This window comes from Tachysurus fulvidraco, chromosome 5, assembly GCF_022655615.1.
Source record: "Tachysurus fulvidraco isolate hzauxx_2018 chromosome 5, HZAU_PFXX_2.0, whole genome shotgun sequence".
NCBI classification, from domain to species: domain Eukaryota; kingdom Metazoa; phylum Chordata; class Actinopteri; order Siluriformes; family Bagridae; genus Tachysurus; species Tachysurus fulvidraco.
In genome coordinates, this window is record NC_062522.1 from 11,050,697 (window position 1) to 11,194,875 (window position 144,179).

At 37.8% G+C, this 144,179-nt stretch overlaps 8 protein-coding genes across 13 annotated transcripts in view; 5 read left to right on the forward strand and 3 right to left on the reverse strand.

Moving 5' to 3' along the window:
• pde4ba (phosphodiesterase 4B, cAMP-specific a) overlaps positions 1-10,858 on the forward strand; it is a 144,861-nt gene extending 134,003 nt beyond the window's left edge. For 4 of the 5 annotated variants that reach the window (XM_027146233.2, XM_027146234.2, XM_047813143.1 and 1 more), the window contains 9 exons: positions 3,942-4,035; positions 5,996-6,171; positions 6,265-6,363; positions 6,460-6,624; positions 6,742-6,841; positions 6,936-7,090; positions 7,188-7,310; positions 7,917-8,099; positions 8,209-10,858. In XM_027146233.2, the coding sequence (XP_027002034.1) occupies positions 3,942-4,035; positions 5,996-6,171; positions 6,265-6,363; positions 6,460-6,624; positions 6,742-6,841; positions 6,936-7,090; positions 7,188-7,310; positions 7,917-8,099; positions 8,209-8,589 (1,476 nt within the window). In that variant the 3' untranslated portion in view covers positions 8,590-10,858. Of the gene's footprint in view, positions 1-1,997; positions 3,198-3,941; positions 4,036-5,995; positions 6,172-6,264; positions 6,364-6,459; positions 6,625-6,741; positions 6,842-6,935; positions 7,091-7,187; positions 7,311-7,916; positions 8,100-8,208 lie in introns of those variants that run through there. The other variant, XM_027146236.2, reaches the window with a different exon arrangement.
• Positions 10,859-34,431: 23,573 nt separating this feature from the next.
• sgip1a (SH3GL interacting endocytic adaptor 1a) lies at positions 34,432-87,020 on the forward strand. Its single transcript, XM_027146808.2, has 24 exons — positions 34,432-34,731; positions 59,333-59,396; positions 59,845-59,866; positions 61,030-61,092; positions 63,400-63,454; positions 63,666-63,847; positions 67,621-67,632; positions 69,367-69,378; positions 70,185-70,209; positions 70,314-70,443; positions 70,543-70,628; positions 71,092-71,178; positions 71,902-71,976; positions 72,153-72,812; positions 74,023-74,147; positions 74,985-75,111; positions 78,083-78,142; positions 80,038-80,149; positions 80,307-80,462; positions 80,893-81,025; positions 81,151-81,353; positions 83,391-83,455; positions 83,565-83,729; positions 84,856-87,020. The coding sequence occupies exons 1-24, from the start codon at positions 34,722-34,724 to the stop codon at positions 84,876-84,878; spliced, it is 2,652 nt and encodes an 883-aa protein (XP_027002609.2). The 5' UTR covers positions 34,432-34,721; the 3' UTR covers positions 84,879-87,020.
• Positions 87,021-87,997: 977 nt separating this feature from the next.
• Positions 87,998-89,716, reverse strand: insl5a (insulin-like 5a). Its single transcript, XM_027146818.2, has 2 exons — positions 89,536-89,716; positions 87,998-88,143 (listed from the first exon to the last, which is right to left on the reverse strand). The coding sequence occupies exons 1-2, from the start codon at positions 89,714-89,716 to the stop codon at positions 87,998-88,000; spliced, it is 327 nt and encodes a 108-aa protein (XP_027002619.1).
• A 2,859-nt stretch (positions 89,717-92,575) lies between these two features.
• Positions 92,576-102,326, reverse strand: dnai4 (dynein axonemal intermediate chain 4). Its single transcript, XM_047813727.1, has 17 exons — positions 102,169-102,326; positions 101,374-101,539; positions 101,092-101,273; positions 99,467-99,579; positions 98,969-99,125; positions 98,635-98,774; positions 98,138-98,317; positions 97,259-97,444; positions 96,869-97,023; positions 96,270-96,356; positions 96,025-96,176; positions 94,877-95,034; positions 94,516-94,625; positions 93,884-93,982; positions 93,527-93,753; positions 93,217-93,370; positions 92,576-92,920 (listed from the first exon to the last, which is right to left on the reverse strand). The coding sequence occupies exons 1-17, from the start codon at positions 102,216-102,218 to the stop codon at positions 92,879-92,881; spliced, it is 2,358 nt and encodes a 785-aa protein (XP_047669683.1). The 5' UTR covers positions 102,219-102,326; the 3' UTR covers positions 92,576-92,878.
• Positions 102,327-102,517: 191 nt separating this feature from the next.
• On the forward strand, positions 102,518-105,555 carry pars2 (prolyl-tRNA synthetase 2, mitochondrial). 2 transcript variants are annotated; one of them, XM_027147272.2, is made up of 3 exons: positions 102,518-102,687; positions 103,712-104,298; positions 104,381-105,555. In XM_027147272.2, exons 2-3 carry the CDS (start codon positions 103,738-103,740, stop codon positions 105,260-105,262), a joined length of 1,443 nt encoding a protein of 480 aa, XP_027003073.1. In that variant the 5' UTR covers positions 102,518-102,687; positions 103,712-103,737; the 3' UTR covers positions 105,263-105,555. The 2 variants fall into 2 exon arrangements, with proteins under 2 accessions (XP_027003073.1, XP_047669685.1); XM_047813729.1 differs by having other exon boundaries at positions 102,571-102,594.
• A 1,422-nt stretch (positions 105,556-106,977) lies between these two features.
• Positions 106,978-111,967, forward strand: ttc4 (tetratricopeptide repeat domain 4). The gene is made up of 10 exons (XM_027147314.2): positions 106,978-107,329; positions 107,598-107,715; positions 108,003-108,164; positions 108,849-108,926; positions 109,085-109,209; positions 109,558-109,644; positions 109,727-109,974; positions 111,147-111,231; positions 111,394-111,476; positions 111,569-111,967. Exons 1-10 carry the CDS (start codon positions 107,219-107,221, stop codon positions 111,669-111,671), a joined length of 1,200 nt encoding a protein of 399 aa, XP_027003115.2. The 5' UTR covers positions 106,978-107,218; the 3' UTR covers positions 111,672-111,967.
• Positions 111,968-113,796: 1,829 nt separating this feature from the next.
• Positions 113,797-119,851, reverse strand: ttc22 (tetratricopeptide repeat domain 22). Its single transcript, XM_027147313.2, has 7 exons — positions 119,246-119,851; positions 119,088-119,143; positions 118,846-118,961; positions 118,532-118,650; positions 116,555-116,716; positions 115,698-115,850; positions 113,797-114,850 (listed from the first exon to the last, which is right to left on the reverse strand). Exons 1-7 carry the CDS (start codon positions 119,804-119,806, stop codon positions 114,326-114,328), a joined length of 1,692 nt encoding a protein of 563 aa, XP_027003114.2. The 5' UTR covers positions 119,807-119,851; the 3' UTR covers positions 113,797-114,325.
• Positions 119,852-123,854: 4,003 nt separating this feature from the next.
• On the forward strand, positions 123,855-134,736 carry lurap1 (leucine rich adaptor protein 1). Its single transcript, XM_027146226.2, has 2 exons — positions 123,855-124,644; positions 132,576-134,736. Exons 1-2 carry the CDS (start codon positions 124,438-124,440, stop codon positions 133,188-133,190), a joined length of 822 nt encoding a protein of 273 aa, XP_027002027.2. The 5' UTR covers positions 123,855-124,437; the 3' UTR covers positions 133,191-134,736.
• Positions 134,737-144,179: the final 9,443 nt, after the last annotated feature.

The window sequence follows — 144,179 nt, forward strand, 5'->3', positions numbered from 1 at the left end:
ATCTGTCAGTTATGATCTAAAGTTGGCTCTGCTTTGGGAAACTCTTGCTTTCTCAACTGATGCTTTTGCAATGAACCTCATGTTAGGTTCTTTATTTCTTATGAAATACACATCAGATTATTATTATTATTATTATTATTATTATTATTATTATTTTATTTTAATTATTTTTTCTGGACTTGTCCTGGTTATTTATTATTGTTAGCAACAACTTCAAAAAAATTTAAATGGGACAAAATTATGTAATATTTTATTCTAAGAGATTACTGAGCTTAATTCTAATGCATAATAATTTTCCAAAAATTTGTTATTAGATGCTATTACAAGTCACCTGTGAATAAAACATGACTAAAATGACTATAAATAGGTTTAATAATCCTCCATCAGGTTTTTTTTTTGTTTGTTTGGTTTTTTTTTTTTAGTAATTTTAGCATTTAATTTATAATATTCTGGATTATTTATGTGCTTAGATGTTATTTTTTTGCATGGTAAGTTTTTGTATATTTGTATTCAGACTCCCGGCTTTGCACTTTCACGCAAAGGCTCAGCATCACTTGAGTCATTTAGAGGAAGCGAAACACTAAAATGAAACATTAAGTAGGTCACAGCTTCTGGTTTCTGAGAGTGCTGCATGGTTCACATTCATCTGTTTCTTAAGAAAGCTGTTATGCCATAACCAATAAGTTGCTCATGAAGTGGTTTGTCATCTTGAAATGCGTCATGAGGTTTTGCCACTGCTGCTGTCGTCTTGAGGAGTACAGATGAGCATAATGGACTTACCGCTATTGCAGTGCCTAGTTCCTAGAATGACACAACAATGAGTAATGAGCGCTTGAAAGTTCACACTGGGGCATTCCAGCACCTTAATGTAAGCTACATACCAAGAGGAAATATTGCCTCTGGTTTTAATTCACATTTGAGTTGTGTTGATTAGGGAGTAGATTTACACAAAACGTTGTAGTAAGTATTGTAGGATTTGTATCTACAGATATGTTACATATCACTTGCATACAATACAGATCAGTTTAGTCTGTAATGTAGAGAAAGCTTAAGTTTATACCGCCCACTAGTGGACACTGTAGGTCACTGAGCTGGTATTTAAAATGAATGCAGATCTTCTCACAGTATTATACAAGTGAGAGATAAAATCCTTAACATAAGTACAAATCAGTTACTGGCTTTAAACTGTTTACCATTCTTTTTTGATTAATGATTTTTTTATTATAGATTATGGATAAGGAATATACAGAAAGTGTTAGTTAACAAACAAAGGTTGTTGTTTTTTCTTAATTTATTTAATTTATTTATTTTCCCCCCGATTTTTATCTAATTTATTAGAAGATCAGTTTGTGTTCCTGCGACTCTTAGAAATCAGAGGTACACTTTCATGGATGCCCTTGTTTTTGTTTTGGTAATAAAAGAGAAAAAAAAAGATGCCACTTGATGTTGTGGGTCCAGAATAGCACAGACACGTAGGCAGGTTTCCCCACTGCAGCATATTTCTGCAGAGAGACTTTCTGCTATTGTTTTTCTGTCTCGTCTCTATCCTCAACTCCCTCCTGCACCGTTTTCTCTCGCACACGACACTTCTCCACTCCAACATTTTCTGTGCATGTTTTTCACACAGATCTGAGATGATCTGCCATGACATGACTCTCATCACCATTATTGTCATTACCAGTTTACGTTCAAGGTGCTTTATATGTCGGCAAAAGAAATATCTCAAAATACTAATACTGTATCAGTATTTTTTTGTATTATTTTATATTATTATTCTTAGTCATCAGTTCAATTCAATAGGGTTTTCCCAGTGTCTGGACTCTGCATCCTGGCTGCTGCAAGGACAGCCCATTGATTTTGGCTGTTTGCCCCTTAGCAGTGAGATGAAAGTGTGTGTGTGTGTGTGTGTGTGTGTGTGTGTGTGTGTGTGTGTGTGTGTGTGTGTGTGTGTGTGTGTGTTTGTGTGTGTGCGCACTGGCAGCATTGGCATATGGTGCCGAGTTGCAGTGATGTCCCAGTGTGCCCTGACAGGGGTAAGAGAAAGGCATAGAGAGGGAGAGAGGTGCCTTGGTATAAAAAAAAAAAAAAGATGCTTCTGCAGCAGTCAAAGCCACGTGATGCTGTTGCCATGGCGTTGGGGTGTAGTTGGTGGCAGCATGGAGAGAAAGTGAGAGAGAAGGAGACAGCTGATGTCATGAAAAAGCAGACAAGCTAAGACAATTATCCTTAACTCTCCTCTCTTCTGTTCTTTTCTTTCACTCTTGCTTGCAGCTGTGCTCGTGCCAAAATAGCATATGAGAGAGATGGAGAGAATGGAAGCCAGTGTGGTCTGGCAAGGCCATAAAAATCATTATGAATGATTTATGAAATTCCCTGGGTTCAAAAAGTCTTTAAAAATGCATCCGAAAAAAGTAATACCCTCAAAAAAGATGGATGCAGTAGAGTGAGGACACCCTAATCTCGCCATCTTTGTGTTTTTCCTCCCTTTCCCCTACATAACAAAGCGGGGTCTCCCCCTCCTCTACCATCTTTCTGTCAAATCATATCTGGGCTTGCATTCATGTTGCTGGGGCTGACAGACTACGGAGAGGGGGAATGCACTGCAAAAAGGGAGGGAGCAAAATGAGCTAACTCAGACACAGAGAGAGAGAAAGAGAGAGAGAGAGACCGAGAGAGAGGTGCAGCAGCATCAGTGGAGCAGCACTGATCCAAAAGAGGAAGCCCCCCTCCAGCTAGATGAGCATCCCTGTGTTCTTCCTCATTCCTCCATCTCTCCCTCCCTCTCTCTCTCTCTCTCTCTCCCTCCCTCCCTGTGCTCCCTTGCTTCATCTCCTCCATAATTCATTGGTGCTAGCAGACCCTCCTATTCAGCTTCATCTCCAGCTCAGATTGTCGTGGACCACCTTGCTAGACTCTCCTGCCCAGGACATGGAGACCGCGCACCGGAGTGCGTCGGCCAAGAGCCGGGACGTCGGCTTCAATCTCCTGTTAGCTCACTGATCTAGACCGAGCAAAGGAGGAGAGGAGAGAAGAAGGGATTTTTTGTACTCCCTATCGTCTGCCTCTCTCTCTAGCTCTGTCCTTTATTAGGGATAAGAGTGTGCTATTGTGGATTTTTGTCTTTTTTTGGATATAAAGCAGGATCCAAAATGCCCGAAGCGAACTACCTTCTCTCAGTGTCCTGGGGTTACATTAAGGTGTGTATGAGAGTGATAGGAAATGGATGCTGCATGTTTCAGTTATCGCTGTGATTATCGGTTGAGTTATCGGTTCGGTTGCTCGCACTATGTGTGTGTTCTGCAGTGTTGGTGGTCTGGGGGACTCTGAGAAATGACTACCCCTGATGTGTCTGGGGTGCCTCTGCTGGAATGCGCAGCCTTGGGTTTCCTTTTTGCTTACTTGGTTGAAATGGATATAATTTCACACAGATGTGATAAAAACTTATCAAAACATCGTGTGATGGATTTTTTAGTAGTGGTGTACGCTCAGATTTAGACGCTTGCACAGTTTTTCGGTGTGACGCAGGATATGGCTGCCATGTTGACTTATTTAATTATATATGCATTTGTTTATTTATTTCTTGAAGACGTTGCGTGTTTGTCGGACCACATCTTCTTACGCAGATTAAACCTCAGTTTCTTTTTTTTTTTTTGCTAGCTTTCATTTTGTTTATGAGCTATTTCATCCAAAGTTCCAATTTGACGGTTTCTATATGTTCATATGCATGTATATATCATTTATTAGTCATATTCATTAAAATGGTCAAATATAATATCACACTAATAATATCACCAGAATTTTCTAAATGGAGGTGTGCAAATACATTTAAATTACGCTACCAGAATTCAGCTATTATTATTGCCTCAGTTGTTTTTTTTCATTGTTCATTTTAAAGGCTATAAACATATATATGAATTTTTTTTTGGTTTGTTTGTTTCCAGTTCAAGAGAATGCTGAACAGGGAGCTGACGCACCTTTCTGAGATGAGCAGATCTGGCAACCAGGTGTCAGAGTTCATCTCCAACACCTTTCTAGGTAACCAGCAAACAACACACACACACACACACAAACATGCACAAAAATCCCACACACACATAAACATATGCATAAATTGTCACAGACATCCAAGGAACGAATCGTTGGGTATTTTTTTGGTTGACATCAAGTTGTCTGGGATGAACAAAGATGATTTTAAAATTAATTTTAAAACCAACAGAAAAAAAACCTGCTCTCAAAAGTAGATGATGTAAACCTTTTTAGTGCTCTGAGTGAGCGGTGCTTTGAAATATTACAGTAATTGTGAGAAAAGCTTGCCTTTAGCTCTGAAACATGCTCCATCATGCGCTTGGTATTTCAAAGTGAGAGCGAGCGAGATATCCAATGCAGCAGTCAGCAGAAGGAAAAGGAGTGTATACGTGTGTGGAGGCCGTATGGAGAAAAATGGAGAAAAGGAGATGCAGGTGGGAAGGGGCCTGTTTGGGAGGGGGATCCTGCTGTACTCCTGGTGGAAGCCCTGTTAAGGAAGATACACGCAGTAAATCTATGACTCATCTAGTTCTGTATGTCAGATACCATGAATCCTTCACCACGCACACATCCCCACACATCCGCTCTTATGCAGTTTCTGGTTATTCTGAGCATATATTCATCATCTGAAACTGCATATTCTGTGTCTAATCGACTCGTTGTGTTATTTAGTCCTCTTCCTTGCGTATGTATTTTCGTTTTTGAGTAAATGAGGATTAGGACTGTCAGGCCATTAGGATTACCAAGGCTATTAGCAATGAAGCGTCTATCACGTGTAGCCGTTCTCCTCACGCCTCTCTGGTCCGTTCCACTTCATCTGTCAACATGGAAAAGAGCAAAGCGTAACACGGCTAATAGGATTAAAACGTGACCAAAAACGAAAGCCTCCCTTTACTCTCTCACTCCCTCGGTCTTGTTTATACATCTGGAAGTCGGAGGAAGCATTTTGAAATTTTAATAACAGTTAGAAGAATCTTAGAGAGCTGAGGAGCGAGGAGAGAGAGTTAAAGACTCGATGTCGTGTAGAACGTCTTTGCTCAAGACTACAAGACAGACCGACAAGTAATACAGGACTAATGCAGCAAATCACAAGGCAACAGTTTGTCTCAGTACGTCTTCACTTCCAATGCTCATGAATGAATAACACACGGTGCTTAATATTCCTCCTTTCCACATTTGAGACTTTCAGAAAAGGGGAAAGATGGAGGATGGATAATAGCTTTGGTCTTTTGTTTTGCAGAGCAGTTTAAATCAGAAAACTGTTGGTCTGTAAGCTTCGGCCCACCTAAAATAAAAAGCCAACATGTTCATACATTAGAAAAGCTCTCCACAGGAATTGCTTATGAATGAAACTCTTCATTGGCACCCCGATGTGCTGTCTTTTTATTTCACTGTCAATGGAAGGCTCCTAAGGGCTGACCTTTAGAGAGATATCGTATTAATGCAGACAAGCCCTGCAGTTGCTTGATGATAGATCTGTAAGTGTGAGACAGAAGGCATGGTGCAGTCTCTTCTCAATAAAGGAGAAAGCTCAGTTAAAGAGTACAGGTCTCTGATTTACTGTGTCGGCCATGCACACAGACACACACACACACACACACACACACACACACACACACACACACACACACACACACACACCCCCACACACAGAAGAGCAGGTGTGAGGCATTCAGCTGTCGAGTGCACCTGGCTTGCTCTCAGACTAAAGACATCTGCTGACGTCATTCAGAAAAAAAAAACAGTTCACCTTCACTGCTTTTCAAACAATGTCTGTATTCTCTGCATAAAAAAAAGATGATACTAAATACTCTGGAATTCTGTTCATCCAAATTTCACTCTTCTATAGTTCCGTTGTAAATTAAAAAACAAAAAGACACATTGCATTTTTGTATAAAAATCCCTGCTATTAAAACCAAGTGAACAAGATCTGACAATGTTCTGACGTTGCTGTGATTCCTACCTGCAGACAAACAGAATGAGGTGGAGATACCGCCGCCCACACCGAAGGCACGGGAGAAGAAGAAGAAGCAGCAGCTGATGACTCAGATCAGCGGGGTGAAGAAGGTGTCCCACGGGCCCAGCCTCAACAGCGGCATCACCCGCTTTGGTGTCAAAACCGACAAGGAAGAGCTGCTGTCTAAGGTAACGCAATCAATCGATCGCTCAAATGAGTGTACAGAAAGTTTTTGAGTTCGGGTTTTCTTACCAGAATCTGTCGGCTTTTTCTGTCTGCAGGAATTAGAAGATCTCAACAAGTGGGGCCTGAATATCTTCACCGTGTCTGAATATTCCAACAATCGCCCTCTCACGTGCATCATGTATGCCATCTTCCAGGTCTGTCCTCTCTCCATTTAGAACATCTTCTCTTTTAATAAAGAATAACATACTCTTGACAGTCCACCCTCTGACTCCTGATGTGGTCCTCAACAGGAACGAGACTTGCTCAAGACGTTTAAGATCCCGACAGACACGTTTGTGACGTATATGATGACGCTGGAGGATCACTACCACTTGGATGTAGCCTACCACAACAGTCTTCATGCTGCTGATGTGGCCCAGTCCACACATATACTCCTCTCCACACCTGCACTAGATGTAAGGACTGATGATACTCTTAGTGTCAAGTCAAGATCATATAGAAAGTGCTGGATTTGGTCTGATTCCTATGAATGACATTTAAATGTAAGTTTCCTGTTTCATTTTTGTCTCCAGGCCGTCTTTACTGATCTGGAGATCCTGGCTGCCATTTTTGCAGCCGCCATCCATGATGTAGATCATCCAGGTGTTTCCAACCAGTTCCTCATCAACACAAGTAAGTGAACATGACTAAGCTGCTTATAAGTATCCAAAGCCATCGTGGTAGTCTGAAAACGATGACTTAATATCTCACTTTTTTTTCCCATCAGACTCTGAGCTGGCTCTCATGTATAATGATGAGTCGGTGCTGGAGAACCACCACTTAGCTGTAGGCTTCAAACTGCTCCAGGAGGAGAACTGTGACATCTTCCAGAACCTCACAAAGAAACAGAGGCAATCACTCAGGAAGATGGTCATTGACATGGTGAGCTGCTATTATCTTAATCTCATGCATTGTATAATGCTTTCATGTTCATTCACGTGTCTAAGCTTGTTTATTTTTGCCCTGTCTTTTTCCTCAGGTACTTGCCACAGATATGTCTAAACACATGAGCTTACTAGCCGATCTGAAGACAATGGTTGAGACAAAGAAGGTTACCAGTTCAGGGGTTCTGCTTCTAGACAACTACACTGACAGGATACAGGTAGGAACCTTCAACTGTAGTGTGGTGGCACCAATTTTAATAAAATGTGCCTGGTGAAAAACGCCATTCGTTGGAACAGAATTGAAAGCTTGTTTACGGTAATTGTTCATTTAGAATCTCCTCTGAATCGGTCTTCACTTCACTCTGACTTTATGTAGATGAACACTACGAATGTTCTGATACAAAACAAGTACAGGGCTGGATCAGGTCGATTTATTTTTAAACCCCTCACAACAAACATCTAGTTAAATAACTACAGTTAGCTGCTCAGTGAAGCAGCACTTTACCTCATGAAACACGTCACACTAGGACTGCCCTAGCCACGAACTTCTCAATGAAACATGCCGTTAGACTGCCGCTTGAGTCTTAACACGTCCACCACTATCTAATATTAACTGAGCTAATTAATGTTCAGCGTGCAGCAACTGCATGGTTGGATCATTAGAAAAGACGTCCTGTATCTGTTTCACACGCTACCTTTCTAGTTTTTTCAAGTCTTTGATGTTATATTGACGTTTGTTAAGATAAATGAGTGAAAGAAAAGATTGAAAAGGAGATTAGCTTAATGAATTGGATTCTGAGTCTGTTGTTCAATTTTCAATTTAGGTTCTTCGAAATATGGTGCACTGTGCTGACCTGAGCAACCCCACCAAGTCTCTGGAGTTGTATCGCCAGTGGACAGACCGCATCATGGAGGAGTTCTTCCACCAGGGTGACCGTGAGAGAGAACGTGGCATGGAGATCAGCCCCATGTGTGACAAACACACTGCTTCTGTGGAAAAATCACAGGTCTGTATTAACAGCTACTAATATGAGCCAGTGCATCAGAGTCCTTTAACCCGAATTTGGATGTCTTGGTGGTGCTTATTGCAACTTATCGTGTCTATTCCTTATCTAGGTTGGTTTTATTGACTACATTGTCCATCCGCTGTGGGAGACGTGGGCCGACCTGGTCCACCCTGACGCGCAGGACATCCTTGACACACTGGAGGACAATCGGAACTGGTACCAGAGCATGATTCCTCAGAGTCCCTCACCACCCTTCTACCAGCCTGAAAAAGAGGGGCACGGTGGAGGACCTGTGGCTGACAAGTTCCAGTTTGAGCTCACGCTGGAGGAAGAGGACTCAGAAGGCACAGAAAAAGATGAACAGAGTCAGGGAGATGAGGAGGAAGAGGAGGAAGAAGAAGCAGAGGAGGAAGATCGAGAGGAGGAGATGGAGCCGGTTACCACACACATCCAGATCGTAACTGAAGACGCCTCACCAGTGGATACATAGAACCTTTTAGCCCATTTTAATGGCTAGTAACCATTTCTTTCCCTCGCAATCTGGCAGTTGATGCTTTTTAACAAAGCCCAGAGAGAGAGTGGTTTTTTTGGCCCTCTTGGGAGGCGCATGACTGGCCCTCCTTGCACTTAGGTTTTGGAGCCAGTTAGGTTGGAGCTCTCAGGAAATAAATGCTGCAGACATTTTTTTTTTGGAGCTGAATGACTGACGGTTGACTCTGAGATACAGAAGAATTGGGGCCAATCATAGACTTGTGTTTGTCTAGTGGACGAACATTTGCGGAGTTGACACTACTGAGAGATTTTTTGTACCAAGTAAAATTTTTTCTAAAGCTATCGGGATTAGTCGGGGTAGCATACGAACTACTGATGAACAAGTATTTGTAAAGAAAGAAACTGTTTACTTTTCTGTACCATTTGTCTAAAGACTTTGTGTGCCTTTTTTACTATTGTCTTTTTAATGGTCTTTTTTATTTATTGAACTCACTTTAGTATAACTGTACATGGAATTTTTTTTTTTTCTAAAAGCAAACCAGACAGCTTACACGCAGAGTCCTTTTCTATAAACCGAAGAGAAAACTCAGTGTCTTCCTTTATATTTGGCAATAGAACGAAATAATCCAAATGTCTGAAATGTATATTCCAGTCAAAGATGCACTTTGTCAGTTTTTTTATACTCGTCCACTTCTTTTGGTCTTGTTTAGTTGTAAATTTGCTACGAGCTCATTTTGTATGTACACACAATTCACAATAAGCATTTAAAGCATAATGACAATTCGAAACTTGGCAAATCAAAATCGAATGCACTTACGCAAAGATTACAGAGCTCCTAAATATACCCATTGGATATAAGCAAACTGAATTAAGCTGTATTTATATTCGAATCCCTTCTGCCTCCCACTTCCCAGAGTTCACTTTTAGAAAACAAGGTCAAATATTTCCTTCAGCTTCCATTCATTAATGTCAGATCTCACAGTAAGCATTTCTCACAGAATTTCACACAGTATAATGCTGTCATGGTTTAATTTGTGAATCTCACTTGAAAAACCAACCATTATTTAAAAAAAGCAAAAATAAAATCTAGCTTTAAATATTTAAACCCAAATAAAAAAAAAAACTACTTTACACCTGCATTAGACCATTCGATTAGCCCACATTATACATGTTACTGTCCTCTTTATTACCAGTACATATATTTTATGGCCAAAGTAGTGTGTATGTGAGTGAGTGTGTGTGTGTGTGTGTGTGTGTGTGTGTGTGTGTGTGTGTGTGTGTGTGTATGAGAGCGCACTTCTTTCACTTCTATCATCTACCCATGCTATTTTTACACACCTCCTCTGTTTGGTTTGTTTATCTTAGCTGAAGTCGGTCCTTTGCTGTTTATAACAGTGTATTTATTACCTTTGTAAATACGGAATGATGTTTCTTTGTAAATTTATTTTTAATTTATATGCACTTGCATTACCGAAATTTGGTGGTGTTTTTTGTGTAGTGGGCTCTTGAATTGAGTCTGTTATATTTTGTAATATTGTTTTTTTGTTTTTGTTTGTTTGTTTGTTTTAAATATTGCTGAATAAATATATATATTATACTATATATGCTATATAAATATATCACACAATATACAACTGCCCAGAAAAGTAGCTTAAAGACACACAACCCATTGGTTAAGGGGAGCGCCTGTAGATAAGACACACGAACATACTGTAGACATCCGTCAGGCATTAGAAGCTTTGTGTATCACTGTTTGGTGCAACATTGAAAATTTGATACCACGAGATCACAGATAAAATGGCACTCGGCTCGAAACCTCTGCAGATTTTTGAATGCAGATTGCTAAGAAAGGCTCAGAATTATTTATACAATGCTGGACTCTTACACCACACATATTGGTCACAAATATCACAATCTCTGAACACCAATGTGAAACTGATTAATTACACAAAAAAAAATGTGATCTTCTGTAATTATTTGTGCTAATGTGAACTATTTTTCTGACCTTGTTAGCAGTTTTGAAATTCAATTTGTCACTATAACTTTGTTAATCTATGTTTAAGATCTTTTGGTCCAATTTGTGTCCAAAAGGATTAGTCAGAGTTAGTAATATCTGCATGAGGGATGGTTTTTCGTCTAGTAATCCCACATTGTTGCAGGTGAATATTTAATGTTTCACACAATGTATGGTATAATATTGTATATTGTGTTCAATAAAATCTAAAACTACTTTTCTATGAAGTGATTAAAAATGACGCATGAATATATTTTCCTTCTCCTGGTGTCTTTTGTTCCGTGGAACTGGTTCGAATCTCTCCGTATGCTGCGTTTATGCTGGATTACAGTATATGACTGAAAACAGTACTGCTGAATTGGTCTGATTAATATGTCTGACTAATATGATAATTCACAGTCTGATTAGTCATGGAGATCCTATAACAACATGTACTTGGTTCTGATCGTCGCTAAGTTCTAGTTCTAAGCAAATTGCAGGTTTATTATTAAGGCATTATAGTAACAGCTAATGTACATTTACTTCTATAGGACTCACTACATAATCTAAGCCTAGTGACAAACCGATTTTTTTTTTTTAAATGTCAGTATTTAACAAAGAAACCTGTTTAATCTTTGATATAATGAAGCTTTGTGTAAGGAGATCATTTGCTCATTTATCATGTATGGAAGGATTCTCTAGTGCCAGTGCTTTCATAAAGCTGTAACATTACGTTTTGCGGTACAGGAAAGTTTTAAGAGCAAAGGACATTGTGTTTTCACTGTGGTTCGTCTGTAACAATATATACACAGTTAAAATGTCTGACGAGTCATTGGTTCGTAGCATGTAGTGGTATAAGAGGTGTAAAACACCAGTACATGCTGTTATTGGTAAATTCATTTGGAATTCTACAAATAATCCTTAATAATTGTGAGCAGGAGTTAAAGCTTATATTATTATATCCCTGGCATGTTGCAGCTTGTGTGGAGCTGAATCCTGTATGACAGGGTCACATTGTGTGACGTCCTCAGGCTCACACTCACTGCTCTGTTTCCCAGGATAAACTCTGCATGGAGTGTGCAAAGGCAGATCACTGGCCGAACTTCACAGATCTTTCTACGGACACTACAGTAGGCTACAACCTAATTGTGACCTTGTGCATTACTGGATAATTCTCTAAATGAATACTGATCAGTCAAGAATAAAATATATAGGAATGAATAGAAGAAAAAAAACTGATTTCTCTCTCGATTGTAAATTCATCAGGTCAGGAGATGATACAGAATGAAGCACCCAGTAGATCCAGTAGATTTCTGTTTGTGTTCAGCTTGCTTCATACTGAGTGGGAAATACAGCCATGGGGTAATGAAGAACAAAGAAGAACAAAGACCCCTTGTGTGTGTGTGTGTGTGTGTGTGTGTGTGTGTGTGTGTGTGTGTGTGTGTGTGTGTGTGTGTGTGTGTGTGTGTGTGTGTGTGTGTGTGTGTGTGTGTAATAGTTTGGTCCACACCATTCTTATCACATCCCATCAGTGAGAGACTTTGTGATATAATGATTTACTCAAGTCTAACAGTTTATTTCTCAAGTGATTCAAGTCAAGTCACTTTTATTGTCACATCACCACAGCACATGTGCCTTGGTGAGTGAAATTCTTGGGAGTGTGCTCCAGAAATTGCAGAAACATACAGGAAAATGTGTAATAATGTGTAATATGTTCATACTGTACATATAGGGTGTATTAGTTTTGACTGTTAATTAGTCTGATAGCATAAGGGAAAAAGCTAACCTTCATTGGGCTAGTGCGGGATCGGATGCTGCGGAGACGTCTTCCTGAGGGAAGCAGAGAGAGCAGTCTGTGGGACAGGTGGCTAGAGTCACTAATGATCCTCCGGGCTTTTCTTATACACCGCCTGGTGTAGATGTCCTGGAGGAAGGGAAGCTCACCTCCAACAATGTGGCTGGCGATTTGCAAGACCCTTTTCAGAGTTTTATGGTTGCCACCACTGCTGTTTCCAAACCAGGCAGTGATGCAGCCCGTCAGAATTCTCTCTAAAGTGCAGGTATAGAATGTTCTGAGGATGCTGGGGCTCATTCCAAACTTCCTCAGCCATCTGAGGAAGAAGAGGCGTTGATGTGCTTTCTTCGGCACTGTGTCAGTATGAATGGACCAGGTGAGATCCTCACTGATGTTCCCGCCAAGAAAGCTGCTCACCCGCTCCACAAGTGTCTTGTCGATGGTGATGGGATTGTGTTCTCTGCTCTGTCTCCTGAAATCCACCATCAGCTTGGTCTTGTCAATGTTGAGTGAGAGGTGGTTCTCCTGACACCATTTAGTCAGGATGCTCACCTCTTCTCTGTAGGCCGTCTCATCGTTGTTTGCTGATCGGGCCTATCACCGTTGTGTCATCAGCAAATTTGACATTGACGTTGAAGCTGTGAGTGGCTGTACAGTCATGTGTGTACAGTGACGTTGGAGCTGTGTGTGGCTGTACAGGGAGTACAGGAGTGGGCTGAGGACACGGCCCTGAGGAGCACAAGTGTTGAGGGTCAGCGGGGATGAAGTATTGCTTCCCATTCTTACCACCTGACTTCTGCCTGTCAGGAAGTCCAGGATCCAGCTGCACAGAGATCTGTTTAGTCCCAGAATCTGGAGCTTCGTAACAAGTGTGGCAGGCAATATGGTGTTAAATGCTGAGCTGTAGCCCACAAAGAGCATTCTCACATTGATGTTCTTATTTTCCAGGTGGGAGAGAACAGTGTGTAGGGTAAAAGCAATAGCATCATCTGTGGAACGGTTGCTGCGATATGCAAATTGTAGCGGGTCCACTGAGGCAGGCAGCACAGAGCAGATGTAATCTCTGATGAGTCTCTCAAAACACTTGCTGAAGATGGGTGTGAGAGCAACTGGCCTCCAGTCATTTAAGCATGTGATCTTGTTTTTCTTTGGTATGGGCACAATGGTGGATTTTTTGAAGCACGATGGAACCACAGACAGACAGAGGGAGAGGTTGAAAATGTCTGTGAAAACACCGGCTAGTTCGAATGTGTATGCTTGGAGCACACAGCCTGGGATGCCATCAGAACCCGCAGCCTTGCGGATGTTTACCCGTCGGAAGGATCGGGTTACATCCGCGACAGAGCCTGAGAGTGTACTCACATGTTGTGCAGCAGCCGCGGGAGCGCTCTCTGTGTGGGCGGTGTTGTGAGCCTCGAAACGAACATAAAAGTTATTAAGCTCATCCGGTAGAGAGGCAGCAATGTTCACAGTAGCTGGTTCATTCCCTTTAAAATCCAAGATGGTATTGATGCCCTGCCACATGCTTCTTGCATCGTTGGTGTTGAATTGTTCTTCAACTTTGTTTTTATATTGTCTGATATTGTCTTATATTGGTTGATATAAAACCTAGAAGATTTTAGTCATTACTTCTGAGAGCATTTTGAAGGTGTTAGCAAAATGTAGGACGGTATTAATAATAAAATAATATGTTTTAACAACATGTGCACTGTTAGAAAGCTGTCACATGAGTGAGACTATGAACTGAGACTTTAAAGGCTGTAGCATGTTCTTACCAAGAACTACTGGATGTTGCTTCTTCAGTGATTGAGCTCTTCGGATTGTTTAACGTCATCAAGGACCAAAATCGGTGCGCAAACAGTCTGATTATTTTCATCACTTGGAGAGCTGTACAAGAGAAGTTGCTCTCCTCCAAGTGGGCCTGTAGATTGGTGATATTTTTGGAAACTGAAGAAGCGATTGAAATGTCTGACATCATGTTCTGTGATGTCTTGTGTTACTAGCGATTGCTCGGCACAGAGCTGAAAGTGCTTTCTTAGTTCATTTCCCACAATTTCCCAGGATGACAGAAGAAGCTGTGGTATTACAAATGACTGGAATAAAATGACATTAAAGGTCAAGAGGTAAATGAGAGGTTACAATGTGGTGTATGGAATTCGGCTCACCCCCTGAGAGAGTATTAACTTTGTATATGAATTTTGTAAATCATTCTTGTCCCTGCCAGCCCAAACTATTTTTAACCTCTGGCCAATTAGCAGAATAGAGCAGTGACGCCAGAGGAGCCGAGAGTGCTGAGAGCATCTGCAGCTCCCGCAGCTCTCCATAATCTGTTCTGAGCTGAATTCCTAGAAATGCACACAACGTTTTATTTATTTTCTGAAGTGTTGTCATGTGTTCTTTATACTACGTCATAAAAGTACATTCAATAGACAAATGCATTGTATTAATATACAAGGATTATTCAGACGAAAACATTAGAGAGTGGAATAGATCAGGATGTTTTCTATTCCCTTTTTACTAGGAAGACCTACTCACACCATTATCACCACCATCAACCCCAACCCACCAACCCCCCACCCGCTTGTCTTCCCCAAAACTGTTAATAATTACTTTCCTTTTACTCATAAAGTATCTCATCATGCATTATCACTGGTTTCATGGTTGTATTGGATTACAATATAAGAAGCACAAAAAAAAAAACACACACACAGACCTCTCCTTCGTATATTGACCATAAATATTCAGCTTATTTTTCTCTTGTGTTATTATTCCCTAATGGGGTTAATTGTATAATTGTATAATTTCTTGTCATTATTTAAAAGAAGAGACACACATAAAGCACAGAAAAACTCATCCTCGGATAATTGGTTAAAAATGTAAATACGTAGCTTCTGTTTTCATGACTTAATTGAATTGCTAGATTGCTTAAAAATACACAGAGAGACTAATCCAAATATTTGTGCATATTTGAGTGCTCAGTGATCTGACCACTGAAGTCCTGGTGGAAAGTCAGACTATTATACACAATGAGAGACGATGATACAGAAGTGGGAAGTGGGAGTGCTTGATGGAGTAGGTGCTAAAACCAAGCCCTGCACATGCTCTTGCAGGATGGTGCAGTCAGGGTTGCTATTTCAAAGCTTCTTGAGTTTCTGGTTATACTGAGCTTGGGACTGTCTGTGTAAAGTTTTGCATGTTGTCCCTTTGCTTGTGAGGGTTTCCTACCACATCATAAAAACATACAGGTAGGTGGTTTGGCTATGCTGTGTGTGTGTGTGTGTGTGTGTGTGTGTGTGTGTGTGTGTGTGTGTGTGTGTGTGTGTGTGTGTGTGTGTGTGTGTGTGTGTGTGTGTGCATTTAAATCCATGAAGAAGATCATATTTATTCATGTCCACATCTGTCAAAAGATCTCCAAATCCCATGATCCTCAGCCAGCTTTCAGGACACTAGGCCAAAGAAACATGTGAATGTCCCCAGTCTCGGGACTTCTGATTAAACCTATCTGTTTGATTCCCAAACTGAAAGTCCCACTTCAGCATCACTGACTCATTTTCATTGCTTATTTATTCTCGCTGATCTGTTTTCTGCTGTTTTATTAACTGGTTCCTGTTTTGTCCTGCTCAGTTTGTACATGACCTTTTGCGACATCGATTATTCCAAGTACCATTTTTAGTGTAATAATATCACCAGTGTCTCCAGAGATCTCATAGCTGTATGCAGGAATGCTACACGCTGTACTCTGAATATAAAAACAGCCTCTTATGTCCTTCACCAGCAGTCTAATTGCAGGAAGTTAAGGAAAATGTCTTGGTTCTGGGAAGTGGACAAAATGACTACGTAAATTCATGACTCACTCTGCAGATTTATGAAATTAAGTCCCTACTTAATGATTGCTTTAATTTACCATTCTCCTGCATGATGAAAACATTCCCTTATTCTCTTTCCCACATGTTTATGGTTCGAGAGGTGGTTATTTACCCGAGAGTGCTCAGATACATATTTCCCCAGCTGCTTATGAAGTGTAAGTATTTCTAGGTTGATGTGGTATCATGACTGTGGCTTCAGGCTCACTTGCATCACTTCTGCAAGATGTTTTTATGGGAAATACAAAAGAGAGATGTAAAAATCAGAGACATTTCTTATGTGGGATTTCTTTTTTTTTCTAGATAAAATAGTTGAATACTTTATTGACCGAGTATACTAGAGCATAATATAAGGATGTAATCCAACAATGACATTATATGGAATAATCGAATAAACGAAACACAATACAACTTTGTGTGAAACTTGAATGGAACTATGAATGAAAGCTTTCTTTAAAAGGCTCGCATGCCATCTGGGTTTACCTAGATCTTCATACCTGTAGGACGTCAGACTTACAGTAAATTTTGTAAGAGAGAGAAAATATATATTATTTAATATAAACATGAATGATGCACTAATACATTTTTTGGTTCATCTTTAGTAGTTGCCTGGTCAGGATCACAACGGTTTAAATTAAGCTGTTAAATTATTTCTTTTGGGGGAAATACAATCAGCTAAATGTTTTAGAACATTTTGCAGGCAGGTACAAACCAATCTAAAAGTCGTGTGGGCTGGAAAACAAATCAGTCGCACATCTTTATATAGAAAAAAAAAGGGAAGAAAATAATAGGTTTAGTCCGTGCCATATTCAGGTCAAAATCCAAATACAAGTATAGATGCATATATTTTGAGCATGAAACAGATACAAATGAAGATAATTGCATTGTTTTATACCCCTAGTACATGAGGAATGAGACTCAGTGATTGAACTATTAATGTTCCACACTAAAACAACGACAACGATAAGGACAACACTTATACACATTTGCTATGAACAGAAGTGGAAATTATATACTATTACCATACAAGTAAAAAAGAATGGTTTGCACAATGAATAACTTCAGTACTAGCAGGTTTAATATGCTTTCCAGAAAGTCAGTTATATCACATCAAACCTTATACCAGTTCCAGTCAAATCCCATGGACTAAACAGTTAAATATCATGTTATAAAGACAAGCTCTCCTAAAGCTCCCTGCTGATTTTCTGACTTCTCCCACGCATCCTCGCATCCACTGAGCCAGGACATTTGGGGAGGCGCAGTGCAGTGGCAGTGCAGAGAGGCTTAATGATTTTTGACATTTATATATATAGTGTATGTTGTACTGATTGTGAAGACTATGTTGTTGAAGGCACTTCTGGTTCTTTTAATCATGTTTAAGTTTGTGTGTGTGTGTGTGTGTGTGTGTGTGTGTGTGTGTGTGTGTGTGTGTGTGTGTGTGTGTGTGTGTGTGTGTGTGTGTGTGTGTGTGTGTGTGTGGTGTAGAAAATTGAGTATCACTTTGAGCCTTTTCTTTACACAGAACAATGATGGTAATGAAGGGTTGGTGTAAAGGGTTTGGAAATAACATGGTATAATGTACCAAGTAAACAGGTACCCAGAGAGAGAGAGAGAGAGAGAGAGAGAGAGAGAGAGAGAGAGAGAGAGAGAGAGAGAGAGAGAGAGAAAGAGAGAGAGAGAGAGAGAGAGAGAGAGAGAGAGAGAGAGAGAGAGAGAGAGAGAGAGAGAGAGAGAGAGAGAGAGAGTCTGTACCATACAAGTGATGAGCTCTCAGAGCTACTGCCACAGCACAGTTTCTAAAGTTGGGCTGCTGCTGAGCCGGAGTTGCCATAGCAACCCTATTAAAAATGGCTTTGGCTGATTCAACTCGGCTTTATGTGATGCCACCCAAACATTCTCACACGCTACCAATCCATCTCTAAGGATTAACACAATAGCGTGGTTAGATCTCCGCAGTTTAATATGAGTATATTTAGCTTTAGTTGGTGAAATATTTTCCTCAAGCAGTGTTTGTAGCCAATCAGTAATGAATCACATGATTTTATTTTTTTATTTGAGGTGTTAGCGCTCCCAAATTTATTCATCATGAGTAGGCTGCATTATCTTAAAGGCAAATTAGTCACACAAAGTCATTTCAACAAGTGTAAATCAAACTCCGTTGTGATGCTAAACCCACACTGAAAGCAAGCAGAGTATGCATTTCATGAATATATGAAATGGAGAGTGATTGTGACTGTGTGAAACGGTTATTTTATAACTCTATTATCACTGGGTTTCTAAAGTCTGCAGTTGTTAAAAGCTAAGTATTAAACAGAAGTTGGCAAAGGTTTTCTGCATCAACAAAAAATGACTATGAACAGACTCATACAGTATATGGACATTTTGTAATTTGCATTCATTTACAATAACTTATTTTTTAAATATGAGACGACATGTAATTATTTTCAACATCACTGTTAGATCTCAAGCTGAATCAGCTGTTTGGAGCCATTTAATAAAATAAAAAAAATCTGAAAACAAAAACAGGGATGCTGAACTTGAAGTATTTTATCTCAAGTGGCATCTCGCCAAAGATCTCTGGGGACCTAAAAATAAACCCAAAGCACAAAGCAGAATGTGGACTTGTCGAGTGTGAGAACATGACACAATACACGTAGCGATGAGTTGGTATGAGTGCATGATTAGATCCTGGTGGAGGAGAAAGAGTATCGTGTAGTCATGGCAGATTTGTCCTCCATCAGGGATATCATCAAGTTTTCAGAAAGGGTTCGAATATATGGACTGAGATAATCATTACAAAACTATTTCCAACCGTTTGTGTGTTGATCTGGAAGCAGGTTTGGTTCATCATATTGTTGAAAGTTCTAATTATGGCCAAGTCTGAACCTCCAGGCAAAGGAAATCAAGTTCTAGATGTAAATATTTGAGTACTTGTATTTTGGAGTTTTTAGCAAATATCAATGATGCAAACATTTTTATTCAAATCACGAAGGCTGCTTTTATAAAGGTCACTGTATTAATTCACAACTGTCCGAATTAACAAATTTAACACAGTCAACTTTATTTATCTATTTATCTATTTATCTATTTATCTATTTATCTATTTATCTATTTGTTTGTTTGTTTGTTTGTTTGTTTATTAAATAAATTACAAAAGAAATACAAAAAAAATCTTTTAACTGTGCGATAAGATTGTTTTGAAGCAAATGATACAGAAGTAGATTACAGTAATGTGTAATTAGTCATCAAAAATGTGATGAGATTGTGTGCAGAAATGTACAGCTTTAACCTGCAGGACAACTGATGAATGTAAAATGCACGGTTATTAATACATTATGCAGGTTTAGTCTACAGGAAAGGTGATGAATGACATTAAGGAAAGCGCGGGTTTAGTCTACAGGAAAGGTGATGAATGTAGTTTTTTGTCCCTCTTTAACTTCTGCTGTAAGCTGCACTAATAATAATGTCTATAATATAAATCTGACAGACAGAATAAAGGCTTACAACAAACCGTAAGGAAAACATCAGGACTGACAAAGCCAAGGTGAATATACTGTCATTTTCTTTCTTGTTTTTTTACTGAACTGGTCAGAGCTGAGACACACTGGGACATCCTGAATGATCGTGGCATTGTTTAAGTTTTATCACAATACAACACAAATTTTATTTTTGTAAATAACAAAGTGTTGAAATGAGTAAACCCTCAGCCGTGCACATGTGTGTGTGTGTGTGTGTGTGTGTGTGTGTGTGTGTGTGTGTGTGTGTGTGTGTGTGTGTGTGTGTGTGTGTGTGAGAGAGAGAGAGAGAGAGAGAGAGAGAGAGGGGGGGGGGGGGGAAACAATCTATTTAGAGATTTTGAAACATTTTTTGTAAAACATTAATGATGTCAACACTTTTTAAATGTATATTTTGTTACTAGAGTACCACTTAGAGTCATGCAGATGTTGTTTCTTAGCTATACTACACTACTCTTTATTTACTGAGTGAAGTTTTATATTTTAATATTAATAATAAGAATGTTTGAGTAAATCTAGTAAACCTACTGTTTTGTTTGAGTAGATTGTTCTTGTTTTCACTGGACTTAGGCCTGATTCTGGTGACTGGCTGGGGTGGTGGTGGTGGTGGTGATGGTGGGGACTTCTGTTGAAGTCAATGCCATGGTGATCTGCTTCAAACGACACACACTTGAGAGAATCTAACAGCTTGTTAAAATTTGTTACACAAGCATGCAATGGCTCACATTAAAGAAATTCATGAAGTCGCAAATAAGTTGCGGAAAGAAGAAAGGTGGGGAGGTTGAGGGAAAGACAGCTGTCTCTTAGAGCGACTGTGTGAAAAAGTGAGGTAGTCAAACGATCAGAACGTCTGCATGAGCTCTGGCGTCAAACAGTAACAGTACACTGTTAGACAACATTTAGTTTAGAATGCTTTCAACAGCTGCTGGGTGAAAATATTACGTAATGCCGAGTATGTAATTGATATTGAACCAAGGCTCCTGCAGTCAAAATGAAAAAGATATCAGTTCATTTGACGTAATATGATTCCACACCGGGGTCATGTCACTATCATGCAGCTAAAGGGCCGTAATGCAATCCAAGCCCTTATGTACGTCATAGTGCTCATGCTACATGCTCACGCTCTGCTGACCCAGTCTTTAGCAGCTGCTGTTGTCCCGGTCTCTAATAAACCAGCTGACCATGAGAACGAATATTCCTGTCTTAAAAAGTGTAACAGTACAATGTATACTAAAAACAGCCATGGCTTTACCAGTGAGTTGTCCCTACTGGATTTCACCATTTTGCAAGTAAAATTTTATTAACTTCATTATTTACAGTTTTCAACTATGAGTTGGAGGACAATGAGAAATGTACATTCACTGAAAGAATAAAACACAACAAATTCTCTCAGAAATGTTTATCCATTTCTATATAAAAAATATTCCTCTTCTCAATAATAACCTGTCGTGTAATATTTTTTTTAATGGACTGCTTTGGTTTCTTTTCATGGAGTCCACAAAGGCTTTGATAGGAGTAGTTGATATTGGCATTGATTAGTTTTTTGCCTTATACTGACATGTTTTACTTGTATTCAGATACAGATAGAAAAGAGAAAACAGCCACTGGCTCATGACTAGTCCTACAGCAACTCCACTGTGCCATGGCATAGGTTCCACATGTCTCCAGGATAGTCCTGAACAAGTCAATGTGAACATGAATATTATCTAAAATATATTCTCGCATGATAGGAAATGCACTGTATTTTCTGTATTTTTCTCTCTGTTGTTCCCTTACCCACTGCGCTGTATCGTGTGCTTATTTTCTTCTTGATTAACGTACTACACCTATGGCACTATGAGCATCCACACCACAATGAGCAGGTGTGTTATTACCTCTGAGTGAGTCATTATGTAAGAGAAGGCTTGACCGTGAATTGTCTTTTAACTCCAGTGATGAAAGCTACTTGTGTAAAATGCGGCTTCTATCAGTATGCACAGTCACAGTTATAATTCCATCAAGACAAGAAAAAAGGATTTCTGTGTGGCATTCAGTCAGTTGGCTGACCCTGAATCAGGTCAAATCACCCATCTGCTGTAAAAACAACCTTCATTTATGGCAGCTTCATTTGCTATTGGTCTGAAATACTCATATTAAAAACTCTATTGACTACAGAAGTGTAGGTACAGTTTTTTTTTATTCTGTTGGTTTCTGTGTGTCCTACATAGCTGTTCCCTGGCACGTCATAAAGAAATTATTTCTCCGGCTCCTGAGAAAAGCTTGATCTGACGTTAACATTGCAGGAACCTCAGAGGGACATGTAGAAGTAGGCCTCAGCTAAAAGTGTAAGCTCACTATCATTTAAGTTCACTGAGGAAGCTGTGCATCCATTTGAAAGACCCAGATAAGTGCATTATGCCGGTAGCTCTGGTACACATCTTCGTCATTGCAGACGCACAACCCAAATTACAGAGTTTTGTGTGTGTGTGTGTGTGTGTGTGTGTGTGTGTGTGTGTGTGTGTGTGTGTGTGTGTGTGTGTGTGTGTGTGTGTGTGTGTGTGTGTGAGAGAGAGAGAGAGAGAGAGAGTGTGAGTGAGTGAGTGAGTGAGTGAGTGAGTGAGTGAGTGAGTGAGTGAGTGAGTGAGTGTATTTATTGTATTAAGTGTATTTATTGTTGTATTAAGAATGAGGAGTCATTGGGAGATGTGTTATGGTGTACTGCTATCAGTATATACAGTGTTTAAGGATATATGAAGGTTGCTGAAGCTGAATGTAATATTTTTTCCTCCACTGGTTTCTGAGTAAAGAAAAAAAATTTGGAATAGATTTACAGGAAATACAAAAAAAATAAATAATTTCTGAAATCCAAACCGTAAAGTAAAACAAACATCTAAAAGTTGTTTGAGAAAAAGTACAACTGTCTCAGTATGTAGGCTGCAAAAGTTTTCTCTCTCTCTCTCTCTCTCTCTCTCTCTCTCTCTCTCTCTCTCTCTCTCTCACACACACACACAAATACACACACACACACACACACACACACACACACACACACACACACACACACACACACACACACATATATATATATACACACACATTCAAAAACACACATCTGCACTATAATGACATCATTAGAACGACTAAAGTAAGACCCTCTCAAGAGAGACTATATTTAGAGAGGGGTAACGAGCTTAACTTTTCCACTTTCTCACTCTTTACTGGGTATCATTCTTGATGTGAACAGAAGAGAAACGGTTGAACGTAACATCATTTAATAAAAAATAAATAAATATATGTAACAGAAGCACACTGGTTTTAAGAGGTGAATGATCTCCTGTCCAGTATGTTCACTAAGAGCTTGTACAAATGGCAACTTATAGTGTAACGGCTACAGTACAAGACATAACTGTAAATGTAAATGTCAAAATGGGTGTTTTTGTTTATCTAAGGTAACCTATGGGAGATTATCTAAAAATATGATTGGCAGAATGCAAATTTGTGGCATGAAAGTGCTATCCAAACATCCAGTCATTACTTTCCTGAAATGCTGAATGTGGTGAAGTCAGGAACTGGACCAAGTTACTTGAATACATCGTATTATTCTTTTCCGAGAAGTGATGGAAAACAGCGGGGATGTGCATGTTTATCGAGCAACAATTTGCGTCTGATTGACGCAGAGCTCATAATTCCACTAGGTCTCAACAGGTATTTTTTTTAGCTGTGAAATATTTGTATAAACATTATTTATTTGTTTGTTTGTTTGTTTGATTTGTATTTATTTATTCATTTTAGAACAATGGACTACAAAGTATAAGTAAGTATATTGATATTTGTCTGTCATGCAAAAACTGGACATATTCTGATGAACTAGAAATGCAGCATTATGGGAATGTTTCTATAGTGGCTACAAGTAAAAACTGCTGTTAAATATGCATGATAAATCTATGCTGGACAATCAGGCCTCGCTAATGGAGTTATTTAAACTTTCTTTAAAAGGGGAGCAGCAGGTTTGAAGCTGTGTGAAGGTTTAAAGATTATGTGTCTCACTGTAAAGTTCAGATATAACATCTGCTGAGCAGAGTATGGCATTTTTATAGGCTGCTTTGTTTCATTTCTTGGTCTTGGTAAGTAAACTTGCACTTCAAAGAAGCCTTTTCTCTCCATCACTAACAAAATAATTTGGGCAAATATGAAAATTTGTCTCAGGTGAAACTTCCCTTGATGTCTGAAAGAACTAAATCTGTCACTACCTTGTGAGTATGTGTACTTGGCTTTTGTTTACCTTGGGAAAAAGATCCTTAAAGGAGAAGGTGGTATTCTTTTTTCCCCCCTTTGCTAATATGTTCTTTCAACAAATAGATGTCACAAGTGAGCAACTTCTTCTCAGTGTTTTGGGCTTTAATGATTTACTTTCTTTTCTTTTTCTTTTTTTTTTTTTTATAAATTTTTTATTAATTTACTTTTTTCTAAGAGTAGCTCTGCCAGTTCTGACTGTAATTCATATCACAGGTTTATATTAATTAATGATGTAATACATTATCTTGTCTGTGGGATAAACTCATCTTAAGTGACATGTATCACAAATGTGCCACATATTCTAGATTTAATTTAATAGCAAAAACGGTGCTGTTTTTTAAGAAAAACCTATCATTGAAAAAGTCTAGTCACCCTAAGTGGAAGGAGTCACGGTCGTCTGCACGCTCTAAAGAGGTCAGGTCTGTCATGAGAATCTTCAGAACGGAGGACTTTGTGCTTTCTGGTTTCACGACAACATGGCAAGTTGCATTTTTTTTGTCTTATTAACTTCAAGAGAGAGGGAAAAAGAACCTTACGCAAGACTATGGATTATTTTCCTATGACAGCTATCACATACTATCTTATTTCATCAAGAGTAAATTTGATCAAATTCCAATTTCCAGAAGCTCTTGTGCAGATTAGAGGAAGTGTACAGGAAGTGAGGACCTCAGGCTTCAGTATTCTCCTAAAATGCCTTTACATGTAACTACATTCTTATAGTTACAGTTTTTCATTTTAAAAAGAATTTTCTTTCTTCAAATGTCTGTTTGTATTCTTAGTTACAGTGGTGTGTTCTGTTGACCTTCATGATCTGAGCACTTTTTTTTCTGAAAAGAATGAGGCATTGTTCAAACAAAGTCTTGGTTACGTGCACTCCGTGCCTCTCCTGTTAAGGTCATAGTCTGCTCAGCAAGAGTGAGGCGTGTAGACAGGGGCTCTCACTGTAGAAATGCCTTGACAGCATATTAGCTTACTTCCTGAGCTCTCTGCTTCTACTGTACATGAGACACAATGATGATTTCACAGCTCAGTTACTTAAAAATCATTTCTGTAGATGTTTAATGAAAGGTTAAATATGAAATACAGTTTTTAAATGAGCAAAAATGAGCTCAACAAGAAGAATAAATGGCACGGAGGTGCAGCAGGTAGCGTTTCTGCCACAAAGTCCAGGGTCCACTGAGACACTGAGCTCAGATTACTGCCTGTGTGATGTTTCATATGTTCATTCCATGTGGGTTTTTCAATGGGTTTTCTGGTTTTCTTCTTCCTATCACAAACATGATTGTAAGTGAATTGGCAATATTAATTGTGTGAATAAGTGTATGTATGTGTGCCTTGTACAAGGTTTTCACAGATTCATCATGACCGTGACCAGATTTAATTACTGATGAACAAACAAACAATTGGGGAAAAAATCAAGCAACTGTTAACTCTAGTAAGATACAGATATTTTAATACAATATATTTAAATTTGACTCTTTTTCAGTAAACCCTCTGGGATATGGTGAGATCTTATGGCAATTTGACTAAACAGACAAAAATGCGTAGCTCAAAAATCCAATTTCAAAAATAAAATTACCACTTATCCTTCACAGGGTCACAGGGAACCTGGAGCTTTTCCCAGGTTTCCCACACACACTTACAGTACATCCATTCACACAATACAGACAATTTATTATAGGGATGCTAGTCAGCCTATAACACATGTCTGGACCAACGGAGGAAACCTGAGAACCTGGGCGAATCCCTGTATTTGCGAGGCTAAACATGCTAACTGCTAAACCACCATACCTGTAATTAAAAATAATATTTTGAACAGAAAAGTAGGTTTTTAAAGGCAGTTAAATTCAATGACTACTCATGACAGAACATTTTTATCAGAAACTGCTAAATAAAATCCGGAGTGAATTGATTCAGTAGTAATTAGTGAACAAAGTAGTCATTCCTCTCTATAGGATTCATTCATTCATCTCTGCCTAAATTGAAACTATAGTAAAAGGCTTCATAAATCTTTCTTTTCAATTTACTTCTCTGTAGATACTCTGAAATTTTAGCACATGTAAACAATCGGACAGCGTTAAAGTTTCCGTTTCCATTACTTGATGCTTATCCTGGCACTCTTTTAAATAAGCCCGCATGGTGTAACTACTTCACGTTCACTAGCTCACGTCACACACCCTTGTGCAAAACAAGGCTAGCTGTGGAACGTGACCGAGTTTGCGGAAAACCCCTACATGCCTCTCCAACACTAACACACACCCGTTGGTGATCGGTGGTGATGATTGCGGGAGCAGCCCTTTAGTCCAAAACAACATTCCTCCAGCGACTTTGCCATAATGCGATGGCACAGATTAGGGTCCTACACGTCTGGTCCTCTCCTGTGCCTACGTGCTTCTTGGCCAGTGGCGCTCTGCAGAAGGCTGGCACGAGCCATCACACATGCTCACACACCCTCATCAGTAGCCTTCCTTCCCCCTTGCAGACCAAAAGGATTCGAGCCAGACGGTGAATTTGCAAAGCAATTAGGACTTCCTTTGTTGATTCATGGGTTGATTTGGGGAAAATAGGGATGAGTGATATGGCCCATAATGAGGTCACATATAATGAGGTCATATAAAAGATGCTATAATGTAAAAGAAATGTTAATGTGGCATCACACCCATGTGGGGTTTTGCTAAACTATTTGAACACACGGTTTGTAATGGTTGATGGGGAAGAACTCGAATAGCCTGAACAGAGCCATGACCTCAACCCCACTGAGCACTTTTGGGATTAACTGGAATGCCAAATGCTTCCTCAGTGCTTGGTACTAATGGGTTTCAATCCCCACAGCCACACTTTAAAATCTAGTGGGAACGCTCCTCAGAGGTGTGGAGCTTATTGTAACAGCAAACGATGATAAATCACGAATGAGATGTTCAAAAACACATCTGGGTGTGATGATCAGGTATCCACATAAATCTGGGTGTAATGGTCAGGTGTTTGCAAACATCTGGACGTGATGGTCAGGTGTCCACATGCATCTTGGTGTGATGGTCATGTGTCCACAAACATCTGGGTGTGATTGTCAGGTGTCCACAAACATCTGGGTGTGATGGTCAGGTGTCCACAAACATCTGGGTGTGATAGTCAGGTGTCCACATACATCTGGGTGTGATGGTCAATGTGTCCACAAACATCTGGGTGTGATGGTCAGGTGTTTGTAAACATCTGGGTGTGATGTTCAGGTGTCCACATACATCTGGGTGTGATGTTCAGGTGTCCACAAACATCTGGGTGTGATGTTCAGGTGTCCGCATACATCTGGGTGTGATGGTCAGGTGTCCACAAACATCTGGGTGTGATGGTCAGGTGTCCACAAACATCTGGGTGTGATAGTCAGGTGTCCACATACATCTGGGTGTGATGGTCAATGTGTCCACAAACATCTGGGTGTGATGGTCAGGTGTTTGTAAACATCTGGGTGTGATGTTCAGGTGTCCACATACATCTGGGTGTGATGTTCAGGTGTCCACAAACATCTGGGTGTGATGTTCAGGTGTCCACATACATCTGGGTGTGATGGTCAGGTGTCCACAAACATCTGGGTGTGATGTTCAGGTGTCCACATAAATCTGGGTGTGATGTTCAGGTGTCCACATAAATCTGGGTGTGATGTTCACTTGTCCACAAACATCTGGGTGTGATGTTCGGGTGTCCACATAAATCTGGGTGTGATGTTCAGGTGTCCACATAAATCTGGGTGTGATGTTCAGGTGTCCACATAAATCTGGGTGTGATGTTCACTTGTCCACAAACATCTGGGTGTGATGTTCAGGTGTCCACATAAATCTGGGTGTGATGTTCAGGTGTCCACATAAATCTGGGTGTGATGGTCAGAGATGTATGATGTTAACACCCAGATGTATGATGTTCACTTGTCCACAAACATCTGGGTGTGATGTTCGGGTGTCCACATAAATCTGGGTGTGATGTTCAGGTGTCCACATACATCTGGGTGTGATGTTCAGGTGTCCACATAAATCTGGGTGTGATGTTCACTTGTCCACATAAATCTGGGTGTGATGTTCAGGTGTCCACATAAATATGGGTGTGATGTTCACTTGTCCACATGCATCTGGGTGTGATGTTCAGGTGTCCACATAAATATGGGTGTGATGTTCACTTGTCCACATAAATCTGGGTGTGATGTTCAGGTGTCCACATAAATCTGGGTGTGATGTTCACTTGTCCACATAAATCTGGGTGTGATGTTCAGGTGTCCACATAAATATGGGTGTGATGTTCACTTGTCCACATAAATCTGGGTGTGATGTTCAGGTGTCCACATAAATCTGAGTGTGATGTTCAGGTGTCCACATAAATCTGGATGTGATGGTCAGGTGTCCACATGCATCTTGGTGTGATGGTCAGTTCTTTGCAAACATCTGGGTGTGATGGTCAGGTGTCCACAAACATCTGGGTATGATGTTCAGGTGTCTACCGATGTATTTGTAATAAATATCATCAATTTTATTCCAACTAATGATTAGATGACATCTATTTATGAGGATAAAGTTCAACTTTCATTGATCCTGAATATAGATTTTTATAACTTTTAAGAATTATTAAATGCTTTATGAACATTTCCTAAAATTACATATTCTTATTTTGTGTTTTGCTCTTTGATGAATGGTCCTTGGGGTTGATTCATGGATGTCATGGATGATCTCTGGTCCTTTGTAGACTATGGCCACGGGTGGACTTGGTCACGAGGCAGTGTTCAGAGCAACACTTAATCCCATAGCATTTTAAAGGGGCTTTTAAGTTCTGTGGCACTCTTTGTAATAATAATCAGTCCCTTAACTCACAATTACTGCTGGACAGATGCACACCCCCAAACTTGATGTGTGTGTGTGTGTGTGTGTGTGTGTGTGTGTGTGTGTGTGTGTGTGTGTGTGTGTGTGTGTGTGTGTGTGTGAGAGAGAGAGAGAGAGAGAGAGAGAGAGAGAGAGAGAGAGAGAGAGAGAGAGAGAGAGAGAGAGAGAGAGAGAGAGAGAGAGAACGTGTGCAGCTGCAGCTAGACATCTCTAGGCAGATAAATGAGTCCTGCACCCAGAGTCTGTGTGCCATCTATAGGAGACAGCAGGAATGTCTGCCCAATAAGTAGGTCAGAAAGAGAAGGAGGGGTGATGGAGTAGACAGATGACTGGAGATCTGAAAGATCATTATCTCACACTTCACTTATAACTGACATAATTGTGTCAAATTATTATTGACAAATGTGCTTTTTACTATTTAATCCATTACTGACCTATGCTGGAGACACTTAAGTATCATTTACACTGTTATGCACTGTTAGTGAATATAACCATGTAAACCTTTCAAATGCAAGATTTAGGAAAATGTGTACATAATAAAGCATATGCCTTTCAATTGTTTTCTTTTGGTAAGGGCAAATACAGACCAGTGACAATTTAAAGGGAAAAAGTCTGTTATATAATACATATACGTATGTGTTGATTTGCCCCCTTAGATGGATGCATCAATGCAAATCAATTTAAAGTTTCTCTGACTTTTTTCTAACTGACCCATATATAGTACACAAGGGCTGGGTGAATGATTCAATGAGGATGAAACTGATGTAAATTATATACTTTGACCTTCATATTTACCGGATCCCATCCCACTTGAACACCAGTGGGAAATATTATAGTGACGTTAGACAGAGTTTTATGCCCCTTTCGTCAAAACCCAAGCTAAGGGAATATCTATTTATACATGTTTTGTTCTCCAGTACATTTCCAGTAATGTATACGTAGGACCACATAGCTGCCACCGCTGGGCCTTTGAGCAAAGCCCTTAACTCTCTACTGCTCAGATGTATAAATATAAGAGATAAATATAAGTCGATCTGGATAAGGGCGTCTGCCGAATGCTGTAAATGCATGAAAACCTTTGCCAAGTATTGAAGCTGTCCTGGCAGCTTGTAGCAGCCCAAACACTGAGTCTCTTTATTTTGCTTTTTTTTCTGTACATGTACATAATGCTTCATAAGTGATTAAAGGAGGCAGTTCAGTTTTAAATTCAAAATTAAAATAATCAATATGGGCTGCATAAATATTTATATGACTTCTAAAATATCTGGCTTCTGTGAGTGACATCTATAATAGTCGTGTGCACACATAAAACATGAAAAGACTTTTTTAACTCAAGCTGCATGCAATTTGTGGGACATTTCCTGATATAATTTCCTGATGTGAACGAGCTGAAAGAACACGGCTTATGCAATAAAACAAGACATTTTCTTCAGTGGAAATGTACTAGACAAGCATTTCAGATGTGTTTGTGTGGCTTTTGGCCACTGTTTGCATGTATATGTGTATACAACCGAAAGGCTCATTCCCACAACTGGGCAAGTATTTGCATGTAGCAATAGGTTGTGTCCTGGGTATTATTCAAGAAGAGAACTTTCCTGTCTTTAAAGCATTAATATGTTTCTACAGGTTGACAGGTCTGTTACAGTTAAAGCTGAATGTGCACAGATGTAATTTTTGTAAATATGTTATCCCTTTATGTAAGTATGTATGTGAGAAAACTAATTTTGAGTATTAACTCACAGTGTATGTTAAGTTCTGCTTGTTTGAAATGCACACATATACCCTTAAATGTTAGGGAATAATGTTTTCATTGTGTTTTGGTGCTGTGTTGCTTCCTGAACCCTTCAGTTCATAATGATGTTAGAATAAACAGTGCAGGAAATGCTGCTGAGAGAGCAATCAGGTGTAATGACACATATGAAACAGCAGATGGCAGACATCATAAACTGCTAAACACTTTGCCTTCGTGATTTTTCTAATCGTGCTGAAATAAATTAAGGCCAATTTTGATTCTGAATTATGTGCAGAACTTTAGGCCAATATGAATGTGTTAAAATCTTAATGGAATATGTTTCATCCAAAAATATTGCTTTCTCTCTCTGTGTTTGTGTGTGCATGTGTTTTTGTGCGCGAGTGTTTGTGCGCATGTGTGTGTGTTCGTGTTTTTGTTTGCGCGTGTATGTGCGCAAGTGTGTATGTTTGTGTGTATGCGTTTTTATGTTTGTGTGTATGCGTTTTTAAGTTTGTGTATGCGTTTTTATGTTTGTGTGTATGCGTTTTTATGTTTGTGTATGCGTTTTTATGTTTGTGTATGCGTTTTTATGTTTGTGTATGCGTTTTTATGTTTGTGTGAGTGTTTGTGAGTGTGAATACATGCATGAATGTGTGTGAGAGTATGTGTTTTTGTGTGTGTGTGTGTGTGTGTGTGTGTGTGTGTGTGTGTGTGTGTGTGTGTGTGTGTGTGTGTGTGTGCGCGCGCATGTGTCAGAAAGAAAACAATGTCCCTTTTCTCCTCTTCTGCAGGTTGTATTTCCCTCCTTGTGCTATTGCAGTGCAACATGCATGTATTCATCTGCTAACCTGTCTGAACTGTCTTGTCCTGTACAGACAGGACTGCTGTAGATACCTGAGGAGCTTGTTACAGGCTGGTTCTATAAAACTGCAGGTAAACAGATTTTTACAAGTACAAACACGTTTATTGTTGTGTCATTTAATGTGAGTATAGAATTTTTTTTTCACTAACTGGGGGAATATTATTCAAATATAACTTATAACTTATAAAAGAATATTTTTCTGTAGCATACACTATATTTAACAGAAAGCCGAAGAACTTTTCTTGTGATTTTATAACAATGGTAACAAAGATTTGTGTTTTTAATAACAGCGTGTGCTTCAGACAGACTCTAATAAGATGAACTGATGATGAATAATGAAATAATGAGGAAACAGTGATATTTAAACATGCTTGTATTTATGATCAGATTTGGTCATAAGCAGCTTAAGCAGTAGTCAGTTCACGGTCCCATTTGAGATCACTTTCGTTTATGGTACCTGTTGGAACAAGCAACTTCAGATAACCCCACAGCTGCAATGTGCATATGTAAACTTATTACCTTAACAACAAAAAGATGAGCAGTCATGAGCAGTTTGAGCTACTTGAGTGGTACAAAACTAAAGTGACTTTAAACATGAAGGAAAATTTAGGTTGTAATGTAAACATAAGGATATTGAATGCTTTTCACTGTATGTGATTAATCTCATCATCTCGCAACGGGGCAGTGGTGGCTCTGGGTTATTGATCAGGAATCAATCCAGTGCTGCCAAGCTGCCCTTGAGTAAGGCCTTTAACCCTCACTGCTCCAGGGGCGCTGTATCATGGCCGACCCTGCGCTCTGACCCCAACCTCCAAAGTCTGGATATACGAAGGATGAATTTTACTGAGCAGTTATGTATATGTGACAAAATAAAGGCTTCTATTCTCAACTGCATGATGTGTTCAAAATTGCGTCAGAGGTTAACTGGCCTGTATTCTTCATATTTGGTGAAATCTTATCTTAAAATAAGCACATGCAATTATTAAGGACGCCTTCATGATCTAAAAGAAAGAAGATAATAAAACAGAAGATGGCAGCATTGCACCAAAATGCTTTGCTTTGCTTTTCTTTATACTGCCACACTTGTATGTGAGCATGTCAAATCAAATCAAATTTTTATTTGTCACATACAGTACATACAGGGTACGATATGCAGTGAAATGCATGTGTGTTGGCTATGCATGCTCTGCTGTATCATTCCCTTGTGTACACTAATACCTATCCATTCGTGACCTTAGCTTTGGCTTTGTGCATTATTGAGCAGACTAAACATATTAAAACTTATTTTAACATATAACATATTTAACATATATACTAAACTTATTTTAACATATACAACTAACCTAATCAGTCATCTTACCTTACTACAGATATGAAAGACTACACAAACCTGTACAAATACAGACTTCTTTAGAAACCTGCTCTTGGTATCTCTCACACACACACACAAACACACACACAAACAAACACACAAACACACACACAGGGATGAGTCTGGCCCAATGGGGAAGAAGGTTAAAGAGGGGGAAGGGGAGGAAAACACAGACGGCATCTGTTATTAAACAGAAGATGGTGGATATATTGAGTCTGCTGATGAGTCTGCTGATGAGTCTGCTTACTTAATTAAACATGTAGGCTTCATTTAAATGTGGAGAAAGGAGACATTACGATCGATGAGGTCTAGATAGACAAAGAATAGAGAGGGGGATTCTGGGAGTGAGATGTTTACATGGATTAGAGTTGCTGATGTCACTGCCAATCCCTGAGATTTGGAAAGAGCCAGGTTCCTAAAATTCCTTGATTTGTTTAAAAAAAAGAGACTGGAATAAGAAACTTTTATGGTTGAATGGTGATAACTGTTGTTTTTAAATGCTTAGCATTTATTGAAAACTTAAGGGTTATATGTAAGATGGTCTGAAGTGGTGATGCTTTGTTTCAAAGTGGCTTCAAATTACTATTTTTGACAAGCATCATGAACACTGTATTATACTCTTATATTTTTCTAAAACCATAAGCCATACTGTCAGTTTGCTAAACAGTCCTGAGTGTATAATAAGATGGAAAAAACTCTTCACTTTCTATGGTAATACTGCTAGGACCTTAGCTAGATAGATTATGTAGCTAAATTCTGCCTTCACATAAGTAATTGACATACTTGCATGTGATTGGATGAGACACAGCAGAGGATCTGCTACAAAAGCTGAGCTGTTTCAGAAACTAGTCTCTGGTATAGCATCAGTATGATTAAGGAGCCATCTATTCCAGATGATAAGACCCTTTTCTTGATTTTCTCACACACCCTCTATATGAGCTCCACCTCCTCATGTTAAATCAATCACCTTCCTTTGTCATTGTATCTCCTCCCTCCTGTGTTCTTCTCTCCTCCCCTCCTAATGTTTCTGTCCATCTCTGTTATCTGTACAGACTTCTCCCACAGTGGCACTAGCATTTCTGCCATGATGTCAGAGTGATGATAGTTATCCAGGCGCAGAGACGCTGAGAGGGCGAGCTGGAAAGCAAATGGTTTAGTGTAGACTGCCAGTGGATCCTTGTGGAAAGAAAAAGCATGAGGTTCAGGACAGGGTTGCTTCTGGGTCTGAGAGAGTGAGAAACAAGTCTATCAGAAAGAAAGAGCACTTGGAACATGGACGGGCATTTTTCAGTTCACTTCATTAATCCCATTCTGTTCTGTTCTGGCAGTAGCTGGCACCATAATGAGGTGTGTATGTGTGTGTGTTTAGGTGCATGTGTGTATTCCCAGTGAGGGCGCTGAGAGAAGCTGTGAGCTGTGTACTGTGTGACGTATGGCAGCGCCTCAGGGATTGGCTGTGACATCAGCAAACCTCCCTTTACTTCCTCCCTCCCTCTCTCCCCATTCCTCCCTCCCTCCCTCCCTCTCTCTCTCTCTCTCTCTTGCTCTGTCTCTCTCTCGCTCTTTTCTCTAATTCCCTCCCTCTCTAGCACCCTCCCTCCTTAGCTCCCTTCCCCTCTCTGCCTGGTTTGCTTTCTACCTCCTCCCTTTGAGCATCCTATGAAAGCCGCAGTGACTAGCAGCAGCAGCATCCATGGCCTAAACACGCACGGTCGAGCATTAGGCAGGCGACAGCCACTGGGAATCTCTTGAGCACGGCCGTCGTGTGTTGCCTATCTAGCTCTCCATCTGCTAACCAGGGGCTTCTCCCCCTCCTCCTGTCGTTGCAGGCTCCTTGGAGATAGAGGAATGCAAATCTGCAATCATGATGGAAGGTAAGGGTTGTGTCTGCTTATGCTTCATGTATCTCTCTCTCTCTCTCTCTCTCTCTCTCTCTTTCTCTTCTTTTTGTCTTTTACTTTATGTCCAGCTTTGATCGTGTGGGGTGGCTTTAAATGGCATAAGCTCTCCGGCTATTTTGAGTGGCTTGCCGTTCTGGTGTCTTGCATATCATCCTCAGTATAGAGCTAGAGGCTACTGGCTATCTTAAGCACACACAAACATACACACACATTCATAGAGACACACACATGTACACATTTTAGAAGGGATAATTGCTGTTTTTCCCCCTTGTTTCTCCTCTCACCCCCTTCCTTTGGCTTGGTGTGGTAAAGGATTATTTGGATTTCACAGTTGCAGCTTATGTGCCCAGCTGGCTGGGGCAGAATTCTCTTTGTATTAGGAGTTTATTTCACAAATACACACCCACGCACACGCTTATGTACGCTCGCTCACTCACTCACTCACTCACTCACTCACTCACTCACTGACTTACATACATTCATCATACAATTGAACATAACCCTACTGTAATAATGCTTGTGCAGGTCTCTCTTTTTTCAGAGAGAAAGTGTGTTCATGTTTGTATGTTGTGTTGTGAATGTGTATGTGTGTTGCTGTCACTGTGTGCTATCAGCTGTATTTTTGGGAGTGAAATGGAGGCTTACTAGTTCCACATGCAGTGACGGAGGTTTTATGTAATTTTCTGATGAGAGCATGGGTTTAAGAGAGTGCATCCTATCAGATCGATATCAGTTGTGCATGCAATTTTGACATGTTTCAGGTTAAACGGTGCCTCGTATGTTTCTTCTACCATTCGGCATATTGTGCAGTTTATTGTAATGTTTAATATGTTACATGTGAGCACAAATTCCTTGTGGTGCATGTGTAGCATACCTGGAAAATAAAACTGATCCAGTTAACATGTTAGGCAGCACAGCATATTTTCTTTCACCTTTCAAATGTAATTACTATGTAGGTAGATCTTTTACTGGTGCAAGATTATATTTGTCTGTAAGTATAATTATTGCAATATTTTGTATATTTATCTCAAAAGTGTGAACTTTAGTGGTTGTTATTAGAGTATTAAATAATGGAATATACACCTTTACTTTTAGTTATTTTTGTGTTTGCATAAGAGAGAGAGAGAAAGAGAGAGTGTGTGCGTATGCTTGTATGTGCATGTGTGTGAATGTGTGTGTATTTGCGTGTGTGTGTGTGTGTGTGTGTGACTGCACACAGCACATATACTGTAGGCCTCCATCCTATCAACACTACCTGTGTTAGTCATTCATGTTCTGTCTCGCCTGTGTTAGTTTGTCATGTCCTTGTGTGTGTCTGTGTGGGTGTGTGTGTGGGTGTGCGAGTTCAACGAGGTGTTTAGGTGTTAGATAACAGCACAGCAGCAGAAAGCGACATGGACAGGGACTGCATCCAGGTAGCTGTGTGACATGAAGACGAATGTTGCTTAATGTGGCTAGCACAGGCTTAGCGGTGTTTCCGGGATTACCTGGGGGTGTAAAATAGGAAGCTAATCCAGTACTCCTAGTGCTTTCTAAATTCTGAACCCTGTGTGTTAGCTGAAGCTGGTGTATGGCTGTAGAATAAGGTGACTTGAGAGATCTCAGGTTTCTAACCGGCCTGTGGTTTCTGTCTTGGAAGAGACACTGCAGCTAGGTCTATCCTACTGAGTAAAACAGACTGAGGAAGATCGCAGGGGGTTTTACATAATTCTTGCTGTGATGTCAGTAGAGGAGCAGATTTTAAATTAGAAAAGAAAATTCTTCAAAGCTTCAAGGAGCTTCTTCTATTATTTCAGAGTACATTAGTCTGATTTACCAATTTACCCTGTAAATTAATATCTGATATTTACATTTACATTTCTGACACCTTTATCCAGAATGACTTAAATTTGATTTCATTTTATACACCTGAGCAACTAAGGGTTAAGGGCCTTGCTTAGGGGCCCAGCAGTGGTAGAATTGGTGGACCTGGAACTTGAACTCACAACCTTCTGATCAGTAGTAAAACACCTGAACCACTAAGCTACCACATCCCATGATAGAAATCCTACATGGATATCCTTGTTTAAGCAATAAAGGCAGTTATTACTGTATTAGTTTCATGTAAATGAAGTATAAAGAATGTGTTTAATATGATCCACCCTTTCCAGAATCAAGTGGTTACTGAATAAATTAAATGAAGATATCACTTAAGAAATGCAATCACGGATCAAACTTGCAGGGAATTCCCACCTATTTTTTCCAGCATAATTTCGCATGAAGTTATCCAGAGTGTCCAGGGTTCTCGAGAAACCGTGTCCATTCTGATTTACTGTGATGCAGTTTCTGATGGTTCACCTGAGATTAAAGGTGAAGGATGGATTTTTAAATCTTTTAAATCCACAGATAAATGTTTTCTCCTGTGCATTGTACAGTACCACATCCTTCTCCATCATCCAGATTAACGTCATGACTGCTTTTAACTCCGGGCTGTGTCTTTTAAACAATGCACTAGATAGGTTGGATGAATTGTATTGACATCATACTGTAGGTGCCCTAGTATATTATTTACTAGTGAAGAATGGTTCAGTTATTGTTCAGCCTTCTCCTCATCTTCATAGAAGTGCTATGAGAGTATCACCTTCGTGCGTTTGATTGTGAAATGCGTAATGTACAGTACACAAATCATGAAACACGCTTCATTAACTGTTGGTCATCAAGCATGCTGAAGCGGTTCAGCAAAGATGATGACAGAAATCTGTAGACAAAATGCATGCACTTAAGCAAGTTTTACACAGTGTGTAAGCTTTAAGAGCGTAAAGTACAGAAACAAACACGCCAAACCCATTTCTTCACCACTAGCTAACCCAGGGTGACAGTTTATAGGATTATAGTCTGACATCTATTAAAATTACGCACCCAAACTGAGCAGAAGTGTCGATCAACTTGCATTTGCCCAGTTTAAAATGCAGAAATACACAACTTCTCCTTTTAGCCACTCGGCAAATCACTGAAACAGCTTAACAACTGCTTAATGCTAGAACTGGAGTTCTCTAATGAGAGTAAACTGTCTGCCCTCCGCTAGTGTCCCTCCAAATTACAGAGCAAATTAATGCCTCACGTAATGTTCGATAAACTTTTCAACTCTTACACTATGAATGATAATGATTATGGTTTCACTATGATTAGCTGTGGCTCCTGTTATTCACCTTGTAAACAGACTTCTATCTTTTGGTGTGTGTGTGTGGCGATGTTTTGGTGTTTTTGTATACATTTCCCACTACATCAACACAATACATTACAAGGGCACAATATTACAATGTTGTCAGTTTTATAGAAGTGAACTCATGTCATTTAGAGTTTATACTATTGAGACTGACACTCATGATCCTGCGTGTTAATACTTCTGATACTGTTCAACATAAATGTACAGTGTTATTAAATCAACCCCCATTTATTCGCTTTCACTGCTACGCTTATACTGTATCTAATTTGCTATTTCTGTCACACATAAAAATAGAGACTGCTGACAAACCAGTCCAAGGCCCTGTAGTCCTGCTGACATAGTCAATATTGCAGTTTTATATTTTTACAGTATCATATAATACCAACAGCAGTGACACAAGAGGGTATTTTTTTCCTTTTCTAAAATTGTGTGTGCAGTTTTTCACATTGTTGAGTTTTCCCTGCCTCTTGCCTGTTATTTCTGTGCCATCACAGTATATTTATAGAAAAGTGTTGCACTTTCTGTAGACACTTTGACATTGTACACAAACAGGTTCAGGGTGTTATATAAGGCCCAAATATAAGGGATTTCTCTATTGGAACATTGATGTTGGGGGGAGGAGCAACATCATACTGCTGATATTTCTAAATTTACTGATACTTATACTGTAAATGATAGATCTTTTATAAAGATTTATAAAAAATAGGATTTAGGGTTAGGGTAATGAATAGATAGACAGACAGACAGACGGATAGATAGATAGATAGATAGATAGATAGATAGATAGATAGATAGATAGATAGATAGATAGATAGATAGATAGATAGATCGACAGATCGACAAAAAGATAGATAGATCGACAAAAAGACATAGATAGATAGATGGATAGATGGATAGCTAGACAAAGAGATAGATAGATAGATAGATAGATAGATAGATAGATAGATAGATAGATAGATAGATAGATCGACAAAGACAAAGATAGATAGATAGATAGATAGATAGATAGATAGATAGATAGATAGATAGATAGATAGATAGATAGATAGATCGACAAAGACAGAAAGATAGATAGATAGATAGATAGATCGATCGATCGACAAAAAGAGATAGATAGATAGATAGATAGATAGATAGATAGATAGATAGATAGATAGATAGATAGATAGATAGATAGATAGATAGATAGATAGATAGAGACAATAGGATAGATAGATAGATAGATAGATAGATAGATAGATAGATAGATAGATAGATAGATAGATAGATAGAGACAATAGGATAGATAGATAGATAGATAGATAGATAGATAGATAGATAGATAGATAGATAGATAGATAGATAGATAGACAGACAGACAGACAGACAAAAAGGCAGACAGATAGATCGATCGATCGACAAAAAGATAGATAGATTGACAAAGAGAGAGATAGATAGATAGATAGATAGATAGATAGATAGATAGATAGATAGATAGATAGATAGATAGATGGAGACAATAGGATAGATAGATAGATAGATAGATAGATAGATAGATAGAGACAATAGGATAGATAGATAGATAGATAGATAGATAGATAGATAGATAGATAGATAGATAGATAGAGACAATAGGATAGATAGATAGATAGATAGATAGATAGATAGATAGATAGATAGATAGATAGATAGATAGATAGATAGAGACAATAGGATAGATAGACAAAAAGATAGATAGATCGACAAAAAGACAGAAAGATTGATAGAGATAGATAGATAGACAAAGATAGATAGATAGATAGATAGATAGATAGATAGATAGATAGATAGATAGATAGATAGATAGATAGATAGATAGATAGATAGACAGATAAAATGTACTGTATTGATATCTACAGTATATAAACATAAAAATATCTTGGCTTTTTTTATATGCAACATAGAAATTAAACAGATAAATTTGTTTCTCCACAGAAAAAGACAAAAAACAAGCTACGAAATGAAAAAGAAATGATTGTGTATAAAACTGATGTATCACTGAAGATTTGGTCTGTTATGGAAGCCTCGAGGCTACTGTTGTATATTTCAAACTCAGTCCTAATAGCTGTGGTCCTGGTAAAGTGTGGTGAAGGTGGAGTGTGGGGTTTTTTTGTTGTTGTTGTTTTTTAAATAGCAGACCAGGCTTTAGAGCACTTACTGGAAATAGTGTCAGTGGTAGATAGTATTTCCTGTGTTACAGCGTGGGCTCTGGCCCCACCCAACACCACCCTTGTGTTTGTGACCACATGTTCACTTGGGTCACTAAAGTTTGTGAAGGAAAAAGCAGTAAAGAATTCCTATATTGAGTAGTTGTAGAGGATCAGATTTATTTATTTATTTATTTATTTATTTATTTATTTATTTACTAGTGTGTCAATTCTCAATGATTATTGTCCATATTCTAAACAGGTAAAAACACCAGCACATCCTCACCACGGCAATCCGTTTTTCTTTTTTTCTTCTTATACATTTAGTTGCTTTTTGTCAAGACCTTTGCTCTGTGTGCAGACTCAGATGTCTACCTCACTCCCTGCAGTCTTTTTAAATTAGTAACCGGAGATTCATCTGTCTCTGTCGCTCAGGTGGGGCGAGAACAGAGCAACTCGGTTATGTCATTTCACTTTACCCTTAATGAACCTGAAAACAATGAACAGGTCGCATGCTCTGAAGGCAAATGTATTCTGAACCATATAATACTTTCATAACAAGAAGAAACATGACATCATGTATGAAATGGCTTGTGTTGTACAGCAGTAATGCGGGCTGCTCTGGCAGTAGATGACATGAGAGTAGAAGTGTTGTTTTTTTTCCCCAGCAGACTAAAACAAACAGAGAGCCGCCATAGGGCTAGCGTAGAAGGAAATGGCCTCACTCTGCCTGGATGAATAGAAACATGACTGTGCTGCTGTCTATAAAGGCTGCTCTCTATTTATATTCAAGTCTGTCTGTAAATTTCATTGATAAATTAATTTAAATTTAAAGTTCTTTTTTATTTTTCTAAATTTTCAGCCTTGGGGTTTATTCCACAGTGCTGTTGATATCTCAATTTCTTTTTAATAGGCCATTGTTTTATTTTTTACAGCACGACTCCTGACATAGTGCAAGGCAAGTTATAGGTTAATATCACTGTGCTCATTCTAACACTATCATTTCCATAGAAACAGCTCATTTACAGGGACTGGATCTCCAACCTGCTTTTGTCCAGTGTCCAGTTTAAAATGCAAAAATACAAACTCCTCCTGTTATCACTGAAACAGCTTAACAACTGATTAATGATACGAATGGACTAATAAGAATAAATTGTCTGCCCTCTGCTAGCTAACATGTTTAATAAACTCTTCAACTCTTATAGTATGAATGATTATGGTTTCACTATGATTAGCTGTATGTGTCTATCTGAGCTGGTGTTTGTGTATAAATGTCCCACTACATTTATACTTTTACCACTGTTTAATGGAAGTGAGCTTATGTATCTCATATGTGAACTCATGTCCTTTGGAGTAATACTATAGAGACTGACACTCATGATCCTGTGTGTCAATACTGCTGATACTGTACAACATAAATGCACAGTGTTATTAAATCCCAATCATATATATAAATAAATATGAAATGTTCATGTCCTACTTGTGCTCCTCAATGTGTGTAAATTTGTGCAGAACAACACTAATTAATTAACTGGACTTCAGATCCTATAAATCATCACGAGTTGCTATGCGGATTTATGTTTGTACGTGTATCGTGCTATCAAGTTTAAATGTTGTATATTTTCAGTTCAGCATATTTTCTTTTCACTTACTTTTGTGAATCTGTCATCTCACATGAACTGTATTGACTAAAGAAATATTCATTACAGTTATTAAATAAATAAAGCAAGCTGGGACTTGAATATACCTACTACACAAATCCTAAAATTGGTGATGTCTCTTGTACGACATTCAGTGAGCTGGATTCAGTTTATTCAGTTGCAGAGTTTGTGTTTTTCATAGTGCATGTAGAGCAGGATTAGAGCTCTACAATATGTAGGTGGAATGTTGGAGTTTGATCTTTAACACTGAAGTAAAGTGGACATGAAATCAGGGCTGAGCCATATGACACAATCGTCATCAGTGTTCAATCATATGTTTATTTAATGTCTAATATAATTTATTATCCAACACTGAGAAGATTTTCGATTTTCTAAGAGTTTTGAGCTGCTTTAAATATTATATCTAGACATATTTTATTAGGATATCAGTATTATATTGTCATATGGCCCATCCCTCCATATTATAATGATAATACAGTTATCAATATATAAAAAATAGTTGGGAAAAAAAGAAGTCCCATCCCATTATTGTACATAATGTTTCAGTAAGTAAAAAAAAATATTTTGAAATTTCCCTATAGACTTTTTTGACAGGTTTGTCAAAATAAGTGTGTGTGAGTGTGTATAAAAGAGAGTGAGAGAGAGAGACACAGAGATAGAGGCAGAGATATAGACAGAGAGAAACAGAGGGAGAGATAAATGGATAGCGGGGTCTCACAGGCTCCAGATTATATCTATATACCCAGTATTCTAATATTATGTCACTGCTGTAACAGTTAATTACAGAGAAATAAACAAAAACATGTAAATAAACATGGGAGATCGTGTGTGTGTGAAAGAGAGAGTGTGTGTCAGGAAAAATTAATTATGCATTAAAAGAAAAGCATGGATTGGTTCAGAAACCCATCTAGATGAAGGAAAGTCAGTGGGAGATGGATGAAAGTAGAAGGACATGTATATGTGAGAACAGCAGGACTGGTTCACTTAACGCTGATGATGAGAAGACAGAAAACGATGATCAGAGGTGAAAGAAAATAGGAAGTGACTGTAAGATAGATCAACAGAAGATAGATCAAGGTAAAAGGTCTGTCCTGAAGCCAATTACTGCAGGTGTTTTATCTCTATATCTATGTATACTATATATTTTATTAGTGTATAAACATTCCTGAACATAGACATGATGATGAAGCTAGACATAGTGTAGACCTTTTAAATTGTCAAATACAATAATCAGTAAAGTCCTATTAAAGGACACACATACTGTAAGCTCTGTTTGTTTGGTTGCTTTATTTCATGTCACATTCACTATATGGCCATAAGTATGCGGACATCTGACCATGACATCTATATATGAGTCGTTCTCGAAGCGGAATGTTTTTTGCGCGCTATAACAATACGATTCTCCTTCACTAGAAGTAAGCCAAGCCCAAATCTGTTTAAACATGACAATGCCCTTGTGCACAAAATGAGCTCCATAAAGACATGCTGTCAAGACTGGAGTGAGGAAACAGATGTGTAACATCACCACCACTGAACATCTTTATGGAACGCTTGAACTGTTTTGAACTGTCTTGAACTGGAACGCTTTGCAATAGGTTTTTTTGTCAGATATAAATGCCGGACCTCTTGTAGCTACATGGAAAGCAAAATATAGTAGAAAGCCTTTTCAGAGGAAGCAAAATGGGTACAGCTCTGTATTAATTTCCATGGTTTTGGAATAGGATGTTTAATACTCAAGTGTATTTTTTGTTTTATGATTTTTTTTTTTTTTTAAAAAGGGAAAATAACCCAATGCAGCCTTATCAGATGAAATAAATAGATTGTTTATATTCTTCATTCCCCACACATTATAGATATGTTCATGTCTTAAAATGATTGCAGTTTAATGTAAATAAATTCAGTGATACAATGATCTAATCATATCACTGCATATAACAAACTTGAGAAGTCTTTATTAGTAGTTGCCCAGATACTGTACGGTGGATTTGACCTTAAACAGAATTTTAAATATAAAAAAAATCTGAGCTAAAATATTTAAAGCTAAAATAGAACTGTAGAAACTTTATAACCTGAATGGAAATTTGTAAATGTGTCTTCTTTGGAAATCTGATGCTTAAATTTGTGGGGGGTTTTTCTCATTGATGAGCACAATTTCCTGTTTATAAGATCTTCGTGGAGAATCTATCTGTCTTAAGCTGCCAAAGATGACTTCATTAAAGACAAAAGAAAGACATTAGGGTGAAAGAGTGGTACATCACTCCACACACTGTACAGAAACCCAGGACATGTATCTTAAGTTAAAGATTGTGGCAGGATGTATTTCTCTTTATGAAGACATTAAACATAAAGAGTGGTTAAGATGATAAAAACTCTCTCTCTCTCTCACTCACTCACACACTCTCTCTCTCTCTCATTCTCTCATTCTCTCATTCTTTCTTCCCTCTTGTTTGTGACTAAGCATGAAGATGCTCCTCCTCTGGGTGGCTTGATTTATATTGCTTTATTTATTGCTTTATTATGTTTTATTAATTTGCCTTCATTATTCATTGACCAGACTACAAATTTATTCATGAAGGATTTAGTTTGTTCTCCTCAACTAGGTTAGGTCTGTGTGTGTGTGTGTGTGTGTGTGTGTGTGTGTGTGTGTGTGTGTGTGTGTGTGTGTGTGTGTGTGTGTGTGTGTGTGTGTGTGTGTGTGTGTGTGTGTGTGTGTGTGTGTGTGAGTGATAGAGAGAGAGAGAGAGAGAGAGAGAGAGAGAGAGAGAGAGAGAGAGAGAGAGAGAGAGAGAAAGAGAGTGATTGTTTTTGAGAAATGGGAAATGAGAATCAGACTACTCAGAGATCAGGAACACAGCAGGTTTCTCGGCAGTGTGCTTCAGTATCCAGGCACTTCAGCTGATTGCGGTGTCATTCACAGACTTGTTAATATTCATTTGATAATAGATGTATAACAGTAAGGACAGTTCTATGTTTGGACAAATAGCTTTACTAATGTTATTGCTGATGTTATTGCTGATGTTATTGCTGATGGGCATCATTTGTTAAACTAGTCAAATTTATTTGTAAATCACTTGCAAGGGTATTTACATAAGAAATGTGAAAATAATACAGAAATTGCAATTTAATATTTATTTAAATTGCATAGAGGAATTTAATTAACATTTTGTAAATCAGTAGATGGGGGGGGGGCACGGTGGCTTAGTGGGTAGCACGTTTCGCCTCACACCTCCAGGGTCGGGGTTCGATTACCGTCTCCGCCTTGTGTGTGTGGAGTTTGCATGTTCTCCCCGTGCCTCAGGGGTTTCCTCCGGGTACTCCGGTTTCCTCCCCCGGTCCAAAGACATGCATGGTAGGTTGATTGGCATCTCTGGAAAATTGTCCGTAGTCCGTAGTGTGTGAGTGTGTGTGTGTGCCCTGCGATGGGTTGGCACTCTGTCCAGGGTGTATTCCCGCCTTGATGCACGATGACGCCTGGGATAGGCACAGGCTTCCCGTGACCCGAGGTAGTTCAGATAAGCGGTAGAAAGTGAGTGAGTGAGTGAGAGTATATAGGTAGACAGACAGACAGATATATAGATTGACTGATTTCATACTAATTACCTCAAAGAAAACAAATTAGTAATTTTTTTTGGTTCCTTATAAGAGGAAGAAAAGTTAGTGTGTGGGTAGTGGTGCACACACTGCAGTGGCTGAGCTATACTAATGAAAAATTTAGCACAATCTTAGCAGGACCTGTATGACCATTTAATCATCATTTTGTCATTTAGCTCTAGGTCAACTTTTCCTTTTATGGATTTTTTTTATCATCAAATATAAATTAGCTCGGCTATGAACATACTTGATAACTACTCACACGTGATATGCATTTATGAATATACAACCATGAAAATCAACATAAGTGAAACTTTTGTAAATCTGCAGGCATTTTTTTGTTTTAAAACATTGTAAAACAGTGTAAAATATTGACATAAAATTTTACTAAAAGACTTAGGGCCAGTTGTTTATTCCCGTTTGCTCTCAGTAACTATTTTTGTAGCCAAAAATGAGTACCACTGTGCTAATGTGGGTGGAGTAGCATTTAAAATCAGCCTTTAATTTTGAACCCATTCTGGTTCAAAAATGTGTTTGTGTCACCAGCTTTTAGGCAAAATATCTCTACTTAATTTCATTTATTCAAGCGCTTTTAATGGACGTTGTGTCAAAGCAGCTTTACAGAAATCTGATTGTAGATTTCAAGGTTTTAATCACAAGCCACGTTTGACACGAGGAAGAAACCTTTAAAGGAATCAAGATCAAACCAGACCCAGTATAGCAGGATTATAAATAATTATTCTTCCACAACTGTATACTATATTTATTACCAATCTTGAGTAAAAAAATGTATTTCATAACCAATCCTGGCTCTTTTGATTACAGTGGAGGTTTTAAGTTGTTTTACGTACCCAAGTGGATTTATCCACTGAAGAAATGGTGAGTCTGGAGCCTAATTTAAGTCCTAATTTTAATAAGTGCAATCTTTATGGTATCTATGTGGGACTGTCCGGCAGCAGAGAGTCAATGTTGTGAAGACCGGTCCATGAGGTGGAAAGAGTCAGGACCAACCAACATCTCTTCATGCAGGAAAAACATGTATAGCTTGATAGAGAAATAAGGGATTAATAACTTTAAGCGATACATTAAACATCCTGTTACAATTCCTACAATCTAAGGATGTTTAATGTCACCACATTTCAGCATAAAATCGAGTAGATAACTTACATTTACAGAATTTGGCAGATGCTTGTATCCACAGTGGCTTACATTTTTATCTAATTTTATACAGCTGCGCAAATGAGGGTTAAGGGCCTTGCTCAAGGGGCCAGCATTGGTAGCTTGGTGGCCCTGGCCCTTGAAATCACAAATTTTTGATCGGCAGTCCAACACTCTAACCACTAAGCTACCACATCCCCAAAAGATACTCCTGCAGTAACTTGACCAGTCATTAAATACTAAAAATGTCTAGTGTTCAGCTGTCAGTCATCTGGATTTTATATTGGTCTATATATATTCAGTGGTCAATATGGTCAATATATTTTATTTTATTTATTTATTTTTACAGTTGAGTACTGGACTGTTTGATTTCATAGTAAAGTGCACAAATATTGATACAGAATCAATAAGTCAGTTAACTGCCACTAATACATTGTAATAAAATCTACACTGTGCACACTTGAAGCCCGTTTTCTTTCATATCACAGCTGTATGCCTAATCATATTATTTGCCACATCTGGAAGTAGTGTGAACATATCTAACATTGCATTAATAATTGTGCCATGATCACACGAATTGGGACCATCATCTAAAACAATATGTGATTATTTTACATCCATAATCTGTTTTACCTCAATATGTTTTATAGATTGCTGGGCAGCATGTTTTTGCTCATGTGCCTGTGAATATCTTAGTGCTGAAAGAGTTGGGGCGTGTGTTTGAGGCAGCGCATGAGTCATCTGAATAAACGAATGCTGCTCTCTCTGTGGGCTGTGTCATCTCAAGGATGGCAGACATTACAGAGATTAAGCTACAAGCTGACAGTCAATGTTAGCATTAGATGCTAATGACTAAGCTGTTCTATTTTCTAACCTGATCGTTTTTAGCCACTGTGTCTGGAATCAAATCCGAGTACCAGAACCTGAGCAGAGCAGAGAAAATTATATCGGTACTAAAAATGAGGAGGTGAAAATCAGGGGGACGGGATAATTTTATTCATTAATGTAACACATTAAACAGTAAACCTGTGCTGCTGCACTGTGTGGTGAAATTTATATGATAAACCATCATTTAAATATAAACTGAAGCAATTGGCATTTACTGCTGTCTACAAGGTAATATTTATGCCTGCCATTTTAGTGTGACGTGTCTAATATTTCAGTTAGGCTGTAAAAGGGACAGTACAGTGTTGATAGACATTGTGCAGCTTCTGCCCTGTCCCAAAGAGTCATCCTTTAGAGACCCTTCATTGTCCTTGCTGATCATTAAAATTAAGGCAAAGGGAACAAAAAGTCATTGCAAGTCTTGCAAGATCCAAAAAACACCAGAAGACGCATCTTATCTGAGACTATTTAAACATACTCTATACAGAGGCATTTATAGATACTCACCGTTTAATGTAAGTAAAAATCTTTTCAGGTGTTCTCTTTAAACTTACAGATATTGATGTCATATACACCAATAGGAATTCAGAGAGCTGTTACATTAGATGTTGGAACATAACATGGCAATACAGAGGATGAAAGATATTTGATCAAACTCTAATAGGCCGTTTTATTCAGAAAGCAACCGCCATTTTGGTATTTAGAAAGTAACCGCCAAAGTGGAAAACTGTTTAGACATAAACAAAGTGATCTATGTCTTATTCAGTACCCTAATAAGCAGATCTCCATCTGGGAATGTTTTGAACCATTACACAATTCCAGCAAAAATCTTTTATCACTTACTAAAGAGTGTCTAAGGCTCCTTGATATTTGCATGTGCTGTTCAAAAAAGATCCTATTCAACTGCCTGTCAGACATCATTGATAGTTTTGCCAGTACAGTATTGTTTATACTGTAGTTTAATCAATCGAGGATACTAGGAATGGTATAGATGATGGCCAAGGCCTTTAAGAAGTTAGCAGAACTGCTCACTCCTGATTTTTAATTCATGAGTGTTTATGTTAAAAAATACTAAAACATGACATGAAATAAATGTGAAGCAAATGTCCATTGGGCTGTATGGTTTTTTGAGGTCAGGGAAAAACAGATTTTATGGCGCCATAGGCTATAAAGAAGGTATTTGTTTATTTAATATAACTGAACCACGGTTTTGTTATGTTTATTTAAAGACTGGGAAGTTAGCATATTATATATACAGTTTATCTAAATGTTCTCATCTGAAGACATTAATTATGAACCCAGACCCAACTTCTGTTAAGTACTGTACCAAGGTTATTCGTACCAACTCATGTGACTTGGCACTGTTACAGATAAAATTAAAGACGGCGGTTAAGTTAGAGAGCCCACAGACGTTCCTGGAGCTACTCACTTCCAGACAGAGGCAGAACATGGGAGCAAGTGAGGCGGAGATCTGTTTTGACAGCAATTGGAACTAACTGACCGTGTACCCTGCTCTGCAAATTTACAGCATAATCTACTGTTCATGCATCAGATACATTAAGGCTGAGACTATGATTTTCCACAGACATTTGTGTATCACGAAATACAGCAAGCATGTACTGTACAACTAGAGCCGCAGCTGTTTGCCAAATAAATGAAGTCATCCTCTTAGATGAAGAGGAGCCACTAATGACCAACCGGCCCACTGCCATCAGTGGGAGGAGCCTTTCCTTTTATGGCTTTTGTCTTACACCTAGGAATACAAACAGACACAGAACTATACATTTAAGCATACTTGGTATATCATTACCAGGTATATCATTAGCTCAGTTATCTGCATTTTTTGCCATTGGCCCCATTGGCAGGGACCAGCTATGAGTTTAAATTACAGGAATATTACTTTTAGATATGAATTCAAAAAGAAAAATAATAGAGATACTTTAATTGGTTAACGTTTTAGACAATCGGTGTACCAGAAATGTATTCATCTGTGATCTTTGTGCACTGGTTGTGTGCGATGTAACACTTTGCAAGTGGCAAGCACAGCTCTGACTAGATTTGTTCTAGTCTGGTTATGGTTGCTAGTGGTAACTGTGAGTTTCCTCCCATTATTTAAGGTTTCTTGTTTTAAGCAGTACCTGGTGAAGGATTCATTATCACATTTTGACGTACCTTATGAAGAGTATTCAAGAAACTGGTTAAAGTTTGGATCTTGTTCTTGAGGCTGTGGGCTGACACCAGGTCAGGTGATCCTGTAGGTTACTCCCCATACTGTAGGTTACTCCCCATGCTGTTTTAGAGACAGATACATTGAATAAATCCAGTACCTTATCAGTTCCCCACAGAACTAGGGTTAGGGTTACTCTGTTTTATGACTACTGGTCAGGTCGAGGCTCAGTTTCAAACCTTTAGCTAGCCCATTTGTTGGTGTATATACAATAAAAATCAGACTAGCAGACAGGCAGTTTTTTAAAGCCGAGATTGCAAAAAATCAATAAGGATTCAAAAAAGCGCACAACTTTACACAGAGTGATCTGTCCACTTTACCTACAGGTAGTAATATTAGGTAGTAAGTCTCTTTCCATTGTGAGAAATGTTCTAGATCTACTCTCTGAACACCATGGCACTATTTGGTGTAAACGGTGACTTTAGTCTTCAGTGTTTTTAGAGGACTGATATATGACACAATAAAACAGAAACACATTCATTTTAGGAAAAGAAAGTATGTGTTGTCTGTTTTAAAGGTTGTAATATACCTGAATTCTCTGCTTATATACACACCAGAGACAGTTTCCTGTTTATGTTCTTTCAAAACTTCAATCTTGTAAATTATAGGATGTACCTGATTTGTCAGCTAAGTTTTGTTTTTTTTAGATACTAAATATCAAGTGGATTTTACATAAACAGCTTTAGATACAGTACGTCCATTTTAGTATTCTCTTTTTATTCCAAGTTGGTGCTAAAATTATCCCATGAGTAGCCTTTGTCTGGAAATTTATGGTTATAAAATTGCAGCAATCTATACCGAAACATTTTTGCCAGCTCTAAAAAAAATCCCATTGCACAGCTGTCCTGCAATTTGTGAGTCATTTGTACAGGTATTAGTTTCTTGTGTTGGTAGGAAGTCCATCTTTATAGATACCCATTTATGAGGCCATACATTATTTATGATCTTTATACATTTCCTGCTATATTTTCACATGACATAAGTACCAACATGATTTACGTTGCTTTCTATGACTGCAGTGAACCACAGCACTGAATGTGTACTATAGGTGAATATGAAGTTATCTACAGTATCTAAATACATACACCTACTGTATGATAATAATTCATTAAAAAATAAACCAAATAAACCAAAATTTCTTTCAAAAGATTGCTTTTTTATCATTAATAATTGTGATTCAACCCTGACTGTGTCACGCACACACAATAAAAGTTTTATTTTGTATATATATTAATCTGTGGTGTGACAGTATTTACTTTTTTTAATCAGGAATTCTAATGTTAGCCCTGGTCTCTGCTGCTAAATAAATATTTAGACATTCTGTTTAAATTTCTCTTCCTAAACTTGGGCATAAGACGTAGATTGACTGGTTGTTTCTACTAACAAGCATGTCAAGGATTTCACCCAGCTGACATATTGGCAGAAGAGCATATTGGCAGAAGAGCATTGTTTCCCTCTTTACCCCGAGGCACAAGGCCTAGACCTTCACCAGAAATCGCTCAATGCTGTGACTCATCAAATCACAACTGTAAGGCTCACTGCACTGCAGCTCAGTGGGATTATGATTTAAAAAATGATTAAATCTGCTTAAAAAACAAAGTAAATGAACATATACATGAAAGATTTCTGAGTAATTTGCTCATGGGAGTACAGTAACCTCATAAAAATAGAGTGCACTATTACTATATTAAGGTGCCCAAATAAAATGTGTGTGATGATGTATGAGTGTCATACAATTTTTAATAGAAAAATATTTTTCCATGTCTAGTCAGTGCTACAATGTGTGTATGTGCCCATGTGCAAATGCATGGGTATTATGTAATTAAGTGCAGTTCAATACATGACAGATGTCCTCTTTTGCACCCATTAGACTATTATCGTTTTTCTGAACTGGGCCAGATGAGGCTGATCAGGACATCCGTCTGTGTTTTGTCTCAGTTTTTGGGTCACATATGTGCTACAAATTTTCCGTCATTCGATTTAGACGCCTTTCACCCACGTAATCAGTTTATTTGACAAGCACGGCATACTTTCTTTTAGTTCTGTCATGAAGATATTCTTCTACAGCAGTATATGAAGAGCCACTGGTAAGTGATAATGAACATTAAACATTTATGTGTGTCTTGTGCTGAATAATCAAAACACTAGTTGATGATGTCTGAAAGAATTTTCTAAAGACACAAACAAAGAAACTTTGGATATGCTGCACAGATGTATCTTTAGTTTGGTGTAAAGTTTTAACATGCGTGTTGAGCTCCAATAATCTGTGCTTTGTATCTAATGACATGATGGCTATTTAAAGCAGGCAGTTTGTAAATGCTGCTTTGGTGCTTATTCCTACTCAGCATGTCATTGTAGGGATTACTGCAGGATCTACAGCTCTAAACAGATTGTTGTTATGGAGGTGGTATGTAACAGTTGATCTTGGAACCTGACAATCTCAGGAATCAACTAAACCATGCAATTAACTACATTTTAAATTATGTTATAATGGTCCTAATTATGCTCAATAGTAGAATTATGTTTAATGGTAAGCTTACCGCACACACACACACGCACGCACACACACACACACACACACACACACACACACACACACACACACACACACACACACAGACACACAGACACACAGGAAAGGACTTTAGACTTGTCATTTGTATCCCAAAGAAACAGTACATGATCTGTTCCTGGATTTTAAGAGCAATTGCAGCATATAAAAGAACAACTTACATTTTACATACATTTTACACATTTACTCATAATATACTTATATATACTTTAAATATTTGTTTGTAGCATTAATAATAGTGCAATATGTAATAATATGTAATAATTCCATGTTGCTTATATTTTATTGGTTTCTAATTTTATGTACTTGTTTTTGCCAACTTATTCTGAGCCTACAACTCATTTCATTGGACTAGGAGGGGAAGCTAAAGTTCCTGCAGGAAATCCACAAACATGGGAAGAACATACATCTTCCAAAGGCAGCTTGTTTTGTTACTGAGAAATCAGAATGCAATATAGAAAAAAATATTTCTCTTTGTTATGTCTTAGTCAATTAGACTAATTATGTACTCTCATTATGTGGACAGACCACCGTACAAGTCCCTATGAAAAAGATGTCACTGTAAAATAAGTAAAACATTAGAAAAGTGGTCATTGATATAAAGCATTTTATTTAAATTATTTCAAATCAATTAGCATATTGCTAATTTAGCATATTGCTTTGGCCTAGCACATTGGTTATGAACCAAAACAATGACTTTGTAACAGAATGCCAGAGGGATCACAAAACCAACGATTGGCAGTGCCATTGTTTTATGTTGAATATCCCTAACCTGAGATTATTATTATTTTATTTTATTATTATTATTATTATTATTATTATTATTATTATTATTATTATTATTATTATTATTATTATATTATTTTATTATTATATATTTACATATCTTTGCAATCATCCACATTCACAGATGACAGAAGGGCTTTATGATCCAGATTCAGTATATTGTCTTGCGATGCTCTACTAATCTGTTCCAGTTATTGCTTGTTTTGGCAGGTCTGCTTGTTAGTTAGTAAAATACAACTCAGATCCTGTAGTGAGTCAGACAAAATCTGTGAGAATCTGTGTGTTTTAGCATTTAGCATTTAGTTTTGTATTATTTAGTATTCAGCCAGTATTCTGCTACATATTGAATTTCAGTTTGAGGAAGTTTGAGGCATTGAGTTTGATCTTGCCCCCAAAGATTTCAATACAAAATTTTCTCCTTTATGTGAAAGCTTAAAGGGACAGCTTAAGCTCAAGAGTGTGACAAAGTGTTTATACAGGAGACATCTTCAATAAATGCTGAATACCTTAGCACTTCTGTCAGATCTTCTCACAGAACACATCACCATATTATCCTACAGTAGATGTTACAGAGTCATATGGTAGTCTGACATGTCTGTTTTTTTGCCATACCAGTAACTGTATATTGTGATTGAAATATTTAAAGTAATGTTGCTACTGTATGTAATGCCCGTAATAGTATCCTTTTATACCATCTATGCTGATCTTATGGACATTGAAGATTATTCTAAAGCCTTATTATGGGCTTCTTTTCTGCCACTAATGCTTGTGTGCAAAACAGTAGCAGCATCTTGAATCACCTCTGCACTTCCTAATATAAATCGCTTTATTTTTCTGGAAGTAGTAGATCCAGCCTGTGGGAAACACACCAAAGCAAGGTGCCAATGCCAACAGTCAGTCAGCCAGGCTGCTGAGGAAAAGCCTGTGGCTAATGGAGTCCCCTGTTTATTCCCTCAGTTTTCTTCGCCCTAAGCTATTTGCTGTGTATCAGCCAACAAGTCTACTTGCATGACTGATATCTTGCCATATCTACAGTGTGGGTCTGTTGGTTGCTTGGTTGGTCTGGAACTTTTTAAGTAATGTCTTTTTCAAAAAGTGTCTTTTTCTTATCTGGGCCCAGTTTTTGGACAGGGTTATGTAAAATCCATGTGCAAAGAATAACAAGGCAAGAATGACTCTGTGTGTTTAGAGACCTTGAAGTAGTTATGGAATGTTAATAATGTTTCTTTACATTGAATCGAATGTATCGGGATCTTTGAAGGATCAGTGAAACTGCTGATGCATAGGGTGCTGAACTCTTTTAGTTGTACTTCTGGGTCAGTGAAACAAAGGGTTTCTCCATCACAAAGGATGCCATCTATAACCCATTTAAGAAATGTAATGATGTATCCAATAAAACGTTAAAGTGTCGTTGAATAACCACTTAAACAAACTATTCTATTTTATGAATCAGATAAATTGAACATTTCCTTGTGTGCATGTGATAACCTTTCATTATCTTTGCAGTCAAAAATTAGGTCTCCAGACAATGTCTGTTCCAGTTTTGGGATTAGGTCAATACTATGAGGTATTCAGTAGTTATTTCTTCAGCTCAGAGAAGAATGAGAAAGAGGATGGAGGTGGGGGGGTTGGTGGGCAGCAAAGGTAAAGCAGATGCTGCATGCTAGTCCTGCAGTAATAGTCGTGACTCCTGAGCTGTAGTTTCTGCCTCACCAATTATGCCATGCAGGAAACATAAAACCGGACAATAAAATAGAGCAATTTCTCATGTTGTTTTCATGATAAAGATAAAGAAGTACATCAACATGTTGCCTAGGTAACGATGCTTTACCTATGATTATTCACTGTAAAAGATTCTTTTGCTCGAAAGGTCCTGATCAAAAAGGTCTGGATGAACAAATAACATGACTGACTAGTGAAAATAGCTACCTTTTAATGCTAAACTATTTAGCGATTTAGTGTTTAGTTTATGACTTTTTATAAGGCATCAATTTGATGAGATATTTCTATTTCATAATAGCACTTTACCACAGTTAAGTAGTGCCATGAACATCTAGTCCACTGTTTTGCACTTGAACCAGAGACACATAAACACACGTAAACATATACTACTCTCTCTAAATTCTGTTCCTGAAATTGACTTTTTTTTTCTGGAGACAAAAAATAATTATTGGTTTGCTAATGAGAAGCAATTCTGATCTACACCTGAAAGAGGATAAGGAATGGAAGGATGGATATCGTCACTGTCGTCCGGAAACCTTGTATGTTCAAATTTTGTCAATTTCATATTTTTTCACATATCGATGCTATTGGTCTGTTATTTTTTACAAGTATTAACCAATCTAAAGTCTTGAAAATAGCTTGAGCGCAAATCTCTTAACTCTCTTAATTCTTAAAACACTGGGCTCAAAGAAAAAAAATTTTTGACCCCCGCTAATTCTGGTGCTCATCTGAGGACAGGAATTTAGCGCCAGACAATCCACTGCAATGCGGACTAAACCCTGTGCATTGCAGATAAGATACATCGTTTTTTTAATTTCCTGAAAAATAGTGGTTTTGGAGATACGAGGATTCCGCCCGACAGCGACGATATACTGTAAGTGAGCAGGAAGGATGACTAAGTAAATAAAGAAGGATGGATAGAGGCCATGAAGGTTGGTTTTGAATTCTTGTGAACAATAACTTCAGGAAATTAGAATTACAAATATTCTAGCCTTTAGCATTAAGATTTTAAGTCTATGGACCAATCATAAGCTACAGTACTACTACATTCTACTGAAAGGTTTTATCCTTAACAATCCTTTCATCATTGTTCTGCTCATCCTAATATCTTTTTTAATCAGTGTTTGGCTGCTTTGTTTTGCCAGCAAGCTGAACTTCTCTTCTCCTGACCCAGTTTAGGGCACATACTCTCACAGTGAGGGAACTCATGCAGAATGTCTTTTCAGTATGTGCAGTCGTCTAGTTGGTGCTGTGTAAATGTTAAAAGCTCATTGGATGTATTACCAGCTCTAACGTTTACTGTCAGAATGCTATAGGAGTGAATAAGATAGCATGAGATGGAAATGACATGCACAGGGTTTTTATCTTGTGGCTTCACTCAGCAGTTAGTCATTTGTAGCATGAGTCAGTATGTGGGAGGTGATGTGGTTTATGTGTCAGGTGCTACAAAAATGATGAAGCATGTTATACTCTGGTCTACAGAGTTATAGCCACCCTTAATATAATGAGCGAAAAAAAGGCGGTGTGAAATACAATAAAAACATTTACACATGACGATTACAATCCCCCACACAAACAGTAAGAGATGTGATTGATTTTTGTTCTAACAAAAAGTAATTAAATAGAATTATTTTTTTAAGATATTATTTTCTTGAAAGTATCTTTTGCCAAAATGAGGTACTTCTAATTATTCTTGTTTGTTGATATTGAGCTGCTCCATTATTTTTATTGTTATATGGTGGAATTGTTCAGGAATATATATACTATAAGACAGGAATATATACTATATGTAAGGAAGGTCCAACTCCAGCTCATGACCATAGACTTTTTAAAGGGCAGAAAGAGAATTAATAATAACCCTCATTAAAATGTAGTCCAGAGGTTATCACAGGTTAATGTTTAGTCACATAACATTAAAGGCCAGGTTTTTCCTACGGTGATCAGTTGTGACAGTATTTTTTAAACGCTCGGTTAAATGCGCTCAAATATTTTGTGCCATCTGCACCTGGACTTTGTAATGTCCTTTGTCAAGAACTGTATTTTCCTAAATTCAGTTCAAAATATGTGTTATATATGTCAATAAGCAGCATATATGTGGGAGTTCGCACCCACCTGCCCCTTTAGATGAGCCTAAACTGGTGATGTCTATCTTATTTCATTGGAAAGGGCCTCAGAAGCCCGTGGGACTGGGCGGCAGTGTCTCAGCAGTACTGCATGATACTTATCTGTTCTACAGTTTGTGAGGAAAAGATAACATCAGTAAACAGAGCAGAGGATAATGTTTCATAACAGCTGTGTTGTGGGTGCATCAGTAGATATAATACTAGAAATGTAGATATACACATATTTTAACCTTCTTAAAGGGTCCAGTATTAGTTTTAACTCTAAATTTAGTTTATTTTAACCTCCTGTCTCTGTCTTTATCTCATACTACAGATTACTATGTAATGTAAATGATTATTAAGCATCTCATTTTCCTCCTGTCCTCAATTTCCACAGTTCCAGGCTGTATAGTTTTTATGATTCTCCTCACTTCCTGTTTGCTGAGAAGCCATGTTGTTGTAGTTGCGACTCAATAAGATTAGGCCTGTTTCTAATTGTTACTGCATCCGGCACGCGCACGCACACGGAGGTTATTACGTCAACGTATCTGTTGGTAATAGAATTTCTGTAAAGCTGCTGTGTGACGATGTTTGTTATTAAAAACACTATATAAATAAAATTGATTAGAATAGATGAATACAGTGGAATAAATCATTTGTATAGACAAATACAGAAGGTGGATACTGTATGTTGCAATTAACTATGTTGGATTGCACTGTTACATGTGATATGTAAAATTCCTTATCTTAATCATACAAATAATACCTGAGTATCTGCTTATTCCCTCTCTGCAGATGCTTTCTGAAAAAGCACACCATCATGAATTCACTTTTTTATGTGACATTGATTTGGGCAACACTTCAGGTTGACATCGCCTCTGGCACACTGACTCGTATTGCAGCCGTGTGTTGATCTTCAGTGGGTGTGTGCAGCAGGCTTCACAGCAGGGAGTGGGAGAGACGGCTGTTTGATTATCCTGATTTGCTGTTTGATTCAATCCTCCAGGGTCTCTGTGGGCCTCCTTCTTTCTTCTTAAAGCTTTAAACAAGTCCCTGGCTTCAATGCATGTTGGATTAAAATTTCTGGCAGTGAATCAAAGTGAACGTGTGTGTGGGCGTGGGTGTACGCATGTGGTCAACCGAGCTGCGTGAATGAGACATTGCTGTGCAAGATGCAGATATAGCAGCCTCTTATTATTTCCTGCTTCATTTGCATGCATTCTGAAATCCTTAATCGTTTTTATTGGCCTTTATTTTAATTACATGAATTGTTTTTATACTTTAGAAAGCAAAAGATCAAGATTTGCCAAATGCAGCAGTGATTAAAAATAGAAAAGGATGTGAAATGCTCCTCTAGTCAGTAGGATTAGTATTGCTTTATGCACCAGATGGGAGTTTCTGAAGTGTGGGGAAATATTTAGCAAGGATCAATAAAGCCAGTTGTTGTGCAGCAGATCCCCCTCACTTCCCAATTCCTGGCTGGATTGATGTGTGCCAGAAACTCCTCAAAGCTCTGTGGAGTACTTAAAACTTAGCCCAACTTTGATATACTCCATGTTTGGTCGTTACAGCTAATCCCAAATGAGCCTTTTTATATCTTTTGTTCCCCCGCAAGTGACGTGACCAATATCTGCAGTCCAGCCTTTTGTTTCTTTGTTTTTGAAAGTGTTTATGATTAGATAAGGATCGTTTTGGGATTTTGCTTGAGTAAAAATACTATTTACAAAAAGCTCAGCTGACACATACTGGCAGTTTATTTATTTATTTATTTTATGGGAACATAAACAATGACAAGGTGGTGTCTTGTGTCTAAATTCTAAGCGGCCCAAGGATGATTATTTTTATCATTTTTTTCAGCAGTATATTATTTCTCTTCTACTTAAGCAGTTGCTAATGCTAAGCATTTTTTTTAGTTATTAAAGAATGAAACATACTGTACTGTTTATCCATTTATGGTTACCTTTGATGTTGAGTCATTAAACACTTTAGGTCTCAAAATCATTTATGTTTTAGCGTTATTTAACTTACTACTGACCTTTAACTTGTAGAAAAGATTTTTTACATCTGTTTTTTTAATCATAATCCTCAGTTTAAGTGCAGCACCTGGCAAATGCTGGTAAATTATTAACATAAACAAAATTTGATTTTGTCGATACAAATGAAAGCAGCTAGTTTATTGTTATTGGAAATTAATCAACAGCTTCTGAATCAAGAACTCAACAGATCAAAAGCACTCAGCAACAGAAACCAAGCACTCAGTAAGGCTATAAATATCGACACAGTGTGATTTAATAATGCATGAAGGCCTCTGTTCTGATCTCTAAGGTCATGGGTCAGTCTCTACTCATCTTTATGAACTGCCATTCATTTTACAAACACATGCACACAAAGCGCAAGTCTGTCACGGCGAGTAGTGTCTGCTTAAACCCCTTTGAATCTTGTGTGTATCTGTGTTTTCTGCACACTGGTAATCTGAGTTCCTCTTTCCTTTTATCTGCAGGACTGAAAAAACGTACCAGGAAAGCCTTTGGGATACGGAAAAAAGAGAAGGACACTGATTCCACGTAAGTTGAATTTTTTAATCCAGGATACTAAACAGAATTTATAAGCTGATGTGTTGCAGCATATTTGAAGTGTATGTGGAAATTAAATCTCTAACATGGTTCATATTTGTAATGGCAAACTGCAATGTTGTCCATTCATCCGGTTAGTCAATACCTAAGCAGATTCTCTGCTAGGCCACTGAATGTGTCATGACTCTAAGCTACTTAAGTGAAGACTCTCTGCACAGTTGATGATAGAAAGCACGCTTGAGTGTTTTAGGAAGCATTAACTCAACAAAGTGAGGCGTTTTCCTCAGTCCATTATGGGTCAGCAACTCCAGCTGCAACCACCATTCTGTGTCTCTTGTATAAGTGTTTTTGTGTTAAGATCCAGGGAACAGGAATTTGAGTGTAAAGCTGAGTTTGGAGAGCAGGACACATGTGTCTCTTTTTCTCTTTTTCCTCACAGAGGTTCACCAGACAGAGAAGGAGTAAGTAATTCTTTGCTTTTGTTTAAATAATGTATATGACTAGTTTCCCAATAGTTACATTTCTTTTAGATATCATTTTGGTTAATCTTCATCTTGCATTAATGATATTACCTTTCCAAATTTTTTCTTTGCAAACAATATTTTATATTAAGTGCAAAAATCTTTAGAAAGTACTAAGTAGCTTAGTAGTTATCAGGTTAATGATGAGGTTTTGAAAGCTGAAGCTGAAGTTTTTTTTTTTATTTTCCTATTCTTTGGGCCTCCACAACAGGACGAGCAAAAGATTAAATCAGAGCAGTCGTGCAGTAGGAAAAGAACGAGCTAACAACCTCCACTCTTTACATTTTGGTATTTTTCCTCTTCTGAAATGCACAGTTCAACTTACAATGCCATGCATAAATATTCACTTCTTTGACTCAGTAGATTTTCCCACTCTGGCTTTAACCCAGTCTAGAGGAAAATTTCACACATATATTATAGAAACTCAGCTGTTTGCCTGGAGTTAAAAAACCCTGCTTTACGACTAGATGCTAAGCGACAGACAAACAATTAAATAGTGGAAGTAGTTGAGAGAAAAATATAATATTGTCAAATTTTCTTATCTTTGTACATCTTAGGAGGCTTTAAACAGCCCAGTAGGATTTATGTGGCAACATCTTATTTCCACTGATATGAATGCATGAGAAAAGCTGTTATTAACATTTAGTGCATTTTGCCAGACACTCTTATCAAGAGTGATCTACACAAGGGCCTTGCTCAAGAGCCCAGCAGTTGCAGCTTATTGGTCCTGGCATTTGAAGACCTGATCAGCTGCCCAAAATGCAAATAAGAAGGTTAACTTTAGGTTAGCTTTTAGGAATGTCCAGTTAGAAAATTAAGATTATAAATTTACTGCACACCCATTTCACACACTTCATTCAATAGTATATTCCTACTCATTGTACTCACATCATCATGTCAGTCATTGCATTCACGTGTCATATTACCTCCTTATTTTGTCTATTATTTACCTTATTTACTCCCTGTCTTTCCCGTCTTAATCTCTCTACTCTACTAAAATGTGTATCTTGTTGGTAATTGTAAAGCGCTGATGAATATAATGTTTACTGGATGTCTGATAAAATGATATCATGTAACAGATTTCTGATCTGATTCACTCATAGCCACAGAAGAAGAGCAATGGGGCTCCCAACGGATTCTACGGCGAGATTGACTGGGACAGATATGTAAGCAATTAGATTTGAATTGAAATTTAAATCATTTAAAAGGAGACTGGGGGCACGGTGACTTAGTGGTTAGCACGTTCGCCTCACACCATCAGGGTTGGGGGTTCGATTCCCGCCTTGTGTGTGTGGAGTTTGCATGTTCTCCCCGTGCCTCTGGGGTTTCCTCCGGGTACTCCGCTTTCCTCCCCCGGTTCAAAGACATGCATGGTAGGTTGATTGGCAATTGCCCACAGTGTGTGAGTGTGTGAGTGAATGATAGTGTGTGTGTGCCCTGCGATGGGTTGGCACTCCATCCAGGGTGTATCCTGCCTCGATGCCCAATGACACCTGAGATAGGTACAGGCTCCCCGTTCCAGGTTAGAATCAAACAATGTAGTTTATAGATTATAACATACTTTACAATGCAGTCTACTATGCTTAAACAAAATGTATAAATAAAACCAGAAGCAGATACTTATTTTAGCTTTTTAAACCAAGAAGATCTTCAAAGTGTCTAACTTTAAAAACCCAGCTATAGTGAATATCTAAATATAGCTTACTAGGCACTTGTTAGGCCTCTTGGGAAAATGTCTAAGTTTAGCATACTTTAAATTTCACCAGAACACAGAAATAAAGTTATTAACCACTTACACAGAACATTTTTACATGTACTATTTTTAATCCTTGCTCTTGCTGTAGGCTCACATTTTATTTTAAACACCTTGGAATTATATTATTTTTACATAAATTGCACAATAGTAGTGTATGTCTTTTGTTATTAAACTATATACACTCCTGAACAAAATCTTAAGACCAGGGAATATATTACAAGTATTCACACTTCGCACTGGTGGATCATAACCAGGTTGTAGGTATTTCTTCAAAATGCCAAAAGAGGAAACAAGAGCAAGAGACAAAAAATAAAGAGTAAGCAATTTATTTAAAACTGCATTTAAACTCAAACAGGCTGGTCATCAGCTGATTAAAGGTTTAAGGCCTTGAAAAGTTCAAATCTGTGCAAAAATATAGCTTTAATGTTATTGTCCTTCAGACACTGTCATGATCTCCTGATGGCAGAAGCAGAAAGGCTTTCTGTTTTTGAACTTGGCAGATTGTTAAGCTGCACAAGAAAGGGCTCTTGCAATGTGCCATTTCTGCCAAGGTTGGACAAAGTAAGACAGTCATCTTAAATTTCTTAAAAGATCCTGAGAGTTATGGGACAAAAATATAAGTGGTAGACCCATAAAAATTTAACCTGCACTGAGCCGGAGGATCCGACGGGCTGTCTGTGAAGACGCAGTTAGATCCTTGACCCAAATTAAGGCCGTTACTGATTCTGACTGCATCCCAATAACCGTAAGATGGCATCTGCAAGAGAAGGGCTTAAAGAATGCCTTCGAAAGCCACGTCTCCTCCCACAGCACAAATTTGCAAAACACAATTTGCAAGAAAGCACCAAACATGGGACATTGAAAGATGGAAGACAGTTTTATTCTCAGACGAGAAAATATTTAACCTGAATGGTCGTGATGGTTTCCAACGATACTGGCATGACGAAGAGATCCCGCTTGAGATGTTTTCTACCCAGCACAGTAAAGGAGGCTTCATCATGATCTGGGGTGCTCCTTCAATGGGAAAATGGAGCTTCAGGTTGTGCAGGGGCATCAAATGGTGCTGGCTGTGTGGACATGCTGCAGTAGAAATCTCTCTTGACTGAGGGCCCCTGTCTGTGTGGTAATGACTGGGTCTTTCAACAGGACAACTCTGCAATTCACAACGCCCCTTGACAAAGGACTTCTTCCAGGACAAAAACATTGCCCTTTTTAACCATCCTGCGTGTCCCTGATATAAGTCCCTGATTTAGCTCCCCTGATCTAAATCCCCTTGAGAATGTTTGGGAATGGATGGCAAGGGAAGTTTACAAAAGTGGACATTAGTTCCAGACTGTGGATGCCCTTCGTGAAGCCATCTTCACCGCATGGACCAACGTTCCCACCAGCCTCCTGGAAACAGTTGCAAGCATGCTGAAACGAGTGTTTGAAGTTATCAGCAAGATCGGTGGGGCTACTCACTACTGAGTCGGTTTTTGACACTTTTAGTTCTGTTGTGGGTAATTCTGGGCTGTGGTCTTGAACTTTTGATCAGCTGATGAACAACCTGATTGAGTTTAAATGCAGTTTTCAATAAATTGAAATTTCAGATTTTTTGTCTCTTTGTGCTGAAAATACTTGGAATGTTTTCCACGGTCTTTAGATTTTGTTCAGGAGTTTATCTGTATCTGGCTCCGGTTAAATCACTTTAGCTAACTCTTACTGCTCTGTGTTTTAGAACTCTCCCATGGTGGATGAAGAAGGGTATAGCATCAGGCCAGATGAAGATGGTGATATCCTGACCTGCATGTATGCCATATGAGGAACCAATCCAGATTATCTTCTGGATTAGTTTTCTGTGTCTGCTATACATGTGTGATAAATGTATAATAGCATCTGTGTTAAATATATAATAAAGACTCACAGCTTTTTTTGTTCCATGCTAGAATGCTAGAATGCTTCTTCCATGCTAGAATGCTAGTGCTTTTCTTAACAGCTAACTACCAACCCCTAAAGACAAATCCCACTTCTTCTCATCCAGTGAGTCAGAGGAAGAAGAGGACCACCGGAAAAAATTTAAGATCAAGATCAAACCCTTGCTAGCTGACAATCCTGACTTTGTGACTCCTTCGGTAGATGAATTAAAAGCCTCCATAGGCAACATAGCTCTGTCTCCTTCTCCTCTGGTGAGTCCTGCCTATTTTACCTAGAATTTGTTCTTCATTTATCATGCTTCCTCCTGTTTACCTATTTGCTTGCATTGTTTTTTATATTTTGTTTTTTGCTTATACTTTTTAGTTAGTGTAGTTATTGAGAAATATCCATTTTGACACTGATTCATACCAAGTTACATTTTTATTGAACTGGCACTAAAACCACTATATATAGGCAGTGATGGTATAGTTGTCTGTGCTGCTCTCTGATTAATGACTGACTCTCAGCTTTTGGACTCTTCATCTTCTACATATTCTCGTTTACTAAGGATCATGTTGACAAATCTGCAAGCAGGTGCATCTCTTTTGGCAACTACTTGTATAGAGTAGAACCTGCAGTGTTTTACTGCAGGAGCCATGTTTTTGGAAGGTCAGGTGCTGTCAAGTGAGCTTGTTTTGTATCTCTATAACAGATGATGATCATTATCAAATTATTACTGTTCACTCAAGGTACATGTTCATTCACGGAACTTGGTATGAAGTATTATTGGAGCAAAACATCTGTTGGAGTAAAACATGTGACAGTGGAATTTGACTTTATTCTCCTTACTCTAAAAATCACAAAACATTTTGCTACAGTGAATATCGTGCAAAACGCATTCAAGACATGGACAATATTTGCAAATCGGTATGTGAATTCATGCAATGAGAGATAAAGCACTCCTGGTGAAAAATATCTCACAAATACATTTTTCTTGCATATTTTTCTTTGCAAGAACTTCAAACTACCACTATGAGTTTCAAATGCTTTTTTTTACGCTCACATTTTTTTCATTTTCAACTTTTGGCCAAAGGAGCTTCTTTAGGCACATGTCTCCTGGCATTTGAAGGAGGTGTTCCACGTGGTCCACTCCAACCTTAACAAACAATTTTTATGTAACACCTTCAGTTCTCTTAGTTCCAGTGAATGCAATTTCCTTTGCGTGTTATGGTCAGGTGTCCAATTACTTTTGGGATTATAGTGTAGGAAACATCTGTAAACTATGTTTATTAGGGATACATCAAAATTAAAATATCCCTTTTGTAAAACGTCCATCATTTGGGCCCATTTCACAGTTTCTATTACAGATATTACCCGTAGATATTAGATATTAGATACATAGAGGCATATGTAAATGGACTACATCAAAAATTGGTTGTGTTTGGTTTTTTACTGTTGGCTGCATTTTTACTCACTACACCTTCTTCATTCTATTGGATTAAGGTTTAGTCCATTTTATGTTTGACAAGTCTGCAAGCGATTCACTAACATTTGTAAACATAATCCAAAAAGGAGGCTTGTAATTCTGTCTTGATATTTGGCTAAAATATGGCCCTTGGGTGGTCATCTATCGTCTGATTGGGACAAATCTTCACATATTTACAAAGTGCTGCCTACTGCATAAAGCTACTTTTTGAGTAGAACTGCATGCTTCCGTTTATATTTTATGAATATACTTCTCAGATCATAATAAATTTAAAATGTAAAAAGGTCAAATGAGTCTTTTAACAGCATGAATGTCTCTGATGGTGAATTCAAAGTGAGATGTGTCTTCTGACTGACCTAATGCAATGGGTCTAGTGCGCACTCTCAGGTGTGCTGGAGGACCGAGCATTCTCCCTCAATAATTCAGCTCGGAAACTCAGCACAGTGACGCTGCATGACACAACACTGTAAGAACAGAAGCACGACTGTGGTGTGTGTCATATGAAGGCCACATCACTGAATTATTCACACACATGCACTGAAGCAAGAATCACACCAAGATTAGGAAGACCTGCATTGCCTGCTTTCTTACTGTCAGGTTCAGCATACGCTGCATTGATGCAGCGTATGTATCGCTGCATGTATCGCTGCATTTTATGTAAAAAAAAAAAAAAGGCACAATCCATGACACTTAATACGTTCTTCATACATGAACAGGAAAAAAGCACACTGCTAGTAATATTATTTAGAAAAGATAAGCATTTGGCTTGAGCCAGCATTCAGTTCAATTCAGTTTTATTTGTAAAGCACTTTTAACAACGGACATTGTCGCAAAGCGGCTTTACAAAAAAAAATTGAATTCAGGATATAAGTTATATAAAATTTTGCATGTATCCTAATAAGCAAGCAAAGGCAACAGTGGTAAGGAAAAACACACTGACACAATATAAGGAAGAAACCTTGATAGGAAACAGACTTTAAAGGGAATCCATCCTCATCTGGGTGACAACGGATAGAGTGATTATATATAATTTCTCTTTTATAACCGTGTACTCTATGGTGAAATTGCATAAGCAGGAAATATATTCTACTTTCAACCTGAAGTTTATCTTGTTGAATAGAGATTTCAAACTGTTCATGACAATTACATTTGAAAGCCTACAACCTTTATGATTTCTAAGTCCACTGTAAACCCATGTATCTCCAAGCTGTTCAAGTAGGGTGATTCTCAGCAGCAGTGAGCAGCCTGCAAGTGATGAGAACCCCAGTCAGAATTAGGGCATCAAGATAGATCAGGCAGGTTCAGAGAGCAGAAGGGGTCAGGGCACTGGTGTCTCAGGAAGAGCATGGAAGGGGGGAATTTAGATTACAATTTAGAAAAAAAAAATCAATTATATACTCTAAAAGAACACTTCTAATGTTTAAAGAAGACATGCAAATTAAAAATATGGCTATTATTGTTTTGTTTTTTTTTAGAATAAAGACTGACAAGATGTTCAAAAGTCCTATCAGTAACACATAGTATAGTAGTATAGCATAGTATAATGCTCAAGCTCATTAAAGCTACTCACTGTATTTCAGTGTGTGTGTGTGCATAGGTCAGGGTTTTGTTTGTACTGTAATTTAGTGGGACAAGGGACACTGGTATAAATTGTCCAAGCAGCTTTGCTTGTACACATTTACAGGGATCAGTTCTGTGGTGTTGCATCACCACTCCAAGGTCCCAAAACCATGCCTGTAAATGATTGTCTATGCTAAATTGCTCTGCAACAGCCCAGTCTACCATTTTCCTGACCAGAGGTTACTAAAGAAGAAAGTGCAACAGGTGTTTGAATTAAATTGTATATCATTTTATTGTTTATGTTTAGTAATATTTATTTTAAAACTAGCTAAGTTGTGATATAAATGTTACAATTCATTGGCCACCTCTACTTGTAACCATAGAGACGGACTGAGCATGAAATCTGACCGAAGGTTAACAGGCCTGATAAGCTAAACAAGAGAAACCCAGCTCTCGTCGTATTTGATGCTGTACTTGAAAATAATATGTGTAGGCTGTTGTATTATCTTGGGAGCAAGCTGAATCGAGCTGAAACAAAACAAAGGCACAGGCTTTTCTAAATATAGCCTATAGAGGAACCATGTACTGGGTTGCAGGTGCTATACGAGATTTATTGATCAGACCTGCACTATGGTTAGGACTATTGCATATGGTTGGTCATCCATTAAAATCCAAACAAAGCTCCAAAAATAAACAGCTCCAATATTGTTGGACAACAATAATAATATCTTATAGAATTCTCACATAGGATGATAAATTTATACCCGTCTCTGTTTTCTCATGTTCTTTCATTTCTTAACATCTACGAATAAGAGCCCATGTTTACTAGATAATAGATCATGCTATTGATGCATTCATGTTTTTTCTAAATTGCAAGAGTTATATTTCATGCCATTTCATTCAGCTGTAGTTCCAGGTCTATGAAACGACGGCTACACTAATGTAGTACCTCTGTTTCTGTTCTTTTCTTCTCCTTGTCTCTAATGCTGGCCTCCTCAGAGGAGTAGTCCGGTAAGCTCTTTCCCCAAATGTCTCTTCAGGAGTGCTGTGTTCTCTTTCTTATTGCAGAGGATTCATGGGCAGTTTTTTGCATAGTTCAGGGTCTGTTTGGTGCTTGAAATTAATATTAAGACAGTTATACATTCAGCTGAGTTTTCCTGAGTTGTTGTAGAGCCATTGTTTATATATTTTTGTAGCTCTACATTACATAAGCTATGTTACCTACATAAACTATGTTCATAGAGCTATTTCCTAACTAAATAAGCTATGGTTTGGGAGCAACAGGACATAAATAAGCCATGTGTTAATAAAGATGCATTATGAATACATAAGCCGTGTTCTATGAGCAAAATGATACTCATAGAGGTACATGGCTTTCATAAACACCATTCATAGCACAACATGACACTTATATAAACCATGTTAATAGAGCTACATGACACCTACATGAGCTATGATTTTAGAGCTACAAAACACCTTCATAGCAACCAGCATAATCCCACATTTACAGCATTTGGCAGATGCCCTTATCCAGAGTGACTTACATTATCTTATTTTTATACAGCTGAGCAATTGAGGGTTAAGGGCCTTTCTCAGAGGCCTAACAGTGGCAGCTTGGTGGACCTGGGATCAAACTCACAACTTTCTGATTGGTAGCTTAACACCTTAACCACTAGGCTACCATATGCCCGACATAAGTTTTGACAAAAAAAAAAGGATTAATCCTGTAGGTGTCGGCTTTCATAAATCTAATAATAATTGACTACAAATTTACTTGGGAAATAATATATTTACATAAGTGGCCACATACAAATTAAGGTGAGGAAATTCTTCGTTCGTGATCAGACCATATCTCGGTCTGCTTTGTGTTTGTTTTTTCTGGATTGATCTGTTTGAACTACACTGAATCATGTTGGTAATATTGCTAATCGCTATCTTGCTAACATCTAGTGTGCTAATAGCAGGATTACTCCAAGAAAGAAAGCTAGCAGTGCTGTTAAGGCCAAACACATTCTGTAGAATGGAAATTTAACTGTGAGTCTTAACAAAAATATGGCACTGTGTAAAAAGAATAAGAGCAGCTGCTTAGAACGGATTTGAGAGTTATAAAGAATAGTTAGAGAATAATACGTAGCACTATGTTCTAGATATGTTCTTGTGTACACAAAATTTCTACACACCTTGTTTTTTCCAGATAGCATTCATATTACAGAGCAGCAACCTCATACCTGTCTTTTGCGATTATATTTTTTATTCGCTTTAATGGAGGTGGATTGAATAAGCTGCTGTCTTTGTAAGCTGGCCCATGGAGCAGAGGGGAAAATAGCAGTTCTAATAAAAAACATTCAGGATTATCTGTGAAACAAAAATAATTGTTCAGGCAAAAATGTGAACAGAAGGCAGAAGGGCATGAAACCTGCAGTTAGCATGATCATGGTAAGTGTCCTGCTGGCTAATAAATGTTCTTTGCCATGTTGCCATTTTTAGGGTTAATTTATGCTCTATTGACACTCCAAATCTGGCAATGGATACGTATATTTATGTTTGCGCACCCTTACAGTTTAGATATTTAACTTTTTAACTTTAGGGCTTTTTTCTGAACCTTTTACAACAGCTTGAATGTTATTTTGGGTTTAAATGCTTCACTTTCTGTTCTCTACATAGAGTTTATTTTAAGAGTGTGTATTACTGATTTGTCACTCTCTGACCAGGTGTCTCTTCTCTCTTCCTTTTTGCTGGTCACAGAAACGTAGCCCGGTAAGTGTTTATTGTTGCTTTTTATGTTTCCAAATGCTCAAAGTAGTCCTTTAGCTGAAACAAACCTGGTGTTGCGAGGCTAAGGGGACTGTGAGTGTTTTAATAATTAATATTGTAGTGCCATGTATGTGTAACAGCTGTGCTGCACTTCAAGGTCATTTATATTGATGTGCTGTGTGCTGAGCACTTTGCCTGCAACATACTGTATTGTACAAAACACAAAAGTGAGCACAAAACTGCTTACATTACAATTGTACATTTTGTGAAAGCATAAGCTGCAATGAAGCACTACATAATGATGATTATAATGATGATGTTTAGTAGTAGTAGTGGTAGTAGTAGTATTAAAGATGTCACCACTTATACCATGAAAATATGATTAAAAGGTATGGTTTTTTTTTGTCCTAAAAGCTACTACATACAATTCAGTGACAGACATGAATTTCTGCTTGTTTATCAGAACTGACATTCATACTGTGTTGTCATTATCATAACAATTATTCCATGCTAGAATTTACGTTCATCTGTCATTCATGTAAAATAGTTAGGGAATTCCCTGCAATTAGGTATTATAATAATACTGAATATTATTATTATTATTATTATTATTATTATTATTATTATTATTATTATTATTATTATTATTATTATAAATAGCATAGGATTGAATAGTGTTCTGTCCTTCAACATTTGAGATTTTTTAAGATGCCTGAAAATAAGATTTTTTTTGGTTATTAGTGATCAATAAATGTATTAGTTTGTTGTTTTATAAGTCATTCAGTGTTTTGTTTTTGTGTATATTGCAGGGTCTGGCAAAAAGAGAGGTGCCTAGTGAGTACATTTTGAAAAATATGAAAGGTGTAACCATTGAAGTATAATTACTAAATTAGTAAATAATCTTAACAAAAAAATTTAGGCAGATGTTTTGTTCTAAGGTGTAGAAATTGAAATTGCACGACCAAGGCGTTCAGTTCCCACCGTTACTCCAGCCTCAGTCCCCACACCTGCACCTGCATCTGCAACTGCTCCTACACCTGTACCAGTATCGGTACCAGAAACTCCAAGGTAAACACACACACACACACAATAAACACAAAGTTGTCACATGGTAAAGTTCAAAGCTTCAAGGGTTCTTTGCTTTCTTTTTCCTTCTCTCTTTTTCAGAAGTAAGAAATCTCCTGTGCCTGATGATGCTGTCGCCTTATTTGGCCCTCCACTGGAGACAGCATTTGAAGAGCAGAAGACTGAAGGTACAAAGAGTAGCTGTTAGTGACTGCAAAGTTCACTAATCATTAAAGATTTCAGAATATTTCAAATTATTGTTGCAAAGCAGATTGATAACCATTTAGTTATTGTCCTCTTCCCTGTTACACCTTTCCATTTATGTATATTTGTGATAGTGGAATTTTTAAATAATATAAGATGGGGATTCTAAAATGTTCTAGATCCATTTGATACAATTCTACATAATCTCACTTCCAGACCACTAATTGTATATTTTCACCAAATACACAGATTTTGTCTATAGTTAAATTTATATCACAAACTCTAAATTTATTCAGTGATTTGGAATGAAAAGTCATTGGTCCTTTCCTGACTCACAGGCCGTATATTTTGACACCTTTGGCCTAGGACTAGGATATGTGTCTAAGCTCCATGATTGGTAACATTGCTCTCCATTGGCTCTGTGTTGTGCCATTTTTCATATATTAGTGATGATAGAGGAACCTGAGGTTTGGGGTACTCCTTTACATGAGCCAAACCCCGACTCTTCTCTAGGAAGACCTTTTCCTCCAGGACGTAAGTTTCTGATAATGACAATGTGGCACGGATTGAGTCTCGTCGGGATCATGATCTCTTTCCTTTCATGTTTTCCTAATGGTTGTATGAGCGAAGAATCATCTGGGAATGTGGTTTTCATTAACTTTTGCTTTTTTGCAAGCTCCAGTAACCCACTAATTTCACAAATCCTTAGTGAGGACAACTAATCAAACTCCGATCCCTAAAGGCATCCAGTTTAGCCCATGGCAATCTCTTGTGATGACAGTTAACTCGATGTGGCCTAAGTTAACTATTGTGTAACACTATTTTATATAGCTTTGGTCAAATAAACCTTGGATATACAGTAGGTAGGTGGGAGTTAAATGTCTGTATAAAACTATATAATAAATGTTTATGAAGCTTTTATATAGTATATTTGTGTTTTCTATGTTTAGTATTTTTGATCAAATATGAGATGAGTTGAGGACACCTAATCTCACTCTGTATGATATTATTCAGAGAAAATTGGTCAGGCCACAGGGAGTGAATTGTTGTCATCCTCTGTGAGTTACTCATCCCATGTCCCAGCTCCCCATTTACTCCTTGCATTCAGATTTTAAGGTCTTGCATATGCATGGTACTTTGGGCTTGGAATGGTCTTGTTTTTTTGTTTGTTTTTTTGAGCTAGTTGAGTGTGAGCATAATGTCTGACCACTAGGGGCGTTTGAAAAAGCTTGCTCAGTCACCCTGATGTCATTGCAGCACTCCCTCCTCTTCCACCCAAGAATGTGCCGACTTCTCCCCCTCTGAGCAACACTACAAGCCCAGATTCCTCCGGTAAGCCCCGTGCTTCATCCTCATTTGGATGTTCCTCCCTTCCATTTCTATGTCTTGTATGTATTCCATATTTCTTTATGGAATATGCCATTTCACAATCTCTGAGCACTCTAATTCATATCTGATAGCGTTTTCTGCCTGTAATGTTTTCTTCAATTACTCTTGACATAATGCAGATGTGAAAGGTGAAGACACTTCTGCAAACCCATCCAAACCCTCTATAGCAGACCTGGACAACATTTTTGGCCCAGCAGATTCCCCTTCACCTGGTGACATTGCTGCAGACAAGTGGGTCTGCTTCCAGGATGAGTCACCTCAAAGACCACCAATACCAGAAGAGCCAGCTCCTCCTATACCAAAATCTCCACCTCCTCCTGAAGAACCTGCCCCTCCTCTTCCACCACCAGAACCACCAAGAAACACCACACCTTCTCCTCCTGCCCCAATTCTGTCACCCAAAGATCCTAATCCTCCAAAACAAGTACCCATTTCTCCAGATGAGGTATCCCTGCCTCCTCTAGATGAACCTCTCCAGCCTGATGCTGAATCAACTCAGACTATTCCTGATACAGAGGCAAAGTCTGGCTCAGTCAAGTCTCCACCTAGTGCTCTGGAGATAAATGCATGTACAATCCCCCCACCCCTGGCCCTTAACCAGGAAGATAAGAACAACCCTGAGGAGGGCAATCGAAAAGAGGATTCAAGTCAAAGCAGTACTTCACCCAAAGAGATAGATCAGGGCACTAGATCAACACCACCCCCTCCTCCACCACCCACATACAGGGCAGTGGTATCATCTCCTGGGCCTACACCTGCAGTCATGAGTGGAGGAAGTGGTGAGTCATAGCTATGCATCATTAAAAATGAACACTTAACACTTAGTTAATATGTACACTTTGTTTCAAACTCTCAGTGGAAGTCATTAGTCATTGGCACATTTAATAAAGAATGACTCAGTCTTAGAGCTTTGATTATTTAAACACTAATACAAAGTTATTCAAACATTAATGTTAATTCTAAACTCTAGTGAGTTTTGAATCAGTTCCAGATATAGTGCTGAGGTTTAGATTGTTTAATATGGTCTAAATCGGTATTGTGTTTTAAAATTCACTTGCACTAATACTTTTTTCTAAATGCTTTGCCACATGACAAGTAAAAAGAAATCTTTTAGACAGTGAGAAGCCTGGGTGTAAAGAAATGATTTTCTATTGAAGAGAACATGACATGGTTTTGCTGTCATGTTAATTACTGACAATGTAGAATGATGCACTTTCTTATTAACTAAAGACATTTAGAAACACATTACATTTAGACCTGACATTATTAATTTTTTCATTATTTAATTATTGATTTATACAAAGATCGTAGCATCTAAAAGGAGACATTACCTTGAAGCTTTTCTTGTATAACTTTCTCCTGAAATTAATAAAGCAGAAAAAATGCAGCTTGTTACCAAGAAACCTCAAAGCAAAAATCCCTTCAAGCTTAAAGTTTCCTATGAATAGCTTTAGCTCTGACTGCTGATTAGCACTGACGTTAGAGGCTCTTTACGTAAATGTTAAATAAATTTTACCACAAAACACTTTCCCATGACAATTCTACATTTGTCTTTGTTTAATGACAATGTTGTTTTAATCTATGTGGGTATTGTTCGTTTATTAGAAAGAGGAGCACATTTTTGGAAACATTTTTGGAAGCATGAGATTTGCCTTACAAGCAGAAGTTCTGGTCATGTCGGTTCAAGAATTCAACGTGTGATATCACTGACCTAGCACAAGTACTGTAGTTGTGGTAATGGAACAGTCCAAGCATTGGTCCCACCGGTCATGTCTTAAATGATTCTAAATAATTTCTCACCAAACCAATATTATACAACCATAAGCTACATTAACAATGTAGTCTGTTTCATCCTGCTGAGGGTTAAGGATGATGTATATTCTATGTATTTGGCTGATCCAGAATGAGTTATAACTACTTGCAAATGTCTGTAAGGTCATGTTATGTCCCAGCTGAATGTTGTTTTAATGAAATGCCCTTGATATGCAGGCTCATCTTCCCCTGTACGCCCTGCTACGCCATTGGCTGCCAGCAGCCCCCCTCCTCCCCCTCCTCCTCCACGGCCGCCCTCCCGTCCCAAGCTGGCTCCTGGGAAAGGCAGCATAGGGGAAGCGGTATGTGATAGCACAAAGCTTCTGAAACACAACAACACAGTTAGCGGTGGCAGGTCGTCTTTACTTGAAATGCAGGAAGCCGTTCTGTGTGTCAGTGTGTTTTAATGTTACTTTGTTCTCTTGCTCTGTTTGTATTTTTTTTTTTTTTTGCTAGTTCCACGTAGTTTATAGTAATATACAGTAGTATATCTGATAGCTAAGTATCTGGCAGTTTAAAGACTGCTAGTTTAAAAAGTGAATTCTACTGAATTCTGCTGAATTCTAGGGGGGTAATAAATTAGACTTTGGCTAAAACTATTTTTTTTTTTGCCAATAGTATAATAAATATTTTCTGGAAAATTTTGTATTTTAGCGCAAATCTTCTTAAAGCACTTTAACTAAAACAGTGGGGAAAAATGTCAGTCTGCCCAAATGTTTTCTAAATCAGGTGTTATTTTTTCTCATGGTGAACTTCAAAAAGCTATTGACTGTGCATCTAATCAATGTAATTTACAATCAGCTGCCAAAATGTTCACAATTTCCAAGGTCAACTTCCACACAAATCCTTAGCTCTCTTGGAGCTGGTTTAGATTTGACTTAGGATGTACTATACTGTACTTTAAATGACTACAGGCAAGCCTTTTGTCCAGTACACATCTGTATTGTCTGTAGTCAAAACCCATAAAAGTTACATTACCAAGCTACTGATTAAAACTAATCCAACTCAAATAATATTTTGTGAAGGGAAGTGCGATTTTGGATTTTGTTCAGATCTGCAGATTAAGTTTCACTCAGTAAAAGACACAATATCGATGTGACCCACACTGATGGAATCTCTTCCTTTTCCTCCCCACACAGAATCGGCCCTTCAGCCCTCCGGTGCACTCGTCAAGCCCTCCGCCTTTGGCACCACTGGCCCGAGCAGAGAGCACCTCCTCCATCTCCTCCACCAACTCCCTCAGTGCTGCCTCTACGCCCACTGTCGGTAAAGAGCTCTCCGTGTCTGTGTCAGGTGTGACTCCATTCTTCCTGCTCTGTGTGTGTGGTTTTGCAAATTGAATTGGTTTGCAAAATCCATCATGGCTGCTTAGCTGCTTGGATTCTAGTCTAATTTCTTTTTCTTGCAGTTTTACTGCAAGGATTGTGTTTCGATGTCAGTATTTCCCTCCAATTGAGTGTTTACTGTAGAAAAAGAATGAGAAGCTTAATGATTTTAAACTGAAATTGCTCTGGAGGGTAATTTGGATTTTGTTTCAGGGTGTAATGCAATACCTCAAATTTGTGTAAGTGACAGTTATATTGCCGTAAGCAGCTCGGAACATAACACACGAGTTTGAGTCCCGATGAATTGCAGTATATCTGCTAGCTTTTCCATGCCATTCATTTGAGTATTTTTTGCTTACCTCCTTTCTATTCATTTGTCATTTTGAGTTTAATGCTGTGTGTCTGTGCAGCATGACCCTGTCTTGTGTTTAATGACTCTTTTTTTTTTCATTACGGTGTTTGTTGTGTTTGTTGTTTTGATTTGAATTGCGTTTACCTTTTGTTTCTGTTTTGACGTCTTGTCTCGTCTTGTGTTTCGGGCTGACGTTTTGTCTGATGTTGGAAGATGACGTTTTTGTAGGCAAACTGCCCAGCTTTGAGAAGCGAGCTGACCTCCTAGCAGGTACGGTATGGGCCTTTCCTGATTCGGTGGATGATTCGGTTAATACAAAAAAAATTATACCATGGCTTTCAAATGCCTGTGTTACCTACAGTGCATTTGAACCAACTGGCATAAGTCATCTTTAAGACATTGAGCCTGTTGAACAAAATCAGTAAGTAGATCGGCCATACTAGTATGCATTAGTGAGTTCATCTTTGTCCTTCTCCATTATTTTTTCTCAAAAAGGGAAAAAAAAATCCCCCACACATACACACACCACAGGTAATCAATCAACCTTAATGTCAGCTATACAGACGGCAGAAGCAGCTTAAACATTTCACACCAGTTTTCCCCATCCTCTCATAATTCACTCTATTTGCTTGAAAAGACATGCATTCATAGTCCATCAAGTGCACGCTTTTGTCATAGCATTGCCGACACTGACACTCTGAGCTCAACTGTGCATCATTCACAGTGTGTCCAAGGAGCATCTGTCTCCCAGGACACCCTTCAGAACCTGATTGAGACCCTCCTCCAGCCAGACACCAGACACACTCGAGCACAGACAAGGCCTCTGTGGGTTTGACGTCTGGCCTGGAAAGTAGCCCAGAGAGCAGCAGTGCTCATCAGTATGCTTCTCTGCACACTTCTGAGACTGGAGTGCAATTTAGACATTAGACCTGGGTTTAATTTCCGATTTTCAAGCATTTTGTTTACGCCTGTGAGAAGATATCAGATTCTTGAATGCCTCTTATTGCAAAGTATCACTTATAATACATTTCATAATGGAAAAAACTACCCACATCGATTAAGACTCTTAAACATGGAGTGTACATGAAGTATAAAATCCTTACATATCCTATCTTACATCCTATTCATTATCATTTAGAATTGAAGTAAATACTACATTTTCAGATTAGTCAAAAATATCTTAGATCGACCAGTTTAACTTTGCTTTGTCACTCATTAGTGCCCCCTGTTGTCCATCATCCACACAACAGAGTAACAGTTTCCCTTCTCTACAGTCCAGACCCATATACAGAAGCAAAAATGCTTGCACTATAGCCATAACTTGTCCTAGGAGCAGAATGATGACAAGGCAAAAAAGGTGTTCAATTGTAAACTAGGCCAGTTCACACTGAAAGCACCTGGACTTTAATTAAGTTGGCTTGTAGAAGGCAACATTCTGTTTTGCTTATTCTTATTAGACAAAAATATATCAAGAGTAACTCCTCCTAGGGCTTTCGAGTCACATGCACCAAAATCGGATATATCGTAGACACTGGTCTGAAGTTTGTTGCTATTATCCGAGAACCTAGTTCCGGTACTCACTGTACCAGGTTTCAAAATGGCCTTTTTTGCCATAGACACCAATTATAAAATGTTGAGGTTTATAACTTGGCAAGCTTTCGAGCTATCTACACCGAACCCGGCCACCTTCTTTAGGGTGTCACTCGGGGCAAAGTTTTAAATTGGTGTACGGACTGGCCTTTTGGTTTTCCTGCAGCCCCACCCCCAACATATACCTAATCAAAAAACCTTCCACAACATTGACATGTGACATATCAAAACATTCAGAACAATGAGAGGAACTTCCTCACGGGTATTCTGATGATGTCACATCACGTCACGTGCAGCCCCGCCCCCAAAGAAAAAATTACTACACAATGAGCATGTGCTATAACAAAACACTCAGCACAATGAGGGGAACTGCGGCATGGGTATTTGGATGACGTCATGTGACATCCACAAAATGGATGTGTGATATATCAAAACACTCAGCACAATGAGGGGAATAACGTTGCGGGTATTCGGGTGATTCCACATGCTCATATCCCATCGCCTACAAAAGTATTGGCACCTTAGCATATCGGCCTTTGGGAATACTTACTCCGACAAGCCAACATCAAAGTTTGTCATGACGAACTTTACAAATCTATTTCATTATTCATGCACATATAAAGTATGGGATCACATGGATATGGGCACTTTATAAATATTAGTCATTTACAGTATGATTAATATTTACAGTACAGTTTGTTTACAGTTTTCATACCAAGCAGAAATTGCACATCTGACACAGCGTTTGAGTAAGAAATGTATTGAATAACATTATAGTTCATGTAAAATGCCCCATTTCTCATGTGTAAGCTCTGGATATTTTCTGAATGACAGAATTCCCAATTGGAGCCCTTACCTTAAGTCCCTGGCCCCTTCTCTGTGATGTTACTCATGCTAGTATCCTTCTCTCCCCCTTTCCCCTACACCTTCCCCTTCTCATCCTTCTGCCTTCCCTCCTCCCCTCACACAGAGACAGACCAGCCCTCCCTCGTATGGTTTGACAGAGGCAAGTTTTATTTAACCTTTGAAGGTAAGTCAGGCTTTTTCACCCAAGGACAAAGTGCGTACACGCACTCGAGTCTTCTCTCCATCTCTCCAACCTCATTCTCGTCCACTTCTCCCCGCATCAGTAACTCCTCCATCCAGCGCCTGCTTCATTTTGGTCAGCCAGTGCCTCCCTCTTGCTCTCCCGCTCTCCTCTGCATCACAACGTTCATCTGCTCATGTAACACAGTAGCCTGACCTTTCATGGGGAATCATGCATTTTCATGTTCTGGCACTAACCTGTCATCAATTATTAAATGCTTTTGTGGCTTTAATCTCTTAGATTTTTGGCTAGACTGTTCATATAATAAATGCATGTAATTAAGTTGCATTTAATCTTGCTTTAATCACCTTAACATCTTGATATTTGTATTTATTGAGTTTATTGATTGTACATATGCTGCATTTACACCTTAACCGTATGTGTGGAAATGCACTGAGTTTCCATTTATTAGTCAATAGATTGGATTGCCCAGTAAACTAGGATGTCAGTCTGTACTGTATGTAGTGTAGATGTATTTATCTACAGGATCCCAGATTTCTTGTGATGAATGGACAAACTAATGAACGAACAAATAAGCTAATTAGTGGACAAATAGCAAACGGTTAGGCCATACTTAAAAATATTCTTGTTTGCCATAACCCGACCGACACTGTAAATTTAGGACCGACTCAAATTTTTATATTTTTTTTGCTTTAAGTCCAACCGACTTGCCGGTTGTAAATTTGCGTTAAGACCAACCTTTTTTTTTACTCTTCAAACAACTAATACAAAAGCAATAAAATAATATTAATTATATTTTAGTAAGTATTGTAAATATATAAACTGCCTAGGTCTACATACAAACGAAGGCTACGTTCTTTCTTTTAAATAAAAACCGTGACGTCATCTATGTTTACACTATTGGTTAGCGGATGTCACACTATGGCCTGTGCGTTCGCTTCGTCTCATACTCTCATTCACTGTCAGAGTCAACGGTTTGCGCTTGGTAATGATGGCTGCGGCTGCAGTAAACAAAATGTTCGCGTTCACCGTTCAAAGTCATACGGGTTCGGGCACCATAATACAGCTAAAAAATTCATTAAACCAGCTCAACACCGTTTTAACTTGGCACAAAGTTCTGGAAAAACTGTGCCAGCATCAAAATGAGGTTTGCAATGATGCGCCCGAAGGCACAGGTTGAAGACCAGTCAATGACGTCACGATATGCTAATTTGTTTAAAGTCATACCTACGTAATCACCATCACCAAAATTGTACTTTTTTTTACATTGAAACTTGAAAAAAATATATAGACCTACCTACCGAACCGGCTTGAAAATCTAATCCAAGACTCCCAGAATCAGGGGTGTCCAATCTTATTTCCAAAGATCCCTTTATTTCTATTGAAACCAGGTTCATAAAAACGTGCACCACACCAGCCCTTTGTAGATAAGATTGGACGACCTAATGCATAACCCTTGACATTGGTATAACTCATCAGATATTACAATGAGTAAAGGTTGGAATAAGTATTTAAAATTACTAATTTTCTCCCGTAATAATAAACTTAGGAAACTCCCGTAATAATAAACTTAGGAAACTTCTACTGAAAGGTGAACTTTAAATCTGTCTCCCTAAATCCATGTAAGGCAGTTAGTTTAAGGTGCATGTAGAGCAAAGAGTAGAACCAGTAGAACCTACATGTGGAACTAAGGATAAGTGATGTATTTGTAAGTTTCTTTATTTGACCGTCATTTTTACTGTATATGATCAATATTGGTCATCTGTTTTGTTTTTTTACTTAGTTTTTATTTTCTTTTATGTTTTTTTTTCCACACTGTACATCTGTGTCTCTTATATTTTACTTAGTGTGTGTGTGTGTGTGTGTGTGTATTCTAGGCTGTTCTCGGGGCCCGAGTCCCCTCACCATGGGCGCACAGGACACCCTGCCCGTGGCTGCAGCATTCACAGAGACGGTCAATGCTTACTTCAAGGGAACTGATCCCAGCAAGTAAGGACACTGACACATTCGTTAAACATGCAATGATCTTAAATAGAATATTAACTGTGAGGACAATGTTGATGTTCATTGAGGAATTCAAGCACAAACATTTAATAGTTAACAATTGCATGCCCACAAAATCTTAATCTCGGCGTCCGTCTTTAAGGTGTGTGGTGAAGATCACGGGTGAGATGGTGTTATCCTTCCCAGCTGGCATCACCAGGCATTTTGCCAATAACCAAACACCTGCAGTGCTAACTTTTAGCATAACCAACTACAGTCATCTGGAGCATGTCCTTCCTAACCCGCAGTTACTGTGCTGGTAAATAACACTTTTAACATACTTTTGATCATTTATATATTCCCAAACTTTTACAGCCAGGACAATAACACACACCAGATATTTTTAGTGTGATATTTAAGTTCATTTTTGACTTCATTTGATTAAGACTGTAACATTTCTTGCCCATGTCAAGCATTAGTTGTATTTGTATCTTTTTTCGGTTATTTACTTATTTATTTGGTTTATTCTGACTTATTGTCTTATTGCTCTATTGTCTTCAGCTCACACCTTTATCCTTTTTTTCCTTCGAGTCAGCTGATGGTGACTCACTTATGACTAATCAGCAGAGCTTATCCTATTCAGTGTCAGCCTCATACTTTTCATGTATTTTCACACAGTAGCACTATGGGGGAAAAAAGGGGGTTTGACCATACATCTGTGTTACATTGTCCTGCCATTGCTCCCATAGTGACACCACCCAGTCCAAACCCAACTCTAAGGAATTCTGGGTAAACATGCCGAACCTCATGACCCACTTAAAGAAGGTATCCGAGCAGAAACCTCAGGCCACATACTACAATGTAGACATGCTGAAATATCAGGTAAAAACTTTTTTTTTTTTTTACATTTTTTATGATTAATAAACACTTTCCTGACAACAATGATAAGGTATGTGATCTAATCTTCATTATATTTATAAAGACCTCAATGTATTTGTGTGTATCAGGTATCAGCGCAGGGTCTTCAGTCAACTCCTCTAAACCTGGCCATGAACTGGAGGTGTGAACCCACTAGCACTGACCTGAGAATAGACTACAGATACAATGGCAATGCCATGACCACACCTGTGGCTCTCAATAACGTGCAGTTCCTTGTTCCTGTTGACGGAGGAGTCGGTCAGCTACAAGCTGTCCTTCCTCCTGCTGTCTGGTAAGAGAACAATAACTAATCTCTTAATCTTTACTTCAAGTCAAGTCACCTTTATTGTCACATTCAGTGTCAGCCTCATACTTGGCAGGCTGTATTTATACTTTCTTCTTATAATTAAAGTCTTTTACGCTGTAAAGTTGATTTACTATGAATTAGGCTTGGTCATATAGGACCAAGTGGTTTGGTTCAGACTTGAACACACCAGTATTTTATGTTCAGTGTGGACATTTGTGAAAGTACCCTGAATACCATACATCTTAAGTTTTATGTACATATTGCCGTTTTAAAATAAAATATATCATGTATACCTTAAATAACCAAATATGACTAATTTAATATCAGTAAGCAATAGGAGATGAATAAGTACAGTAAAAATACTACTTATGAAAAATCAAAGAAATGCAAGAATCAAATTCATTCAAATTCTTGAGGATGATTCTTAGTAAAACGCATCATTTTTTGTTTTTGTTTGGATTTAAATATCAATGCAGAAAACATTAATGTATAGATTTTGTTTACAATGTTGGCCTCTGAAAGCAATTTCTTCTATAGATTTTTTGAAACGTTGCAAGGTTACTAGTTCACTTACATAGCAGGGATCCAAGCTTTGTATTCATTTAGAGATTAACAAAGAGGTTTGTAGTGAATATGAAACCAGTGCGTGTTTGATCCCTTTTATCGTTTCTTCCCCTAATGTTTTCTGAAATCCTAACGCGACTACGTTTGCTCATTAAGTCTCAGTCTGCACGGTTTCCCATTAGTCCAACTTTATAGGAGGAAGATAGAACATGACAAATAAGAAAGCTTTTAATTATAGAACTAAAATACACAATCAGCGCACAAATTACTATGAGTAGAATTGTTTGTTCTTTTTGCTCAGATGCATCATGGTTTTTTTGAAGAAAAAAAAATTCCTGTACTCCTTTAGCAGACCTTTTTATGTAAAGCGACTTACAAGCAAAGTCAAATATTACACGTGGGACAATACAAGTAATGCTTCTACACAAACATTTAAATTCAGCGCTAGAGGAGAAAAGTGCACAGAGTAGAGGAGTAAGAGCTAGAGGAAGTGCAGATATTTATTTATTTGATTGTTTTTGGAGCGGGGACAAGTTAGGGTTTATTTAAGTGTCCATGGAAAAGGTGGGTCTTTAAGCGTGTTTTGAGGATAGAGATGAATTCTGCCGTCTGGATCGAGGTGTAAAGTTTATTTCACCACTGAGTGACGGTCATTAGGAAGCTTCTAGAAAGGAAATTCCTGCCTTGCTAAGCAGCCACTAGTGTTAAAAAATCTAACCTATAGCATGATGCTGAACTTCTGCTACCTGCATCTGACTTCTGTAAAGCTGCTTTGTGACAGTATTTATTGTTATAACGTATAATTGAACTGAAATTGAAATTTCGACTTCTTAATACTAGAAATATCTTTGCTTCTTGCTGCATTTTGAAAAAGGGAGATTTTGTTCATACCTGGAATGTTGTTCCAGACATCAGAGCAGTGTTCAGTGAGCTTTCATTCATGGCTATTTTATCTGATTTTTATGTAAGAGATTATATTACATTACGTTTACGGCTTTTAGCAGACACCCTTATCCCGAGTGACTTACATTTTATTTCAATTCATACAACTGAGCAATTGAGGCCCAGTAGTGGCAGCTTGGTGGGGACCTGTATTCGAGCTCAGTAGGCTACCACATCCCCCTCATTTGGTTTATTAACATCTTATCTCATTTTTGCAATGAGCGATCAACATTGCCCTTTGCCAGTTAGTTCTGTATTTGATTGCAGTACAGTATAAAGTTAAAAGCATTTTCAGAATTTACCATTTGAGGTGTTTTTTGATTTTGGACATATTCCAATTGATATTAAATCCTGCACTCTAACCTTACTAATACAGTATGTGAAGCAATGCAATGTAGAGATCTTAATGTAGGGTAGTTTGTGAAGACAGATTGAACGAGGAGTCGATTCGGGGTGTGAGGCAGAGTGCTGAGTCTGACAGATGTTTTTTCTTTCTTTTTCATTTGATCTACACAGGAATGCAGAACAGCAGAGGATCCTGTGGAAGATCCCGGATATCTCACAAAAGTCTGAGAATGGAGGTAAAAAAGCATGTTAATAAATTTCTTATTTAATCTAGCTGCTCTTATTTAATAAGACTGCAGCTCACGTTGCCTGTTTTGGCTCTTTTCTTTGCTCTTTCTGCTTCAGGAGTTGGCTCCTTGCTGGCACGGTTCCAACTAACAAATGGCCCCAGTAAACCAGCCCCTCTGGCTGTGCAGTTCACCAGCGAGGGCAGCACACTGTCAGGCTGTGACATCGAGCTGCTCGGCTCTGGATACCGATTCTCTCTCATCAAGAAGAGGTTTGCTGCAGGTGAGAATGAAACCTGACTGATAAGGAAACACTTTTATAAATGGGCTGATAAATGTGTGCTGCTAATTGGCTATTAAAAAAACTGCAAAATCTTAGCATGGGAAAATATCTTGAATGTAGTCCCATGTATTTAATATCAATAGACTTACAATAACATTTGTCTTGATATTTTCATGCTTTAGCTGTTCTTATTCTATTCCTTATTTAAAATAAAACACCCCATGTGGACAGCGTGAAAAAACTTGATGATGGCTTTAGAATACAAAGCAATCAGTGACCCGGTGGAGCAAAACAGACTTCATTTTAAAACTAGAAAGAATTTCCTGGTTACACAATTACACTTATTGACAATATATTGTACATATATAGAAGGGAAATGATTTATAAGCTCAATCACTAGCATTAACCAGACGAGGACCGGTTCCTTTTTGAGTCTAGTTCATCTCAAGGTTTCTTCATCATATCGTCTCAGGGAGTTTTTCTATTCAATAAAATTAATACATTTGCAAAGTTAAAAATTTATATCTTAAATTTTTGTGTGTATCAAATTAATTTTAATCGAATTCAAACAAGAAAAAAGACTATTTCATCATTAAATTGTAAAAAAGGAGTTTAATAATTAAAATATTTTGCATTTGATATATATATTATTTATAAAAATTTTCTTTTTTCTTTTACTCAACGATCAACACTGCCCTTTGCCAGTTAGTTCTGGATTTGATTGCAATATAATAAGTTTTTATAAACTATCTTGAAGTTTAACTGATTAAAACCCAAAACTGTAAAACGTTCCTCATTTCATCAAACATGGTTTGATAATTAACTGAGTGATATAAATACAGTATATCTGAGCAGAGAATGAATGAAACTAGAGGTTGCTGCAGGATTATTTGGAATTATATTTGGATATTTGGATCTGGAACTGATATTAAAATATGACAGTGTTTATTGGGACATGATCAGGAGGTTTCAATCAGGTTTCAACGGATTTCAAATCCCCAAGCTGCCATCGATGGGTCCCTTAACACTTAAATTGTATAAGTGAGATAAATTTAAGTCCATCTGCTAAATGCTGTAATTGTAAATGTATTCAGGTATAATGACTCACGCTGTCCTCTGTTTGTAGGAAAATACCTGGCAGATAACTAATCTGCACCACAGCTCCATGCAGAAGAGTGTGTCTTTATGGACTAAATGAAATTCACTCAAACCATAGAAGAGATGATCACTCTGATCTCTGCTGGGTGTTTTTGGGGATCCCCTTTCTAAATGTCTGACCCAGATGGAGGCCACTACGCTCCAGCAGTATTTTTAGGGTGTACTTCTCGTATTTGTAAAACCGTAAACATTTCAGAACTGTATTGCTGCTGTTAGACAGCATGGGTTTCTCCTAAGACTAGCCTCTCGTCTGTCTAACGTCTATTCGTTAAACTCGTTGGCTGTGGCTGCCTGAATACATTCTATCTCCCTAAACATGCTGTCGCTGTTAAAGCTGTTCAGCTCTAGACACCTTTCTGCCGATAGAGAAACATTCCATCTAGAACCTTGAAGGTGTTTCCAAGCTAATTTGAAGCTTTCAGGTTGAATAGGAAACTGTTCAGAGTTTGACCTGACGCTAGAGGCAGATCAATTTAGACACTTAATATAAGTAATTAAAGATAATTTACTACTCATTCAGGTAATCTTCCAAAGCTGAATCAGGCAAAGGAAAGGACAGATGATCCACGGTCAAAGAAGATTTAAACCATTAATGTAAAAAATCAAGTATTTGTGCTCCTCTTGGCACTGAAAAGTCTTGTCCTGTTTTATGTCTTGTTTAGGCAGCCACAGCTGAAACTATGTCTTGCTTGCAATTGTATTAAAAAGAAAAAAACAACAACAATGATTTCTTTCAGTTGAGAAAAAAAAAGCTGTTTAAAATGTAATTTTAAATGGATAATATATATCTTGAAGGGCGTTTGGTGTTTTTCCTCATACTGGTGAATAGCCTTTCTGTTGTTCCTAAGACAGCAGTGTTAGACTTCTGAGTACATCACTCTATTTTTATTTATTCCTGATCATTTGTTGTACAAAAAAAGAAACAGAAATTCCGTGACTGTATATGTATCACAGTTTAGGATCCTTAAAGTTATAAATATTTGAATTTTTTTTTTTGTTATCTGTGTAGTTGGGTAACCTGTGTACAGTATAATGCGGAGGTATAATTTTTACATTTATTTCAGATATAATTTTTTAAACTCAAGTGCAACAGAGAATCGAGCTGTATGTATATGGGTGGGGGTAAAAAGTGGCTGAATACTGTATCTGTGTGGGTGCTCATGCTTTATGAAAGCAGTGTTATGTATATCTGCACTATTAGTTGAAACACGAATCAGTTTTTGGACAGTTTAAACCCATTTACTGTTCACATCATTGTGTTGTATTCAACTGTTCACATCTTCCTGTGTATTTTATTCGATGTCTCAAGCATGAACCCTTGTCAAAACAACCCAGCACTTGAGTTCATGGATTTATTTTTGGATCATAATGTCTCTGTGAGATGACAAGGACGAGGTTTGGCGAGTGGTTAGGAAGACCAAAACGCTTTTTTTTTCCTTCTTCTTTTTCTTTTTCGTATGTGTGTGTATATCCCAAGAGAGAATAAGCTGCATATTTTTAAATGTTATAAACGATTAATAAAGTGATAAAATATTGTTTCTTGTGGAAAGCATACCACTGTGCTACTTTTGAACTTCCCATATTCTCTAATATATGATACGAAGAACAAAAACTTCCTCCTGTCACATCAAGTGGTTGCTGTAGAGAAAACACTGGTGCTTTGAGAAAGTTTATTCCCATCTGTTTTTTTTTTGTTTTGTTTGTTTGTTTGTTTTTTTGTTTTTTTGCATTCATACCTGCTGTATGTGGTGAAGGATCAGTGCACATGCCTTTAAACATTAACACATTATTCTGTGTTGCATTAAACACATTTTGAGAATCCTGAGTGCAGTTCTCCAGCAGTGGATGAGTTTTCTCTCTGTAAATCCAAACTGAAGTGTTATCCAGACTGTGCTTGAGAGGCAAGAAGCTGTGTTGTGTGTCAGTCAGCTACAGTAATTAAAGTGTGTGTGGTGTGAGTGTGTACTATATGTGAGTGTTTCTGAGGTTGTGAGCATGTGTGACTGTCTGTTGTTTGATCATTCTAGAATTTTCTTGCCAGCAAAACGTGCAAGCTATGTTTGTACAGACGGTGTTAACGATGAACCCGAGATTCTTTGCTCTTTCCAAACCAATAAAACGTGTAAGCGGAGAGTAATGTTTTTTTTTCTTTTACTTCTGTGATTTTCAGATATTGTTGAGACTTTGACTTTGACCAATGCATTCATGATTTCATATTTATTCATCCATCTTCCCTCAGCACTTTTTTCTGGTTATGACATATTATGATGTTGAGGTGAATCCTGAGCTTTTCCTGGGAACGTTGAAGGTGAGGAGGGAATATATCTTGGAGGTGGGACAAGTCCATGTCAGGGCAGCATGCACACAATAATAGGGCAATTTTAGTCCAGGCAATTAATCTACCAGGATGTTTTTGGGAAACCAATATAGACACAGGAAAACCATGCAAATGTTTTGTAAAGGTGTTTCACATTTATCTTATTTACACACGTTCATACTTCTCACTCGTTTATAAAGTTCAACAGCTTTCATTGGTATGTATGATGAGAGGTATCTGAGTGGTTAAGGTGTTGAACTACTAAGCAAAAGGTTGTGATTTCTAATCCCAGGACTGCCCAGTTGTTACTGCTGGGCCCATAAGCAAAGCCCTTATCCCTCCATTGCTCAGCTGTATAAACGAGATACATGTGAGCCACTCTGAATAAGGGTAAATTCTGTGTGGGTTTTTTTTTTCTTGGAGGTTTTATCAAGGGCATGATTGTATGTAATATAAACTGAAACAAACTATATAGACAAATATAATAATGCTGTAACATTTATTAGACAATAAAACTTAAAATATGCATTACAAGCAGACTATAGGGTTCCTCAACTCTTTTGTAGGCACTTGACATTGAATTGAACACAAAACATACATTAAATCTTTTCACATAATGCTTGTGTTTTATGCCCAAATGTATGAGCATGTGTAATAATTTGCCAGTTATAAGCAGAAAGGCAGCTGATTTTACTGACTTTTAGATAAAGCCCAGAAGATCTTCGCTCTCTCACACACACAATCCCACACACTGTGAAGCTTTTTGAGCTTGTAAAGAGAGTCTGTCTGGTGCTCAGCACAGGAGAGAAAGGTCACTCTTTCGGCAGCCCACCTGACAGCATACGTTGGTCATCATGGGGTTCAGGTCTCGTGTTGACAGATCCAACCCTGTGCTCTCACTCAGGTCCTCATCACTGCTCTGCTCTGCAAGAGAAAACACTGTGGAACACATACATACACACACGTCATGTTAGTAATTACATCCACCTTTTTAAAATGAATGTAACACTTTTACCGGTGCTCTCACTGCTGAAGCAGTCTAAAGGCAAGTCATTGTATCAGAATTGCATTTGAATTAGCATCATGGTCCAATAGAGGTACAAACAAGAAGTGATTACCAGTAAACAGAAGTTATTAAGTGGGTTCAGGGCAATTGAAAATATTATTTTCCTAATGACCAGGCTCCAGAGATGTCCAGTTAGATTATGCAATTACACTGCAAAGAAAATCTTGTTACACAGCATGATGTATCTATTTGAAATGCATGTTAGCATAACTGATCATAATTACACTGTGTTAACAGATCAGGCCTGTGTTCTAGTGCTGTCATCGAGTCTGTTCATTCAGAAATCTGGATGTAGATGGAGAATTTAGACAATAAAGTTAAAATAGCAGCAAATAGTATTTGAAAATAAGGTTGTTGGCTCATTAATAAACAGAGAGAGAGAGAGAGAGAGGTGCTAATAGCTGGCTGTTGAAGTGCTCATGTTATTGTATAACCTGTAATATCAAGATGTTAACAAGGAAGCTGAAGGAGGACAAAAGGAGCCAAAAGATTTCTGATCTCCAATTTGTGCATTAGAAGCTCATTTGTTAAGGCTGGGCTTCGAACTACCGGCCTACCAAGCATTGCAGTGTCCTTGATCAGGACTGTTAACCCCTTAGTTGAATTGGATCCTGTTTCGATTTATTTATTTATTTATTTATTTTTGCATAAAAGAATCAACCAAGGAACTTTATCAAATGTACTTAATCCAGTCAAATGACATTAAGTCGTTCATGTAAGACATATTTTCTGTTTTGTACTGTATGTGGTCTTTGTTGGTTTACTGCATAATCCTACCAGGATGTTGTAGACGTGTATTTAAGACATGTTCTAATCATTTAATGCTGTACTTGTGCTCATTCCTGGACTTCTCTTTAATTCAATTCAATTTTATTTGTATAGCAATTTTAACAATGGACATTGTCTCAACCATTCAGCTTTAAAGAAACATAAAATTCAGAATAAATTCATAATATGCTCAGAACGTTCAAGACACTTAGTAGTGTTTGCCTTCACTATTCTACTGTATACTGTAATGCTTTATAGAAGAGATGGTTACATTTTGGGTTTTGTTCCTCTTAAGAATTTTTACTCTCCAATGATGCCTCATTTTTTACTGGGGATCTAATTCTACAACCACATTTTTGTAACAATGCTTTGGGGTTGTAATGTCATTTGTAAAAAGTGATACAAATAAAACTGGAATAAAGATCCATTACATATCCAGGTTGTACAGCTTTTAGAAGAAATTATTGCCTTTGGATATAAATAGTTCTTTGACTCACCATCATTTTGGGGTGTAAGCAGCCTTCTCCACCTGGAGCCTCCACAGGTGTAGACTACGGCCCGGATGAATTCACGGCCACAGAGCTTGACCGCCTTGACCTCCGCTTGCACCTGCACCATGCTGCAAACGGCCCACAGAAGCAACAAGGGCACAAGAGGCAACCGATAACTTCCTCTCATAGTGACTCCTTCACGTTCGTCCGCCTTTCCTTGTTGTTCTCTGCTTCTTCGCTAACTTCAAGGCTAAAAGCTTGTCTTTGAAATGTGCTGTAACTTGTGCTCTGTTTATATAGGGGCATTCTCCATCTTTCTCATCTATTTTATCCAGTCCACCTCCCCTTTAAACTCCACCCTGATCACAGTGTTCCTCTCAGCGAAACATGTTTATAATGCCTGCTATCTTTAAAGGCAGAAAAAAACATTTTCAACAGGTTGTTAAGTGCTTTACTGCCCCAATCTAGAATCAAATTACATCCCTTTCGGGAAAGCACCTTGTCTCCTGACTGCTCTAGTGTAATGGTTTCATTGCAATGATATCCTTTATAATGCAAAGCTAATCGAGTCATACCTCGAGCATCAGACCTCATCACCCCCCCAGCCCTGGCAAAACATAGAAAATCACATAATCTGATTGCCATGTCATTATGTTCTCTGAAACCAGCTGAGCCACAAATAAAAAGTGGAAATGATTATGATCACTCTAATATGGACCATATTGGCTTTATTGTCAGAGCGACGTCTCCCTAGAGAAGGTTAATATGTCCCTATATGACTGAGATATCATATCATCATGCCATGTACAACATTAAATGATATAGTAATACTTTTGTTGAAGCCCAATTTAATTTTTTTTTTTTTAAGATTTAAAAGAAATGCATTTTTGACCACATATATTTATAGAACATATGAGAGAAAAAATCCACATGAGCATCTTATAGAAAACATTTCATTATAGTGGGAAAAATCTTGTTCTAGCTAGCAAACCACCATAACTAGACTGTTAAAGGCTGGAAATGACCAAATGACCTCCTAATCAACTGTCTAGTTTGGATGAGTTCTTTCTCAGATCTAGTTGACAGGAATGGAACCTGATGTGGTTTTCTGCCGTTGTAGTCCATCCACCTCGATCGATGGATGGATGGATGGATGGATGGATGGATGGATGGATGGATGGATGGATGGATGGATGGAAAATTCATATCACGTTTTTGTTTGTTTGCTTTTTTTAAACCAATCAAACAAAAATTCTGTAAAGTCTGGTACTTCGGTCTATAATGGATAAACACGACACACTGCCACAACCATGTGCCATATACTGTATAATCACAGGCCCATTTAAGTTAGTCACTTCCCATTTCTGCTGCTCTGATGAAGCTCTCCACTCAGAGCCACTGACTGCATTAAACTGTTTGATTTGCACTAAAAGACCCTGAATATTGAACTCTCAGGTAAATCATAGATTAGAGCAGCTCACATAATGATAGCCATTTGCAAAAGTCTGATGGGGTGTTGATGATATGACAGGGTTGTAATCTGTCCACAGGTTCTGGCAATCACATTCTTCCTTCCCTCTCCATTACCTTTTAGTGTGTTACTGTTAAACCCTTAAATCCTCTCCAGTGTAACTGCAGGGTGCTTTAATTGTAATTTCTCAAACATTTATTTTGTTCTTATTCTTGGATTGGACTAACATATTTAATACATTTAATTATGCTAAACTTAAACACTTTACTCAAATCAAATGCTGATTTAGGTTATTCATAATTATTCAGAATTTGGAAGTCCACTAAATGTTGTGCTTTATTAAGTGTTGTGATTCTTAACATAAATCAGGATTTTGGTACAACGCCCCCAGCCTGGGTAAGCATGAAACAGTCATTCAAGTCATTCAAGAAACAGAAAAAAATCATTTTCTTAAAAATACAAATTTAGTTTGGCATGCTGCACATAAACATATAGGTCTATAAACATAAACATATTGATATGTCTAGACTATCTCAATTTACTCCTATTTGGGGTAAGGAAAAGTTTACACCTGGTAAGAAAGATAGAGGATTTAAGTTGGATTATAAAAGTTATTCAGACAGTGATCGATCTATATAAAGATGGAGTTTTAATTTTAATGAAATCAATTAGGCCAGAAATATACACTATACAATATACATATATTTACAGTTAAAAAGCTAGATAAAGTGTAATCCCACAGGAAGGGACATACATCTATATATTACAACACAATGGTTAAATATACTGAATCAACAGTAGATTCCTTTTCCTTGCCACTGCTGTCTGAGTCACCTCAGGCTTGCTCATTGGGGATAAATACATACACATTGTAAACTATATATATATATATCTAATAATAATCTTGAATTTTTTTATTATATTAATTCTTTATATTATTCCTTATGTTTACCTTCTGTTCTATGTTTATGTTCTGTAAAGCTGCTTTGAGACAATGTCTATTGTAAAAAGCGCTATACAAATAAAACTTGAATTGAAAAACTTGAATTGAAATGCTTGGGAAATGGATATACAAAATAAAATGGATATACTCGCTGGTCTAAATGCACAAACACAGACAATAAACACAAAGTTTACACATATTCAATACACATGGTTAATGATAACATATATAACTCCTGTCAAGCTTCATCATGTTTGCTATGTGTCTGATGTGTGTGCTGTATTTAGTAAGAAAGCTACACAGTATCTATGAAATCCAGAACTTCTGGAAGTAGGTTATAAAAATGTCTGTCTGATACATAACTTCCCTTTGAATGTTAAGCTCTGTGTTCTATATTTTAAGCATTTAGCAGACACCCTTATACAGAGTGACTTACATTCATTATTTCACTTTATACAATTGGGGGTTAAGGGCCTTGCTCAGGGGCCCAGCAATAGCAGCCTTTTGGAGCTGGGAATTGAACTCACAACCTTCCAAATGGTAATCCAACACCTTGACCACTGGGCTACGACATCCGCATATAGCTTTATACAGAGATCTTATACATCAAAACAGACTGAAATTCAGACCCCTTCAAGCCAAGAGAGTGATTGCTTTATGTTGGAAGTGTATGAATATGCCATCTTTAAAAAAGGATAAGGATGATCAGACTCTCCCGGGCTGGAAAGACTAACTTACATTGCTAGGGACAAGCGGAAAGACTTTGTCCAGCTACGGGAACCATGCATGAGCATTGTGAAAACTGGAAATTTAAACTTTGCTTGAAAAGTAATTGTAAAAATGTTTGTAATTATTTTATTGTATTATTTTTATTTTAATTATTTGTGTAACTGATTCCTGGGGGAATAAAACATGGTTTCTCTCTGTCACAGCTGTCAGTAGAGTGAAGAGCTCACTATCTCCTCCAGTCTGTCCACCTGCCAAAAAAACAACAACATTGCAGTGTTGAGCACCAGAGTAGTAAAGGTAGATATTATACAGTACAATCTTAACACTAGAAACCAAAACTAAGAACTGCTTTATTAAATACTGGCACCCCAGCAACTTTCTATCAGTAATAAATGTTTTCCTGTTTTATTTAATGATCTAATCTTGGTTGCAAAAATATTTGTCCTCTTTTTTTATGAGAACAAACTGTTCTCAAACATTTATACCTTACTGTTAAGCATTGTTACGATGTGCAAAAAGAACAGTTTGACTTGTTGAAGTTCACCTCTGTTCCGTCTCCTGCTGTGAAGTTCTTCAGCTTGTAGACGTTGACTTGGCCCTCACTGTCCCCTACTAGAACACAATCTGTCTTCATGGCAAATAGCAGAGTGGTTGGTCTCACCCCAGGAATGGGCTCACTTACTAAAGTCGGATTCACACTGTGAAATAGAAATGAACCAGGAATGAAAAACAAAGCAATTGAGGCAAAATAGTTAACAGAATGAAACCATGCGATAAATCACCTTTTCATCGGTTAGTCATCTGTTAGTAAAGTGAGTGATATGAAACCAAGTGAGAATGGTAAGGGTGCTTACCGGCTAGCTCCCAGATCCCAGATTTCTACTCTGTCCTTATTAACTGCCCCAAACACAGTAGCCCAGCGATAGGACCACATGATATCATACACAGGTTTCTTGACGGAAGTGATGATCAGCACTGGAGTAAAGTGTCCCTCTGACCAAAGCTGAATGGTCCAGTCAGCAGAACAACTGAGGAAGACATCTGGACAAAACGGTGACCGTGTGACCTTATAAACGGCACCCTAAATTGATTGAATCAATATATGTTAAGGTCAGTCAGGAAATGCAAACCAGTGTTACCAATTAATTGATAAGCGAATTTTTACCAATAAAATTAATTTTCACTTTTGCAAGTGTACAGAAGTAACAAACCAGGTGATGTGTGTAGGTCTCCAAGAAATGCTCATTGTGTGAACAGGAGCATTCATGAATGTGTCCTTCTTCGGTTCCCACCAAATACATATTGGAATCCTGTTGCATAGATACAAGAATAAACAAGAAGTGACAGGTTGTGAACAATTTGATTCACGCAAGTCAAGTCATGAAGATTTTATTGTCATGGCTGACTCAGTACATAGTGAAATGCAATGATGCTTCTTCAGGGCCTCCTTCTACTACATAAACCACCACAGAGCTAAAGACTTAAAGTAAGTTGTCCTAGCTACACAAAGTGGATATTGTGCATCTTAGTGTAAATGGTGCAAAATAAATAACAAACAGACAATACAAAACACTACAGGACATTAAATAGCTCTGACCAGTCTGTAATTGACCACTGTGCAAATAAGCAGGTCAAAAAATAAGAGGATTCTTGTAAACATATGTAAACATACAGTAGCAGCAGCTGATGGTAGCGATTAAACAATGATGCATCTATTCTACCCAAAAGAATATATTTACACAAGCAACCTTCATATAATAAAATGTCACAGCTGATCCACCTTTTTTGATTGTGAACTATTTATTTAACAGTTTATTTTATTTTTGTGTGTGATGTTTCTAACCTTGGGGTGAAATTCAAGGCAGAGTCCAACCGCCCAGCGAGAGGTCAATGGATCCTGCTTCCATGATTTCTCTGTTTTTTCATTCCTTATCCTCTTCAGCTTCAGCATATCTGGTACAAATCCATGACGCGCAACAGACACACAAAGAAAATGAGTTGACCTTTTTACCAAGATATGATTTAACAGTAACAAATTTATTTTTGACCAGTCACATAGATCAGTCATCTAATGATGAAAATGAAAGTCTGACGAGCATTTTATAAGCTCATCTTTGACCTTAACAGAGAAGCAACCATCCATTTCCACCACTACAGACATATGGTCTATGGTTTGTTTTTCTTTAAGATGACTTTTAATTTACCAGTGCATTCAAGGCCTTGATGAGGAAACCATTCACTGACCCTCCCATCAGCTGACACAGAGAACAGCGTCTCTCTTTTATCTTCTTCTGATCGACTCTGTATGCGATCGATCCACTTTACCTGCCACGCTGCTGCTGTGTGTTTCTGGGCACAGTTCCTGCACAAAGATAGGAATCATGGTCAATGATAGAGATATAGTCAGACCTTGTGTTATAATGGCAAAAAAAACTGTATGATCATCCAGAACCCTTTATTCAATTATCTAAATCTCACTAATATTGTGTTTTTACAGCAGTATTCCACAGTACTCTGTGCTTTTTATACTGTAGCACCACGTACAATTCTATTTTCTACAGAAATGTCTGGGGAAGCTGTAAAAGATGGAAGGTCTCAATTCAAATTTTATTTTAACAATGGACATTGTCTCAAAGCAGCTTTAGAAAACATGAGAAACAAGATTAATATTAATATTAGACTTAAATGTGTTTGTATTTATCTCCAATGAGAAGCCTGAGGTGAGTGAGGCGACTGTGGTGAGGAAAAACTCCATTAGATGGAAGAGGAAGAAACCTTGACAGGAACCGGACTCAAAAGGGAACCTCATCTTTATTTTGGTGACCCCGGAGGGTGTGATTATAAATATACAGATCAAAAAGGCTATTAATGGGGATGTTTACGGATTTTCGTTTAAGTACATAAGTACATTATGTCTACAGTATATATAAGTGCAGAAAAACAAATCCAATACACTGAAAACCTCTTAGTAAGGCTTCCTTCCTGTGTCCTGTTCTTTTTTCTTACTGTTTTAAATGTTTTATTGTTTGGCAAAATCATTAAAATGTGAACATCTGGTGTCATAAAAACCAATGAAAGTGCTTTTTTTGTTTACTATATTTTATGTCAGGTGCAAAAAACACTGACTGTAATCAATTCTGTAAGTACTGAAAGGCCATTTTCAGTAGAGAGAGAGAGAGAGAGAGAGAGAGAGAGAGAGAGAGAGAGAGAGAGAGAGAGAGAGAGAGAGAGAGAGAGAGAGAGAAGAACCCTTTACAGAGACGAACACAGTCATGATCATTTCAGAATGCACTACAGCTCATATCATTTTGTGCTTTAGATGAAGTGGAAAGTAAAAGTGCTCTTATTCTACCTGCTGTCACAGACCAGCATTGCCTCAGTGCTCTGCACGCTGTAGATAGCAATGGTACCATCATATAGGCCCACTGCTAACTGACTGGGATTCGAAGCTGAGAAGTCCAGTGATGTTACACTGGTGTGACAATTGAAAATCCGCTCAGGCCACTATAAAACATTCACAGAAAAACTCATTAGCACAGTCACAGCTAGAGAAAAATGTAATGACATTCTGATTAATAAAGTAAATGTGAATCATACAGTAGGATTCTTCAGAGACCAGATGCAGACCAGTCCAGAGGCCTGATCCTTGAATTCAAACTGTCCATATCCCACGGCCAGAATGTCCTACAGCAGAACAAAGATGATTGCTAGTCATAAACTCTTACATTATCAATTCTGTAAGATTTTATTTCACACTTCAATACACTATAGTGTACAAAATAGTTCACTTTGCCAAACTATACAATGTGCAACATGCCTCTTATGGCTTCATGTTATGTGCAAAAGACACACCTCGATATACACTCATGCATACACTCAATATACACTGATATAATCGTGTTTCATATATATTTATTCTTAATTCTTTCTTTTTTTTAGTTCTTCTTTTTCATTATCAATTTTCAGTTGAATTCATTACATTTCATTGTACTGAATACAGTGACAATAAAGTATCTATTATCTTAGCTATTCCTACCTTACCTTATCATATTTAGACCACTAAAGAGCAACATTTAAAGAGCTTCAAAAACATATTATAGGGTCTTAATGCTAGATTGAGAAGATATTCACAAGATTACAGCAGTTATATCAATCAAGTAAGGAAAAGAAGGCTGAAACAGTGTGTAGTGTATTACTTTATTTTTCTTGTTCCAGGCCATGCAGCTCACACTGTGGGCCTTGGTTAGCTCACAGCTGAAGGCCCAGAGGAGCTCCACAGCTGGGCTGAGCGAATCCTCCTCCTTAACCTCGACTTCGTCCTCTTCAACCAAGTTTGGTTCATAATCTGGATCTGGAAATGAAAGAAAGTACAGACCTGCTCTGTAAATCTACAAATTTCAATTTCTAAATAAAAAAAATTGAAAAGACAAAAAATGTATTTAAAGATTAAAGCTAAATACAGGCTTTACTCTAAACAAATACCCTATACAATTTAAAATAATGTCTTAGTAATGTCTTTTTATTTAAGAATTCATGTTGTGTTAGAATCAAATAGTACTAATGAATGTTTAGAGACTGCTTATTACCTGACAGGATGGGCAGCCCTCTGTAGGCAGCTAGTTTTTGTTGGTAGATGTTCATCAGAACCGTTTTCTCCATCACCTTCAGAGACTGTAGGAAGTTCTCTGAATGCAGGATTCGCTCTGAGTCAGGCTCTTCCACCACCTGAGCTGTGGAAGCCACTATCTCTCTTTGAGTGCTAGTGGTACTGGCTATGTACATAAAACAGAGTCCGTGAATTATTTGCATGTTTTATTACAATCTTGAATCTGATGTTGATCGATGATGTTTCATCAACCAATGGTGATTCATTTTCTATAACAGCAGCTCTGATGGTAGTGCTGGTTGTGATTAAAATGACAGGTTGATATTAATGTGATTAACTATAGAAGGTAGGGACGCATCACATAAACCACATTCACATACCAATGTGTGTAGTTATTGACAGAGAACTTTACTGTGAGGAGCGATTTGTTTAGCATTATTGGAAGTGCTACCATTGTTGAGCAAATGAGCAACATGTTTAACCCTCCCTGCTTCACTGTACTGAAAATGCTTCCCAGTTGAATATGCAAAGAAAAGAATTCTGCTGTAATGTATACATGGTGATAATAAAGGCATCTATTCTATCAGCTGTGTCTTCAAGACAAAGGACTTGAGGGAATGATTATTTATAGCTTCTATAAAGTAAGTGAAAGCTGGAATAACAATTTTCATAGACGTTCCAATGTACTTATTATTAGCTAAAAATATTGATGCAAATTTAGCATTGGCAAAATGCCATGCTGCCCGAGGAATAAAAGGCATCACCTATAACAGAACCCGTTGTGTTCATTTTAACATAATAATAACAGCTAGAAAATCTTAAGCATGAAAGTTCGAGTAAATGAAGGTGCCACTCTTACCTGTGCTGGTGGAACTGAGTATGGACATGGGTCTCTTGAAACCTTCGTCTGACTCTAATTGAGGGGTGGAGGCGACATCTAGGATGCTGGTTTTTACGTCATCTGTAATACTTCCTGACTCTTCTGCCCCGTTGCTGTTAAACCACAAGTCGTAGATGTCCCAACTGGTGGCCATGGAACCTGTACACATGAATAAATATATTTTTCTTCTATAAATTTCTTTATATACACTGTATCTTGAGTAGTTCTGGTTTCAGCCTACTAATGGCAATATATTCATAAAGAAGTTCCAAAGAAAACCCCAAAACAGTTGCTTTTCAATGTAAACAACAATATCTAACCTATTTCTCCTCTCTGAGATGCTCCAAATGTTTATTCATAAGATTTTAACATTTTAAGGTTTTTTTCAACCACTAGATTTTACCCTGATGTTATACTGTATAAGAAATCAAAGTATTGAAAAATTGGAACAGTGACAGTTATATACAGCAACTTACCTTTTTCCACCATGATGATTTGCTCACTCTGAGCTTCTTTAGATTTAAAGGCTGCGTTAAATGTCTGCATAGCTCGCTCCACATATAGATCATTTCCCTCTCTGCTCTTGCAAAGTTCTGTATAAGCCTTGTTCCTCGTCCTTCAGGCACCGAGAAAGAGACATACGTAATGATTATGTTTTGTTTATGTATGAAGCTGATATTAAGCATTTCTGTAAACAAATCAACAGCAGAACAGCTCGGTGTTGAGCTGCTGAAGTTTGCAGCACCTCAGCAAGGCTTTTACACCCATTAGCTTATATTTCATGCAAAGAAAGATAGCTTGGGCTCTTACTTGACTGCTTCAGCCTCTTCTGAATCAACAGATACACACACTGCAGGAATATCCAGGAAGCACATGTTCTCTGTTTCAGTGATGTTAATAACCACTGGAATGTCCAGCATATCCTCTGTGATCTCCTCCTCTATCTTCATCTTTGGTTCTTTTATTTCTTTAAGAAAACACGTGTCAGAATTACAGTGAAAGATAAACACAGGTACTGCTATATATATTGGAGTAGCTGCTTTTCTTACTGCATAGAGCTCTGTATGCATTACTAAACTCCTTTGTATGTACCCAATATGTCCTGACTCCTAATGTGCTTTTCCGACATCCCATTAGAAACCTCAAAATCTAGTATCAAGCCTTTCCAGAAGTGTGGTGGTTCTTATAACATTATCTAGAACTGGGTGCTCAAAAAACACATATGTGATGGAGAGATGCCCACAAACTTTATGCCATGTGAATGTATTTAGTTTCACAAAGAGGACAGATCTGAAGAGATGGGCAAACCTGGGGGACTAATCAAGGTTTCCTCTTTTATAGTAGGCTCTTCAAGTTCTTCGCTCAAAGACGCAATCGTAGAGCAACTCGCACTTGACACGACACTGCTCCCGAAGGCAGACCTAGAACAGAAATTCTTTAGTTATTACCAATTCAACTGTATTTCTATGACACTTTTAACAACAGATACGGTCACAAAGCAGCTTTACAGAAATATAAATTTATATATTATTTATCTCCAGTGAGCAAGACAGAGCTGTGGAAAAACTCAAAAGGGTCTGTGTAACACTACAGTGTGAGATAACAAATCATTTCCTTCTATATCTGTGTACTATATGGTCAAAATGTGCAATTATGTAACCAGGAAATTTATTCTAGTTTTAACACAAAGTCTATTTTGTTGAAGATTTTGGCTGCAACTTATGTACAAGGCTCTAAACAGTTATCTCCCATGTATCCAAGTCATGGCCTAATGGTTAGAGAGTCTGACTCATAATCCTAAGGTTGTGGATTCGAGTCTCGGGCTGGCCACGACTGAGGTGCCCTTGAGCAAGGCACTGAACCCCCCAACTGCTCCCTGGGCGCTGCAGCATAAATGGCAGCCCACTGCTCCGGGTTGTGTGTTCACTGCTGTGTGTGTGTGCGCACTTTGGATGGGTCAAATGCAGAGAACGAATTCTGAGTATGGGTCACCATACTTAGCCATATGTCATGTCACTATGTCACGTCACTTTTAACACACTACATTCTGTCAGACTCTTTGAGATCACAAAACTCTGAACTTCTGGTAGTTCCTAGAATATAAGAGTCTACTAAAAGTGGTAGGGCATTTTCATATTTAGCTCCCAAACTTTAGAATAGACTTCCTGACAGTGTTCGGGCCAGCTCCAGGTGAATTCTGCTTCATGAAGATCTCAGACCTTCATTGAGAAGAGTCTAATCCTGTGAGGATCCCGAGGCACCTAGAGATGTACCAGTTCCAGCTGAATTACGCTTCAAGAAGATTTTCATTCAAAGAGAAGATGACAACTACATAAGGACTTTGAGGAGCACAACCTCTTAATCAATACATATAATGGGCTAATTTATGGGTTGCTCAGGAGCTGCTGGTTTCACAACTCAAATTGACTGTATATGACTGTAGAAAGGACATTATTTATAATCACACTTTCTGGTGTCTATAGTAATTCAAACAGTGTTTCTAATCGTTTATAGCTACACTCACTGGTGTCACCCAAATGAGGATGGGTTCCCTTTTGAGTCTGGTTCCTCCTAAGATTTTTTCCTCATCCCAACATCTAAGGGAGTCTTTCTTTGCCACAGTCACCTTAGGCTTGCTCATTTAGGATAAATAAGGATAAATTCAAATAAACATTTTACGTTCTACAAAGCTGCTTTGAGACAAATCATTGTTATAAGCGCTTTACAAATAAAATTTAATTGAACTGAAAAAAGTTATCAACTGTTTACTGAGGTAGACTTGAATACAAAACTGCATCAACTGCAGTTCACAGTCATCACCATTGACTCTATGTGTACAATCCACATTAACCTCATGTACTCTGATGACTCAGAGGGAGAAAGCTCATCTACTACAGAGAAGAACAGCGATGAGCAGTTTGCAGTATAATTACATGGTAAAGGGTCCTACAGAGCTTGAACTCATTGTGTGGAACACTGTGGATAAAAAGTCAGAGATGGTCACTTCTGATGCGTCATGTCGTGCTAATATCTTGCTGTGTTTCTTTTGCATGGCTCCGGGTTCCGGCCTGTACAGAGGCTTAGGGGTGACGTCCTTCCCTGTTTCATCAAACACCTGAGCACAAAGTCAGTGAACACATCATTAGACAGATGTTTTAGCCTGAAATTGAGTTTCAGTTTAGACACACCCAGTGGCCTGGTGTAATGGCTGTTACCTGTACAGTGTGTTTGGGGGCTTGAACACGGCTTTTATCAAGAACTCTACTGTCTCTTGCTAAACTGAAGCTCCTTCGGCTCATAGACCCATGGACATTCCTTTTTATGAAGCTTTGATTTACAGGGAGTGTTCCAGATCCTGACTGTTGTATCATTCGTGATGATCTAAGGAAGATAATATCATCATCATCATCATCATCATCATCAATATAATCATCATCATGGGCTGCTTAAGAAAGAACAAAGATTAAGCAAACAACATGAAACAGAAACATTTTAAAACAGCATGAAGAATTGAAATACTATATTCTAATTGTCGTAAATATTATTATTGTTGTTGTTGTTGTTGTTGTTGTTGTTGTTGTTAGTAGTAGTAGCATTATTATTATTATTATTAAGTATTATTATTATTATTATTATTATTATTATTATTATTATTATTACAGCAATTCGAATAAAGTATTTCAATTATTCATGCTATTTTAAAACAGCATGAATAATTGAAATACTTTATTCTAATTGCTGTAATAATAATAATAATTTCTTATTATTTATTATTAATTATTCATTATTATAGTCGTTCTTTGTCCTAAATATATATGACTGATCTTAATGAGAAACATGAAACTATTTAATGTTATAATTCTACTTTAATAAAATGCTTAAATACTGTAAAGAAAAAACTAGATGAATGTAATGATAGCTATCAGGAACGAGTGTTTATCTATAAGAGTATTAACTCACATAAAGACTTTATACTAAATAGACATTTTATCCATAAAGGAATAACTTACGGAGTGACTCTTAGAGAAGATTTGACTTGTTTTGCCGTTTGATTGGACATTTTGTTGATCCTTTAGTGAACAATTGAACAGAAGTGCAGTAAATAGTAATAAAGCGCCGTTCGACACCGAGCTCGCGAAGTTTATTTGGAGCGTTCACTGTAACCATGGTAACAGACCCCTCTGACGAAACACGAGTAGCTCGTCCGAGTAACCACCAGATGGCAGCAGTTATATTTCCCGCTGCACAAACATTCACGATTTCGCATAAGAAGAAAAGCGGTTTTTCTTTAAAATGGCTGCCTCTCAGAGACCAAGTGCACTTAGTACTCTGTCGAAGCCCCTATTTCACACTCAGTGTAGTGCACGTGCGAAGGCAGCAGTGAGTGGATTGGAACACAGCCTGTGTTTATTATTCAAACTTGAGAGTTCAAACTTGTGCGTGTTTTTATTGAAAATGTCATTTCTTTTATAGCTTAGTGCAAATAAATAAGTGCTGGAGTTAAATATATATATATATTCTTATACACGGTAAGTCGGTTTAAATTAGTCAATAGTTCATAGTTTACTTCCTCAATTAGCAGATTAGCACAATTAGCATTTAGCTTTGTTGTTAATAAACATCCTTGTAAACAACTGCTACAGTGGCACAGAGTATCATATGATAATGAATAAGATTTGTGTCCGTTTATTGCACAAAACAACCACCTTCACCTTGGGCTGTAGGTCAGGATGGTACTAAACTCCCTGAGAGCACACAGTACATATACACGTGTAGAAGAGTAAAGACATTGTGTACATTGTGCTGAAAAGATGTTCAGGGAGCATATTGTGAATAAGGATCATGTGATGATCAAGGGACAGGATTTTTGATCTCAACAACACTCATGTGACACACGGGTCGGATTATCTGTTAAAGCAAAGAGTATAGTTTGGTTTTAGGAGGTATAATGTGTAGGATGTCCAATTGGGATCATTCACAACATCAGAAAGGAAGTCACACATGCAGAAAAGTCTAAGTGCAATTAGAGCATGTGTCTTATGTGGATGGAAGGAAGGAAAAGATAGATAGATAGATAGATAGATAGATAGATAGATAGATATTTCATTCAGCCAGAGTGGAATTGAGCAGCTTTGGGAAACCTCTCCTTTATCTTCAAATTAATGACACTGATATGCATATTATTAGCAGTAGTAGTGGTGTTATGCTTATTTGTAGTTAGATGGCCCAGAAATGATTATGGTTTGAATTAAAACTCTTATTCTTTGTTAAAAATAATGCTGGTGCAATCAGGAGATTAGCTTGATCTTCAGATCTTCAGTGTTTATTTGCAGTCTTGTTGGTTCTTCAGCTCAGCTGTTTGACCATCATAACTATATCCTGGGAAAGACTTTGCTTTCTTGCTTATGTAGAGAGGAGAGAAGATGTGTTGTCACATTTAACATTAATGTTCAGAGATAAATGCAAATGAACCTAAAACGTTAGCAGATGCTCGAGAGGTAAATAATTAAGGCAAATATTGCTTCACATTATCTTATCTGTTTTCCCTCAAAGATTTATTCTAAATAAAAGTCCTCACAATGGAGGTATTGGCACAGCTCTGTCGGCGCAAAGCATGTACACTGATGCCCAGCTTTCTGAGCCAAGCATACAGAAGGAGTCACCACTGCCATCCACAAGCATCACAGTGCTCTGCTCGCATTTCCACCAAACCACTGACTCCCATACCTCTGGTATCAAGGCTGTTCCAGCCCTCGAACCTCCGTGAAGGCCAGGATATGGGGGATATGACCTGCCGCAGCCAGAGGCTGATGCTGAAGGCTGGCCTTATTCACAGCTGCAACTCAGGCTGCTTCTACTACCTTCCTACTGCCCTGCGCTCCATGGAGAAGCTAGTGAGACTCATTGATGAGGAAATGCAAGCTATTGGTGGGCAGAAAGTGGACATGCCAGCTCTGTGTGGAGCTGAGCTCTGGAAGCGGAGCGGGCGCTGGGAGCTCATGGGGAAGGAGATGTTCAGACTGCGGGATCGACACAATGCTGAGTACTGTCTCGGCCCGACGCACGAGGAGGCAGTGACGGATCTGCTGGCGTCTCAGAGTATGTTGTCTTATAAACAGCTGCCACTGCTGCTTTATCAGGTATCAACTTCAGAATGGACCTTCTTTCTGGTATACTTTCTGTTGTATTTTGTAGGCTTCATGCAGGTTTTGATTTTTGCAGGTCACCCGGAAATTCCGTGATGAACAGAAGCCGAAGTTCGGATTGCTCCGGGGCCGAGAGTTCTACATGAAAGACATGTACTCCTTCGACATCAGCGAGGAAGCTGCTCTGCTCACCTACCGCTCCGTGTGCCATGCCTACGCTCGCCTGTTTGACCGTCTTGGGCTGAAGTTTGCACAGGTGCAGGCTGCTACTGGTAATATCGGAGGAACGCTCTCACATGAGTTTCATCTGCCAGCTGATATAGGAGAAGACCGTCTGCTTATGTGTGGGAATTGTGGCTTCTCCGCTAACGTCGAAACAGTGGAAGCGGGTCAGATCGACTGCCCTCAGTGCCACACATCTCATCTCACCGAGTCAAAAGGCATTGAACTGGGACATACTTTTTATCTTGGAACAAAATATTCCAAAGTGTTTAATGCCACGTTTGTTAATGCTCAGAACAAGCCTTCATTGACCGAGATGGGCTGTTTTGGCCTAGGTGTTAATCGCATCCTTGCTGCATCCATTGAGGTGCTCTCCTCTGAGGACTACATTCGCTGGCCTGGGATTCTTGCGCCTTATCAAGTGTGCATCCTCCCCCCTAAAAAGGGCAGCAAAGCCAGTGAAGCAGTCCACTTGGCAGAGGAACTTGCACAAAGCTTAGGCAACAGCTTACCAAATCTAAAAGGAGAGGTGGTTCTGGATGACAGAACCCACTTGACCATTGGGAAGCGGATAAAAGATGCTAACATGCTGGGTTACCCGTATGTGGTGGTGGTTGGGCATAAGGCCATGGAAGAGCAGCCTGTGTTTGAGGTGGTGTGTCAGAGTAGTGGGGAGACCACGTTCCTCAGTAAAGACGCTCTGATGCACTTTTTGTCTGGAGTCGAGACAGTCTAACAATATTGAATTCTCTACAGTTTCAAGCTTTTCATGTGTCCAGTACGATCTGAATCGAGTGTGCTGGGAATATCTAAAGCTCTGCAGGGAAGTGTGCCTCCAGGACTAGAGTGAAGAAACTGTGATATATCTGAGCTACTTTGAGGCGTGTAACTGATCTGAAACACGAGCGAGCATTTAATACAGAGAAGGTTTTTTTTGGTATTGATATGGCAGAATGCATCAACATGTATCGCTTCTACTGATAATAATCTTCTTTTAATAAAGCTGATCTGTTTATACTGAAAAAAATATACATTTGATTACATTTCTTTGAAAAATAGGCATACATTTTTCATTTTGCATCTTCTCTGGAGAGTGTTGGTAACAGTAACAGGCTTCATCATGTGGATTTTGTCATGAGATACAACAATAGTACGATTTTTTTTGTTTGTTTATGATCTTTCTTGATTTCGCTTTTCCTTGATTCTTCTTTTCTATTTTTCATCCTTCAAAAGCATTCACGAGTCTTTTTGTATTCCAGTGAGGTAATCTGCATTCAGTACTAATTGCTTTGTAAGACTATGACATGTATGAAATATTATACCCTCTCTTTGCCCATTGCCAGTGTGTTATTCCTGGCCAGGGAACCGATCCATCCACAGTGCGGTTTAACTCTCAGTGCTGGTCCCAAAACCGGAACAAATGGGAGGGATGTGTCAGAAAGGGCAGCGGCATAAAACCTGAACCAAATCGAATACGCAGATCAGATGAACTACTGTGGCGAGCCCTAATGGCAGTGGGTCTGGATGTATTGTCATTTCTTAAGTTCTCGCCATTTCTCTAACTTGAGTTTTAAACAAATTTAGAAAACCGTCTGTTTTTCCACAGTTACATATTACTTTATGCTTTTCTTGCTTTGTTTTTTTGCTTGCTTCTTAACTAACTACACCAAGTAACTAACTACATGTAACTTCCTATAGCATGTAACTACCTATAGCATGTAACTACCTATAGCATGTAACTACCTATAGCATGTAACTAACTACACCAAGTAACTAACTACAACATGTAACTTCCTATAGCATGTAACTACCTATAGCATGTAACTACCTATAGCATGTAACTACCTATAGCATGTAACTACCTATAGCATGTAACTACCTATAGCATGTAACTAACTACAGCATGTAACTACCTATAGCATGTAACTACCTATAACATTTAACTACCTATAGCATGTAACTACCTATAGCATGTAACTACCTATAACATGTAACTACCTATAGCATGTAACTACCTATAGCATGTAACTACCTATAGCATGTAACTACCTATAGCATGTAACTACCTATAACATGTAACTACCTATAACATGTAACTACCTATAACATGTAACTACCTATAACATGTAACTACCTATAACATGTAACTACCTATAGCATGTAACTACCTATAACATGTAACTACCTATAACATGTAACTACCTATAACATGTAACTACCTATAGCATGTAACTACCTATAACATGTAACTACCTATAACATGTAACTACCTATAGCGTGTATAATTCTAATATTATGTATCTTTGCTTTATGCCCTACGATCCTGTATAGCAGTTTTCCCAGCCATGTCCGGGAGGACTGTAAATATACTCCACACCACACGGTGGCGCTAAACATCTTCAGCAGGGTCGCAAACTCACTCGAGAGTCGCGTTAGTGTGACTTGAGTCCGTGACGCCAGTTCCCGGAAGTAGCGGGACGCACATGTGTTTACTAACTGTATAAACGCTGCAGCGTGCTGGCTGTGTGCATGTGTGATGTTCAGTCTGTATGTGTGATGTTCAGTCTGTATGTGTGATGTTCAGTCTGTATGTGTGATGTTCAGTCTGTATGTGGGTTAAAGTCTAGTTTATAATGCGGTAAACTGGGTCAGGGCTTTGTCATTAAATAGTACAACATAGGAAACAACACTGATGGCTTCACAGGTCAGAGAGGAGGACAGTGATGATGGTATGGACGAGTTTATGGACAAATTTAAGGCCCATAAATACAAAAATGCGTTCAGTGAAAACAACTGGGAGGAGGTGAGAAGTGTCTAACAGCTGTTTGTTAAATAATACAGAATATGATATTAATGTTTTGCATAATAGATTCCCATACATGTATATACGTGTGTGTACATATGTGTATGTATATGTGTGTTATATATATGTGTGTATGTGTAATAAATATATATATATATATATATATATATATATATATATATATATACCATTTAAAGGTTGTTATTAACTGATTTAGTACATCACCGGTTATATTCACAAACCTAACTGTGATAATCTTGCATCCTAGGAGTTTGATAAAGTCCCCATGTTCATGAAGTCAGCTCCAGAAGACATAGACCCTGTTAAGCACCCTGATCTTGCCTGTCTTCAGTCCATTATACATGATGATGACCGACCACCTGAGGGTATGAGATAGTCCTTGCTGCAGAACCAAAAGACCAAGGGTGGATCTGGACCTGATCCAACACCTTCTGTATTTCTAAACTAACCATTAACACCAACCAACACTGCTAAATATATTTACATCCCCTAACTTTGGGCTTCTCAGACAGGAGGTGCTGGATCAGGTCAGACTTCGCCCCTGGACTATCCTCTTTAATCAGCTTCTCAGGCTAATATAATTAAGTCAAAGTGTGACTTAAAATGTTTCAAATATACAGTACATCATTTTACTCTACTTCCTCCCCTACAGAGCAAGCAAAGAGTCTAAAGGACGAGGGCAATGAGTACTTTAAGGAAAAGAACTATAAGAAAGCCATTGTGTCCTACACAGCAGGCCTGAAAAAGAACTCTGCTGACTCAGACCTAAACACTATCCTTTATACTAATCGTGCTGCGGCCCACTTTCATCTAGGTGAGGATATTTTTCTTATAGCAGGTGCTTTCTTGGTCATGTGTGGCACTGGGGAAAGCTACAGCCTGGGACAAATTTAAGGAAAAAGCAACGTAAAATTATTTGGTAAACTGTTGAACCACTGCAGTCTACTTGAACAAGTTCAGTGTAGTGCAGTGTGTGTATCCTACAAGTTTCTGGAAGTATTCTGGACAAATTAGCATTGTTCTTTTAAAAGATGCTCACTCGTTCAATCAGTGTGTTTATAATGGTAATGGACAGCGTTCAATTGGTGTTCGAAAGGGCTGAGATCTGACTAAGGCTTAAGTATATGATTAATTATTTTTATTATGATTTTCAATCATTCAGTGAGCGCTTGTGCCATGTGGATATCCTATCAAGGGAATTCCTGGGTGAGATCACTTCCATCAAGAAAGAAAAGATTCAGCATAGTGTAAATGTGTTCAGTCAGAAAAGTGGATGCAAACCAGCACCGCCATGTTATGACAGTCAGTTTTCCTTTTGTTTTTCACCTGTCTGTATACTCATTTGGTTTGTCTGCTTTGATCCTAAACACAAAGTCAAACACTGAAATGTGCTGAAAAGGAAATGACATTTAGCAGTTATAGAGGATTTACAGCAGTAAAATAATATTTATACCATGACTGGATTTTTTTGATTTTTTTATTTTTTCACCTTTTGTAGGAAATATGAGATCAGCTTTGAATGATGCAACTGCTGCACGGAAACTGAAACCCGGCCACATTAAAGCCGTCATCAGAGGTGAATAGCAAGAACAATATAGAACAATAACGTATACATTTTAAATATAAATGATGTTTTTGACAAATAAAAATTGCTACTTAATCATGTATCTAGTAATTACATAAAAATCTCTAAGCTGTGTGTGTGTGTGTGTGTGTGTGTGTGTGTGTGGGTAGGAGCCCAGTGCTGTATAGAGCTGTGTAATTATGCAGATGCATTGCAGTGGTGTGATGAAGGCCTCAGGGTTCAGCCTACTGATAAGAAACTCTTAGAGCTCAGATCTACTGCAGATAAACAGAAGGTAGGCAGATCTAAGACTAGCAATACACAAATAATTAATCTAAATGAAAATATTCACCCTATAAATGAGTTGACCCGTATACACAGTACACTTATTTCCTGTCTCTCCTTTGTCTTTGTATACATTTATGGCATTTGGCAGATGCCCTTATGCAGAGTGATTTGCGTTTAATTTCATTTTATTCAATTGAGCAATTGATGGTTAGGGGTCTTGCTCAGGGGCCCAGCTGTGGCAGCTTGGTGGACTCTATTCAAACTCGCAACCTTCCAATCGGTGGTAAACACCTTAACCACAAGGCTCCCGCATCTCCCTGTCTGAGATCTAATTGCTACGATTTGTGTCTTTCAGAGAGCAGCAGAGCGAGATGCCAGAAAGGCTAAAGCTAAAGCGAGAAAGCAGCAGGACGAGAGAGGAGCACTGTTGGCTGCTATTAAGGTAAAGTGTATAATATACATTACTTTAAGCACAAGTCACTTTGTGAAACAGTTGAAATTGATGGAGATGCTGTTTGGACCAGGAGCGTGGAATTAGGCTTCTAAAAGCTGAGAAGGGTCACCACAGGGGCTCTGACAGAGAGGAGGATGATGCTGACGATGGATCCACTTCAGCTATGGCAGAGTTGAGTCTGGATGGACTGAGCTCTCAGGAAGCCACTGGAGCACAGGTGTACATGGATGAGCAGGGTGCCCTCCACTGGCCTGTGCTGTTCCTTTACCCTGAGCACAGACAGACTGACTTTATCTCAGCCTTCTGTGAAAACTCCAGGTCAGGATTCATCACTTATACTTTTGTATTTATTTAAGTATAGTGCAATCTGACACCAGAAAGGGAAGGGAAAGGATGTGGTAGCTCAATGGTTAAGGTGTTGGACTACTAATCGGGAAGGTTGTGAGTTTGAATCCCAGGGCTACCAAGCTGCCACTCCTGCGCCCCTGAGCAAGGCCCTTAACCCTCAATTGCTCAGCTGTATAAATAAGAGAAATGTAAGTTACTCTGGATAATGGCATCTGCCAAACAATGTAAAATGTAAATAGTGCAATTCTAAACCATTTCTTTTCTATATCTGTGTACTATATGGTGAAATAGTGTAAGTATGTAACCTAATTTTAAAAAGATGTCTGTTTTGTAGAAGTTTTTAACTGTTTACTGATGGAAAACTGAGGGCAAAAATTTGTGGCATTTGCAGTAAAAGCCTTCTTGTCCAAGTTAATTTCTTCACTAATACACTTAGAGCTCATTAATCATAAGCTCTTCCTCAGAGCAGTAGCATTTGTAACACACGGTGCTGATAGCAGATTAATAAAAGGAAAAGTAATGACTTCTTACATAGCTAAAATAATAGCTATAAATGGTCATTAAAAAAATTACCACAAACCTGTTGAATTCTCAGATCTGATCAGAAGGTGTCTAGTTCACTATAACAGTAGGACATAGGAGCTGGTTATAAAGCAAAATGCAGCTTTATATTACTTCACTTCTTCTAATATGTTTCTGTCTCTATAGTAACAACTTATTGTGTATCATACAAATTCACAGGGATTTGTATGGTACACAACTATGCAATCTATTACTACTAATAAACAGATTAATAGATGTTTTATCTATCAAATCATGCATAATTGTTGATAAAGTGTTTTTAATAGATATTTGTTTAACATTCATGGGAGGGGACATGACACGACTTAACAGCTGGCATTTCTTTCGTGTTTTTTGACTTTCATTAATAAATCAAAACATGGACAAAATTGCTGCCATATAAGGGGAATAAAACACTTCCAGATGTTGTGTTTGTAGAAAAGTAATTCACTTTGTCAGGCTATATCACACCACCCTGTCTTTGGTTTCTTTTTTATAACCACATGCCATTTTGAGTTTTATTCCTTATGATAAAAAACAATGAAATTTGAAATTCTGTGTGTCTTTGGCTTCTTGTTCAGCTTTATAGATCACCTAGCGCTCATGTTTGGAGAGGAACTTCCACCATGGGACACAGATAAAAAATATCAGCCGACAAATCTTAAGGTCAGTCTAGAACTCCAGTTAAGCCTAAATCATTATGCTTAGTTCAAGATTGTTGAGGATTGTGGTTTTTTTTTGTTGTTGTTGTTGTTTTGTTTTGTTTTGTTTTTGGTTTTTTTGTTTTTTAAACGCATCCTTGTTTTCATATTTCACTTGTTGTTCTAGCTGTTTTTTGAAGACCACAAGAATGGGCACCTTTATGAAGTGGCTCAACAGGCATCTCTGCTAGACGTCCTACAATCTCCAGGGTGATTTACCTGTTTAAATATCTGTAAAGAATAATCTGTTAAAAGTAATATAGCATGTGCTATTCTGATGGATTCCTTTATTCTTTGTTTAGGTGCAGTGTAAAGGCAGGAACTCCAAGCTTCATCATATTGGTTAAAGGATCGCTATTTTGTAAACAGTTTCTATCAGGAAAGAAAGTCCATAGGCTGGAATGAAATATGGTAAAAGGACACCGTGTTTTGGCCACTGATGAAACCTCATGTCCTAATTAATTGACTGCTGATGGGTGAGATGACTTTTGCCAAAAGTCAAATTTATTTTAATAATCAGTATTTCTGAATTCACCCAAGGCACAATTTTAGTGCACAGAGACACCTACAAGGAAACCAGAGGAAATATGAACTTGAAATCCTAAATGAATACTAAATGGAGCCACATGTTATGAAAACACTGCCTCCTTGTATTATGTAAAAAACTACATCCTAAAATAAATAAGTCTTTCCCCAAAACATCCATATTTTTCTCTGCTCAGTCCTCCATGCAATCTATTCTTTAAGACAGTAATTAATAATAATAATTATATATATATATAATTTTTTTCGTCTGTAAACTAACAGAACATCATTATAGATCTAGATATCATGTTAAATATTTATTATTCCAACCTGTTTGGAGAAGATGAGAAGATGTAAGTACAAGCTTTGCACCTGCATATTCCCTCTGTGTAGGGCGATAAATGTCACGTTTATCTTCTATTATTGGTGAATGAAGTGTTATGGTTTAGCACTATTTAGCTGTAAGAGAAGTTAAATGTATTTATATATACAAAATACATTTTATACATTGTATATAAAATACATTATATATAAAATACATTTTATACATATATAAATATATATGATTTTGTGATTTTATAAATATTTTTCCATCTATAACTGACAATACCTTTTCTTATATATAATTAACACGTATGTAAGTTTAAGAAAGCATTCTTATTTTACAGCAATTTGAAACTTTTTTTTAACTTTTTACGTTTTACAAAAAGTACAATGTAAAGCACAATGTATGTATATATGTATGTATTATTTCTATATATATAACATATATAAATGTTTATTTCTTTTCATTAATGAAAAGAAATAATGGATCTAAGATGTTTTAATCTTCTAAATTTGGTGGGTAAAATACTTGTGACTAGCTGATATTGATCAACCTATGGTCATATGAACATTACGTATTCACTGAACAAACTGAGCTATTAGAAATCATCACAACTATTTCATGGTCAGGACTCAGTTGCTGATAATATGCAAATTATTATTATTATTATTATTATTATTATTATTATTATTATTATTATTATTATATACAGTGCCTCCAGAAAATATTCGCTCCCTAGTGATGATTTTTCTTTTTGCTAATGGGATGCAAATTTTCCTTCATTTGAAGTGACACACTGCAGAAATATAAAATTATTTCAGATTCCAATTTACAACAACTAATGCTGCAATATAACAACAAAAATAATAATATCTAGATGATGGATACCCCTAACCCTTACTGTATGTGTCTGTTTCTGAAATAATGCTTTATAAACACACAGTGTTAGTACTAGCTCAGGAGGAGGAAGTTTTTGTTCATAAATACATGAGGAATTCATCTTGTGAAAGTGAAGCTGATGTCTATCACAGAGGAGGTGTGTGTTGGAGAAAAAGGCACTCCAGGAAGGTACACAGACGGACATCTAGGAGCCTGATCGATCTACAGGCAACAGTCTGTCAAAGGCCATAATTATGGATAATAAAACATATTACTGTAGTGTAGTGACTCACAGTTCACTTTGAAAATGTGCACCTGATGTTTCATAATTAATGAAACATGACAGGGAGGGTTTGCTGTAGAAGCAAATGGCAACTTTGTGGTGGCAAAAAGTGACTCTGTTACTTGTCCAACCACATTACACCATTCCTCTAATTCCACTACACACTATTTGACAACAATGAATACATGTGAATGTATTATTGATGTATGATATGCCAGGATTTTAATCATTTTTATTTATGTTTAATGTTGGAGTGCAAAAGCAAAGTTTTTTGCCATCGCATACAGTAGGTTTTAATAGCTATACTAACTATAGTCATTCCATCACCAACCTCTAGATTTCTCTCACTTAAAGCTAATAAGAGGAAAAAATGCAGCCTGTCATGTTACCAAGAAATCTCAAACCATTTTGTTCTGAAGAATCTCCTGTTACGTTTCTGAGGGCTGAACATTTCACCCTGTTGCACATCCTTTTAATCTGTTCCGATTATTAGATTAGATTATTAGATAGATTAGATTATGTAGATTGTATAGTATGACCTGTATGGAACTTGTATGGCAGACTCCATGAGCATATCTGCAATCTACATGCAAATTACTTACCGTGAATGAGTTGTGGCTATAGTAATGGTAACATATGTAAATGAGTATATTATTATAAACTTTCTACCAACACTCCAGATAGTACTGGCTGAATTCAAATAATGATTCAGATTTATAATTATTTATTTACAGAGCCTGATATAATGCATCTGTTATTAAGCTAAGTCTTGAATAAGGAAGGTGGCCTGGTGCAAAAATGAGCAGTAATCCACAGGAAATGCTTTAACAGCTTTTCAAAGTTAAATGTGTATTTTTAGATTGACACTGTTCCACTGTATTGCACTAACAGTAGTGTTTTGTCCTGAGTAAATTTTTAAAATATGTAAAATTACATTCACTCTGTTTTCAAGAGTTAATATTAAGCATTGTATTTGACAGTCCAGGATTCCTCTTGAAAATCCCACACAGTCCAATGCTCACTGGTCCTCTACTTCTTATGTTTCTCCTACAGAGACAGAGATCTGCCCAGAGGCAGTTTATCCTGTGGCTGTATGCTCTGCAGTAATCTCCTCACCATTCCCAACTTCCCCTTCTTCACCAGTTCCCTTGACAGCTCTGTGACTTCATCAGTGTATGTCCTACACAACAGCCTGAGCTCTGCCCGGACTGCGTCATTGCCGTGTCTCTCTTCAGCCAGTTTTACACATTCCTCCACCTGGGATAAACTGTTACTGATGTCCCCTGTGCTCTTGGTGAAATTGGTCAACAGAGCCTCCAGCAAGTAGTGTAGTGCCTGCTGCTCATAGCTTCCAGGTCGTTCCAGTTCCAACGATTGTCTGAAGCAGTCGATGGCGTTCTGCTCCTCTCCTTTGAGCAGCAAGCAGCGGCCACGCAAGAGCTGTAATTCTGGCACAGTAGAACCCAGTGGGCACTTCAAGGCTTGTGCTAAGCTGACCAAAGCCTGATTTACTGCCATCTCGTCCACCATTATAGTCTCCTTCACAGCATCCACACCCATATAGTAGTAAACCTGTCAGAAGAAAGACATGCTGGAACAGTTACACATTGTATAATGTATTAAAAGTTTGTCATATTTCAAATATTTGAGCCTCAGCTATCAAGCTGGACATGAGCAGAATTTTACGTTTATTGTTTGCAGGAAAATGTTCATATAGTAAAGATATACTGTCAAAACACAGTTTTGTCTATAATTACACTTAATAATGTGAACCTAGATCGACAGGCTTTGAATTGTCTAACAGGCCTGCAATGTTATGTGGCTTAAAATGATTATTTTAATTACACACACTATTTTCCCGTTTAGTTGTCATACGTCAGTGCAAGCACTCTATGAGCTTTTACTTTTATTGTGTTTTGTGGGCATCATAAAATATAAATTAGCTTCGCACTCTGCATTTTACAACTGTATGCCATTTATCAACATACAAGTATGAGTACAAAATGAATCAGCATTACAGGTTTGGTTTGGCCTACAAAAACATTTATACCCAACCTAACTTAATTGGTAACTACTTCTTTAATTTAATTGTATTCAATTCAATGGAGATTGTCACAATGCAGCTTTACAGAAATCCATACTGAACTATATTTTGAGCCCCAAAGAGCAAACCGGAGGTGACCGTGGCAAGGGAAAACTCGACAAGACGAAATGAGAAAGAAACTAAAAGGAATCAGACTCAAAAGGAAACCCGCCCTCTTCTGGATGTCACCCCATAGTCCAATTATGACTATGATGTATGATCAATGAAATGACTGCTACTATCATGTCATGCACTGTGTAGTTAAGCAAAGCATCACTATAATAATAATACAGTTATGTAAGTCAGCACTTAGCTATGTTAGACATCTTGTCTCACCTGTCCCATATCTAGGTGAGTCCTGAGACACGGCTGAACACTCAGCACCTTTTCAAGGTCAGCTCGGGCCTCTCTCAGTTCCTGACGGTCAGGAATCCCACTCAGTCCCAGCTTTGTCTGGTCCAATGCCTTTGTATAGTTTGTGAGTTTAAGCTGGAGAGAGAATGAAAGATGTCTGTTAGGCAACTTTTTTTTTCAGTCTGTAAGCAATTGGACAGGAATGTAACGTGTAAGGTTACAGGAATTACAACGTGAATGTAACACATGGAATGTGTTTTGCTTTATATGATGTGCCCATGTGTTGACCCTAACATTGCTAAAGTACATTATTTGCTGCTTAACCTACATAGCAAGAACCTCCAGATATAAAAAGTACATATGTTGCCAACTTAAATCTTTTGTTAGCTCTCTCTTAATCTTAAACTGCTGAGGCAAATCCATAATGATGGATTATGTGTGAAAAAACACTATAGTCTACGCTGAAAGTACTGGCAAGGTTAATTTTTTTGTTTTTGCTATACACTGAAGACATTTCCAAAAACAAAAGAATTAAGAGTAGACATTCGGAGTTATGAATTGTTTAAGTGGTCAATCTAACAGGAAACACCTGGGAAATAAGTAACATTTATCAGTTGGGGGGGGGGGTGGATTGTGTACCGATTTTTGATTACCGATTAATGAGTAGATGCATACAAAAGGTCAGAAAATAAAAGCTAAGATTCTAATACAGTGATACATATTCATCTTTATATATTAAACCCAAATGTCTTCATGCGTATAGCAAAAATTATGGATTCCAATACATTCAGATGGAACTGCATGTCTGTATACTTTGTGGTGTTTGGCAGCAATGATACCTTAGCTCGAGTGCAGTATGCTTTCCAGTTTAGCTCTGCATCAGGCAGCACATTCAGAGCCATGTTACAGATGCCCATCGACATCTCATGTTTGCCTGACCAAAAAAAAACGCTGGCTAGCTGATTCAATGTGAATGCATCATCTGTGGCCAGTTTGAGTCCCTGTAAATACACACAAAGAAGATCCTTTCTTATTGCATATAATTTTGATCATTCTTGATACCTAATTAAGTGAAGCTCCAGGCCATTTTCTTTCAAATATTGACTGAATTGGTTGATATCCGAAAGGCTGACAGCATTGATGGAGGCCTGAGAAACAATAGTAAGTCTAATAACTCAAAATAACTTGGCATTTTTATATCCAAGGCAGATCTTATTTGAATAGATTGAATGAACTGGTACAGATAAACAGCAGAAATGGAAACATTTGTAGAATGTTATTTCCACTGGCAAGAATGTTGACATGTCTCCCTTTTTTTTTTTTTTATCAAAAATAATTTATAGTTGTTTTTGTTATATTTTATTATATTATGTTTGGATGATTAGCTTTATATTGATATATAACTAGAAGTATCTGGAGAATTCTTTGAATCAGTGTTCAAAAGTACTACTTTGGAGAGATATTTTCTCATGTCTCACCCTAAGACCTTCATTTTTTAGAATCTGTGAGTTCAAAATGTGTTTTGGATTTGCATAAACAGACATTAACTGTCTCAACTGTCCTCAGACCTCCCTTATAGCGAGTGAGTATTGAGTAGCCAAAAAAAGTTGAGGTGATGTCAGCGGTAATCACTAACTATGCAGTAGATTTAGGTAGACAAAAACATATTATATAAAGCAAATATAACATGAATTAACCGTGTTGCATCTTATTGTGCTTAAAATGATGGCATTTTATGAAATGTTGTGGAAACTGAGAACATCCGAGCAGTGAAAAATAATAGCTGTGAATTACACAAGATAAAATGTGAGAGGAGATCTCCTATCTAGAGAAAAGTAATGTAAGAATGTGGAGTAAAATTCTATATCTCATTAAACATAAATTACAACCTATTAAAATTAGGGCACAAACTATGTACAGGTTTTATCAAAAAGGTCAATTTTGTTAGGCTAAAATCCCTCAACATCTTAGAATTTTATACATATTCCAGGTTCTTAGCCCTGATACATCATCCCTGGAACAAATAGGATTAAGTGACCTGCTCAAGGGCCAAACAGGGGTATTTTGGCAGTGGTGGGGCTACCTATGAACGCAATCCGTTCTCTGCAAATGATCCAAAATACAGCTGCCCGGCTTGTCTTCAACCTGCCAGAGGGATCACCCCACTGCTGCGATCCCTCCACTGGCTTCCGGTAGCTGCACGCATCAGATTCAATACACTGATGCTGGCCTACAAAGGCAAAAATGGACCAGCCCCCTCTTACCTCAAAGCCCTCATCACTCCTCGCACTGCACCCCGCACCCTCCGATCTACCAGCACTGCTCGACTGGTTCCACCATCTCTCAGGGTAAGAGGCAAGTATACTACAAGACTTTTCTCTGTTCTGGCACCAAGGAGGTGGAATGAACTTCCCCTAGAGGTCCGGACAGCTGAGTTACTGGCTATTTACAAGCGGAAAGACCTACTTATTCAGGAAACACTTCAACTAGCACTTGTTTTCTTAACCTTTGCATTTAAAAAATAATGCAAAAAAATAATAACCCACAACCTTTGAGACTTTTTCATTGTAACTTTGAACAAATGTTTTAAACTCATGGTATCTTAAGTATGTAGCCTAGTGAGCCAGCATTAATGTATATAATGTTAGAGATTTAAGCACTTATGTACGTCGCTCTGGATAAAGGCGTTGGCCAAATGCTGTAAATGTAAATGCAAATAAGCCCTGTAACCACAGCCTTAACCACAAAGTCACCACTGCTGTCCATAAAGATACAGTCTGCATAGCTTCTGATATATCAGGATTAACAAACAGTACCGATCCATAGCATGACAGCGGTTCAGATCCTGACAGGCCACAGTCATGAACAGCCATTGGCACAGTGGAGAACTCATCTTTCCTCTCAAGCATGAGACCAATGTAACACCAAGCAAGTGCTAAGAAGTAGAAGAAGAGGAGTCAGGTATGGAAAAGAGTCAATTGTGACACTAGAAACTAGACAGACAGGTCAACTTCCCATAAGTCACAGTGACTTGTAAAATACATCGCAATTTAAAACAATAACAAGCTAAACAGGTGAAATAAAGGTTCAAGTTTTTTTTTGTCGAGAATGATAAGACAAGAATGTTTACCTTTGAGGTGTGTTGTGTCTGATTTCAGAGTCTCGACTAGCAGTGTCAGAGCTTTGTTGTAGTGTGTAAGCCTTGTCTGCTCTAAATCCTTTGAATCATTGTCAATACCATACAATCTATAGGGAACAAGATTTCAAAAGAATGTATTGTATGTCAGGTGGAACTTATACATTTTTTTATGATTAAAAGCAGCGAACAATAGGCTCAGTTACGAATAAAGTATATCATGTAGAATTTCATACTTTATGTGAATTGTTGCCATTTTGAAATACCAGCTCCACTTCTCTTCTTGTGGGATCTGTAAAGACAGAAAATATGTGAATATTTCTTATTAGCTATATATAAATTAATATTATATATTAAAAAAATAAAGGCTTCTCTTGAAACATCAGCTTATTACCAGTTCAGCTCCATAGTGAAGAGCTCGGTTATACAAGGTGAGTGAAGTTGTCAGTCTTTCCTGGAGGTCTTCCTCTCGCTCCAGGTCCACATCATGAAGCTGGGCAAAAGCCTGCTCTGTCAGGCACCGGCTTGCTCTAAGCCTGCCCTCTGTTGGGCTCTCGCTGGTCTCCAGATCCATGAGATATTTCACCTGTTCTAGACAATCGCTCTCTTCACTGTCCCGTCCGAGCCGTTCATAAATGTGGGCTAGGTTGGCCCAGGCATTGAGGTTTCCTGGATCCTCCTGGCAGATGCTACGGAAAACCTCCTCAGCGTCTTCTAGCTCATCAAGATGGTAGGATAGCAAGCCCAGCATGTTTCGAATAGCATACTGCAACCTACCTGTCTCAGCCTCAAGCTCAGCACGTAGGTTCTCACGCTTCATCTGTGTGTCACGGAGGCGCAGGTTGGTTTGCCCGCTTGACTCGATGTTTAGATTCAGAAGCAGGTGAAAGTGTCCAGGGATGAAGTCCAAGTCTTCAATAAGAGACTCAAGGTCCTCCTCTGCGCTCTCCTCCATAGTTGTCACTTCACCATTAAGCACACTAGTACTGATAGTGCCAGGCTTTAGAAATGAAGTTATGTTGTAACCAGGACAGGAAATACAGGTTTGCCATGGTGAAGCAAAACCAGGGAGGGAACTGAGTGAAGAATGATATGGTTTGACAAGTGCTGTTCTCTTTCGGGATTGGTTTCTTGCACTTACAAGTCAACACAAATTAGAATGGAGGTATTGAGTAGACAGGTGAGTGAACAGTAATGAATGTCTAATGACACACCTTCCTTCCATCAGCTAGGTTGTATTGTTTCTAAACAACCCCAAGGGCAGTTTCCAAGTGCTGTTATATTAATGGAGTCTACTTCTTTAGATGGAAAATATCTCTTCAGAGAAAAAGACTCTTTTTTATAGACAAGTTTGATATGATGGGTTTTCAGATAAACCACTGTAATGATTGAAATATACAGGTCATGGAATGAGGACAGTATAGCAGAAGAAATTATAATTATTAAAAATAAAAATTATAATTTCTTCTGCTATACTGTAATCCCACCACAAGCGGCTTGTTGCTAAGCAACATGGCAGGCCTGTTGATGAAGGGAGCTGAATTATTGATCAGCAAAATGAACAATAATTGGTCAATAAACCATGTTGTTTTCAGATGTGACCAAAATGCTTGTTAAAGAATTAGATAGTTGACACAAGGCCCAGCCAAACACATCCAGTGTACTAAACAGGATTTTTCAGCTACTTGTGCTTTACAGTTTTCCATGTTCTGCATTTGTTCCTGGTTACTTTAAAGAGTAAAGCTAAACAAAATTGCACCTTTACTCAATATCAATATGTTTTCTAATTTCCATGACATTAAAATGAATGTCATCAGTTTTGACAAAATGGAAAGAAACGCCTATTAAGTATATGATTTTTTTTTCTTCCTGTAAACATAATACTTTCCCTGTAAAGAGTCAGCACCCAGAGATGTATCATGTGTTGGGGTATTTGTTTATTTAATGGCAAATAAGACAAAAAAAAAACAAAAAAAAAACAAGGGAATGAAATGTATTAGTATATTGACTACAGTCAGTGCAATGCAAGGTCTACTACAATCACTTTGCATATCCTCCACTGAACACTAGATGTCAACTGAGTCCTGGTCCTGGATTACTGTGAGTAGAACCCGGAAATGATCTCACTGTTTCACACATTCATCAAGAAAATTTATAAGGTTGTTCTTATAGTCGTTAAAATTAAAATGCAGAAAAACTTAATGATCATAAATAATGGTTAGCTTAATAATGGAGCAACAATACAAATACAGCCAGAACTGGTCATAAAGCACAGTCTCTGTGTTGAAGGAATAGAATTCTTGCTGCCATCTGTTTACTTAAGCATGAAAAGTCTTTATCATCAGCCATAAGAGATTACCTTTCCCCCCTGCTGTTCTGTTTTACTCCATGATGACTTTTCCATCATACAGACCTTTAATGATATTATCATTCTAAACTCTTTCAGTCTGCTCTCACTTCAGTCTCGCTCTGTTCTCTGCTTCCAATCTGACAGTCCCAGTCCTCATGTGAGCATGACTTAATGAGCATATTATCAGTAAATTATCAGAGAGATTCGTTTAGAAGCAGCACAGTCTAATTGTGTTTCAGGAAACTCCAGTGGAAGAAGTCAGCTTATTATTCTACCCCTATAGACTGTAAATAATATAATATTTAACCAAAAGATTATATATAGGCTCCATATATATATATATAAAATGATCTCGCAATGCTGGTGTACTGATCAGTTCAATTCTTAAGTCAAACATATGCAGGTGTAGTTCAAAATACATTAAAATGTACCTTGATACTGTAAAATATCAACATAATAATAATAATAATAATAATAATAACAACAACAAAACAACAACAACAACAACAACGACAACAACAACAACAACAATAATAATAATAACAACAACAAAAACAACAACAACAACAACAACAACAACAACAACAATAATAATAATAATAATAATAATAATAATAATAATAATAATAATAATAATAATAACAACAACAATAATATCTGGTATTATTATTGTTGTTGTTATTATTATTATTATTATTATTATTATTATTATTATATTTTATGGACAGGGATAGATATATAGTATTTAAAATTTTGAATTAATACTTTTTAAATGAATTTTAAACTTTAAATGTATGTATTTATTGTGTTATTATCTTATTTTATCATCTTATGTTATTTATCTTTTTTCTCTTCTGTTTCTATTTGAATTAGTTTTACATGGCTTGTCACTAACCTCAACATAAAGACTATTGCTAATCATTATAATTATTTAAAAATAAGAGTTTTTTTAACATGCCGTGTAGAAATGAGTTCACCAACATTCTCCCTAATGAGTCTAGGTTTTAGGAAGCTTCTGTACTGTTCCTGGACTATTTATAAGGTACTATTTATTAATAATATAATGCATACTATTTAATAACTATTTATTAAAACTTCTAGCCATATTACATTTCTAGTGTTATTGTCAAATGTACATTCATCAGAATGAACACAAGAAGGATTTTCTGGGATTAACCACACAAAATCTATTTTTATTCCAAATTTAACACAAATTACACACAGATTTACTGCACAACATTAAAAGATAACTTGTCTTTAAAGACTTTCTAAATGTAAAATTCTATATTGTTGTGTCTTAGCTTTGGGGACTAGGTTATATTGCATCAGAACCTGGAAGTGTTATGTCCTTGGAATGAAAATGAGGTAGAAAATATACGAGACTACCTTACTGAGGATGACAGGTATATCTGCTGTCTAAAAAAACTTCAGAAAGGAAATCACATTTTTATGAGCTGCCAGCTGCCTTTGGGAGCAGACATTTTAAGCTGTTGCAATAATTCATAGGAATTTTAGTGCTGGAATTTAACTTGAACACGTTTCTTTGTAGCAGAGGGGCAACTATAAAGCCTAACTGCAGATGTCAGAAAAATTACAAAACCATGCTGAACTATTCATCCTCTATGTACAGAGGTAATACACAGCTAATATTACAATAATAGGATAGACAAGTGAGTAGCCGGGTGCCTGGAAAAAGCAGATTTTATGCCCTGGGCTGTTACCATTTCATTTTTGTAGTTGCCACAGGTGTGCATTTTATAATAATAAAAAAAATAAAAAAATAAATAATAATAATAATAATAATAATAATAATAATAATAATAATAATAATAATAATTATTATTATTATTATTATTATTATTATTTATACATTTTGCAAATTTATACATTAAACAGAAATGATAAAACAAACAAACAAGCACTGTGAATTGAGGCATTAAAAACAATAAGGACTTACTGAATTTTAAAAGCAACAAGTCTTAATGAACAAACAAGCCTTGATTCTGCAGCTACTGTATAGTAAGAGCTAACTGATTCAAGTGCTACTGCCCGCTGTACTACACACATCGGCTGAGATGTGACTGGCTGTCAGTACAACAAGGATAAATGAATGACTAATTGCACATTATTCTTTTTAACTTTACACACAGTCATCTAAGCTAAACATGTCAGCAGAAAATAAAGGTCCTACCTGGAGCTGAATAATATATTTTATATGTGATGTGGGGACAAAATGCTAAAATATTTATTCATGATTTAGGTAAATGACTTTTAAAAAAGGAATAAATTAAATTAATTAATTAAAAGTTGTTAGGTTTTTATTGAGATTGCATGCATGGCGTGCTTTAGTTGTAATTAATTTTGTACAAAATAAATAAATATCTTTTGATCTTCTACTAATTTAATATACATTTACGTTACATAGTGATATTCATAAATCCATTAAAAAACATTTTTATTTTTTTTATAGGATATGGATGTGGGTGTGGGAGGAGACTGTAGTGTGTAATTACGGTAGTTTGTGTGTGTGTGTGTGTGTGTGTGTGTGTGTGTGTGTGTGTGTGTGTGTGTGTGTGTGTGTGTGTGTGTGTGTGTGTGTGTGCGTGCGTGCGTGCGCTTGAGAGAGAGAGAGAGAGAGAGAGAGAGAGAGAGAGAGAAAGAGAGAGATAGAGAGAGAGAGAGGTGGTGTTATACTACGGTATGTACGGCAGATAACTCGCGGTTCGGTGTGTTTGTTTTATTCGGCAATAACTGTCATGCAGGTGGAATTTGCGTCTCGGCTATTGCCACAGCGATGGGTCAAAACTGGGCAACTGAGTTCATCAGATTCGGAGGATTAGTGATTTCATAGATTCCAGACAGAACAAATTGTCCACTCGCTATTACTCCGATGTAATGGAGCTGTCATAGTGGTATATGATGCTAAACTGGTCCTTCTGCTGCGCACCTGAGGATGGACATTATGATTGGGAAAATACTCAATACTGTATTTTTTTAGAAGCTCAGTAGACTATTTTTCGTTGTCACTGCGTCATTCATACCTTGAACGGAGCGACGATTTTTATAGCATGACTTCATGAGATTCATTCATGTTTTGTGTAGATGTATAAAGCAAAAACTAAATGGAAGGTGAGAATGGTCGCTGTAGCTGACTGCATGGTTTCTTTAAACCTGGTCTAAAATCAGCCAGGCAGCTCGAAATCGCAGTGAAAGTAGCTCTGTTTGAAGAACGCATCATGGAAGAAGTGAATGGAAGTGAATGTGTGCCTGATCTGAAAGAGTTGGAGGTGAAGGTGGGGAGGAAGACGCCGGAAGGATTGCTCAGGTGGATGCGGCAAGACGTAGCGCAACGCGGCGAGCACAGCAAAGTCATCCGGCAGGAGAGCGCACACAGCGGCGAGCATGGACTGGATGAGAAGATCAGGAAGCTGAAAGTCGAGATGGTAAGACTACTATCTGGTCGATCTTACTATAAATGTGACTACAGGTTAAGTGAACCAGCTTGTAAAAGCACGCTCTTGCTTTGCGTAAAGATGCGTTTGCACGCATGATGATACAATGTGCAATAAAGTGCTTGCGTCCATCCAAAACTGCAATACTTTCTTTTTTTTCCTTTTTGGTTTAACCAAGAAAAGTGGCTCATCTTCTTTACTTCACAAGAATCCGGACAACGTTTAAATTGGTGCATCACTTATAAATACACATTAAAAAAGTAGTGAAATATGACTCCAATAGCTTTATACACAAAAAGGTGAATACACTTTATCTCACATTACCTCTATATATTATTTCATTAGTACTCCTGGCAAGCATACCCAAACAAAAGAAATTGGTTACTGTTCCCTGAAACATAGATGTATTCATATCTGGACATTTCAGATACATATATATATATATATATATATATATATATATATATATATATATATATATATATATATATATATATATATATATTCAGATGCATTTAGATCCATTGCTACGCAGCAACCAGAACACAAGGATTAACTGTGCACTCTGGCCCATCTGTTGTTATTCAGATCTTGTCACCAATTCTTTATCTTATTCATCAGGTGAAAAGACTACTATAAAACCACCACTGGCTGGATATGTATATGGCAGACCACTTTCAGATGCGTATGTGGCAATGGTACAAGTCCAAGCACCAAAGGATACACAGAGGTCCAAGTGGAGCCTCAGGCAGCAAGGACTGCTTGGCAGAGTAGTGGGGATAGGAGTAATAACCTGTCAGGGACCCCAAAATTTTTACTAGCACCCTTGGTATGAAGCATGGACTAGCAGGGAATTCTAATAAACAGGGATTCTACACATTAGCCGAGTGATCCTGTTGAAAACACACAGTGAAGTACAGCCTCCATTCGATGTTGAATCAGCACAAGGAATCAAGGTTGCCATGCAACAACAGATCCTTTAGAACTGACTGTGTTGGGATGCTTCTCTGCCACCGTGTGTGTGTTAAACTACACCGAATATGCATTTATAATACGCTACACCGAATATATTATGACTAGTCAGAAATCACTGATGGTAGTAACAGCTACTTTTTTTTTTTTTACAGATCTTCTCTGTCACATCTGATTCTCAATCATACTCAGAGGAACATATGGCTTCCTAGATGTACATTCTTTATGTGGGCTGTTTTCATTACCATTATATATACATATAACAGCTTAAAGTCCACAGACCAGTACACCAACATTTCCCAAAAAAACCCATCATAGTAACTATTAACGTCCCACGCCAATGTAACAAAGCTGCATATATGACACGGAAAACTCTCAATAAATAATTTCCATAGCCAGATTTAGAACCTTGAAGAACCAGTTTGTGTAAAAATTATTTAAATGTTAACAGTAGTGTATGGGAATAAGGCTAAGCATACATAATCTTGACCTTTATAATATGTGGATACATGCATACAGTTTGGAAAAAGAGATAATGTTTCATTTGTAGACTATTTTCCAATAACATGATCCATCACATTCTTCTCAAATTCTACAGGCAGCTGACAGAAATAATTTAGAGCCATTAAGAAAATAAGTCCTGGATGTTACCATAAGTCTCTTGATTGAGTGGGAAATATATCGGAAGTCAGTGGAAAGCCATTATAAGTATTGCCTCTGTCAGCTGTGTTTCCAATTAGTCTGGACGTCTGTATTGATTAGGCTGTTTGAAGATCAGGAGAATCCTGCGGCTCCAGCCAGTTTATTATATTGAACAACAAGTAATTCTGTGGTTTTAGGTCAGTGGTTCTCAATCTTAATCTTGAGGAACATGAACTGTTTACAATGTTTAGTCTTGAGTCAGCTCATGAAGAGCTTGATAATTAGCTGACAGATTGAATTTTAACAGTAGTCTTCCTCCTCACTGTATTCTCACCTCCTCCTGTGCAGTTATTCACCTCCCACTTACAAGGCTTGAGATGGAAGAAAACATGAAAAAATGCTGAGCAGAGCAGGGAATGGGATCCGCTGTTTAATTGGGAAAAAAACAACAAATTTTGATTCTGCTACATGCTACAATCATACAGGTTTGGAAATGATGCAGGCATTCGTTTTCACATAAAAACAGGATAAAATGTTTCAGCACGAAAGAGACAAATGGTGGTTGTCTTGACCAAATCAGGACATTGATAAAATATAACATTGAGTACAATTCAACCATAACTAAAATGAAAAAAAAAAAAAAAAAGTTTTACATGTCTGAAATAGAAGGAAATTTGCCTGGAATTGAAATCAAGAACTAAGTACCCATAAGCACACATTGAGGAGTATTATAAAGGATAGATATAGTATTTTGCAGAATTCTTTTAGAATTGTATTGTATTTAAACTCAAAATTGTGATTATTTTTTAATGGACTGTTAAATGTGTTGCCCTTGTTGTGAGCACCTGCAAAGTTTAGCATCTGAACTTCATCAATCATCACTAAAACTACTTTTGGCATCATGTTTTGAACTCACATGAAACCAAATGTAACTTTTTGGACACTAGTACGTTATCTGGCAACAAAAATGAACTGCCTGCGTGGAAATGCAACTAATAGTCACTGTAAAATATGCCAGTGGATCACTAATGTTTGGGGCTGTTTTGTGGCTGGTGGTTATGAAGATTGATGACATCATGAATGTACCAGGATATTTCAGTCCAAAATGTGTTTGCCTCTGCCAGGATGTTCAGACTAGGCCAAAGATGGAGCTTTGAAAGATGAGTCAAGCACATGTCTAAAGAAACCCTACATTTTTGCAGTGACCACTGCAGATTCTAGATTTGAATTGAAAAAGGAGGTCTGCATACAGATAACTAAGAACATAACATAAGTAGCCTAAATATATCACTCACACATACAGTAAGTGGACCAAGAGCCATCTACAATCTTGTTAGACATCAAAATTTAAAACTTTGTTCAAAACATTTGATTTTTTGGCACTTTACAATGTCTGAGATGGAATCTGGAAAATAATTCTCTTCTAAACAGATCAGTTATTGATTATTGCTTATACGAATTTGGTAAATATATAAGTTTTTGACCACACAGCCAAGACCTGTAGAGAAAATGCACTATTTGAACAGCATATGTTACTCACTCAGTGTCAGCAGTGATTTATGTTATGTTTATCAGTACTTCCTTTCAAATGGGTGCTTGATTGCAGTTGATGGGAGATTATCTTCGTTATCTTCAATGTTGTTAGTCCTAAACTGTGGTAAGCTAGCTGTCATTGACTCTGATCTTATTCTGTGTGCTTATGACACCTAGATCGGCTGCGGTGTGTGACCGCATTGTGTTGGGCTCCTAATTGCCTGTGATGCAGTGGCAAAGGTTAGGATAGAAGTAGACTAGTTAAGCTGTATGGAAGCAAACTGGATCCAACTAGATTTGATAGGTGTGATGTTAGAACATCTGCTTAAAGAGCAAATAGGTTGTAATGCTTTCATTTCATTGCTTGACAAAAGGAGATGAAACAACTTAAATAAATTAGATACCACAAGGACATTGTTTTGAACACCTGTGTACTGTGTGGCGTGCATGACTGCACAAGTCTGTAAGTGCAAGTGTTACATAAACTCATTTTCTCTGCTCACTCCCACTCTCCCTGTCTTTTTCTCTCTCTTTCGCTGCACAGATGGAAAACACAGGGGATGGTGTGCTGACAGATGGAAGCAATGACTCTAGCTTGATAGGGGCAATGAGAAGTGCTAAGTAATTGCATGGAGGACAAAGAAGCATTGAAGGACAGACTGATATGTGGTGCAGTTTCAGTGGAAGGGGTTCTGTTTTTTATAATTAAATGTGTCTTTATGTCTGTGTGCAGCAGTAGACATCGAGAAAAACAGAGTGTGCCTAGGGATGCAGGGTTTGATGTCTAGTCATGCAGTCAGATGACTGCAGTTTGACATTGGGCTGCCTATGATGTCAACATAGACTTTGGTAGTGTTTGCATACCCTCTGTAATATTTGGACAAAATGGCATTTGATTTTTTACCTTGACCTGCTTCCTGACACAGGGACTGACCAGGAAAATCAACAAAGTATCTATATAGGAAGCTAATGATAAATAAGGACATCGGTTACCCACAAAATAAATATATGCACACACTCGATCCTGGTCTGTGGTGTGATACTTAACAGAGCAGAACGCCCCTGTAGGGAAAATTAGAATTCCAGGGATTAGAGTTGGAACAATAATGGAAAAATTGGAACTGTCTGGCTGTGAAAATAAAGATCCTTCAGTCCTCCCTGCTTCAGATGTAACAGATTGTTGTCACATATGCCAGTCACTGAAAAGTGGGTACAAAGGATGATGGACTAATAACCTTAGACTAAGATTAACTTAGATTAATAGCTATATTTATTTTACATGCTGACAAAATGTACTGTGTATATAGTCATTTATATCTCACCAGTGTTGAACCACAAGCAGGGAGGAATTCTTAGGCTTCATGGCTTAGACAGAATATTCCAAGACGTTACTCATGTATGTAGTTTAACACACGTGGGTTTACAATACGCATTGCAGACAGGGTGAGTTGGGGAAGAGGAACTTAACCACATCAGTGCTGAGCCAGGAAGAAAAGTGAATTTATGAGCAGCTCGATTTGCCTTAGACTGAGGCGTGGAGCCAGACTGATCCAAGCCCAAACCCTCAGAGAAGAATTCAGCCATCAGAGCCCACCTCACACACCACTACTTCTACTACCATTTCTCTTTCTTTCCTTTCTTTTCTCTCTATGTCTTTTGTTGTCTCTCACTTTTTATACATTACTTATCTCTTTAAATTGCATTACATTACATTACAATTACTCATTTGGCAAGAAATTGTGGGTGGCTCTCTTGGGATTTGAGTAATTAATTCCTGTCGGCTTTTCTCTACCTAGTTTTACAAAAACTCCAGTACAAACAAAAGTACCATAAGGAATTAAATCATCATCTTAATCCATTTAGAAACTGGTTTGGTGTTCTGCACATTACCAACACATAACTGTAATGTTTCCTCTTTGCTAATTGACCTTTTACTTGTGTGGGGGTTTTTGAACAACATAAATTTACGTAAATTTAAAGCATATTATGAGTTACGGCAAACAATGAAGCCCATTAAATTCGTTAGTATATTCAGTGGCTGTTTGGGAATCGAGTTTCTCAGTCTCTGAAGCTGAGGTACTTGACTCCCTTCATGTCCAACGGTCATTTTGCTGTATGGTACTTTCTGCAAAATATAATTTCTTCAGTATCTCCCTCCTTCCCAAACACACACTCTTAAAACTAACCGACCCACCCGACACACACATGTACGCGCACACACACACACACACACGTGTGCGCACACACTTTTTTGTTTTCTCTGTTTCATTTGTACTGTAATTAGTAACACTGACTACAGCTGTAAATAATGCAGTTACAAACCGTTTCAGGCTACATTTTCTGCTTCATCTGTATCTCCAGGGCCTTTCCTTTCTCTACTGATTTATTACTTTACTTTTTTTTATTCTTAATACATGTAAAACACATACAAACATCTTCTGCTACACAAAAAGGTCTATATCTCCAGCTACCTCTATGGCAAAATGTGGTATGTTTAGATGAGACTGCAGTTTAGAGATTATAGATGAGCTAAAACAGCCTGGAGATCATTGGGGAGCTGCTGAATTTCATTAGGTTTCAGGGAAAACATGAAACACAATAGTTATACTTAGCATTCTCCTTATAGACATATAAACCTATATTTATATTACATAAACATATGGTTAGTGTTGCTGGCAGGCAGTTGCTGGATATAGGATGTGGACATTTGTGGGTTAGAAGCTGTTTTCAGATAGAAAAAAGTATTAGAAGTAAGTAAAATCCATTCTGCTCAACTGCATGTATTAATCTATACAAAGCTATGTGGCAAACTGCATACTATGGGCTACATGTCTCACACCACAAATCTGTCTCAGTCACTAAAACTAGATGTTAACCAGAAGCAAAACACACACATGCACACACACTGCACTGCTTAAATGCTTAAATAATTGCAGGGACATGTGGACATCTGATCATCACATCAATGCATGGGTTTAAATGTTTACCAAAAATGAAAAAACACACAAATATATAGAAAGTCTTTGCATGCTGTAGGTTTACATTTTCCATTCACTGAAACGTAAGAGCCCTAACCATGTTCCAGCATGACAGTGCCCATGTGCACAAAGCAAACTCTCTTAACACATGGTTTACAAGGACTAGAGGATGTCCTGCACAGTGCCCTGACCTTAACCTCACTGGACACCTTTAGGATTTACTGAAACACTGGCTATACCTCAGTCCTCCTAACCTGACCTCACTAATGCTCTCGTGGCTGAATGAGCACAAATCCCCACAGAGACACTCCACACTCTAGTACAAAGCCTTTCCAGAAGAGTGGAGCTTATTGGAACAGCAAACTGAACTAAATCTGGTTTGCAGTGTTTATCCCATTTAAAATCACATGTGGGTTTGATGTTCAGGTGTTCACATATTTTTCAAATCAAGTCAAATTTTATTTGTCACATACAAAATCATAAACAATATGAGAGTGCAGAACATAGAGTCCAGATCTGCATGCTGCTTTATTCAACTATATGTGTTGACAGGTGAACTGGTGTAGATAAGCTATAAGGTGAGACTTTTACATAAGTTCACAAATGTTCAGAAGAACAATCAATACGCCCCCTTTATCGCTTCATCGATTTGGCTTCGAGGGAGTTACATGAGTGACCCAATGTGAAATAAATGCTTTTATGGATATAGCACTATATATTAAAATGTCTTAAAAGCTCTTCAGACATTTAAGGGCTAACTAAAAAAATAAAGATTAGTCTATTACAAAAATGCTTCATTACATATTCATAAGACCTACTTAGGGCTCTTTATTTTTTTAATAATACATACATAATGTGGTTTTAGCACTATATTTTAGACACTGCTATTAACAGTGTATTGTAAAGCAAACTACTTTTATGTACTCAATTTGTTTATTTAAGAAAAGATGTACAGTGCTATAAGAGGTACACTACAGAGAATTGATGTTGTCAGAGAGCTCCATAAATTTCAAAAGCACTTATCATAATGGCCTCCTAGCCTTCCTAGCATAACAGGCCAAAGGCATTCACACTAGGATTACGCAACGCTAATCCTACCAACGGTATACCAACGGGTGCAATTTCTCTTATTTAAACAGATTTTAAAAAGTCGATTTCCTTTTTATATGTAAGGAATAAAACATGACAAGGCTTCTTGTTAGAGAAATCACTTACGTGGTGGTGTGATGTGTCACAAAGTGAAGAACATCTTTTCGATTTTCTATATCAGCATGTCTCAAAGTGTTTATACTGTACTTAATAATGAGCAACACATACTAAACAGTTTATACTTACATTTAATGTGGGACCTCTCAGAGACAATGAAGTTTCTGCTATCACTTATAATATAACAAACACTTGTCCTCTAACTGACTTTTTTTATGTCCTGCTTGAATTTAATCAAACAAAACATAAAGCTTCAGAATCCCTCTCATCCACAACTGTTGTAAAAAAAAAAAAACAGCATTGACTTATAAAACACTGGCAGTGGAGAATCCTTCTGTAAATGTTAAACCTATCAATGTTTGAAAAAGAAATCATAACAGAAAGCTTCACCATATTAACGATTAAGATCCTGTACGTTAAATGATCCATTAGAAAGAACACGTTAATAAACATTTGCAGGACTGCAATAGTGTCAGGTCTTTTAGCTTTAGGCAGTAGGCAGCATGTCCCTGAAAAATGTATTGCTTGAGTATCAAACATTGTATCTTATGTTTAAATAGATCTTCTTTATTACGTCTCTGGTGGTGTTAGGCTCATCTCCGGGCGGTGGATGTGAAAATCCTGCAACAACTTGTGGCACTGCACGAGGGCATTGAGGCTGCAAAATGGCTTATGGAAGAGCGTGGCCTGCTCACCAGCCACTGCAGCAGCTTGACAGGTAGTCAGTACAGCCTTGGAGGCAGCTGGAGCAGCCTACATGAGCCCCATGACAAGCTGGATAACATCTCCATCGGTAGCTACCTGGACACACTGGCTGATGATCTGGATGAATACTGCACCTCCAGTGGTGCTGAGTCAGTGCTCTGCTCTGCACCTGCATGCACAGACAGCTCTAAACCCGCTCAGGTGAAACCCAATGGCCCTAAAGAGGACGTCAAACCTTCTAACCTGGACTCTAACCATGAAGAAGCCAGTAAGAGTAATGGAGCTAATACTCCAGTCTTGGATAGCACAGTTAAGCAAGACACAGACTCCCCTATGGCTCTTGCAGCTGAGAGACTGGCAAAGACCCTGAGCCCTAAGGGTAAGATTTACAAGAATGGCAAGGTAGAACTGGAAAGCTGCAAAATGAACGGTAAAGTGCACTTGGAGTATGATGCACACTGGCGCTGGGTGCAGTCACAGGATGATGTAACATTTTTGTAAGGGTTTAAAGGATTATATTCTGGTTATATTTTGGACTTCAGAGCCTTATTGGTCAGATTGATTTAACTACGGGATCGGTTATTAAAAACACTGTCATGTTCTTTTAAACTGACTGCCGAGCTTAAATGGACTCAAATATAGAGATATGATGTCAAAGATCCCAAGGGGCCAAAGCTTATAAAGCATGGACTTCAGATTTGTCTTCACAATCATTTATGTGTACAGATGTTTATCTATTAAAACTCTTCTGCTCAGTGATTCCCAGTCCTGGTGCTAGATGGACTTGTGTTGGAGCAGGAACATTAGTGAAAATGCAAGGGAAGGAAACTGCCAGGACTAGAGCTGGGAATTGCTACTGCAGTATTTTATATGTGACTGTGTAATCCTGTACCCTTAAATATTTCTTTGCAGAGACGGGGTTGATAAACTCAAGCAATTTCTGTGTTAATATTCTGTGTTAATTATTAGATATTCCCTTTTTTTATTTGGTTCTAGATGACCATCTATTTACATATAACATTTATTTTAGATTAAGTGATTTATTTAAAACAGCCTGGTAAGTAATCATTATAAAAAAAATGAACAATTCTTATTTTCATGTAAACTCTGAAGGAGACTGAAATACAAAGATATGAAGAGTGGATCAGTTGACATTTAAGTATTTTAGAGAGGACCAAAGTTTTTAGCTAATAAACACAAGATATCATAGTGATATTTTTCTATTTAATCAAAAGTTAAATGTTCCATAAATATAACATTTGCAGTATAAAATTAATGCACATTTATTCAATTGTTTTAGTTTATGTTGCAACAGCACACTGTGGCAGACCCGTGCTCAGACTATCAGGTTCGAGGTTGGAATATGCAAACAGAAAAGACAAAGAAAACCTTTTATTTTAGTGATGAGATGTTTAATAACTGAACATAGAGATATAATCTAACATGAAAGGTATTTCATTTTGTTGTATTGGTAGTTCAGAATTTACTGAAATGAAAAGACAACAAAAGGACAGTGTAAATTTTATCTGGAGAGCTGCGAGGATGTCAGGATGATTTCCGTGTGTACTTTGATCACAGAATCCATGCCTACGTAAATATGCTTGTGCAATATGATTAAATATATTGTCAGTCGATTTAAATATATATGTATTGAACTAATTCAGATAAATGTGGCCTGTCGATTTATGCTGGGTCATGCAACCGCATTTTGACCCACTCTTATGTAATCATGTAGTAGTGTAGAGGCACATTAATATAGTGAGATCTTCATGATTGTGAATGCAGGGAATTGAATGCATGGAAATTATGGGTTTGTGTATTTGAGAGGTCATATTTTGCTATGTTTTCTGTATTAAAGAAATATTTATATTAATTAAAAAAAAGGTTTTTATATTAGTGATAACCCATTTTAGTTTTGCCTGTTTTACTTATAAGAGAACTGCACTGCTGTAATAGTTTTATGTAATGAAGTTTGTTCATAAGCATAATGAAGTAATGCTCTTTGACATTTGATGTGTTACCTAATAAATGGTGATGTCTGGCTCAAGTTGATGACTTAAAAAGTTGGGGTTGTGAACATGGATGTTTGAAAAGCAAACAGAAAATTGTGCTCTCTGGTGTATTAAGGACACATGTGGGAGAGTTAATGTTCCCAGTGCAATCAGAGCTGCTCTCTTTCTCCCACACAGCCACACTGAATAGTAATAATGGTTGTGCTTCTAGGAACAGTTTCCATGACTACTGTTAGTGTGGGATGTGTATACATGCATGCATATGTGTGTGTGTGACTGTTCAGTTCAGTGACCATCGGGATAAACAAGAATGATTGCACAAGAGTCAGAGGTTGTGATGACATAAGATAAATGTAGTTTGTGGAGTTTCACAGTAGAAGAAATGATACAAGTTGGATGGAATGAATATAAACAAGTGTATATTTAACTACACATTAATTACACATAAGGGATGAAAACAGTTATATGAGTTCTGACTGGACTGTTAAACACATTAATTATGTGATATGATCATCATGTAAACTGTTGTTTCTGACCACTCTTCTCACTTCAGCACATAAACACACACACACACACACACACACACACACACACACACACACACACACACACACACACACACACACACACACACACACACACACACACACACACACACACATTGTATTTGTCACATACACAATTATGCACAGTACAACATGTAGAGAAATATATACGACTGTATATAAAAATAGCAGATTTCACTAAGGTAAAGAATAAAAATAACGTCAACGTTTTGTCAACAAATAAGACACAAATTAAAGAAGAAATAAATATATCAAAAATAGAGGGAGTAACTGAATATGGTACGATGATGCATGTGAATATTTAAAATTGACAATAATATATTGTGTATATTTTTAAAGTACAAAATGTGCATATAGTGCAAATTGTGCTATTTTGTTAAAGTCCAGATGAGGTAGTGGGTGATGTGGGTAGTCCTGAAAAGTCCAGAAAAGGTCGAGGCTCAGGTGTTCTCCTGGATTACGGCCCGAATAGCCAGCACGAAGAAGCTCCTCTTCCTACAGACCATTCGGGCTCTCAACTAGGAGAACAGTGTCATGTCAGAGTGATAAGATGGTTGGAAAAAAATATCTTTGTAAGGTTTTGATCTGATTACTGAGGGATGATTGTAATTTGCTGTCACTATCTCTGACACATAAATAAATGGTGCAGTCTTCGTTTGGCTCCAATTTCTGCATTTTTTTTTTCAACTAAAGTGTCTCATAGAGTGGGAAGAGATTGCTAAATCTGGTACTGGGCAGTATTTGTATGTTGGAAGAAAAACAGACTGCAGGGTGAACACCAGGGGAAAAAACAGAAAGAATAAAGCTCACTCTGGATGCGGTGAAATGTTTGGGACACGGTCTATCCCCAAGCCTTGTATTCTCTGCTACATTTTTCACTTAAAATATAGACAGGCAAAGAAAGCACATTGCACACGGTTTTAGCTGACAGTGAGAGATGGGAGAGTGAATGTCAGTGTAATGACCCTGTTTAAAAGCTTTCTCATGGCACACTCAGCACTCTCTTCAACTCAGCAGGATGTATGCAGCTAATAGGTTCCAAATGAGAGATATTCAGTAAACGCAGCAATAAATTCTTCAAATACTTCCTTTTTTTTTTACTCATTTAACTTCTATCATTCTTTGTGCTGTGCCAAAGTTTTCTCTCCAAAAGCCCTAATTCTATCTGATACTGTACTGAGCATAAGACATGTTAAAAAGATTGCATTACTATTTTCATAATAATAGTTTGTTCCTAATACAATGTCATTTATTTTTATTACTTCACCATAGTTTTGAGTAAATCTTTCCTTCCTGCTCTGTTTTAATAATTTGGCATGGGCAGAAAAACCTTGGCTTGATCTGCTTTTTCCATGACTGTCCACACATGCACAATACAGACTATATATATATATATATAAAAGTAATCTGGTTACAGTTTAACTTTACAGCTTATCATAAATAGTCAAAAACTCAGGCAGGATGTGGTGTGAAAAAGAAAAATGTCTGGAAAAAAAATACACAAACCCAATGACCTTACGTGACCCCATAAAGCCTGTAGCAACCATGCAACCATATAGAACCAATTTGTTTTCCCATACTCTGGCTAAGTGACCTGATTTTTATTCAAATTTAAAGGCAAGTCACATCCTGCAGTCTTGAAAAAAATCCTTTGGTCGGTTTGTGAACTTTTTTTCAGAATGGTCATTGACAGGCCATCTGTAAGGCTTGCCGGAGACGGAAAGAAAGGCATGCTGGGAAGGACTGAAAGGGCATTTCCGTTCATGTTTCTTGTAGTGGCCCTAATCCAATCTGCTTACTAGAACAGGGTTGCTGCTAAAAATGTTTACTGGGATAAAAGAACAAGTAACAATAATTCCTCATAAATAGTCAACACATCCTGTGCCCTTACATCTGGTGGCTTAAATGAGAAATAACAAAGGTTCTAAATTGTTGCATGCATGTCAAAATGATCATTTTGATCAAAGATTCCTCTTTTTAATGTTCAGTTTTGTCTTCCTCTGAATAATGGTGCTAAGCAAGCCAACAGAATGTGTTTGGAGCATATACAGTATTATTCAGTGCTGCTAAACACAATGCATCTTTATCTACGTTTTCTAGATTTCCCCACACGATCTATTGTTGTTAGAATGTGTGTTTTTAGAAATCAGAACCATTCCTGTTATTTTACATACTGTGTGCTGTTATCTGTACATATAATTAATTTGACTGTGTTAACAATGAAAATTCACCTAGGAAGCTGGGTCTGTCAAAAGTCATACTGCACACTATAATAACAAGTAGGGTTGCAAATTGGCGGAAAGTTTCCGGTAAATTTCCGGAAACTTTCCATGGGAACTTAATCTGGGGAATTTTGGAAATATTCCAAATTGGAAACTTTACTGGAATTTATGGAAATGTATGAAAATTTATGAGAATTTATGGGAATTTATGGGAATTATTTGGAAATATAGGTCAATTTATATAAACTATATCATATTCAAACATAAATAAACATTTTGTTTGGTCATAACACTCCTAATTTACTGCTTATTAAGAGTTAGTAAGGTAGTTATTAAGTTTAGGTATTGGGTACAATTAAGAATGTAGAATAAGGTAATGCAGAATAAGCCAATAATATGTGCTTAATAAGTACTAATAAATAGCCAATATTCTATTAATATTCATGCAGATATCAACTAGTTAAATAAAGTATTACTGTGCATGTTATGGAAGAATGTAAGTACATGCAGGGGGTTTGGCCTCAATGGCTCTCCAGTAAGCAGTGTGCTGTGCGCAAGTGACTGAGGAATGCAGGGTACACTCTCACTCACTCTCACTCATTTTCTACCGCTTATCCGAACTACCTCAGGTCACAGGGAGCCTGTGCCTATCCCAGGCGTCATCGGGCATCAAGGCGGGATACACCCTGGACGGAGTGCCAACCCATCGCAGGGTACACACACACACTCTCATTCACTCACACAGTCACACACTATGGACAATTTTTTCCAGAGATGCCAATCAACCTACCATGCATGTCTTTGGACTGGGGGAGGAAACCAGAGTACCCCGGAGGAAACCCCCGAGGCACGGGGAGAACATGCAAACTCCGCACACACAAGGCAGAGGCGGGAATCGAACCCCGACCCTGGAGGTGTGAGGCAAATGTGCTAACCACTAAGCCACCGTGCCCCTGCAGGGTACAAATTCAACTTAAATTGCATTAAATCTTGTTGTTTTAAACAAAATTATGCTGCAAGATTTTTTTAAACTACATTTAAGTTCCTTGTTATAGGCAACCCTGCATTTTAAAATTCCCAGTTTATGCCCACATATTCCTGTTAATTCCCATATATTCCTGTTAATTCCCATGGAAAGTTTCCAGCCTTGAAAATTCCCAAAATTTTAGAACCCTAATAACAAGTAACTTCACAATACATATTTTTTCTAGGTTAACTAGATAATATATTGAAACAATGCACTATATTTTTTTCCTTCTTATACTCACATGCCATGTACAATCAGCAACAAGCAAGGAATGCTTGATAAGGACCAAAGTATCATTTGGATTTTCATGTGTTTGTTTTTTTATTTGCTGATGTTTTGGATTTGATATTGCGTTTGCTCAAGTCTGGGGTTCAGTCTATAAATTATACAATGTATTTGTAGTTTAGAGTCACTATGTATTAAAATTAGATTACTATGGTATTGGGAATATTGGAAAATACTGAAGAGATCCCACTGGTATACCGCTCACCAGCACAGACCCGCTGACACTGATTAAGTTCGAACTGACAATGAACCTGCCCTCGGGCCAATGAACCCCTTTATACAATACAAGAATAGCTATCTACTTATCTTAGTTGCAGTGTTATTTAAAATCAACAGCTATATTTGGAAAAGAAATATTGTCTGGATGGAAATATACTGTAGCATTTCTATATTCATGTCTCCACTTTCCATCACATTGCTTGCAGATGTATGTAGCCCACATCATATTGTGTACAGATGTGGCTTTATAACAAAAACAGGAAGATAATCAGATCTCTAACTCTGCCCTGAGTCTTACCCACCAAAAGCGATACGGCACTCTCCCATCTCCAGATGCCTTCAAACCTGCACAGACAGAAGTGTTTATGCAGCTGTGGCTCTCCTCTTTCTTTCTACGACCTTTAGACCTCCCATAAACAGCTTTATGAAGACCAAAATGGAAGCATATATGATAATTATTGTAAAGCTAAGACACTTTGCCCTGTCAATTAACATTATTGCTGATTATATAGTCAGGTTTACTGCAGAATGTGATTTGATGAGTTGGGCTTTGGAGACTGCATGTGATTTCTTGACTGTAGGTAAGACTCCAGAGTGTTGAGCCTCATCCCTTTTGGCTCTCTAATATCCTATCACGGTTGTGATGTTTGCTTAAATACTCACTGTAGCTCAGTGTTTTTAAAATTTTTAGACAGTACCTAACACCAGAGATCTGGTAAAGAGAATATGCATATGCAGAACTATATAATACTTTGTGAATGTGATATTATTGTGAGTGTACAGTATGTTCATTCATTTATCAATTTTCTAATTTTTCTTATCCAAACTTCTCGGGTCACGGGGAGCCTGTGCCTATCTCAGGTGTCATCGGGCATCAAGGCAGGATACACCCTGGATGCCAATCAACCTACCATGCATGTCTTTGGACTGGGGGAGGAAACTGGAGTACCCGGAGGAAACCCGCGAGGCACGGGGGGAACATGCAAACTCCACACACACAAGGCGGAGGCGGGAATCGAATCCCCAAATGCAAATGTGCTAAGCCACCGTCCTCCCTTTTGTACATTTTTTTTTACATTTACATTTGTACATTTTGTATCACGTATCATTTTTATTTATTATTTCCACATTTTTTATTGCAATTCTATTCTTAGTCTACTTTTTTCTATTTTTAGTCTAATTGTATTCTATTTTGTTAAAAATAAAGTTTAATTAGTTACCTTCTGCAACATTTTTCCTGTTAATGAACTGATGTGATAAATCAATTTCATTTCCATTTTATTCAATTCATTTCAATTTATTTGTATACTACTTTTAACAATTGTCTAAAAGCAGCTTTACAGAAGTATAGAAACAAAATAAAAATTGTAAAGTTTAAAATTAAGTTACTATTTATCTCTAACATCTATCCCTAATAAACTAGCCTGAGGGGATGATAGCAAGGGAAAACTCCCTGAGATAATATGAGGAAGAAAGCTCAAGAGGAACCAGACACAGAAGGGAACCTCATCCTCATTTGGGGACACTGGACAGGAAATAATGTTAATGTAAATAATGTCCTTTCTACAACAGTTTGTGGTTGAGTGCAACTGAGTAACCAAGAGCTCCTGAGGAACTAACAGGTCGGACTTAACACTAATTCCTCCCTGCCGAAATCTTAAAATGTTCAATGACGTTGACTCACGCAATTGCAGTTCAAAAACTGTGTGATTCCAAGTCTCCAAGTGGTTCTATCCACAACAATCCCACGGACCACGGGCTGTTCATGCATAGCGCATAATAATTGCCCTTTTCCCAAAGCATTTCCGGATCTTGGTTTGGATCTCTAATGAGCAAACAAGAGGATAGTGGAAAAGACAATGTCCCTCAGACAACATAAAGATTCAACATAAAGATGTGTTATTTCAAAGAAATCATTAGATGCATCTAAGTGCTTTTGAGATATACTGTACAGGAGTGTGATCATTGCACTCCAAATCTAATGGAGTGAGTCATATCCCATGAAGGCAGAATGATTTATTTATGCTTATTTATAATTTATATATTTATATAAAAAAACATCTCCTAAGTTACCAGAAAAACTCCATCAGCCTCTTCAATACTGTGGCTTGACCTCAGTCCCCCTTACTGAAATTATGCCCCAGACCCAGTCCAAAACTATGATGACAGAAGGTTCTTGTTTAAGCTTGTATGTCATGTGTGTAGAATTTGGCCATTATTTTGTTTTCACTATGAGCAAGAGTAACACCATGACTCGCATCTGTAAATGCTCCATCATCACGTTTGCAGCGGTTTCCAACCAGTCACTCCTACAAGCACAATAAATATCATTTTAATACTCCCAGTAATAGAAAGAGTGGAAACTTAAATACCACTAGCATCTGAGAGAGCATCTACATTTACGCCATTTGGATCTTATTCAGAGCGACGTACAAAAGTGCTTTAAAGTCTCTATCAATGAATACATAAACACTGACTTAGGATACCATCAACCTAAAACTCTGTTGGGAGGAATAATAGCACAATTTTTGTTTTAAATACGTAAAACAAACAGGGAAAATAAGTGCTAGTTTAAGTGTTTCAGGAAGAGGTAGGTCTTCATGCATTGATTAAAGACAGCCAGTGACTCTAGGTAAATTCATTCCACCACCTCGGTGCCAGAACAGAAAAGAGTCTTGATGTATTCCTAACTCTTACCCTGAGAGATGGTAGGACCAATCAAACAGTGTGCATTGGTCTAGGGCTGCAACACTTAGCTAAACTGCTATAGAAGTGTTTAGTAGCATTCTATTGGGTTCCTTTATTCTGATAATCTTTTCAAATCAAAACAACGAGCAAATTTGAGCTCTTGTTATCTTTGTGCATAGTACGAATGTAACATTCTTAGTGATAAACATACTGTATATGTACATGTGTGGTTTAAATTATCAGGGATATAATATGGAAGCTCAATATGCCAGAGTGAAGTAAAGTGATTTCCTCTGGGGATGCCCAGCTGTGTGCGACAGAGGCGGAAGAGAACAGAGGGGCAGGAATAGGCCACATGGTTCCCACGCAGTGATGTAATTAGATTGAGAAAGGGGGCACAAGAGGTCTGCTGAGACTTGTTCAGGAACTGCTAATGGATAACAGCAATACCCCAAAACATGATGACGTACAGGTCTGCTTTATGGTACATGATGTGTACATATATACATGTATATATTTCCTCAGCTACACTAAAGCATTCAGTTTCTCAGACACAGATGTAAACCCATACAGCAGGGGATTTTCAAATCAAACCATTTTTGGAAGATAATAGCTGTTTTAAAGAACATCCAAGATTGTATAAAAAGAAACAACAGTACTCTTGGGCAATTTTGGTCCATTTATTTTGTCAAATTGACCTTGAAATTAGTGGAAATCCTAATTACAGTGTGCACAGTGCAGTCCCTTCCCATGGAATGTTATTTTCTTACATTTCATCAAGTCTTATTCAGAAGAAATTCCTTTTTAAAAATATCCCATACCTACGAAAAATACATAAATAAATAAATATGCGATTGTGCTCAAGTTAATATATGCCAAAGTTTATTTACATTTTCGGCATTTAGCAGACACCCTTATCCAGAGTGACTTACAACTGAGCGTTAAGGGCCTTGCTCAGGGGCCCAGCAGTGGCTGCATGGTGGACCTGGGGTTCAAACCAATGACCTTCCGATCAGTAGCCCAACACCTTAACCACTGAGCTACCACATCCCACATATTTTTAATCTGTATGTTGCTAATTAATTTCTTTAATGTATCTATTTTAATCGGTATCACATTACCACAGTGATTTAGGCTCTTAAAGCAAAATGTTTAATGTCTATATGAATAAAAAAAGAGTTTCAATTTCAAATGTATGCATGAAGGGAGGTATTAGACTGACTACAGCAGTTTGAGACCAAATGTCAAAGGTACAGAACATTAAGAGAAATTTTATATTTCATATTTTCCTTTTATAAAACCCAGTTTTTTATTAAATATCAAAAGTACAAAACTATAAAAGAAAGATAATGAATAATATATAATAGAAAAAAATATATTTTGAATTTTCTAATTCAGGAGTCAGATCTTTAGTGTTGTGTTATAATTGTGAGACTGCCGGAGTGCAAATTAAAGTAATAACACTGGTCTAGTGTTACATTTCTGGTTATTTGTGGTGTTTTTATTCATTGATTCAGTGGACACCTGAGATTTGAAGTATCAATCTTTCAGGTAAAATATATGTGTGCAAAGTGACAAGGCATAACTTAAAAGTTCACAGCCCATATGTACAGTACATATGTAAAGTTGGCTTTTAAAGATTTAATCCTAAAAATCCTTAAATGAAGCATACCAAGTTAGCAACAAAAAGCCCTCTTCAACAGCGCTTACGTTTAATTAACCAGGGACAAGTAAGCTTTGTGCCTGTTGCACCAAAAACTATGCAACTGCATGACTGAGCACAGAGGGGACACACGCATCAGACGCACATGGTTAGATGTCCCTTCAGACTTCCCTCATCAGCTGCACTGAGGATCAAAGACGCAGAAGCTTGAGCTCTTCTCTGAACACGTGGGTCACATTCCTGGCCTGGATTTCAGGTATCAAAAGGATAGCAAGACAGGCTGGGTTTATAGGACTATGTGTTCTTGAGGGGTTCCATACAAGATGTGACTTGTCTGAGTCACATTAATGTAATGAACATACTTCACCAAGACATGTAATAATGTATAATACAAAAATAATTTCTGGTCTATGTGTACAAGGTTAATCATTGTGATATTGTGGCATTGATGGAAAACAAGTGAAGATGCTATAAAGAAAAAAGTGATCCTGCAGAAAGTTGGGTGTACTTGGTCATCAGCAACGTTCAGATAGGTTGTACATGTCAAATTAACATCCACATGAATGTCAAGTTTTCCCCAACAGAACATTGCCCAGAGCTGCTTCTGCCGGCTTGCCTTCTTTCCATAATGCACCCTGGTGCCATCTCTTCCCCAGGTAAGAGACACACATACTACATGGTCCACTTCTGCTTTCAGTGGCATCATGTGGGGTCATCATGTGCACTCTGGCTTGTCTGCAAACTGCAATACATGGTTTGTTCTGACACCTATTATTGCTAGCATTTAATTGATCAACAATGTGTGTAG

Coding starts and splice junctions, on each gene's coding strand:
- ttc4 (XM_027147314.2), top strand. CDS start 107,219: ATGGCTTCACAGGTCAGAGAGGAGGACAGTGATGATGGTATGGACGAG. Junction 107,716..108,002: donor TGATGACCGACCACCTGAGG/GTATGAGATAGT, acceptor CCTCCCCTACAG/AGCAAGCAAAGAGTCTAAAG. Junction 108,165..108,848: donor TGCGGCCCACTTTCATCTAG/GTGAGGATATTT, acceptor CACCTTTTGTAG/GAAATATGAGATCAGCTTTG.
- sgip1a (XM_027146808.2), top strand. Junction 70,629..71,091: donor TGAAGAGCAGAAGACTGAAG/GTACAAAGAGTA, acceptor TTCATATATTAG/TGATGATAGAGGAACCTGAG. Junction 75,112..78,082: donor TGCCTCTACGCCCACTGTCG/GTAAAGAGCTCT, acceptor CCCCTCACACAG/AGACAGACCAGCCCTCCCTC.
- insl5a (XM_027146818.2), bottom strand. CDS start 89,716: ATGAGAGGAAGTTATCGGTTGCCTCTTGTGCCCTTGTTGCTTCTGTGG. Junction 88,144..89,535: donor GCTTACACCCCAAAATGATG/GTGAGTCAAAGA, acceptor TGTGTTCCACAG/TGTTTTCTCTTGCAGAGCAG.
- ttc22 (XM_027147313.2), bottom strand. CDS start 119,806: ATGGAGGAGAGCGCAGAGGAGGACCTTGAGTCTCTTATTGAAGACTTG. Junction 119,144..119,245: donor TTCACTATGGAGCTGAACTG/GTAATAAGCTGA, acceptor CTGTCTTTACAG/ATCCCACAAGAAGAGAAGTG. Junction 115,851..116,554: donor CATACTGCACTCGAGCTAAG/GTATCATTGCTG, acceptor TTCTCTCTCCAG/CTTAAACTCACAAACTATAC.
- pars2 (XM_027147272.2), top strand. CDS start 103,738: ATGGAGGTATTGGCACAGCTCTGTCGGCGCAAAGCATGTACACTGATG. Junction 104,299..104,380: donor TGCCACTGCTGCTTTATCAG/GTATCAACTTCA, acceptor TGATTTTTGCAG/GTCACCCGGAAATTCCGTGA.
- lurap1 (XM_027146226.2), top strand. CDS start 124,438: ATGGAAGAAGTGAATGGAAGTGAATGTGTGCCTGATCTGAAAGAGTTG. Junction 124,645..132,575: donor GGAAGCTGAAAGTCGAGATG/GTAAGACTACTA, acceptor TGGTGGTGTTAG/GCTCATCTCCGGGCGGTGGA.
- dnai4 (XM_047813727.1), bottom strand. CDS start 102,218: ATGTCCAATCAAACGGCAAAACAAGTCAAATCTTCTCTAAGAGTCACT. Junction 98,318..98,634: donor AATCATCATGGTGGAAAAAG/GTAAGTTGCTGT, acceptor TCATGTGTACAG/GTTCCATGGCCACCAGTTGG. Junction 92,921..93,216: donor CAGCAGGAGACGGAACAGAG/GTGAACTTCAAC, acceptor TTTTTTTGGCAG/GTGGACAGACTGGAGGAGAT.